This window comes from Glycine soja, chromosome 16, assembly GCF_004193775.1.
Source record: "Glycine soja cultivar W05 chromosome 16, ASM419377v2, whole genome shotgun sequence".
NCBI classification, from domain to species: domain Eukaryota; kingdom Viridiplantae; phylum Streptophyta; class Magnoliopsida; order Fabales; family Fabaceae; genus Glycine; species Glycine soja.
The window spans coordinates 1735947-1880125 of NC_041017.1; the positions used below are offsets into that span (position 1 = coordinate 1735947).

A 144179-nucleotide genomic window follows, 5' to 3' on the forward strand; every position below is an offset into this window, starting at 1 on the left:
TTTCACCAAAGTGTTATAAAGTTATAAATGAAATTCATTAAATGAAGAGAAAAAAATATAGTATTAGTTTTTTTTTTTAAAGGAACATTCTGAAAAAAGCTGTAAGAATTTTTTTATTAAATTTCACCAAAGAATTCATTAAATGAAGAGTCATGAATCCCACAATATTTCATGAGTATTAATAAATACTCCTTCCTTTTTAATTGTCGGATTTTGAAAATTTTGTTATACCTATTATGGTTGCTTGTAAAGTTCAATATCACATTAGTTATTTTTTTATTGATTATTCCCTTATTTATCTTTTTATCTTTTATTAATTTACACGTGTATTTATTGTGAAGAGGAAAGAGAAAAGAGTGAAATAGAAAACTTCATAAATATTTTATTGAAATCAAGAAAATTTATATTTATTGATTTTTACAAAATAACCTTAAAAAATAGATAAAAAGAAACGGAAGTAGTATCAATCAATAATAAAACAGTTTAATTAAGGTGAAATGTTAATTTAAAGGTTTTTTTTTTAAGGTCAGTCTAAAGATATATAATTATGTTGTCAACTAGTAATTAATCAAAAAAATATTTCAACTATAACTCTCAAAGTAATTATTAAAATGATTAACCATTTTAATTATATGACAATTTATGATTAGTTAAATATTTTAAAAAATTATACTATATATCATTATATTTCGATTAAGTTCATAATAAAAAAATGTGTTATATTTTTAGAGGAAAAAGTGTGTTAATTAAGAAAATATTGTTATAATTTTTTTTCAAAATTGATACCCATGCTTATGATATAAGTCTAGGTCTTGGGTTTGAATGGCACATGAATTGTACAATTTCAAAGGTAACAATGATTGAAAATAGTCTAAATCTCATCATCCTGAACTAAGATATTATAACTGGAGGGTTTAAGTTATATTATTTTTACACACATTTTTTATATGACACATTTTATATATAAAAAAAAAAAATTGCCCCATTACATTACAAACTTTATATCACACACTCATCTCTCTCTCTCCCTATGTCACCTTATGTCATTCCTAGTCATAGAAAAATTGTAGAAGTGGTAGGAATAAAATTTTACTAACCTTAAAGATCGCTACCATTACCCTTTCATGAAAGGGGTTGATTTTATGGCAAAGAAAAACCCACTACTTTTACTTTAAAATATTTATTATTTTAGAAAATGAACGAAAAGTATTTTATAACACCAGTTGTTTTAGAACATTAACTATATTATTATTATTATTATTATTATTATTATTATTATATCTTGTATAATTAATGAATAATTGAAATGAGAAATTAAAAAGCATCAAGATAACATTTTGAATGCTTTGATAGATGATATAATTTAGTTATTGTAAATATATTTTCTTATAATTATATTTATTATTTGAATTTTGAACCCTCAATCATATATGTTATTTTATAAATCATATATGTCATAAAAAATAAGTTAAAATTCGGGCCATATCTAAAATTAGTCTTCCATATGGAAATAATTATATATACCAGACTAAAGATTATTATAGTATAATAAAGCATCCTATTTTTTTACTAAATAAAGCATCTTATTATCAGTGTAAGATATGGCACACATAAAGCAAACGTAATTGTTTTAGATTCGATATTGATCGTGGGCCTTACCAATATATATATTATATACACTTGAATGGAACGTCATCCTATCCTCGGGATTACGATAAAATAGTCATGCAATACCACATTAATTTATTTGAACCCCTGCACGTTTTATGAATTAATTGAATATAATGTTAGCTTCATGCAAAAATCTTTTTGATTTAACAATTTGTTTATTTTATATACAAAAGGGGGCTACGCTACAAAATATTGACCGGTAAAGTGGTCGAGCATTAGTTTGGTCACTTTAATTAAATTGATTAATATAAAATGGATAAGATGGAGTTGCGCGCAAGATGTAATATCAATAATACACCGTAGTTGAATATTTTGTTAGGAGTTGAGAAACATATCCTACCTAGCAGTGGCATTACCCTATATAACTTTATATAAGAGTAGCCATTAAGGATTATATGTTTTAGAATTTGCAACGAAAGTGTGAGTAACCACAAACCCACAGGTTGAAATGTACCTGTCCACCAATTAATTCTGTCCATACGTGTACGCGACCAAACAAAAAAACAATTATATATCTCATGAATATATTCAAATAGTAATTAAAAACATGAAACAAATTAATTTAAATTGAGCTAGATAGGTTGTAATCAAAGTGGGGTTTTAGAGAAAAGGATTGGATTAGAAGATTTTGATTTTCATAATGGATATTTTGTAGTTTTCTGGAAAGGATATATGCGTATGTCGAGGTCCCATGACGATAAGAACGATCATGTACGTACGTACTGCGAAAGAAAGAAAGAAACAAAAGGAATAAAACGAAGGAATATTATATACAGGTAGACGGAAATGCTTGATATTATATTAGCCATGCATTTGCGAAGCACAACGTAGTGGATGGATTAAACAATTTAATGAGACAGGACTGTTTGTTATTGCCTTCACGGGCATGGTGTCCTTTTGCATGTCTCGTTTGTGGGTCATTTTCCATCTTCACGTATCATCCCAATCACCACTCCAATCCAATTGGGTGTATATATATGTCTACTGTAATAAGTATATAACATATTCCAGCACGTCAACTTTAGTATTTTTGGGTGTATATATATGTCTACTGTAATAAGTATATAACATATTCCAGAACGTCAACTTTAGTATTTTTGGGTGTATATATATGCTACTGTAATAAGTATATAACATATTCCAGCACGTCAACTTTAGTATTTTTGGGTGTATATATATGTCTACTGTAATAAGTATATAACATATTCCAGCACGTCAACTTTAGTATTTAGTCTTTTTGGGGAATTTTTTATATTTGATCGTGTATGGCTTTAAATATTTTTTATAGTTGCTCTAAATATCGTTGCTTTTAATTTTTAAATATTATCAAAATCATATATTTTTAGTTATTGGTGGGAAATTACAATCATTTAATTTTTAAAAATATAATTAAGGACTATTTTTTATAAAAAAAATTATATAATTAAAAACAAAAAGTCATCATACTTTAAGACCAAAACCATATTTAAGTTTATGTAATATTAGTCCATGAAAAATACTTTTTCAAGGAGAGAAAACTAGCAGTGTTCACAAATTTTAAGAGGATGTATTATCTTTTAGGATATTACTTTAATTAGAAGAAATACATTCATTGAAACTATCTACACTCAACCTATTTAAACAGTAAGTTTGAATCTGAATCACACAGTAACCTTTGAATCTGATAGTTAAAATGTTCCTTTAATGCTAAAGTAATTATTTTTACATCACAATTTTTTATCTGTTCTTACACTTCTCTTTCACAACAAAAACACAGGAAAATAAAATAAATTTGTGTACTTAGGTAGCCGAATATTTAATTAAGAAAAAGATTTGAAAAATGTAGTAGAAAATAATAAATTAAATTGTTAAAAATTAAATCAAACAAGTAATTAAACATGAATTAATTAAGGAGAAAAAAAATGAGAAAATTCAATATTGTTATAGAATGAAACTCAAAAGATGAGAATGTTGGGAACTTAGCCTACCACAGATACTCTTTGATGTAATGTTAATGATTTTTCTCTATTTATAATTATTTCAATTTATACCTGCATCTATTAGTATACTCTAACTTTGGTTTCCCGCATAAAAGAGCCTAATTTATCTATTTTCTCTCCCAAATTTTTTTGTATAGCTAAAATAGTTAATTGCATTAAGAATATAGATGTATAACAGACTAAACAAATATCAACTTATTTCTAGTGATGACTTTATTTAGATATCCTTTCTCAGTTCTATTAGAAAAAAAACGTTTTTCAATGCTATCCTTAAAACTTACTATGCAAATGGGTGATCAAGCCACAAGTAATAATATTAAGCACCCGAAAATATAATGCAAATGTAATATTCATAAATAGATAGAAAGAAAAATTATATCAAGAGTAGCTGATTGTCAAGTTTCCAACAACGGGAGTTTAGTCTCTCATTATCATGAAAATTTTATAATTGTAAGAGAGAAATATTTAATAAAGGAGGGGAAGATAACAAAGAGAATGGAGGGAAAGAATAACACCCAATGATTGATTCTTCTTCTTTTAGCCTTTGTCTTCTAAATTGTATTCTCTTAAAAAAATTTTGTGTGTCTTCTCCTTCTTCTTTTATAGGTACAAATTAACGAACTTTCTAATTAGTCTGATTTCCTTAATTAGTAATGATTTCCTCAATTAGTCTCCTTTTCATAATTAGTCTTACTTTCTTTAATTATGTCTGTTTTTCCTTAATTAGCTATATTTTCCTTAATTATTTCAGCCTTCTTGAATTATCATGCTTTTTGGGTTTTATTTTACTCACTAAGCATTATAAATTCTCTGCACAAAAACTTAAATGATATTAATTTAATAATTATTTACTCAAAAAGAAAAAATAAAAAAAAATATTATAAATTCTTATATAATTTAACTCCCAAAATATACCTATAATTATCCTTATCAGTTTCCCTATCACGTAAGTTATAAGAGTCAAGGGCTTTAAGCCCTTTTGCTCACCAAAAAAAGTTATAAGAGTCGGGTAGTATCTAAATGAAATATCAATTACCATCCTTATTATTTGATGTTTTGTCGTTTTTTAAAACAGCATATACAAATCAAATGTTGTTTAAGTTTAAGGAAACATGGTTACTTCTCTATATTTTTTTCTCTACATATTATTTGAGATTGACAAGAATATAATAAAACAAAAACTTTTTTTTTATGATTAATAGAACAAACATATAAATCAAATACTTATAAATGTTTTTCTTCTAGTCTTGTTATATTATCTTGGTAATTGGAATGCTCACACGAAAAATATCTAATTAGATATTGACTTGCACGTTACCATTATTGTCGAAACTGAGATCATATAGACGGTGAATTTTTTTAGTTTTGATAAAAACAGAGTCGTTATCAAAGTTATTATTATTATTAGGAAAAGTCCTAAAACATGGTATCGAGCCTAAAGTTAAAAGTGCTAAGGGGATCCAGCCAGGTTGCGGATTTGTTCATAAAGAAGCACACTTGAGATGAGATTTTCACGATAATTAGATAAGAAATTGATTTAAAATATTTTTTTAGAAAATATTTAATTTTAATTTAAGAATAATCAAAACATCATATCTAATTACATGTCCAAAATAAAATAAAATAAAAGCATAAAGTCATACATATTACGTATTTAAAATAAAATAAAATAATTTAACGTTTTTAATTTGATTTTATATGTGAACATAATTCCAAAAATAATATTTTATAACAAGAGAATAAAATACTTAGATGTTTTATTGATTCAAATTGACAAATTAACATTTAACAATTTACTTTGTGCCAAAAATAAATAAATAAGTAAAAAAACAAATGAAACAAACGTAATATAATAATGCTAAACTTTTATGTTTAGTAAATATGAAAACTGTGAATTATTTTTCTACTAATTTTAATGAAAAATAAAACAGAATATAAAAATGGGGTAATTTGTTTTTTATTATATATAAATGGGTTTTTAAAAATTGAATGTTGTCAAAAAAATAAAAAAAACCAACAAAAGGGTAATTTAGTTGAATTTTATATTAAGCTAACAATTTATTGTTGCAATATTTATTTTGGCTTGATCGTATTAGCTTAATTAAATCAGCAAACTGTCAGTACAAATCAATTTGGACCAACACATATCCTCCACAAGACAAACAGCAGAAGCCCAACTAATCAAATGACAAAAGGAAAATGCTAAATAACATTCACTCATTACTTTCTACACTCCCCCTTCTTCCTTATGAGTTACCTTTATTCCCAAACTACCTTTTATCTTCTTCAACTTTGTTTTCTCACTGGCACACAACCATGAAGAACCAGGTGCTCCCAACGCATTTCCATTTTAGACTTTAGATTTTAGAAATAAAATTCATGACTTTTAATTCCAGAATTAAACTTCTGATAGTGTAAAATTTCCAGAACGCATATTGCACTTATACTTTTAATCCAAAAAATTAAAGGGAATTTCATTCATTGTAAAACGAAAGTTCAAGCATGGCAATAGAAACCCAATCAAACTGATATTTAATAAATTAAGTAACCACTTTTTTTATAAAAAAAAAACACTAAAGTAAGAGCAATTCAAACATTTAGTTAAAATCCAATAAAAATTAGCAATGAATTGCAAATTCAGCTTCCTCCCGCACCTTAAATTTTTCCAAAAGCTTAAACTGCAAAATTGGCCTTTTCCTTCCATGCATAGGTTTAGCCATTGCCCAGAAACTTCCTTGCTATCAAGCTTTCCCCCACGCACTTTGACAATCGTCCAAGCCAAAATTGAGGAGGAGATGAATTGGAGGTTTTCGTTTAGGCTCTTGAATTAGAAGAGAAAAGAAACAACACATGTAAAAGTGAAAATAATTAGAGTTGTATAATGTGTGGAAGCCAGCTGTGAGCGGAGGGAGTGTGCATGCGTGCGTGACTAATAAGATTAAAGGAATTGAATAAGATAAGGGTATTTTTGAAATAAAGTTGAAAAGAAGAAAAACATGAGTGTAGAAAGTGAAGGGAGGGAGTGTATTTAGCAATAGCCATGGCAAAATAAGAGAAAGGTCCGTGGACGACTGAGCCATGCCCGATTTAAAGTGGGTTTGATGCATAATAATAAGGCTTTTGCTATATTCATTTCTTTTTTTGTTTTTGCTAAGCACAATCTTATTCAAATGTCCTAATTTTTATTATCACATATATGCTTTATACCTATAAAATTAATACAAATTCATTATTCTGGAGTTTAATTTCTAGAATAATGTTTTGTTTTTGATATTAGAGAAAGTACTTTTCAAATACAATTTTGTATTTTGGAAAATACCTTTTTATAAAGTTAAAAAATTAAATTGTATTTCATAAAGTACTTTTTGGAATACTATTTTGTGTTATGAAAAATATTTTCTGGAATGTTAAGAAAAACATCCAAACAATTTCTAGCAGAACACTGAGATCATTAAAATTATGATATAAAAGAAAAATTGTACAATAGTGAAATAGTTAAAGTGGAAAAATATATAATTGATATTGGTCCTTCAATTTAGACAACTCTAACATGTGCTCACTCATTAACTTCAAGTTTCGAAGATGAAAAAACCCTAACATTGAAACAAGACACTGAGCGAGAGAGGAACAAAGGGTGTCCAGAGCAAAAGATCGAAGGGGATGAAGGTACCGAAAGAGAAGGAAATTTGTTGTTGCTATGAAAAAAGAAAGTATGCAGGGGAGAAGAAGGTTTGGAATGAAAAGATGATTTAAATAATTTAATTTTAGAAAAAGGGTAGGAGGTGTACTTAGCAAAAGAAGAGGAGTGGATATAATAATAATAATAATCCCATACAAATTTGAGGTTCCAAAAAAGACCCTGAACCCAGCTACAAAAAATGAAGAGAGCAACATCAAATGGACCATGCGGACGCAGAGATTACTTACTGTCTTCGCCATGGTGCGTTATGACTCAAGTTGCTAGTGGTTGCTGTTTTAGGGAGGATTAAAAATTACCTTTTTAATTGGTCATTTAATGGATGTAGGAGATGTAGATTGAGAGGCTTTTTTTTTTCCACACAGGTATATAGATTTGATTTATATATCATTTCTAAAATTAGAGAAAGATGATTTTGTATCAACATTAAAAAATACTGAGATATCGATGTGATTAATATAAAAAAGTGGTAAAGAAAATTTAATTCTCTGTAATGCAAATGCATGCTGCAACTACCAAGAAGCCCGATTAATTAAAAGGCCTTTTGAGATTAATAAAAAAGGGTGGAAGCAAAGGTTAAGAAAATAAGCCCAATAACCACTTGAAAGATCGTCTAACTCACAATTAAGTGCATCTGGAATATTTATGCACCTTCAAAGGGATTGGCTTTTGTGTGGAGAATTGTTTTAGATAGGATTCAAACTAGAGTGAATTTAAGAAAGAGGAACGAACGTATTGGTTAAATAATAATTTCTGTTTTGTGCCCTCTTTGCCAATTACATGATGAGAACACTGCACATCTTCTCTTTTAATGTTTCCTTTTGACCCTTTTCAGCACCTTTAGCAACAGTACTGTGCCACGGTATCAGGTTCAAGAGGCCATGCCACACTGCTGTTTGTTCCTGATATAACAACTTAATTTTCAATGATCCTAAAGCCGAAAATGTCAAATGATAGTTACATAAGACGGTAATTAATTGCACCGTTAAGCAGTACTACATGTTCATTCTAAATCATTAATCATGTTCTCGTCCAATTTTGTATGCACACTAAGTGTAAATTGTAAAAGTGTTTTTAGGTGACTACAATACCACTGTCTTCAACTGGGACTTCACTCTTCAGTGCCCTCGTTTTACTTTTACTCGTGTTAATTGTTAAAAGCCTCCTTCGTGTTTGTTACTGTACACTATTTGTTAAGTGTATAGTTAAGGGACGTATTTACTCTGATTACTCTAGTTTAATACTACTCAATTAGTGTAGTATCAAATATATTACTCAGTGTAAGTGATTTGGGGTAACACACGTTTGTGGGGGATATATAATATAAGTTCAATCGATTCTCATATAATATATTATATGGAATAGACAATAAATTTTAAAGGAGACTAAATTTTAGATAAAAAAATTAGTCTGTAATTGACTCAAAAGACTAAATCTTATGGGATATCTCAGAATCTCAACCAAAATTTCTAATTACAGTAATAAAAGCACATCAATATATTACAATCTTAATACACGAATTAAAATTAAAAGATCAATATAATCTTAACATTTTCACTTTAAAAGATTTTTTTTTTATAATTATTATCACTTGGTAGTTTTGCAATCTGCAACGCACCTACAAACTACAGCTTTAATTAACAATTAAAAATATACGATGCAGTACTTTGCATGTTCTCTTACGAGTTTTCCGAGGGGAAGAAAACACACAAAATGGTCAAATCCAAAATAATAAGTGATGGTTCCATTAGAATCTAGGACACAGGTAGAGGACAATTACTGTATTGGTTGAAGCAGCATATACTATACTATATGATAAACATAAAAGTGAACTAGTCTATGCATGTATGCACATGGTGTTGCTGTTGCTGCCTTGAGTCTAAGTGGATGGTTCTCTTCTCCTCCCTCACTCAACCGCTCAATGTGTTCTTGGACTTGCTCCCACCACGTGAACCAATGAAACCATTTCAGATCTCAAACTTCATTTTCAAATATACCCTTAACGAATTCAAGTTTTTTATTTTTATTTTTTATTCTTAGCATCTGTGTATCATGTCGAATTTGTTAAATAATTAATGTAGAAATAAAAGTATTAGGATTTTAACATAAATTTCCACACGCGCATACTAATTACTTTTTGGTTGGACAAATATCGAAGTGTGTAACAAATAGCAATTGCTTCAGGTTTGATACATTTTCTCACAATGTCCAACCAAAAAACAATTAACACGTGTGTAAATTTATGTTAAATCATTTAAATTAAATCATAATAGCAGTTAGTTTGATTTTAAGAAGAATTCTGTGTGTTTTTACAGAAATTTTATGATTTGTGTGCATGTGGAAAAAGACTTTATTGGAATAGATAAATTCTACCTTGGTAATGGCTTTTCGGACTACATGATACCCTGTTTTCAGAGTAAAAAGAGTAAATATTTACATGTTTAGAATTATGTTAATTTTGAGTCTAAAACTAATTGTGAGTTTAAGGAATTGTAAGTATTTAAATGAGTTTTACCGTGTGTGATTGATCATGCTTCATGGATCAGGATGTGAATTTTCTCATCTCATGAAAGCAGCTCCTTCTATGTTATTTTACCACTTGATCGATCGACCTGATTTGCTACTTTTTTTTTTAAGGAACCTGATTTATTACTTAAAGAACATGTTTCCAAACATAAACAAAATTAAAACTCAATTTTAAATACAAAAATGTTTCTTGTATTTTAGGACAAATATCTATTTAATGTTCCAATAGCGTCTTTAAAAAATTATTGCAATAACGTAAAAACAAACATACAGTTAAACAATTATAAATATATAATATGTAACAATAGATATTTATATATATTTTAAATAAAATAACACTTAATTAATAAATTATATAAAATCTGTATAATCAATTTATTTTTTAAAATATTAATTCAATAATTAAATTAATAATTTTTTTATACAAATATTAAAATACAATTTTTACAAATTTAACATCTAATATCAATTAATTCCATTCGATTCTATAAAAACATATAATTTATGATTATTACTGAATGTTCTTCATACAATAACTCTTTATAATAGTAATTTCCACCCACTTTTTTTATATATGTTATCTCCCTCCGTTATATAAAATATCTCATTCACACATTTTTTCTTCCTAAAAGGTAGAAATTGCATAAAAGTTTTATAAGAAAAAAATTATGTATATCATTTAATTATAATTTATTATATATAATAAATTTATTAATTTTTAAATAATTTAAATAATAATTTATAATTAGATAATAATATAAAATTATAATTTTATATTATTACATAGACATAAAATTCAAAATTTATTACATAAACATTACTCTAAATAATACAATTATTAAAGTTAAAATTTGATTTATTTGTTGTCACTTTCCCCTTCACTCGTCTGTCATAAATTTTGCAGACAGAGAAGACACTTGGGGGTTTTGTTTCCTCTCTTTTTCACTCTTCGTCTTCCCCATTCTGAATTGTCGCACCCAAGTACAACGTTTCAGTAACATACAACACTCCTTTGAACGAACCAACAACAACAACGCATTTCTCTTTCACAACAACACCATTCACAAAAAAACTCTGATGTAATAATGATCCATTATTCTAGTAACTGTCAAAACAGAAAAACAAAGGTGGTTCGTTCCAAAACATACATTCCGTAAACCCCTGGCCAGTAAAGTTGTAAAATTTAAGGCTCAAAGCACAGAGCAGAACATTCAGATTCAGAGAAGAATGGGAGAACCTGAGACCACACGAATATTCCATGCATGACCCTCTCTCTCTCCTTCCTTTTTCTTTCCATTGATCAAAAAACAGTTAATAATGGAGTTCTTTGTGTACCCTTTACCCTTTGGACTCCACAGTCTCTCCTTCTTTATGGACACTATTTTTTTACTTTATATTACAACATAATAGCTGTAAATACAGTCTCATTGTTCTACTTTTCCCTTGCATTTCGGAAGGGAGGACCATGACCAACTTAAGGAACACAATTCATGTTCCTTTTCTCTATCTGATCATAGAAATCAATTGGGTAAATAACGTGTTTAGTTTCATGTTTCATATGTGATTTTCGGAAACTCAGTTATAATAGCTAAAAGAACATTGATGACAACACTTGCCCCAGAGAAATTACTAGTATCAATTAAGCATCTATCAAGCAAGACAAATTAGTATTAATTAATTGATTGATCTTAGGCTTTGTTTTCGTGGCACAACATATTATATTATTTTTTTTCTTGTGTTTGGTATAGATATAGAGAAGAAGAGAAAGTGGGTTACAACGAGAAAGGTTGGTCTTTTGGTCTTTGACATTTCATTAATTGGAGACAGCCTATGCACCCTACTTGTGTTGTGGGTACCAACTAGCAGCTTTTTTGTCTCCTTATTTTTAATTTTATTAATTTATTATTACTATTATACTTTCTCTTCTTCTCCACACCCCAACAACAACAAGCAAGCAACTAAGTTTTCATTGGCATATAAATGTTTTTTTCTTGTTAGAGAGTTTCTTTTCCGTTTCACTCCTTCGACAGTAATGATGTTTTTTCTGTTAAGTAGTGTTGTTGAGGAATCTGAGGAGTTTGTTGTTGTTGTTGTGAATATAGAAAAGTAGCAATTATAGCCTTAGAAAAAAAAAAAGAAAGACAGAAAACAAAAACCATTCCTTAAAGTAATAAGAAGCAGTAGCACGAACAGAATCATGAGTGCACGAGTGTTTTCATTGATGGGTTTTTAGAAGAACAAAAACAGCTTCTTTTCCAGCCTTAAGCCTTTCTTAACCGTTTCTTTTTCTCCTCTCTCTCACACTCTCATACTTGTCTTTGGATTCTGTGTTTTGATTTTTTTTTTTTTTATAGTATTTTGTTTTGTATTTGGGATTTTGGGGGGTTGCTTGCTTCTGTTGGGAAGTTCTAGTTACCTGTTTAATGTCTCAACAAAGGCAAACTCAGATGGTGGGTGGTAACAACCCTGACCAATATAATGACACAACTTTCACCAAAATCTTTGTTGGAGGGTTGGCTTGGGAGACTCAGAGGGACACAATGAGAAGGTATTTTGAGCAGTTTGGAGAGATCTTAGAGGCTGTTGTTATCACAGATAAGAATACCGGGAGATCCAAGGGTTATGGCTTTGTAAGTCCATTTTCCTTCTTCATCATTTTGTGTTTCTAATAACTCACATCTTTGCATAGTTTATAATATTTGCTTGTTTATCATTATTCCATTTATGGTTGTACTTGCATGATCTTGAACAATGAGTCTGTGATGTGTTGTTTTCCAAGGTCACATTTAAGGATCCTGAGTCAGCCATGAGAGCATGTCAGAATCCATTTCCAGTTATTGATGGTAGGAGAGCAAACTGCAACCTTGCTTCTCTTGGTGCAAGCAAGAATCGACCACCAACTTTTCAGCATGGTCTCATTCATTGCATTCCTCCTTTATCTACTTTGCTCTTTCTTTTTATTACAATACTTTTTCCATTTTTGTTGAGTTTATTTCACAATTTTTGCAAACAAATTTGTGTTTCGTAGTTATATTTCATTCTTAAATAGATTTAACTCATCCTAGGTAAGAAGGTAACACCTTTAATGACTGGTTATTTAGTTAATATAAAACAGAAATGATTGAGTTGTAAAAACAAAAAAAAGGGATTGAAATGCAAACTCACATTGTAGGTGCAGGACGGTTCAGGCCTCCACCTGGACTAGTGACATCCTCACCTGCTTATCATGGTTCTTCATCATCTACATTTTTCCATCAACCCCCTAGGGAATACGCATTTCCTTATTCAGCATACGGGTAAAATAAAAAGTGTTATGAGATATGGTCCTTTTTATGTCAATTTTTATTTTTTTTATTTTTTACTTTTCTTCCTATTATCTGTCCTTTTCTCTGATGTCCATTTTATCTACTGACAGATATTCTGGATATTCACAAGACACCTTGTATCCTACGGTAGCTGTTAATGTAATAAAGTCTTCACAAGCACAACAATTACATTAACTACTTATTTTCCTTTATTGTTATTGTATAAACTATTTTTCTCTTGTGTGTAAAACCTTTGGCAGAGTTATTATAATGTCTATGGAGTTCAGCAGTTTTCTTCACCTTACTACCCATCTGCTGGAGCTTCTGGGGCACTAGGGTTGATCCACAATATCTACCCCTTTTATGGTCAATATGCACAGAGTATTCAGGCTCCTGGTTTTGGGGTTCAGTACCCCCAAATGGCACAGTTTCCATTTTTGCCTCAGCATTATGGCTCCACTGGGATATTGTCATATCCTTCTTCAGTGGCAGTGGCAACTACTAGTGCAGGTGAGATAAGACTAATGCAAGAAGTTATTGTGAGCATGTTTGACTATCAGTTAGAAGAAGTAATTTTGGACGCCGAACGTACTATTTGGTTACCCCTAAAAGTGTTTTTGCAATGAAATTTTTTGTTTTGAAACTGGGTTTTGCAAAAGGAAGACTTGGGTTAGTTTTGCAAACTTATTTTGTAAACTTAAGTTTAACTCAAATTGTTTAAGTTCACAAACTTTAATGCAAACATGCACTGTTTCTTGTTGTCATTGTTGTCTTTGTTATTAAGCAATCCTTGTTATAAACGTGGCATTGATGGCTAAAATGCGACACTTTCAGTAACAGGAATAGCAGCCACAACTACAACTACAACAACGTCAACAAGTGTGGCAGCAACAGTGGCTGGTACTGCTTCACAAGCCTCTCAAGCAGCTTCTGAACAAAATTCCACATCAACAAGGACAAAGAACTTGCAAGGCTAATTAACCACATCAAAGTATAAGGGATTTGTTAGATAAAGCTTGTGCTCCTAACCGACCTTAACATCATTCTCATTTTTCATCATGACAAAACTCAAAAAGTCATCATCATCATACATGTTTGTTTTAGGAAAATAGGCTTTATTATTATTATTATTATTTATTTTAAGTAGGTTGTAGAAATAGGGGAAGATCATATTCATTCATGTATTCAGCATTGGGTAGAATCTAATTATTTGAGCTTTGGATTCTACCTTTTAGAGTAACTCAACCAAAGATTATTGTGTCTTGGGTGATGGGAGCACCCAATGACATAGTTCTTTGTTTATAGTATTTCAGTAGATGGGGTTCAAAAGATCATTTTATATCTTTTGAACTTTTCATTGGCCAGTCAAATAGGAAGACAAAATTGAGCTTGGATTGCTCAATAGGCTAGCATGTATTTTATTTTTTCTATTGTCATGATTGATTTTTATTTTTTTCAAAGATAGGATTAGTCCAAAAGAAAAACATAACGTCTATTGTTTCTCTCATTTTTTCATATAATCTTGTTTTTACCATTCATCTTTCGCTGTCACGTTACATTCTTTTTGTTATAGATAAAGATTATTCTTCTTTTGCATCAATTAAGTGTCTTTGACGCTCTGTACAACTGCAAACGTATATGGAATCCAAGGGAGCTAACATATGTGGTGTCAATAGTTGTTAGTACCTTTCGAATACTTTTCTAAGCATACTATTATTAATATGAAGATGGGGTGATTGGCATCACTTTTGTTGACCAATTTTGAATTTTAGTTCATGGATGAAATTTCTTCTAGCAATATATAGTGTGTAATGTTGCCAAATTTGCCTTTAGTTGACTGAATTGATGCTTCGATCTATCACTTTTCTGGGTGAAGGCCACCACAGGATTCTATTGAATTTATTTCTTTTTTTGTCTTAAGCATTTTAGTCCTTCAGCTAATAACTCGTTAAACTAATGAAGCTTTGTTAAGGTGATGTAGACGTGGGTTTCAAATCTCGAAATTTATTAGAAAACTGAATAGTTTTTGGAAGTGACAAATCTGAAATCTTATTGGTTAGTTTGCCCCTAATACTTAGGTAAAAGTAATTTTGAAATAATTTATATGGTCAAATAAATGTAGAATGATAATTTAAAAATAACTTTAAAAGAATTGATTTTGTTTAAATGATAAATAGAATTAATTTAAAATTTTAAATATAAATTAAATTAAAAAAATAAAATTGACATTCTCTAGACTAAATGATTATTATAAACCACTGAATAGGTGAATCGACATGTACACGATTGTTTAACCTTAACCAAAATTCTTGAATAATGATTATCTAAACTAATTGACATTCTCCTAGATTATTTTTTTATTATACTTTTATGGATTTAAGCCACTTGTTATAAATTTAATTTAAGAATTTTTTTTCTAGTGCATGTGAAGAAAATATTTATTTTAAGTTTCTATAGCATATAATTAGAAATTTTAGTGAGAAGTTTTACTTATTTTGATATTTAATTTTAGATAATGAAAGAGAGAAATTTAAGTTCATATAGACCAAGGAAATATGATGATTATGATCAAATGCATCATTTAAGGCCAAATGGCACACTGACAGTAAAATAAGCTTGATTCTATTATTCTAAGATCATAATAACAACTCAAAACACACAAGAGTTGTCACTTTTTCAAGCAAGAAGACGCTAAGCCTTCTTTTCTCCATATTGGGCATCTATCCCTTATATAAAGGATTTGACAAAAAAATGTCTTGGATATCCCAAATTAGTATATTCATCGGGTTGAATTGGTTTGGCTTTGGTAAAAATAAAAAGAATTTTAAATTTATAACAAACTAAGTATTGTCTTTATAAAGAGTTGCAATTTTTTGTTAAAAGTATTTAATTTTCTTCAAATATTCCTGTTTATCAGGTCGATTAATCGGAGACACCCTTTTTCTTTTTTTGTCAAAAATCATTCTGAGGCCTTAAGCAATAGAAATAGTGCTGCCTTTAAGGCCCGATATTGCCCTCGTAAGTTCTGAAAGCAAGGCCCAGTAACATTTCACCTTGGACTTCATATCAAAGTTTTCAAACGGCTGATGATGATGCTAGGTGCGCTCAGCATTATTGTTGATGTACCCAGTACTTAAGGAAAAAAGACTGAAATATCCTTGATTCGTAAATTTATCACAAATCAACTTGATCCATAGAAGTCTTATGGATCAACTTAATCTATATGCTTAATATCAACATACAGATTAACTTGATCTATATCAACTTTAGGAATTAACTTGATCCATACGATTTACGGATCACTCTCATGCACACCTAACACAAATATGAAAAAAGTATAGGAACAATTTTGACATTTTAAAAAATGCTGGGTGCATCAGCAATAATGCTACACCTAGCATCAGCCCTTTTCAAACCCTTTTCTAACTTCTAAGTTTTCTTCCACCAAAAATGGTGGGTCACTGTTAGTTAAGGGAACTGACGCAGCAAGAAAGAAAACCAAAATACCAAAGATAGTTTTCTAATTTATTTATTTAAAATTATAACATTATTGGACACTGATGACTATATTTCCTTTTTATTCAGTCATCATGTCAGTTGCCAGCTAAGTTCTTCATCCATATTTTTTTCTCTTCATTTTGTTTACCACATATTTGAAGTTATTTATTTATGTTTGGTTTTTGATACACCAATATTTATAAAAAATAATTTCTACTTTCTTATTTTCTTATCATAGTAAAAAAAATCATATCATCAAACATTTTTTTTTTCTTCATAAAAGATGCTTTTAAAAACAGATATCAGATAAGTCCTACGACTTTCCTACCCAAACAAATACACATTAATTAAATTTACCTCCTTTAAAAAAAATTAATTAAATTTACCCCAAGTCCCAAACACTGCAAGGGAGATATATTTTAATTTTCTTGAAATATATACAAAATAAACTACAGCCATATAATTTTTATAGAACGGGTGTCAAGTGCAACTAAATTTAAAATAAGTAGACTCTAATTTTACACGTAATTATTTTTTTTATATTAACTTGATAATTTAGTAATTCATAATTACTATGTTTTATTGATTCACACAGTTCATTATTTAACTATTACGAACAGCTAACTCATTATATATATATAAAGATATAAAGATATCAAGATATATGCCTATCACTTTCAATTAAATGCAAGAGGCTAATTAAAGTGAATATGGAAAACTTGATGTGACACAATTTAAAATAGAATATTTTGCTTATATCTTGTGATGGAAGCATCTTGCTTCGTAGATAGGAAACTATTATGTCCAGCCTTAAATGCTTGGCAAGTGACTCCATACCCCGAAAGCAATAGAATTTTTATTTACTTTTTTATATATATAAAAAGCAATAGAATTTTGATTGTTCCTTGCTCTGCCTTACAGGATGCTAAAAGGACAGGGGCACCGCATAAAAAAATCAAACTAATTAACTGCATGCTTAGACATACAACTAGAATCCCTTGCAGGTAGAAAAACACAATTCATACAGTGTTGTAATTGTTGTCTCTTTAAATATTTTTTAACATAAATTAATTTTATAATAAGTTAACAAATAAAAATATTTTAAAAATAACTAAAATTGATTTATATGAGACTTATATAAACCAAGGTTTTTACTTTGAAAGTTTCTTTATTTTAGCATTTATTTAATACTAATTCTTCTAATCTTTTTACAATACTATAAGAATAAGATATTTACTGATTTTTTTGTTACTAGTTTTGTTGAAAAACTTAGATTATCATCTTTAATAGATGTTGACTTCTAATTATATATATTAATTTATAAAATTTGAATTTAAGATTTTTCTTAAAATGCTTAAGTCCAAATTCATTCGGAATAAATTAATGTTGGTTCTAAATTTTTTATTAAAACTTGATTTTAAATATAAATTAATAGTATTTCACATTAATCCTTTAAAAAATTAATTTAAAACAAACGTACTCTTGAACTGAGTACCATCATGTAGAGAATCTATAACAGTTTGACCAGTCTTTGGGTGGGTGAGTACTTGATCCAGTTGAACCCTAAAGCTTAGTTGAGGATTAAGACAATAGTTTCATTGATATTTGTGTCATCTGGTTTTGCTGCAAAAGATGCAAAAATAATTTTATTTACCAAGTAAAGCCACATGAGCATGCTGCAAGTTCCTAACTAAGAGAGTCCACCGTGGTCCTTCACTCACCTGATATTTCTCGACCTGCTCACAGCACGTGACACCATGAGAGTGTAGCTCAGTTTCCCCCACTTCCACCTTATACTATATTTTATTATTGGTAAATATTAATCAAAGTTCTTAACATATTTAGGATATTAGTTAAAAAATTAAAATGTTAAATTTTTTTATTGGAATATTATTCATAATTTTTTTTATGTTTTCCTATCATCTCTATAATAAATAATTTTTTTTATTTTAGTACTTTAACAAAAATCCCAACAACACTTATTAACAAAAACCCTATTTTACTTTAAAAGATAATAATTAATACCAAAAAGAAATAGTAGTTTTTTCTGATTCCACTATAGAAAAAGCCACTTTTGGCTTCTCTCTTGGCCACCCTCAACTTGCTTTATATCTTTCCCTAAGCTCCCTTACATATTACATTGCACCAATTATTATTATTCATCAACATTAAAAGCTTAAGCTAGCTTCTGACACCCCCACTGCTGTCCATCCATGCCACAAAAATCCATAAGCTTTGCCCATTTAGATTATTAATCTTCCTAGAAAATTATTAATATTCTATATATACTGCCCCCTCTCACACACAGGCTGTCTCTGACTGCCGCTTAAATAATTCAACTTGGGTACATACTTTATATATAAACCATGTGGAACTGAACATAATCTTAAAGCATGATTTTTTGTTCACTATTTTATTCTATGGTACGGGTTTGGTCAAAACAATTTCATACCTTACTCCCTTGTCCAGCCTAATATCAGAATTAAGTGAACTGTCAGTGAAATTTTAGAATTTTGATTTAGTTTTAACTCATATACAAATTTGTTTTTTTATAACAAAAGTCGAATCTAGAGACTCATCAGGATAAACTTCAAGTTTTAACATTATTTATAAATTATTTATTAATAAGATTTTCATTTTAATAATAAAAATCAAACTCAGGTTATAGGAATTGTGTTTCAATAATATACATTTCTCACATTGAGAACGGGATATTTTAAAGCTAAAGTTTTAGAATTGGACATCTAGTATAAGTAGTCTTATAAAGTTATAATACTCTCTTCAACAACAACTTCAAGGTACGTGTTTGATCCGTGTGAAAAACCTTCGAACTAGCAGCAGTTACAGTATTACAAACAAGATTACTTTATGTTCTAATGAGCTAAATTCACTCGTGGCTAGAAAATAAATGAATCACGACTGGAAAAAAATTGAAGATTCACTTTCTACATGAATCCAATACTTAATATATAAACACACCTTAAGATAATCTCTGATACTATTTTAACTAATGAAATAAAATTAAAGTCATTTTCTTATTTATGTGACATTATTTCAGTAATGGAGAGAAGAGATATGCACGTATGCATTCAACATAATCTTTTAGTCATTTCCCTATTTTATATTATGGTACGTTTGGTCAAAAACAACGTCATACGTTACTAGATATCCAGCCTAATATCAAAATATATATAAAAAAACAATTTCATATATATTACGTTACTACTAGATATGGAGCTTAATATCGAAAATAAATGAACAGTAAGTGAATGCTGATGTAACTAAGAGTGCGTTACATTTAATTTTTGGCAAAGGATTTTAAATGAGGGGTGGCTCAGATGTTTCACTCACGACAGAGGCATGAGGATGAGGAGGAGGACAAGTTCACTGTAGCATTGCTCGACTGTGTTGTTGTGTTTGTGTGTACCTATGTTAAAATAACAGCAACAACAACTAAGACTGAAACCAGAGCTCCATAATAAGTGATTCTTCTTGTTTTTTCTTGTGTCTATTTCCCCGAGACAAAGGGTTAAAGGAGGTTGAACTTGAAAGTTGAAACTCGAAACTTTCTTCTGTTCTGTCTTTAACACAAAAATATATAGTTATAATTTTTCTGGCTCTTTCTGAGGGGCTATTTTTAGCGGGTTGAAGTTGAAGCTGTAAATGCCGCTGAGATAGATTTACATGGGGAAGAAGGGAAGTGGTAGTTCGTGGTTAACCGCTGTCAAAAGGGCATTCAGATCTCCCACCAAAGACAGTGACAAAAGAAGTGGCAGAAGAAGAGAAGACTGTGATCAAGAAGAAGACGAAGAAAAGGTGTTTTTTTTTTTTTTATATATATGTTTTCTTTCTTTGTAGATCAATTTAGTCTTGTTTTCTTAGATCATGAGAATTAATGAGAATCAGCATACACACTTTTTGTTTTCTTAATTTTGTAGAAGAGGGAAAAGAGAAGATGGATTTTCAGGAAGACTCACATGAGTCACGAAGGAGTGAACAACAACAGCAACCACACTACTCAACAAAAGGTGCAGCATGATGTGGCAGCAAGTGGGGGTGGTTCAAGGACAGACCAGGATCAGAAGCATGCACTTGCTGTGGCCATGGCCACCGCAGAAGCCGCCATGGCCACCGCTCAGGCGGCGGCGGAGGTGGCAAGGTTGTCCAAACCTGCTAGCCATGCCAGGGAGCATTTTGCTGCTGTTGTGATCCAAACTGCTTTCAGAGGGTATCTTGTAAGTGCCCTCAACAGATCTGAATTGTAAAAATGTTAAGGTTTTATGTGAATATGAGAAGCACCTACTAATGTTAATTAATATGAATTTGCCCCCTTTTTTTTTTGCTTGAAGGCTAGAAGAGCGCTTCGTGCACTGAAGGGGTTGGTGAAGTTGCAAGCTTTGGTTAGGGGTCACAATGTTAGGAAGCAGGCAAAGATGACCCTTAGGTGCATGCAGGCTTTGGTTAGAGTTCAAGCAAGGGTTCTTGACCAACGCATAAGGTCTTCACTTGAAGGTAGTAGAAAATCCACTTTCAGTGACACTGCTAGTGTTTGGGACTCACGGTATCTTCAGGACATTTCAGATAGGAAATCAATAGTAAGTGTGAGAAATTACTTGTTTAAACCAGCATTAGTGATCATTGATCATACTTTGTGTACTTTTTTTTTGCTTTAAGGATCAGCAATTATGTTTGAAAACCAGGAAAGGAAAAAAGTACTTTTTGTTTGCAAAAAAGTAAAGGAATAGTCCTCATTCTCATATTCTTAAGCAACAGTTGGGGAAAGGGGTTATTTTCTGTGTGTTTGGTTTGAATTGTTTGTTGTGTTTTTGCTTTTGTAGTCAAGAGAGGGAAGCAGCATTGCAGATGACTGGGATGAAAGGCATCATTCAGTTGAAGAAGTGAAGGCCATGTTGATGCAGAGGAAGGAAGCTGCTGCAATGAAGAGGGACAAGACCTTATCTCAAGCCTTTTCCGAACAGGTTTTAATCCCTCTTTTAAGTGTGTTTTACTAATTTCCTGAAATTGAATTAATTTCCTTGACTTGGTTTTGTCAATTGATTTTGAAGTGTATTTTATTGGTTCTTGAACTGGAATTAATTTCCTTGACTTGGTTTGGTAATTGTCTGTATTGATTCTTTGAAATTGAATTAATTTCCCTGACTTGGTTTGGTTAATTGATTGTGATGCATAATAGATTTGGAGGAATGGTAGAACATCATCAATTGGAAATGAAGATGAGTTGGAAGAGAGACCAAAATGGCTAGATCGGTGGATGGCCACAAAGCCATGGGAGAATAGAGGAAGGGCTTCAACTGATCAAAGAGACCCCATTAAGACTGTGGAAATTGACACATCTCAGCCTTATTCATATCTAGGAACCAATTACAGAAGATCACATCCAAATTATCAATACAACCCAAACCATCACCAACCACAAAGGCATTCCATTGCTTCCCCACTCCATAGATCTCACCAAAATGGATCCTCCCTTCACCAATCCCCTGCCACCCCTTCTCCTGCCAAATCAAGGCCTATCCAAGTCCGGTCGGCTAGTCCACGTTGCGTTAGAGACGACAGAAGCTACCACACCTCCCAAACACCAAGCTTGAGGTCTAATTACCACTACACAGGAAACTTGTACCAAAATGGAAGGATTGTTTCAACTGGAACTAGTAGTGGTGGTGCTACTGCTACATTGCCTAATTACATGGCGGCAACTGAGTCTGCAAAGGCTCGAATTCGGTCGCAAAGCGCGCCGAGGCAGAGGCCATCCACACCAGAGAGGGACAGGGTTGGATCAGCAAAGAAAAGGCTTTCTTTTCCTGCTCCTGACCCTTATGGTGTGGGAGTGAGTTATGGAAACTATGGACATAGTTTAAGGAGTCCAAGCTTCAAGAGTGTGAGTGGATCACACTTTGGAGGGTTAGAGCAACAATCAAACTACTCCTCTTGCTACACTGAGAGTATTGGTGGTGGTGGTGGTGAGGTTTCTCCTTCTTCAACTGGTGACCTTAGGAGGTGGTTGAGATGATTTGTTGCACTTTAATGAGAAGAAACATGACCGGACCCATTATTAGGCCATGGCCATAATTCACTTCATATTTGATTTTTATTTGGGTTTTTTGTGATGTTAGAGTTAATTTTAGTTTAACCCTTTCTCACCACCCCCCCCTCCCCCCCCTCCTCAAAAGAAAGTTTATTTATTTACCCCCGAGTGACCTGAATCTGATGTTAGGAGCCAGAGAAGCAAGCAAGTACCCTTTTCTTGCTAGGAAACTCAGAACAATTTAATGTGTTCGTTTATCATTCGTCTTTCATACTTTTCTTAAGATGCCAAGATAAAAAAAAAATATAAAGAAAAAAAAGGAGCCATATGTGGTGGCCTACCTCACTTGGGATGTTGTGTTGATGTTTGAAAGAATTGCCTAGACCATCTGAATAGCTTTTAATGGACTGTCCTGTCACAATAACATGTAATTTTTCGTATTCTAGCGATTGCCTTTAATTAGCAAAAAATGTACAACTTTTTTTCCTTTCATTGTTCTCTTTTAATCAAATGGATAAATTAAACATTGCTAGCAAGAGCAAATCATATAATAATGGATACATATGCTTCATAATTAGCAAATACTCAAGTCTTGCTCATGTCATATTCTTTGACCTTTATAACCCCACATGACTATAATTGATGTTCTGTGTATTACGATAAGTACTCGTGCAATGTGCAGTGCTACTGCTACATGTCAATTCCGAAATGTGAAAGTGAAACAATTTTATTCAAACTCCTCTTCCCCGTACGTTTTCAACATTTATTGTACAACCCCACATTTAAAATATGATTTCATTATAATTAGTGAAGATAATTATTAATTATGTAGACAATAGAACTTTCCTGCATGTGAATGAAGGAGATCAACGCTAACCAATTACTCAAGGATATGAACAAAAGAATAATTTGCACAGTTTATTTTACACTATTATTTGTTATTGACCATGCAACTTTTTCAGGTTGCTACATGGCCTGCAGCATAAAATGGGTAAAAGTAGATACGCTTGGACATTTAATGAGAAGAGATCATGAACTGTGGCTTATATTCTGTAGTTTTAAACCACAGTATCTTTTTTTCCCATAATCTTCTGCTATATGTAGTGATCAACGTTTTGTTCTGTTTTGCATACACTGTAAGAGCATCTCTAGCAGTTTATAATTGTAAGAATAATTGTTACATATATAAGAAACGGTTTTAAAATTTAAACTATCACAGATTAATTTGTGAGGCTTATCTTAGAAAATATAAAAATAAGATGATTTTTTTGATAGTTATTTCAATTTTATAAAGAATTACTACTACAAGTTACTGAAAATTTTCAAACTAGAAAAGTCGTAAAAATAAGAGTTAACAACTTGAGGGATTTTTACTAGTGGATATGCTGTGAAACAACTTATTGCATCGTTACACAGGACTCCAGCTGGACAGCCTTTTCTTCACTGAAACTCATAATCAGAGGTATCTTGGAATTATGAGCTGTTTGGGGTCCCATCCTACTGAGCACTAGTTGTTAAGGTGGGGTGCTAGAAGGAACTTATAGGCTATATCTAATATTGCACATTCTGTTGTCACACAAAATAAAGTCTTGCATGAAACTAGTTATTTTCTAAGCATGCAGAATTAATGCACATAAAAATTCATTTGCAAAAATGCAACTGGCCATTAAGGTTATGTTTGAATTTTCTTTATAGTACTTCAAACTCAGTTTGAAAGAAAAGCAAAGTCAGTTTTATAAAAATAAAATTTAGGTTACTTTTATAAACTCAGTTTAAAACTTAAATGTATCTAAACTTAAGTTTATAAACTTGCATTAAATTATTCACTTAAATGTAAAGTGACGATCTCCATTTTTGGCTAGTACTCATGACTCACGAGGAATGATTTTTCTTCCAAAATTACAGGGAAGCCTTGAAAAAATGAGCATCAGCATATATGTTGATCATATATATAGTTTATCTTCAGGGATCATATATATTTATATAAAGAGAGGAAGAGAGAGAGATTCCCTCTATAAGTTTAAAATTTATATTTTCATCCCAATACTTCAGTGATTAATGAGAGCAAAGTGGGGCTAATCATGGTTTTAAATGACAGACCACAACTGTAATTGTGGCTGCAACATGATGGTATTTGCAATCGTATTATTACGCTTGTAATTATTGCCACCGCATCCGTTATATTTTTTCGCAATTGCTTGTAATCCAAAGATTTTCTGGCTCAGTGCAACGCAAACTCAATCACAATTTAAAACCATGAGGCTAATTAACTAACAAAAGTAATCAAATTTTTTGGAGAGAAATCTTTTAACGGCACGTACTTCTTTGTAAGTAACTTGGTATTCCTCCAGCTTGCAATTTGGTTGACCATAAATATGTTCGGTTTTTTAATGAAGTTTCCCCCTAATTTTTCTATCTAAATTTTGCACCCACATCAATTTGGTTGGGTGATGATGGTTTGATTAGAGATATTCGATTCAAGCAGTACTAATAACTTTGATGTACATAACTCAACTAAACAAATTAAGATGAACTAGTGGACTAAGAAGAAAGATTATAATTCTAAACATCACACTAATGATACACCAAATATGGACCAGCAATCTTGAAGCTTTAGAATGGTCCATGTATAATAACTGGCCTATAGGAAGAGGATTTAAGGCTTAGTGGGGCAGACACATATTAATATAAGGGCCTATGTGTTATTTTGGTCTAAATTATTAATTGCTTTTAGTGAAATGACTGTATATTTTTACAGCTTAAAAAGAGATATATTAATTTCCAGAAAAGTAGTGATTTTTTTTAAAGCAATTAAAACCAAGTCGTTACTTACTTACATTGCTTATTTATTAATTCTGATAGCCTTGAATTAATTCAGAAGTGTTCCACCAAAATGATCTTCTCATTGAACCAGCCAAAATAGTTTTTTTGTTTCTCCGAGAAAAGAAGTTATACATGATGTAAAAACTTTTATACAACGATTTAATCACACCTCAATATATGATAAATTTTTTAATTTTTAAAATAATAATTAAAATATATTTTTCTTTCTCACAAAATTAAAATGTCAAATTTTGACTGGGAGTTAAACTTAGTCTATGGCTTTTCGCGATTCCGACGGAACAACACAACAAGAACATACTGATTCCGACGAACAAACCCCCAAAGTCGTTCTTCAAACCTAATTCTATTCCAACCCTGACTTGGCCGAGTCGAACTTGGTCCGTGTGCAAGCATATCTCGATATTCATCTCCACTGCCATGGGCTCCGCAAGTAGATCTCGACGTACTGAGCTTCTCCAGCGTGACGTTCACGCTCACGGTCTGGTTGACGATGTTCATGGAGTTGTGGTGGTCGGCGACGGTGATATCGTTCACACGGTAGTGGATGACATGGTCGCTCGATGCCGCCAGGGAGTCATCGCCGATGGACTCTGCGGCATAGGCGTCGTCTGTTGGCTGAATCACCAGTGGATTCAAGAGAGAGGGTTGGAGCATTCACACTTGTCCGGTGTTAGTCATCTATCACCTGGGTTTAGATATAATCAAAATTACTTTTGGATTAAAATTGAATCTATTTTGATTTTGTCTGCACAAAAAATATAGTTCAATGTTTATAAGAATAAAAAATATATTTTAATTTAAAATAATAATTTAAATAATTATTAATGATTAAATAATAATATAAAATTATTTTGCAAGTATTAAATTCTCTTTTTATACGAAATAAGATCTTTATATATATGGTTCACTGCAATACAATGACAATTAATTTCCAAAATTTACGTTCTGAAAAATTCTGAGAAAAAAAAATCATGCAAACAAGTAAGAACTAGGCAATGCATAGTTGCATTTTATTAAACTGTCTCTGTAGCTTGTTAAGACATTTTTTTTTTTTTATCTTGTATTTGTTTGGTTTTGGTATAGCTTTTACCATAACCTGTTATTAATATTTATCTTTTTTGACCGATAAAAAAAAAACTAGGCAATGCATATAGTTGCATTTTTTTTAATGGATCACGGTAATATATTCGAGATGTTAGAGAAAGTGAGACATGTGATGAATTATAGAATGAAAAATGAATACTAAAGGATCAAAACTTGACACTCTCTTACACTGCTACATTAGTATTTTCATTAAATATTACAAATCAAGTTTTTAAATAAATTAACATTACATAATTAAAATAATAAAGGATCAAAATCAAACTTTTACAATACTAAAGAAACAAAAAATAAAATTGTAATGAAGTATTTTTATATAAAACCAATCAGAAAATTCCATTTACGTAAGCATACAAAATTATGGGTCTGTGGATCTGCGATATACCAACAAGGGTAAACATTTCTGGACCAACAAAAAGTGTATTAATGGAAATACTAATGTAGCAGTGTAAGAGAGTATCACACTAACATTTTACTAAATATTTGATATCAAGTTAACAAATGAATAAAACTTGCCCCATTAAATTATAAGAGAATTTCATGAACAACAAACCTAGGAAGCCCAAAAGCAGTGCTTCAAACCAAAAGTGGCAGAGATTAGGATTTAAACCAATTAAGCATTTAGTGCATGTTTAAAAATCTGGAGAAAAAATATTGGAGGCAAAAAATACTTTTGTCAAAGTATCATGACCTTTATTTTTACTTTCATCCTTTGGATTTATGGTCAGAACAATTTTAATTATAAACCAAACATTTATTCAATAATTGTGGAATTAATCAAATAAGTGAACGAGAATTCACAAGGGAATGGAGCAAAGGGATGTATCAAAGCAGAGGATAAAGTCTGAGGGTTGAGTATGTCCAGGTGTCAAGGGAGATATAAATAAAAAGGGTCTTTTTGTAATAAAAAAGGAGATATATTGCTAAAAGAGGGAGGATTAAAGGATAACAACTACCCCTTCCCTCTCGGTCTTTAGCCCAGTCCAAAAACTTTAGCAAATGGCTCTAGGGCTTTATTATTCCCACTCCGCTATATGCTTTTTCCCACCCCCATAGTTTGTTTGACGTTTATTATTTTTTAAAATACTCCTAACATAAATGTGTTTCCATAGAAAAAATAATAATGGAAACACAATTCCATAATTCCATTATGGTAGAGGGATGCCACATAAATACATAATGAAAACTCATTTCCATTTAATATTATGATCAACCAAAATGCATTTTCATTATATATACTCCATCTGTCTCATTATAATTGTCATGTAAGAAAAAAAGTTATTCCAAAATAATTATCATTTTAAATTTTTAATATAACATTTAGCGTGATTGTGAATTTTTTATTTTTAGTTTTCAAATGTAATTTTGAAAGCAAAATAGCGTTTGACAAAAATAGACTTAAAATAGATTTCAACTTAATTTCAAAACATTTTTACATTCATTTTCCAAACCAAGAAAAGATTTAAAAAATTTGGTTTAGTTTTTAAAAAAGCACACTTAGCCAGATTAATTTTGAATTTAAATTGACTTTCCATCAACATGTTTTCTATGATGAGGTCCTTATTTCTTCCTTTTTCATGGTTGATAATTTGTTAACTTCTTTCTTCACAGCTCTCGATGGAAGAAGACATTGTGCCTGAGGATATTGACCAACAAATTGGAGTATTGCTACAGGCCGGTTAGGCTAGCTTATTAGAGGGACCAACATTTACCTAAGTCGATCAAAGTCATTGTTGGACTCATGGTCTTATATTTCGATGCACAGTTATAATTGTGATCGTAAAATTAAGGTATTTTGATACTTAACAATTGTATCACGACCTAATTATAGTTGTATCAATCATATTTTTGTAACACCAAGATTTTCTGATTTATCATAACTGTCACTACAACCATAATTTAAAACTATGGTTGGTTACTAACCTAGAGTACTATAGTGCGTGCGCATATAAGAGAGAACGCGTGCATAAAGTGAGAACTATAGTGCGCATATAAGAGAGAAGACGTGCATAAAGTGTAAAAGTGAATTACATAGAAAAAATTCATTATTGAATAAATTACATTAGATGATGATTGAAAGCATTCCTTGCCTATCCATTTTTCTAATTGATCTCTCTTAATCTCAAAAAAATAGTAAACAAAAAATATTTATCATTTATTGCTTGAATCTTTATTTTATCTTCGTTCCAAACGGTAATTATTTAACTGAGTTACTCACTACTTTACTACTTATATTTGGTAGCTAGACTTATTTTATGCAGTTGTTTGATTGTATAGAGTAAGATTCATTTTTCTATTTGGTAGACTTATTCCTGCCTCACATATCGGTTAAGTGTTTCACTTTATGGTCTGTAATTAATGTCTCTGGTGGTGCAGAGCAGGAACTTGTTAGTATATTTTATTTTCCAGCACTACTTGTGTTTCCAATGAAATCATTATTGCTTATAAATAAAAACTACTTTACTACTTATATGACTAATTCCCTTCCATTTTTCCAGCTAGTTTCTTCATGATATTAAATTGTTTTCAATGCGACAACTATAAGTCTTAATTAATATGCATGCCAGTATTCTGTCAATATATATATATATATATATATATATATATATATATATATATATATATATATATATATATATATATATAACACCATAGATGTGGCGAGAAATTGAATACGTTGATATGTGGCGAGAAATTTTAAAAATGATAGTTTACACTAAAGTGATAGATCGCCTTGCAGCATATAATTTAAGTCATTAATGATTATCATCGGACATTCGGAGACATATATTTCCTTTTGATTTTAAATATAATGAAAAAAATTTCTTGATTTTATCTCATGTTATTATCTTTAAAATATCATTTATAGTATATCAATATTCAAGTGAGCCGGACTTTACATTTGTGCAGGACACCAATATTCTAGTGAGACTGATAATATTAAACTAATGTCAATTAGTAAATAAGATCGGCCTAAAGATCTTTGACTAAAGTTGTTGTTTTAGGACTCAAAAAATTAAGTCTAAAAAAATATATTAATAATTATAAGATTCATTTTTTATAATATCTACAGAAGAAATATAATTTTAATTTCCAATAAGACCCATAATTTTATTGTTTAATTTTCATTTAAAATTAATTATTTATTAATTTCTATTAATTAGTTCGTCTCTTGATTCGCTATATCAAAAGCCTCTTAATCTGAATATATAAATTTTCATTAAAATTAATTTGAAATTTTTTTTCTTATTTTCTTAGTTACTGAAAATAATTCAAAAGTCACTCTTTATTCTCTCACAAATTAATTGAAATATCATTCTTATTCTCATTTATATTCTTTGTGACTCTCTGCAGATTATCCCTTCTTTTATTCTTATTAATTTCACTTATTGATTTTTTCTCTTAATATTCATTGTTTTGCTTTTAATTTGTGGCTTGACTTTGTTGCTCTTATTCCAATTCACATGTAAGGTATTATACATGTTATCTTAATTCAATATTCATTGTTTTATATTTTTGCGGTGAAGTATCTCAACTCAAAGAAATATATAAAACAATCCATTTACAAGTTGACCATCAGGTTTTATTGTTCTAACATTTTTTTCATAATCTTGATTTATAATTTTTATTTATTTTTTATACATTAATTGTTTTATTTTAAAATATCAACTCAAAAATTTGAATCTGGTTATTCAAAACTTAAAAAAAAAGAAAAAAATTATGCTTTAATTAAATCACAAAAAGGAACTCTAGATAGATTTATCAAAATAGATAAAAATAAATATGAAAATATAGGTAATTGTACGTTGAATGAATAAGTTAACAATGCAGAAATTGATCAAAATGAAAAAAGAGAAGAAGTATAGTTAATGAACAAGTTAACAATGTACTAATTGATGAAAATGAATATAGCAAAAAAATATTATTAGTTAAGGAACAAGATTATATTGATTCTCAAACTCAAAATGAAAAAGAAGAAGAAATTAATAAATTAGAAGAAACAACTATTAAAAATATATATGATTGAAGTCAATGAACAAATATTAGTACAAGTTTAAGAGATTTATTAGTAGAAAAATATCCTATTAAAATTATTAATATAGATTTTTTTTAGGATGAATTCTCAAGACATTTTTCTTCATTATTTTACATTCAAAAGTTGTCTAATATATGGTAAACAACATGAAAGAAAATGGTTAATTTATTCTCAAGATTTAGATAATTAAAGTCATTTGTTTTGGTTGCAAATTGTTTAATCTTGTTCCTAATACAACTAAATTAGCTAATGAAGGTTGTATGGATTGGAGAAATATTAGTCATAAGTTGAGGAATCATGAGATAAGTAATGAGCACATTGCTAATATGAGTTTATGGATTGACTTAGAAAAGGTTACTAAAAATAAAACAATTGACAAACATATTCAAGAACAAATAAATAGAGATAGGAAACATTGGAGAAGTGTTTTATTTAGAATTATTGTGGTTGTTAAAACTCTTGCAAAAAAAAAAACCTAGCATTTCATGAAACAGATGAAAGAATTTACAAAGAAAGTAATGACAACTTTTTAAGTATAATTGAAATGATTGCAGAATTTGATCATATAATGCAAGAACATATTAATCAAATTAAAGATAATATAATTCATAATCATTACCTTGGACATAGGATACAAGATGAATTGATAAATTTGTTAGCAAGTGAAATTAAAACAAATATTATCAAAAATATTAAGAATGGAAAATATTTTTCAATCATACTTGATTGTATTCCTGATGTAAGTCATAATGAACAAATGTATTTTGTAGTACGGTGTGTAGATGTTTCTTCAACTCAAATACAAGTTTTTCAATGTTTTTTAGAAATTTTAAAAGTAGATGATACAACTAAAAAATACCTTTTTGATGCTATTATGAATGAAATAAATAATGTTGAACTTGATATTAGTAACTTAAGAGGACAAGGTTATGATAATGGATCAAATATGAAAGAAAAACATCAAGGGGTGCAAAAAAAAATTTAGACTTTAATCCTCGATCAGTTTGTACTTCATGTAATTGTCATAGTCTAAATTTGGTACTTTGTGATATGGGTAACTCTTGTCCTACAATTATATCTTTTTTGGAGTACTACAACGCATATATACTGTATTTTTTTATTCAATAAAAAGATGAAAAATTCTACTAGATCATATTGATAGCCTAACTCTTAAACTATTGTCACAAACACGATGAGAAAGTCGTATTGAAAGTATAAAGGCTTTAATATTTCAAACTCCACAAATAAGAAATGCTTTATTAAAATTAGCTGAAATTAATGAAGATCTGAAAATAAAAGGCGGAGCTGATTGTTTAACAACTTATGAGCTTGAAAATGTTGAATTTTTGTTAAGTATGACTATTTGGTATGACATTATGTGTTGAAAACTCCATTAGTAAAAAGTTACAATCAAAAGATATGGGTATGGATGTTAGTATAGAACAATTGAAAGGTCTTATTTTTTCTTCTTTTTTTTTTTTTTGAAAAATATAGAGAAGATGGATTTGAAAATACTATAATTTTTGCTAAAGAAATTGCTACGGAAATAGATATAGAACCTAAGTTTCATGAAAAACATGTTATTTGTAGAAAAAACAATTTGATGAGAATATTGATAATGAAGGTGTAAAATAGCCTAAAGAATTATTTAAAATTGATTATTTATTGTATATAATAGATCAAGCAATTACCTTATTAAGAAGTAGATTTGAATAATTTAAAATATATAAAGATATTTTTTATTTTCTATTTAGCATTAGGAAATTGAAGTCTTTGGATATTAATAATTTAAAAGAATATTATCTTAATCTTGAACGTTCATTAAAACATAATAATTACTCGGATATTGATGGATTAAATTTATTTACATAACTAAAAATTGTAAGAGAAATTATACAAGTAGAAAATGATACCGATTAACATACTTAATTATATAAAAAGAATTGATTCTTTTTCAAATGTTTTAATTGTTTATAGAATAATGTTAACAATTCCGATAAGTGTTGTTTCGACAAAAAGAAATTTTTTAAAACTAAAATTAATTAAATTTTATTTAAGATCAACAATGTTTCAGAAAAAATTGAATGAATTAGCTTTAATATCAATTGAAAAAAATGTTAAAAAAATTGATTATAATAAATTAATAAATAACTTTACATCCTTAAAACTTGAAAAATAAATTTTAAATAAAAATATGAATATTTAATGGAAATATTAATTTTTATTAAAAAAACTTATTGCATTAAAAAGGGTCTCATTTTAAAATTCAGTTTAGGCCTTTAAATATGTTGAAATATGTTGGGTCGACCCTGTTAGCAAAGATGACTTTTATGTAATTGTTTTCGAAACGCAAACTATAAGTCTTAATATGACAGCATATAATAAGAGTATTCTGTCAAGATATGTATCCGTAGGATGCTAGTTTTGATTACGGATCCTTGGTGTGTTAAACATTCCACATACGACTGGCAGTTTTCTTCAATTAATAAGATGTCGCTACTTCAAATTTCAGCTTGCATGCATCATTAACAATAATAATGAAAGGAAAAGAAAATGTAACTAAACCGAAGACCAACCAAGGATCACATGAACCTTACGGAAAAATCGATAAAAATAAAATATAAGAAAATATTCAATTAATTAAAGAGATTCCTAGCTCACATAAATACTCAAATTTCGTACACCAAGAAAAACAAAATCAAATTTCATAAGGTCTCCGCTGACAAAAAAGAAGAAGCCATAGATGTGGCGAGAAATTGAATAAGTTGATGTGGCAAGAAATTTCAAAACTGATGGCTTCAACTAATTGTATATGTTGAATATGTTGGCTTCAACCATGAGTAGGTGGCCAAAGTGCTAGATCTACTTGCAGCATACTAGTATAGTTTAAGTCAAATGATTGTTATCGGACACTTCTTAAAGGTGTATCTTGCGTACGTGAAGAGAAATGATCATTATTATTGGACACTTGCAGCATAATTAATTTTAGAAAAATGATTATCATTGATCGGCACTTCTTAATTAGGAGATGTATTTGGGTATACCGTACACGTGAAGAGAAAAAAAAAATGATGAAATTGGTGATTGGTGATATACCATAAGAAAAATGAAATTGATGGTGACCCCGAGTTTGACTCTCTCTCTCTCTCTCTCTCTCTCTCTCTATATATATATATATATATATATATATATATAAATATAAATGCTTAAGTAAAGCTCGTCCCAATATCTTTGCTCTATACTCCTTATCCTTAATTAAGAAAAAACGGCTTCAAATACTTGATAGTTGATAGATACCCAAAGATTATAAAAAGACACAAGTTCAAAACCTTGAACCATGCCATTTTTAAGCTTGACAATGATGTCAAACATAGCCTTCAGATTAACTCTTGTCTTTCTTTTATTTTCTGCGGTGCTCTCTACTCCTCCAGAGGATCCAATCAAGTGCGCCACTTCAGAGAACACAACCTGCACTATCACAAACTCCTATGGCGCCTTCCCTGATCGAAGCATTTGCAAAGCTGCTCAAGTGTTGTACCCCACCACCGAGCAAGAGCTTGTGTCAGTGGTTGCATCAGCAACCAGAAACAAAACCAAGATGAAAGTAGCTACCCGTTTTTCCCACAGCATCCCCAAGCTGGTGTGCCCAGAAGGCGAAAATGGGTTGTTAATAAGCACCAAATATCTCAACAAAATATTGAAGGTTGATGTGGAAACAAGAACAATGACTGTGGAGAGTGGTGTGACTCTGCAGCAACTTATAAATGAGGCTGCAAAGGTAGGGTTGGCCTTGCCATATGCACCATATTGGTGGGGTTTGACCATTGGAGGGCTTATGGGAACTGGTGCTCATGGAAGCACTTTGCGGGGGAAGGGAAGTGCTGTCCATGATTATGTGGTGGGGATTAGGATTGTAAGGCCTGCAGGTTCTGAAGATGGATATGCTAAGGTTGAGATCCTAAATGAACAGCATCAAGATTTAAGTGCAGCCAAAGTATCACTCGGTGTGCTGGGAGTTATTTCACAGGTACCATCTATCCAAATTATAGCATATGATGAAGTGTATAGAATAGAGAAGTTAAGTCATCATCAATGTGAATAGTAGATATCCTTGTTACAACTTACGATGATCGGATGAATGCTTACAAAATTGATTTTGAATTATATTTGATTTGTTAAAATTGATTTTGATGTAAATAATCTATGTTTGAGTATTTTTATTTTAATTAATAATATGTTAGTAATAAAACTTCATATAAATTTTTTAATCTAAAAGTTTTTTCAACTCAAAATTCATTTACGACCTGGCTAATTTTTTTTTATGTATCTCAATTAATATTTACTTAAAATTATATTATAGTTGTGATTTCAATCTGATTTTAAATGAGACAACTTAATTGAAACCAAGCACTTATAACTATGACATAAACTGATATGAAGCTACTAAATTGTACTGTACCATCAGTGAAAAAATAAATAAATGAAAGAAAAAATTTATGAAATGATTTTTCTAGTTTTCAATATATGTGTTTCTCTACGTGTGGGTGGGGGCCCGGAGGGTAGAATCAACGAACACTCGTTATCGGGTAAAATCATCCAACACTACTTGTCAAACTTCTATACTTGCACGACAGAACATATCTAACACTACTTGTCAAATTAAACTTCTATACTTGTATATGTGTACGGCTTAATAACATTTTACAGAATACGAAATTAATTAAAGGATATTTTTAAAATGATGTCATTATATTTATCATAAAAATAAAGAAATAATATAATTAAATAAGATTACAATAGTTAAAATTTATTTATATCTAAGTTCATTTTTCTTTTTACTTATAATATTGAGCTTAGAGGCAGTAATATATTATCTGACAAAATAAAGTAGCATGATGAAATATCAATTAGTTTCGGATTTGCATTTTTTTAATTATAATATACTTTAAAAGTACTTCCAATCCAACGGATAAATAGTTTTATTTCATAATTTACATAAATTTATCAAGTTGCTAAGGTAAAAAAGTTTAACACTAGTGAGAAATGAGTAATAAGTGAAATTTGAAATAATAAGTGTACTTTGCATTAATTTATACCATAGAATTAATTGTTTATGAGAAATGAAAACAATAAATATAAGTAATTAGATCTTATTTGAATGACTAAGATTAAAAAAGTAAACAACTCTTTTAACTTTTAAGCGGTCGAGTAATAATTATTTAAATTTTAATCTTGATGATATATGTATGAGTTATAATTTTTATTTCTTGTGATAAGAAATGTTTTTACTATACTCCCTATGTTTTTTTATCATCAGCCAAATAAAACCTCATATATTAAGATGGCACAAGGGGTGCCCGCCCCAAATAGAAGGGACAGAAACATAAAGACAAAAACATAAAGGCCACCAAACATATTAGAATGGCCAATGAATCTGTTACAAGATATATAATTAGCTGAACAAAAAATATAACCATTCCTTACAACAAACCACAGCCCGAGAGAAATGAAGAAAATATTCCGGTGCCAATCTCCAAGTTAGAGCTTCCATTTTGGACGGAATGGAGATGGACCACAATTGTTTTAAAAAATTAAATCTAAAAAATCAAGGTCAAGAGCATCCATCATTAATCTGTAAGCACCCCTTACAGAATGAAGTCCTTACCCAACCATTTCCAATTATTATCAAGTTGTTGTTTTGGAGTTATGCCTACAATATCCCTCAGAAGTGAATCCAAAATTTCCTTATCCTAAACAAAAAACTCCATATGCCAAGATAAATGCCAATTCCACACCACCTTTGTCTAACATCCTACTTCAGTAATCGACATATCCTGTTGCATAAAATTCACAAATAATCTAGGATACTTAACATGCAAAGATTGACTGCCCACCCATACATCCTTCCAAAATACAGTATCATCACCTCTCCCTACCTCTCTTCTCACATTCCTCCAAAACCAACCACATGTCTCACCTTGTTCACATACCTTGCAAATGTCTGACCACGATTTGGAGGAGGGTGATTTTGTAGAAGATTGTCATTTGAAGCAGCTCTTTGCTTGTTGATTCTTACCCATAGTGACTCCTTCTCCCTTAAAAACTATTACATCCATTTTGCAAGCAAGGCTTTATTGAACTTGCCCACTTCCTTGATGCCTAATCTACCCACCCCCTTATGTCTGCATACATTATCCTAGTTCTCCCAACATAGTTTTTTCTCCTTCCTCTTGGCTCCCTAAAGGAAGTTGAGTTGTAGACTAGTGATTTCCTTAGCAACCTTCGTTGGTAATATGAAAAAAGAGAGAAAAATTAATGGTAAAGATGAAAGGACGAAATTTACAAGATACACTACTCTCCTCTTAAATGATAAGTGTTTGTGTCTCCAGGATGCTAACTTCCTCTTAAGTTTGTTTATCACTGGTCTCCATGTCTCACTCCTCTTGTAATTTCCACCCATTAGCATACCCAACTAAATAAAGGGGATGGACTTAACTTGGCAATTAAGAACAACGGCAAATCTTTAGATCCACATACCAGTAGTGGCGACTCTCGCCACTTTGCTCCCATGGAAGTTGACTTTTAGGCCTGACACCATCTCAAAGAACCTCAAAATTGCCTTAAGTGTTAGCAAATGTTGACGATTTGGTACACCAAAGAACAATGCATCATCAATGAAGTGTAAAGAAGAGACATGGAGATCACTATTGCCCACATGATATCCTTGAAACAGACCTTTGGAAGTGGCTTCCCTCATGAGGCCTCCCAATTCTTCAACCACCAACAGGAAGAGGAAGGGGGCTAAGGGATCACCTTGCCTGAATGCCTTCTGGTTCTTAAATTCCTCTGTTGGACTACCATTAAACATGATTGATATGGTAGATGATTAATAGATCCAAAGAGGAGAAAAACCACACCTATGGAGCATGTAATATAAGAATGACCATCTGACAGAGTCATAGGCCTTCTCAAAGTCAGCCTTGAAGACAATGTATGGTTTTTTTTCTGGCTTTGGCATCACTTATCACTTTATTAGCCACCACCATGCATATTTCTTCCCCTTAGGAAAGCTGAATGAGACTTAGTTATCAACTTATGAAGAACACCCCACCCCCCCCAACCTGATAGATAAACTTTTGCAATGATTTTATATAGGCTACTCACAAGAGAAATCGGCCTGTACTCCCTAAGAGATTGTGGGTTGTCATTTTTCAGAGTCAGGGACAAGAATGTTGCATTGGTACCCTTAGGTAACACTCCATGGGAACAAAACTCCTCCATAACCTTTAAAATATCCTCCTTAATCAAATTGCAACATTTTTTTTTATGAAGTGAAAGTTGAAACCATGTGGCCCAGAACATTTATTACCATCACACTCCCAACAAGTCTGTCTTACCTCCTCCTTTGAGAACCTAGAAATAAGCATGGCATTATCCTGTTCATCCATCCTTCTAAATCTCACGCCATCTAATCTCAGAGTCCCTATATATATATATATATATATATACTTTCTTTAAATTCACACATCACTCGATGGATTAATATTATTTGATTTTGGTTTTGAAAGAAGACTATGCAAGTAAAGCTTTTATGTATGTACACCATTATGTAAGAGGCACCCTATAGGCTATATATGATTATTGGTCATCTCTTTTTCCAGATTACTCTAAAACTAGAACCCCTCTTCAAGCGATCCATCACTTATGTGGAAAAAGATGATTCAGATTTGGGAGACCAAGCTGCTGCTTTTGGAGATGCACATGAGTTTGGAGATATACTGTGGTACCCAAGTCAACGCAAGGTTCTCTATCGTGTTGATGATCGTGTCCCAACTAATACATCGGGAAATGGTCTTTACGACATTATTTCTTTCCGTCCCACTCCTTCAAATACGTCGGCTTTCATAAGAACCAGAGGTCTGCCTAGCTTTATTGAATTGAAATTCTCAACCTTTATAGTAATTAAATATACATTCAATTATTTTAATTTACATTTTGGTGCAAGCATACACATGTAATAAAAAGCAAACAACAAATTTCATGTTGCTAACATTTGTTTTGGTATATGATGGGGGTCACAGAGGATATTCAAGAATCCACTAAAGATGCCAATGGAAAGTGCATAGATGCAACTACCACAACGGACACCTTCATCACCGAAGCTTATGGTCTTACTAACAATGGTACTAGCTAGCTAAGTCAAAATATGATAGTAATTTCGTATACTTAAAAAAAAAAAATTCAATTTAGTATACTAACATATTTTTTTTTCAAATCAGCAAAAGATTAGGTTAAATTACTCATTTAATTCCTATAGTTTCATGATTCTTACCTTTTTAGTTCTTATAGTTTGAAAGTAGTTTTTTTAATCCCTATAGTTTACATTTTAATTCTCTTTTAGTCCCTTTAATTTTAAAAGTGATCTTTTTAGTTCTTATAGTTTCATGATTCTTACTTTTTAGTCCTTATAATTTTCAAATTATAAGAACTAAAAGAGAATTGAAATACAAATTATAAGGACTAAAAAGAACACTTGTAAATTACAGGAATTAAAAGAAAATTAAAATGTAAACTATAGAGACTAAAAATATTACTTTCAAACTATAGAAACCAAAAAGATAAGAATCATAAAATTATAGAGAACAAATAATTAATTTAACCTTATAATATAAAGGATAAAGGATACCAAAGTTACCAAATTACAAGAATAATATAAAGTATTTGTTTATATAATTGTAGGTATAATCTTCACTGGATACCCAGTAATTGGATTTCAAAACCGCCTTCAATCATCTGGGTCATGCTTGGATAGTCCTCAAGACGCATTGAACACAACATGTGCCTGGGATCCGAGGGTGAAAGGCTTGTTCTTTTACCAAACCGCATTTAGCATTAAGTTGTCCTTTGTAAAAAGCTTTATTGAAGATGTGCAAAAGCTAGTTGAATTGGAGCCAAAGGGATTATGTGTCTTAGGGCTTTACAATGGAATGTTAATGCGCTATGTCACGGCTTCAAGTGCCTACTTGGGGCACCAAGAGGATGCTTTAGACATTGATATCACCTACTACCGTAGCAAAGACCCAATGGCTCCCAGGCTTTATGAAGACATTCTTGAAGAGATTGAACAAGTTGGGATTTTCAAATATGGAGGGCTACCTCATTGGGGTAAGAATAGAAACTTGGCGTTTAAAGGAGTCATCAAGAAGTACAAAGATGCAAAGAAATTTTTGAAGGTTAAAGAGAAGTATGATTCGCATGGGCTTTTCTCAAATACGTGGACAGACCAAGTGTTGGGGCTAAAAGATGGAGTGACAATACTGAAGGATGGGTGTGCATTAGAAGGTTTGTGTATTTGCTCCCAGGATAGTCATTGCAATCCAAGCAAAGGTTACTATTGCAGGCCAGGCAAAGTTTACAAGAAAGCAAGGGTTTGTACTCATTTGAAATGAGACCAAATTTATCAGAAAAGACATCGATGCTATATGCTAAGTGATACTATTTATATATGTAACTTATATCTTACAAATGATGAAAAGTAAAATGTACTGCATGATTACAAAGTTTAAGTGTGGCATTAGTTGCCATTGAATAGTAATTATGTTTGATATTCTAAAAAGCACCTTACTCTAGAATTTTGTAGATAGTAAAGTAATAAATTAAGATTCTGCAAACACCATTCTAGGTATAATGCAGTTTATATTGAAGACTGTCAATGACACTTCTTATAGGTAAACCACTGCTCCTACGCTATTCTTTTGAGTGAGATATGGTACCACATGATCATTGAGTAAAGATTTAGGGACATCTCATGCATGAGCATAATGTTTGCAGTGTATTGTGTTGGATTGTATTGTGTTGAGATTAAGTGAAATGTGTGTGTGCCTTTCATTTTTATTAATGTTCTTATGCTATTGGGAAGAAAGATTATTGTTGTTGTTATTATTATTCTTTTTATTGCAGTCGCATGCCATTCCAAGTAAAAGCAAACATTAATAATTTCAATCCGCGATGCTTCATGAAAACAAGTTCGAAATCCTTTTTTTTTTCTTTCATTTTATCAACTATATATGGGTTAATTAATGTAAGTTGAAACCAAATAGCTAGCGTAGCACGTGAGTACGTAGGTAGCAAAATCCAACGGAAACAAAGGCTATTGTGGTATTCATTATATACAAAAGAAAATGAAGTTAGAAGAAAAAGACACAGACTAAATTAAAATACCAAAGAAGCACATAAAAGTCAATATAAAAAACAAAATAAAGAGTGACGTGCGGCAAATTCGACCAAAATTCAACAACTCATATACACACAATAAATAACAATGATAAAACCAAAAAAATGACCGCAAAGAAAAGAGGAAACTGCATGAGGCTAGAGTGCATGCATGATACCACATTATTTCTTACAAGGGTTAGTAGACGGAGGCTCAAGGATTGGTTCTAGGAATCAAAGGTGGTACTGCAGGTGATAAGGTGTGTTGTGAGCAGTGGGGATCTACATTAATTATAATGATGCATCCCCGTCATTTTAAAAAAAATTACATATTATGTTGAGCGTGTAGATTTTGTCCCTCCTAATTTTGTGTATTAGACCCTCCTATTCTATATTTTTTACCCCTTTCATAATATTAATTATTAATTTTTATTATTTAAATAAATTGTCTCTCCTAACATAGGGTCTGGCCACTAGTTGTAAGTAGTGTTAGATGCTTGAAAAACAAGCCACTCCTACGTACAAAAAATAAATGAATTTAAATTTTTTTTGGACAAATCCAAAGAAGGATTTCCATATCTTCATCACAAAAAATTTCTAAATTCCAATAAATCCAATACCAAATAGCCGCTAAAAAACATAATTCCGAAAACACAAGTGCTCTAACAATACCTTCTTGTAGTTGCTTATATATAAATAAAATCTATAAGAACTTATAAGCTCCAATGTTATTAATCTCAAGTTGCTTAGTTTAAAAACCAACATAAGGAACTGCATTGGAATTACTCCAAGAATATCTCCACTATCCTATTTGAGCAAAGAAGGTTGGGTTAGTATAAAAGAATTGTTGTTTTGAAGCTTAATTTAAAAAAAAAATTCAAACCCTAGAAATCTAACAAAAAAAGGAGGGGTATACTAAGGCAACAATGAAGAAGATCAAGGAAAGCAGAAGAGGCAAAAATCAAAACCAACAACTTTGAAAATAAATCATAAAAAAATAAAAAATTTCAGAAACTAATTAAATTGCAATAAAAATAAAATTAAAAAAATTATGAGTTGCATGACATCTTTTGTTGAATTTTAAGAGATCCTTATAAAATACCAATAACTACCAAGAACACATTTTGTTAAATTATTAAGAGGGGTTATGAAGAATACCTGAATTCATAATAATTAATCAAACAAATACAACAGAATCTGAAAAATAGTTACGAACAATTAGTTTAATGACTTTCCTTAATCAAATTTACTTATTGCTTATGTTATTGTCATTTTCTCTTTAAACGAGGAGAGGAAAAACTATTTCTTGATATGGAATGTTGGAAATCATAATCGTGCTTTAGATTTTAAACTTATTATGGTTTTTATTATCTCCTAATGATTCAAACTGATTTCCATTCATTAAATCTATACTACTAAAAAAGTGATTTTTTTATTATGCACATCCTAAGACAGTTCCATAAAAAAGTAAGTTTTTTGTGATGCACATTCATTAAATATACTCTTATACTTGAGCTTTGTATCAAATTAATATTCCCCTAATTAAGTGTTTTGCGTTGAACAACCTTTTGTTTTAATTTTATAATAATAATCGATGATGATTTGTGTCTTATTTCAATTCTCTTACACTTGATGATAAATTGACAAGGTATCCTGGGGAAAAAAGCACTGCTCATCGAAGGGAAAACAGACCCAGGAAGTGTCAGAATTTCAGGTTCAATTCAGGTCATGAATTCCCAGTGGGTGGAAACGCTTTGTATCTTGATCAAATTGACATCTTCACACTTGACAAGCATATGATTCCCGTATTACATTTGATATAGGGCAGTGATCGAAAGGAAGATTTGAGTATAAGAAGAATCAAGACCAAGTTATCAACAATGGAGAATCAAGATCATAAACATTAATCAACAACGGTGATGTTAGAAGTTTATTATTATTATTATTGGAAAATAAGATTTCACATATATGCAAAGCAGCTTCGTGTAGCAGATCTGAGATTCGCATCAAATCTCCTTGGAATATTGTGATTTCAGATCTTTCCAACCATCAACAGCTCTATCCATCCATAAAATGCTTTGACGAATTGAGGTTGAAACGGAATGAACAATCCAGGAGACAACCATATTGTTGCACCTGTGCCAAGCAGAATGCAATGAATTGTTTTGTTGTGGCTCGAAAATGGTTCCATCAACGAACTCCAGTTTGTTCTTCGCACTTAAAGCAATGAGCATAGAACGGTTCCATGAATTGTAATTTGTTGGATCCAGAACAGGAGAAACCAAAGCAGTTGTTGGATTCTCACTCGGATGCAAATAGTAAGGATTATGCACATCTAGTGTTTGATTAAAAGTTTCATTCATTGCGACAGAAAAATCACCGATTAAAGGTGGAGAGAAGAATCAGAGTATCAATGCGCAACAAAGCTCTTCAATTGAAGTGGTCTAATACCATCATGAAATTCATTCTCAACATATTTGATGAACAAAAGAAAGAGAGAATCCGAGAAGAGAAAAAGAAAGAAGCACAAAATGATAGATATTATTGATCAACAAAATAATAAATTACAAATAGAGTCCAAAACTGTATTACATACATGCTACAAACAAAGAGAAAGACTAATTAACTAAGCTAGTTAACTAAGTGCAGTAACAATCACTAACTACAGTCAGGATAACCAACTATAACTAAGAATTTAGAATTTTTAAATTATAGGTATAAAGTAAATTTGAACTCTATGACTAATGTGCTTTCATATGATATTATGTTTTCTAATGTTTAAATTTGCATCGTATTTACTCATATTCAAAACTTATTTGTTTACTGTTATACTCTCAACTTAAAAAATGTTTTTTTAAATGTGTAATGAGTTGAGTGAGCCGTGCGGAAGCAAGGATACCTTACTAATTCTTACCATATTTGGAAGATAGTCTCATACACGTCTACACCTATTCATAAGTGTCGCATCATCAAACGTGAAAAAGCAAAAAAATAAAAACAGCAGAACCTATAGGAAAACTATAGAGTATAGACAACATAATTTGATAATGAAAACCCACCTATATATAACAGAGCCTCCTCCTACGAAACATGAAAAAAAATCACAAGTCTTTGTCTGAACAACCAGCTTTACTCTTCAACTGTTCTTCTTCTTTCATCTCTCGCCTATCGAATTCGAACCCGACACTACATCAAATTTTTAGGGTTCCTCAACTCTCTCTCTCTAATCTACCCCTCTTCTTCTTTGCTTGTATGAAGCAGAATTAAGTTTTTGTTTTTATTTTTTTTACAGAAACTAGAATTAGGATTTTACCTCTATTATCATTGTACAAAATTATGCCCTTTTTTGTTTCACAACAAAAACCAAATTTACCCCACCTCTACATCACAAGCAAACGTGTATCTATAGGTATCATCGGGGAATCTACACTTTGATAGGGCACAAGTATGGATAATACTTTAAATAGAAACCGGTACAAGTATTTTCCTACCCGTGTCGTCCCCATACTTTATACTTACTATTCTTTTGAAGACTAAAGCTAAAACTTTAAAGATAAACATATGCCATAAAGGATTACTCTCTCACTCACTCTCACCACTCAAGTCTAAAGTCTCAAGATAGTTTTTGGGTGATAAGAATGTGATTTTCATAGGAATTTTTTTTTTACTAGGATAGGTTTAATATTATTAAGATTATTTTTTAAGTATCTTTTGCAAAAAAAAAAGTTAAATTATAGGAAGGGGATTGTTATACCATCACCAACTGGGACATGAATCAATAAAAAATTTCATGTCCACCAAGGATAAGGATGGTGATGGTTTTGCGAAAATAAAAATGGAACAGAAAATCACATACACGTCTCCGCCTCGTTGTCATATCTACCCATGTCATTTTTTTAAAAACTTTTCTTCTTCTCCCCAATATCTTATATTACTCTCGTCCTCTCCACAATCTTTAATCTCACTCTCTACTTATTTGTTATGGGTTTTGGATGATGATAATGTTAGTGATGACATAGATATATTGGTGGAGCCTATTAGGGTGGAGGCTAACAACACTTTAAAAAAATATTTGATAAGGATTAATAAGAAATTATTTGTATATTTTAGAGAGCAAAATGAAAAAAAAATATATATTAAAATGACTACAATAAAATAATAAGAATAAAAAAATTGGTTGTTTTATTAGAAATTCAATGTAAAAAAATTATTAGAGACCCAAAATAAAATTCATTAAGTTATCGAGGACTAAAAATATATTTAAGTCATTCAATTTTAACTATATTTCTATTAAGCAAATAATTATATATATATATATATCCATTTCTATTTTTTCCTTATTTTTATATTCTATTTTTTTTATTACATTACTTATCAAATTTTTTTGTCTCCTTTTGTTTTTTCTTTCTATCCTTCTCTTGCTCATGTTTCGTAACAACCCCCCAATGTCAACCTTTGACCTTGAGCTTGAGTTCATATATACCCATAAATACTCAATTAAAGCTCGTCCCACTATCTTTGCTTTATACTCATAAATAAAACGGTACCCATATATATATATATATATATATATATATATATATATATATATATATATATATATATATAGTTCAAAACCTCATTTTTAAGCTTGAAAATGATGTCAAACATAGCCTTCAGATCAACTATTGTCTTTCTTTTATTTTCTGCGGTGCTCTCTACTCCTCCAGAGGATCCAATCAAGTGCGCCACTTCAGAGAACACAACCTGCACTATCACAAACTCCTATGGTGCCTTCCCTGATCGAAGCATTTGCAAAGCTGCTCAAGTGTTGTACCCCACCACCGAGCAAGAGCTTGTGTCAGTGGTTGCATCAGCAACCAGAAACAAAACCAAGATGAAAGTAGCTACCCGTTTTTCCCACAGCATCCCCAAGCTGGTGTGCCCAGAAGGCGAAAATGGGTTGTTAATAAGCACCAAATATCTCAACAAAATATTGAAGGTTGATGTGGAAACAAGAACAATGACTGTGGAGAGTGGTGTGACTCTGCAGCAACTTATAAATGAGGCTGCAAAGGTAGGGTTGGCCTTGCCATATGCACCATATTGGTGGGGTTTGACCATTGGAGGGCTTATGGGAACTGGTGCTCATGGAAGTACTTTGCGGGGGAAGGGAAGTGCTGTCCATGATTATGTGGTGGAGCTTAGGATTGTTCGGCCTGCTGGTCCTGAAGATGGCTATGCTATGGTTGAGAACCTCAATGAACAACATGAAGATCTCAATGCAGCCAAAGTATCACTCGGTGTGCTGGGGGTTATTTCACAGGTACCATCTATTCTTAATTTGCTACCTACCTGAATATATCTGTTTGATATGGTGTTTCTCTTTTTATGTGCACAAAGGGTGAAATGTAATCAGTTTTAAGCAAAAATATCCTTGGTCCAAACCAAGCTTTGAAAATGAGGTTGTAGGTCGCAGTTTTTATCTATAATAATATATTTTTGTTTTTATTTATAACAAATAAATTATCGTAAAGTTAGCTTACTATATTTTTTTTAATAAGTAATATGATCCGATTTCACACATCGCTCGTTGAATTAATAATTCCATTTTGGTTTTGAACGAAAACTATGGAGATTAAGTTTTTCATGCTTGCAAGAGGCACCATATAATGATTGGTCATATCTTTTCCAGATTACTCTAAAACTAGAACCCCTCTTCAAGCGATCCATCACGTATGTGGCAAAAGATGATTCAGATTTGGGAGGCCAAGTGGTTGCTTTTGGAGATGCACACGAGTTTGCAGATATAACATGGTACCCAAGTCAACACAAGGCTATCTATCGTGTTGATGATCGTGTCCCAATTAATACATCAGGCAATGGTCTTTACGACTTTATCCCTTTTCGTCCCACTCCTTCACTTGCATCGGTTTTCATAAGAACCACAGGTTTGCCTAGCTTAATTGAATTGGAATGCACAAACTTTATAGTTTTCTCATCAGAATATTTTATTTAACACTTTGGTGCAAGCATTTACTTTGGTGCAAGCATGCACATGAAGTGAAGATCAAACAACAATTTCTTTGTTGCTAACATTTATTTTGCTTTGACGGGGTCACAGAGGAAATTCAAGAATCCACTAATGATGCCAATGGAAAGTGCATAGTTGCTAGTACCGCATCAAATACCCTTATCACCGCAGCTTATGGACTTACTAACAATGGTACACTTTAAGTCAAAATATAATATAATTTCTTTTATCAGTAAATGTTATTTTATTAATTTTCATTAAAAATGTTAGTAAAAGAAATTCAAATCCATGATTTCTTCCTTTTTCTTCTTATTCACCTTTAAGTATTTCCTTTCTGACCATTAAATCAAATTTATATCTCATATATAATATAAATGTTTACGCTTAACAAAAGAAATCAATATAATAAGCTAAAGTATTTGTTTTATATTTAATATTTGCAGGTATAATCTTCACTGGATACCCTATAATTGGATTTCAGAATCGCCTTCAATCATCTGGGTCATGCTTGGATAGTCTTCAAGATGCATTGATCACAACATGTGCCTGGGATCCTAGGATGAAGGGCTTGTTCTTTCACCAAACCACATTTAGCATTAGGTTGTCCTTTGTAAAAAGCTTTATTGAAGATGTGCAAAAGCTAGTTGAATTGGAGCCAAAGGGATTATGTGTCTTAGGGCTTTACAATGGAATGCTCATGCGCTATGTCACGGCTTCAAGTGCCTATTTGGGGCACCAAGAAAATGCTTTAGACATTGATATCACCTACTACCGTAGCAAGGATCCAATGACTCCTAGACTTTACGAAGACATTCTTGAAGAGGTTGAACAACTTGGGATTTTCAAATATGGAGGACTACCTCATTGGGGTAAGAATAGGAACTTGGCATTTGAAGGAGCCATCAAGAAGTACAAAAGTGCCGAGTATTTTTTGAGGGTTAAAGAGAAGTATGATTTGGATGGGCTTTTCTCAAGTACGTGGACAGACCAAGTGTTGGGGCTAAAAGATGGAGTGACAATATTGAAGGATGGGTGTGCATTAGAAGGTTTATGTATTTGCTTGCAAGATAGTCATTGCAATCCAAGTAAAGGTTACTATTGCAGGCCTGGCAAAGTTTATAAGGAAGCAAGGGTTTGTACTAATTTGAAATGAGACCAAATTTATCAGAAAGGGCGATAATGCTGTATGATAAGTGAATAACTTTTTAAAATAATAAAAATAAATTGTATTGATTACAAAGTTGAAAGGTTAAGTTTCTATTGTATTAATTAGGACTCATTATGTGAAAGGTCATGTAGTTACCTTTTAGTTTTATTTCCTCTGTTTGGGCACTTGGCAGAAAACACTATTTCAAGAATCGGGGGAGGGGGGTATGCATATGATATGATGTAACTCGGGGGGGAATATGTCTGTTAGCGTGTTATGCTGGACGTATTCTCCAATAATCACAAAACATTGATTTTTTTAAAATCAATATTAATAAATTAGTTTTAATTACAAGTATATCACCGTGTTTATATTAATATTGATTTTTTCAAAAATCAATATTAATCTAATTTTGTTAAATGTATAATTTTTAGTAATGTTAATTTGATATTAGTAGTGTAAATTTTTTTTTTTAAATTATAGTTAGTAACATAATTATTAACAAAATGAATTAATATTAAACTATGTTACTTTTTTATTATTTGTGAATGCAATGTTTATAGAACATTATTATTACTTCATGCAATTATTGTCAATATTAAATAAAAAAAACTTTAACAACATAGGTTAAATACAAAATTTGATAAAATGTCGTAAAAATATATTAGTAATATTTATTTATATTTGATAATATTTTTTAAATGTTGTCAAAAGTTTTTAACAATATTTTTTATTAAGTGTTAAAAAAAATTACTAAAGATTACATGTGTTTTTGTAGTGAACTTTCTTCACTTTATTTAATGTTATTATTTAAAAATACTTTTTTGAATTAATTTTTTTAGTAATTTTTATATCAAATTCTACTGAAGACAATTAATTTATTTTAACTATTTTATATTTACACATGAAATTATTCTTTTTTAAAAAATATGTTTTTTCCTCTGAAATATTATAAAGTTGGTTTTACTACCAAAAAACTGAAAAGAAATTCTCTTTGGTCTCTCTAATGCATTCTAAAATTATCATTTTTAATCCTCAAAATAATAATTTAGATAACATTTAATAACAATCGAAATAACATTATCTAAACTATTTTGAAGGCCAAAAGTCATGTATTTTCAAATTGAATGAGCCAAAAATTAGAGAAAAATATTTAAAAATTAAAATTATTTTTTCACTCATTTAAATTTGAAGAAAATATTTGACACTGTCCTTACACCTGAGAGTTTTCTTCAATTAATTACTAGCTGTAAGTATTCCAAAGTCTGACATATATAATTAAAAATAACAATGAAAGAGATTAAGAATGTCACCAAAGCGAAGACGGACGAATGTCATGCACCTGATGCATAAGAAAAAAAAATTCAATTAAAATTCCTAGCACATAGAAATATGCAAATGTCATAGTCTCCACTGACAATTGTCATAGATGTGGCAAGAAATAGAATATGTTGAGATATGTGTGAAGGTGTGTTGGCTTCAACTATGAGTAAGTGGCCAAAGTGCTAGATCACTTCCTAGCTGCATTTATTTCATGAAAAATGATTATTGGAGACTTCTAGAGGTGTATTGATCATCTTGCGTGAAGAGAAAATATGAAAAAGAACAAAAACAAAAAATAGATGCAATTGGTGATATAAAAATCAAAAGAAAAATGAAATATAGAAAACAAAATAAAATTTATGAGTGCGTATATTAAATAATATCATTATTGTGTATTTTAACTCTTCAATTCAAAGACAGCATAGAGCAAGATTGAAGGCATAGCAACACTTATTCTATTTTTATTTTTTCTTATTTTAAGTCTCAAGTTTAGGACAGGTGTATTAATACTGCTAGGATAGACTCAACCAAAACAACAAAAAATATAATTCATCTTCCCAAGTTAAAATAGTCCCGAGACTTACTTGTTGTCACGTGTAATGAACAAAGAATGCAACCTTTATTAATTAAAAACCGACACTAATCACTTTATGTGAGGAAATTTAGAACGTGAATATTAATCCCACCTAATTGGTTCCAAAAAATAATAGGTGTGACACTCTTATTTTTCCGGAACCTTCAGTTCACAAGACACTAACTCGTCGTTTAGTTTAATTTAAATAAAGAGAAGGAAATATAAGAAAAGAAAATACGTACGATAAAAGTATTACATTTTTTAAATTTATTTGGAAAAAAAGATAGGAAAGATTTTTTTATGGATTCACACTAAGAAAAGTTCTCCCTCAATAAAGGGATAACAGAAGAGGGAAGTTAATTTTTTACGTAAAAATTAAATAATTTTTTTGTAGTATAACATAAAAAAATATATATATATTCTTTAGTTGAGAAAATAATATAATAAAATGTTTAAACTCTTAAATAATATAATTTTATAATTTTATTTAATTATTTATTATTCTTCTCGATCGGTCCCCCATTTATTAAAATAAGTAAAAACAAATAATGAACTTCAGCTTGTGTCAAAGTTCAACTCTCACACTAATAATTATATTTATATTTTAACAGATTCATTCCCTTCCGTGATACCAAAACGCGGAATTGCAATGATTAATGTTAAGCTTGACCTTGAGTCTGTACAAAGAAATACTCAATTAAAGCTCTCTCCTAGTTTCCTTGTTCTGCACTCCTTAGTATGCCAAACAGCTTCTCATATACTTGATATACCCAAAACTGTAAGGAAAATGTTAACATTCACCGCGTTCTTTTCCAATTCTTCTATTCATTTTTATTTAATTTCTTGTCATTTTGGTCACACATTATTCATTAATTTTGTCACTTTTTATTCATTTTCTTCCTGTCTTTTTCTCTCTTTCTGGTCAGTGGTCACACATAATTTATTAAATTTTTCACTTTTTATTTTTGGTAATTAATAATATATAAACGCGTTTCATTATTATAAACTACTCTAATAAAATTTGTTCTGAGTTTTCTAATATATCTTAATTGTTTCCGGAAGTCACGAATTTATACAAAAGACTTTCCTCAAATAATTTGCAAGAGTCTCCTGTAATTAAAACCTTCATGATTTCTCTTAATTGTTACATTACTGTTTCTCTTTTGTTCTTTTATCATTGCACCTCATTTTGGTATTTTGGGGTGTACGTTTAAGGGTTCAAACTATATATATGGTGTGCAAGATCAAAAAAACACTAAAGTTCAAAACCTTGAACCATGCCATTATTATTGTTATTATTATTCTGCTTGAAAATGATGTCAAACAAAGACTTAACTTCAACTCTTGTTTTTCTTTTCTTCTCCGTGGTGCTCTCTACTCCTCCAGAGGATCCAATCAAGTGCTCTAATTCAAAGAACACAAGTTGCACCATCACCAACTCCTATGGCATGTTCCCTGATAGAAGCATCTGCAAGGCCTCTCAAGTGTTGTACCCAACCTCTGAGCAAGAGCTTGTGTCAGTGGTTGCATCAGCAACAAGAAACAAAACCAAGATGAAAGTAGCTACCCGTTATTCCCATAGTATCCCTAAATTGGTGTGCCCAGAAGGAGAAAATGGGTTGCTAATAAGCACCAAATATCTCAACAAAATAGCGAAGGTTGATGTGGAAGCAAGGACAATGACTGTGGAGAGTGGTGTGACAATGAAGCAGCTTATAAATGAGGCTGCAAAGGTAGGGTTGGCCTTGCCATATGCACCATATTGGTGGGGTTTGACCATTGGAGGGCTTATGGGAACTGGTGCTCATGGAAGCACTTTGTGGGGGAAGGGTAGTTCTGTCCATGATTATGTGGTGGAGCTTAGGATTGTTAGGGCTGCTGGTCCTGAAGAGGGTTATGCTAAGGCTGAGAGCCTCAATGAACAACATGAAGATCTCAATGCTGCCAAAGTGTCACTTGGTGTGCTTGGAGTTATTTCACAGGTATGATCTTTTCGTAATTTGTTACCTACCTTTTGAACATGGTAATTTATGCTCTTTCTTTGATGATTTGATCTGTTATGTTGTTGTTGCTGTTTAATTTCTCCTTTTATATGCACAAACTGTGTGAAATGTAATTAGATTTAAGCAAATATCTGACTCAAAAAGAAAAAAAAAAGGTTTAAGCAAATATGTCCTTGATCTAAATTATTACAAACTCGATCGTTACCCAACTTTGCTCATGAAGGATGTGCGTAACATTCTTGTAAATGTTGCCATAGATGATAGAACACAAGGGTGAAAAAAAAGGCTATATTAGCTAGATTTTCACTCAAGTCCCAAAACTTTAAGTTCAAGTGTGAAACAGAGAAGAGAAATCAAGTCATCACTGTAAAATGTAGAAATTTTCTGTCATTTTTCAAAGTCATAATCGAGGAAATCCTAGTGACAATTATTATAGCATTGACTGATAATATACCATCACTTAAAAAAATGGAACGACAAATAATTGATTACCATACCATCATATTAGTAGATAAATAAATGCAACAGCAGATAAATGAAATAGCAAACTAGTATGTGGGAAGAGTCTTCACCAAATAAAGAAAAAGTAATGTAGTATCTAAAAAAGAAAAGCGTATGAAATGATTTTTCACTTGTTTAATGCAAAATTATATATAATTTAATCATTAAATATATTATTTTAATATTTGCTAAAATAACTAACTTAATACGAGTTTTATAATTTTGAAAATTAACTAATACGTATAACCAATGTTTAGAAAAAAATTTGAAAACATTATGCATTTGGGTTAATTTATTTTGTAAAAAAATAGTAATTTCATAATAAAAAAATTAAAAAAATACTCTTTTTATAATCGAAAAGCTATTAATTACTGCTTGATTGATAGGTATTTGAATTAGTTTATTTTTATAAAAAAATCTTCATAGATTTTTAAATAAAATATTTTTTTAAAAAAATATGAACCAAACTATCCAGCTCACCCAGAATCTGCATTAGATTTTTAGTAACGTACTGGCCTAAAAACAACATAAGCTGAACCCATCATTTATAACACAAATAAGTTGTTAATTTCTTCTTTCATCAATAACGTGTTGTACCAACCACTAGAAGACAATTGAGAATCTGCTTTGGCAAATTGGTGATCCACATACTGGCTAATAAAGTATTCTGAATCACTTTTATGCCTCTGATCCATTTGTTCCATATTAGGTAGAAAACAAATAAAACTTTCAAGTATTTTAGTCTTACATGTACTGGACAAATGTCTGAGATCATCCTTTTTTTAAATTGGCTACCCATATCTTTATGTCCTGGTGTAGTCAGCTATCACCAAATTCCAGGAGCACAACTAAAAGATAAAAAGAACAATACAATTACCCATGACTGAATTAGAAAGATAAATTATGAACTGAAGCAATTTTAAAAAAAAAAATCTTCAAATTTAAATTCAAATTTTTTACGTTAGTTTGGTGGGAACCTGCCGTTGTCCTAATTATTAAAATAACTTTAGGCAGGTACACCAAAAACAAAACAAACAAAATTACTTTAGGCAGTTGTAATATGTATATAAAAAATGTAAAATATCTTCGTATTATGGATCCCACACGAAAAGGTCATATCAAGGTATTGTTTGATAGCAATAATATTTTTTTTTCTTTGGATGTGATACATTATGCTTGTTAATTTAAATTGACAAAATTATTTTTTTCTACATTTCTTAAAAAAAATTTGGTATTGCTTTACGCTGGAATTTTTTGAAAGTTGCTATCCTAATATAATTTAGATACTATATTAAGTTTGTCTTTTTCGTGAACTCTATCTTGTTGAAATTCAATTTGATAACTTCGTCGCTTTATTAGTTTCACATGCTTATAGTAAGATGTTAATTAATATGTTATTCTCAAAAGCATACAAAAGACTTATATGTAAAATGTGAGAAGGGTAGACAGGGAATAGTTGTCAGCAAAAAACACGTAGCTGTGTTTACGATGATTAAGGGACACATGTGTTGTCCTGGACTCTAGCTAATAATTTAAAATTTTAACCCGATAAAGCAAAAAAATTCAAAATGTTAATCAAGCAAACTCTATATTTATAATTACACTTTGGTTGAAAGAGACTGAAAATTAAGCGCATTCGTTTTTTAAGAATTGGGTAGCTAGCGTGGCAAGCGTTGCATGAAAAGTTTAAAAACTATACATCAAATACCTATTTTACGAAGAAAAAGTATATTTGTAAGTTTACTATAAATTCTTCTAATATTCCCCTACTATATATATATTTTTTTAATTTGTAACGTGACCCAATTTCGCACATCGCCACTTGGATAAGTCATTGCATTTGGTTGAGAAAGAAAGCTATGAAGTGATGTTTTTCATATCTATGTATGAGGCACAATGTGATGATTGCTCATCTCTTTTATTTAGGTTACTCTAAAACTAGAACCCCTCTTCAAGCGATCCATCACATATGTGGCAAAAAATGATTCAGATTTGGGAGACCAAGTGGCTGCTTTCGGACATGCACATGAGTTTGCAGATATAACGTGGTACCCTAGTCAACGCAAGGCTGTTTACCGTGTTGACGATCGTGTCCCATTTAATACTTCTGGCAATGGTCTTTATGACTTTATCCCTTTCCGTCCCACTCCTTCTCTTGAATTGGCTATCTTAAGAACCACAGGTCTGCATAGCTTTATTGAATTAAAGTTCACAAACTTTATAGTGTATTATATTTTTTATTGGTTTATATATTAGCTAGGGTGATAAAATTTGTTTGGTCTTTTAAGTTTAAAATTTTTTCTTTAATCTTTTAAAATGTTTTGTTGGACTAAATTCATCTTTTTGTCGTTTTATCTTAACCAACTTAGTCACAGATGATAACTATTATAACTATTATAGATGTTACATTAGATAAACATTTGTTAGGTCGGCTAAAATTGACAACATGATTAATTTAGTTTAACAAGTACATTTTATGGAATAAAAGTGAATTTTTTTAAAAAATTTAAAAGACCAAAATAAAAATACGAGACTAAAATTCTCCCTGTTTGTTTTTATCTTTAAAAAATAAACCATATTTTTTTGTCTCACTTATTTTTAAAAGTGTTTTAAACATTTTCATAAATGGAATAACAAAAAGAAATTTAAAAAAATTAAGAAGAGAATTTTTATTTTAAAAGACAAAAGAAAAATGTTATCATATTCAAGAAATTAAAATCATATTTAACCCTTCGATATTTTATTTAAAGTTTTGATGAAAGCATGCATGTAGTTTTTTTTTTTTTTTTTTTTTGCTGATGGAAGCATGCATGCAGCTAAAAGCAAACATCAATTTTTCATTTTTTAAACTTTTTTTTTAACGGTTTAATGGGGTCGCAGAGGATCTTCAAGAATCCACTGGTGATGCCGATGGAAAGTGCATAGGTTCTAAGACCACAACGAATACCCTCATCACTGCAGCTTATGGACTTACTAACAATGGTACTATCTAAATATGATAGTAATATTTTATACCTAAACAAACAAAAAAAATCAATTTAGTAAGCTAAAGTATTTGTTTTATGTATAATACTTGCAGGTATAATCTTCACTGTATATCCTGTAATTGGATTTCAGAATCGTCTTCAAGCATCTGGGTCATGCTTAGATAGTCTTCAAGATGCAAAGATCACAGCATGTGCCTGGGATTCTAGGGTGAAGGGAGAGTTCTTTCACCAAACCACATTTAGCATCAGTTTGTCTGTTGCAAAAAAATTTATTGAAGATGTGCAAAAGCTAGTTCAATTGGAGCCGAAGGGATTTTGTGGCATAGAGCTTTACAATGGAATTCTCATGCGTTATGTCAAGGCTTCGAGTGCCTATTTGGGGAAGCAAGAGGATGCTTTAGACATTGATATCACTTACTACCGTAGCAAGGATCCAATGACTCCTAGGCTTTATGAAGACATTCTTGAAGAGGTTGAACAACTTGGGATTTTCAAATATGGAGGGCTACCTCATTGGGGTAAGAATAGGAACTTGGCATTTGAAGGAGCCATCAAGAAGTACAAAAATGCAGGGAGATTTTTAAGGGTTAAAGAGAAGTATGATTTACAAGGGCTTTTCTCAAGTACATGGACAGACCAAATGCTTGGGCTAAAGGATGGAGTGACAATATTGAAGGATGGGTGTGCATTAGAAGGTTTATGCATTTGCTCACAGGATAGTCATTGCAATCCAAGCAAAGATTACTATTGTAAACCAGGCAAAGTTTACAAGGAAGCAAGGGTTTGTACTCATTTGAAATCCAAATGAGACCAAATTTTACAGAAATTAAAGGACATTTTTACTACTATGTATATGATATAAGTGACAATATATAAAGATATAGTTTACATCTTACGAATAGTTAATAAAAGATTGTGCTGATTACAAAGTTGAAAGGCTAATATATTATGTGAAAGGCCATGTTTACTGATATATATATATATATATTACTTGACAAATTATAGGATTCAATTCAAGTATATCTTTGTATTAAAGTTTTAGTTATTGAAGATGGAAAAGATGTCTTTCGCACAATATTTTGCCACGTTCCTTATTGTTTCAGGTTTACAAATCCTCAGTATCAACCTTTTTATGAATTTATTTGTTTTATACTAATGTAATTTTTTAATTATCAATCAATTACATACTATTTTTTAAATAATTTTTAAAGTAATTATTATGAAATCTCTATTATATGACATTGTAAAAAAATTGTATTGTGAGTATATTAATTAAAGTGTTGGTTTTTTTTTTATTGTTTATGCATGTTTTGCAGAACTTAACAGTATTTGGTCTTTCTTAACTTTGTTATTCTCGTTATTTTAGTTGTTTCAATCAGAAGTGACAGTGGTTGCAGAAACTATATGTAAGGAAATGGTGCAACCAAAAGATCGAGTGTGGACTAATTTGCCACGAGTTATACAATTTCTCTCTGATCTTCTCAGAATGCATTATTGATTTAGGTTCAAATGCACAATGTGTTTGTTTCTACCGTTGTTTAGCTATAATTATAATAATTATGTACCCAAAATTCTAAGTTAACATGATATAAATAAGACGGAGCTTGATTTAATTTCTTACTAAAGTTTGGCTAAAATTTTAGTTAAATTATAATTTTGATTTTTTTTAATTTTTTATATGTAATTTTTATTTTTATTTTTTTACAATTTTAATCAAATTTCCAACTTTGCATAGGTCTTTTTATTATTATTTAGATCCAATTGAACCTTAGACCTAACATGTTCATTTAAAGTATTATAAAAAATATTTTCTATAATTAAAATGTAAAAAATAATATATATATATATATATATATATATATATATATATATATATATACAAAATTAAATATTAGACAAAAATTTAAAAAATAAGAGAACAGAAATTGAGGATTAAGAGTTGAAGGAGAATAAAAATTATAACTTTTTTAGGAAAACCAAAATTGTAATTTATTAGCCTAAAAATTTTGAACTTAAAAAAAAGGTACTATAATCAATTCAATAATTGAAGTAATTAATAAGCAAATAAACATTAAGAATTAGTGTTGATGATACTTGCTGAGTTAAAATCAACAGTATAAGGATCAGTCAGTAATATTCATAAACTTTTCAGAGTCATGATGCTTGGCTTGAAGTGCACCTTCAACCACACAATCTTCTCTCGTTAGCCTTCACTGTTCTTGGGCTTGCGAGACATGTATCACTTCTGTCAATGTGATCTTAGATAGATCCTTTGTGTTTTCCAGTGAGACTATAAATGTTTCATACCTCTCCAACACCATTACCAAAAAAAATTCAACAATTCTGCAAAATCACCACCCAACAACCTTGTTGGCAATATCCAACAATTTGTCTGTAATCCTTGACTGTCTCAGACTCTTTCATCTTTTGCAACTCAAATTCCCTCATTAGATTAAGCACCTGCATGCTACGTATTCTTTCATCTTCAGCATATTCCTTCTCTAGATAATCCCAAATTGCTTTTGCTGATTTGAGAGCCATGATTCTTGTGAAGATGATTTGAGAGACACCGGCAAATAGACACGACTTTGCCTTTGTCTTTTTTATTTTTTTTCTCCTTGTGAATTCTGATCTGGTTCATAGTAGGATCATCTGACAGCAGAAGTTTGTCATAATCCTCTTCAACAACTTCTCAAAGATCTAATGCCTCTAGGTAAGTCTTCATTCTGACTATCCAGAGATCATAACTTTCCCCAGTAAAGACGAGAAGAATGACTGGGAAAAAACTTATTTCAGAATCCATTAGAAATCAAAACATACAGGCTCCTCAAGAAGAGACTCTTGATACCAATTATTAGTTTTGTAGCAAAAAAATATAATAAACAAAGAAGAAGAGAGACAATACAATATGAAGAAAATATAATGATTTTTCTGAATCAAATTGTTCTTGGCAGTAATACAATATATAACAAAACAAAAATTAATCAGTTATTAATTTCAGAAAAATTGAAAATTAAAAATGATTTGCTCCTAAAATATACAAATCACTTATTGACTAGATTAATTCATAACTGAAATAAATAAAAACAAAATATGTAGTTACAAAAGTAATTTAAAAAAATTTAAACAGTTTCTTTAGCAAGTTTTTCTATGCAAGTTTTATCCATTGATGGCAGATGCAAGTTCTTTGACTCAACGTGATCGTCAGATGGGAGAACCTTCTACAGCAAGGGTGTCTACAATCTTCTTAATAGAGACAGCAAGAACTCATTCACCGAACCTGTTTTCTTGGCACTTTTTAATTGCATCTTCAATTGACTATCTTTGCCACTAGCTTGCGAAGCAAGAAAGATTTCGAGCTTCTTCCAAATTTCAAAAGAAGACTCACATCCAACAATTCTTGTATGAGGGCTCTCTGACATGGAGGATTGAAGCCAAGAAGCAAGAAGCTGATCTTCTTGTTCTCAATTTGTGTATTCTTCGTTGACTTTTCCGTTGTCTTGATCTTCTTCGTTTAGGTACAGAGTCGGTTTTCCTCCGGATTCTTGAATATGCTTCAGGAGTTTGTGGCCTCTGATAGAGAACACTGCTTGTTGTTTCCATGGTAAAAGTTTTTCTTCATTCAGCCTGATTGCTACAGGATTTGGAAAAGTTTGCGCAACAAAGCGTGACCCTGAAGCTTCACCCATTGCTGTAATGAAGCTCTGATAGGTATCTGCGCAGTGTGAGAGAAAGAGAGTAATCAAAGAGAGAAGGTGAATGAATAATGACTGTATTGAATTAAAACAATTACGAGAGATATTTATATAGCAGAGATAACAAAACATAATATTTTAAGAAGTAACAACCACACTTACTAACCATTAACAACAACAATTCTAACTAATGTTTAATTTAATCATTCCTTTCAGCGTCCAGTTTCCATGCTTTTGGTTCTCGAATTTTTTAGTATTCATTCATCTTTAACTTCATCATATCTCAATTATCAAAAGTAAAATGAATTTTGGTGTTTTCAACAAGGTTTGTCCATGGGAAGTTCAGTTTGGAGATGTCCATTTGATATCCATTCAGTGCTGTACATAGTGGCCAAGCCCATGACGGTTAATTTTTCAGCCCTTCATTCATTTATTTAGTTTGGAGATGAAATGCATTGCAAGTTCATCTATTTCCTTTTCTATTTAAACTCGTTAATTTGAGCCATGTTTGCTGTTAACAAGGTGCAACCAATGCAATATTAGACACCCCACAACTGTGTTAGCATATAATATTATTGAACTGAATCTTACAGCAGTAAGATTTTTGGATACTTGCTGGCATTGGACTGTAGCATGTTAGATACATATGTATTATATTATTGCTGCAAAATTGGAAAGTAACAATGCATGAAATAGTGTGCTATCTAGGTCATTTATTAGTGAGCTTTTCTTATTCTATGCATAGTTAATGCATAATTGAAATTCCTAGCTGCTTTGATCCAGGTTCTAACATTCCTAGCTGCTTTGATCCAGGTTCTAACATTCACCTAGATCAAGTCAATAGGCTCTGAATGGTTATGGATGGGGTATGAGAAAGGATCAATTACAGATGTGGATCAATTACATAACTTCTGTATATGAGTACTGATGATTATATAAGGCCTTTTCTGTATGAGTACTAATAAGTTACTAATACTAATCTCTGCTGACTTTACCAACTTATCCTAACAATACCTTCGTGCTAGGATGTATCTTCTGTCAACAATAGATTACATAAGAAAACTTATTTTTCTAGACATGAGTATGACAGTATATGATACTCAACTAGTATGTATGATGTAAACTTGTGAGGATAATAGTATCACAGATACTGTATACTCCAGATTATAAAGTTATACTTGTGTACGAACCAATCAACAATAGTCCTATGTCAATAAATGTAACTTTTTTATAGTATATACTCAATACACTGGTAATCAGCTCTTCATGATCAATATAACTTCAATGCCTGTGTAACTGTCCAGGAAGTTTATAAAAAAGCTTGCAGTTGCAGCTACTTCTCACATGCATGGTGGATGGAACTGGCAAGAAAATTTATATTTGTTGTCCAATGAATCAAGCAATTGATAAAATAATAGCTATTGCACCTCATCAAAACCGAGAGGATAGAATGGTCTGGATGGGAGAAATGGATGGTCTTTTAAACATGAAATCAGTATGCCAATGCTTGAATACTAATGCCACCAAAAGTCAAAAGACTCAAAACCAAGTGTTCAAGGGAATTTGGAGGTAGCTGGGTCCGTATAGGATCAAAATTATACTTTGAAGAGATGCTAAGTGTGACACCCTAAACCGGTGCACATGCTTTTCCTCAAAAACTTGTAAATGAACCTAAACATTCTCAAGAAGGAACTTTGAAATCCGAAAGGTAACTTGCATCTCTTAAATCCACAGTAATTAAAAAAATCGAATAGATAAAAAAATTTCACATAACTAAACTTTATTGACAAAACATTTACACTATATCGCCGCATACATTATAAACAATTCAAATCTTGTACACAAAATAAATCATGCACCTTTCGCAAAAGAAGTAAAGATTACGCAAGCCTCTGTGACCACCAAAATATATAAATAAGTATGTGTAGCAATAAATGTGCTTAAAGATAATGTTTGGTTAGACAAAGAGTAACATAATTATAACCCGCAAATAAAACAAAATAGTATCAAAGATAGAGTAATAGGACTCAAGTTGAGCCTAGATCAACCCAAAATAAATACATAAAAAGGAAAAACCTAGTACTCAGAGCAGTCCTAATTACAGTCAGACCTATATGTACGCCTATTGTACTCCATCCCCTGGCCTATCTAAACAATCTAACTAGATTGAAGCCCCTGGAAGATCATCATTGGGAGAGATGAATTTATTAACATGATTCTTTTATTTAATTGATTTATTAAGATGAATTTATTATATTAATGCTAATTGATTGCATTTAATTGCTAGAGAATGAATAAGGGGATGTCACCTAATAGGCTAATAATGTAATAGCACGTGCCTTGCAAGGGTGTTAAGTTTATAATTTATGATTTTCTTATATTATTATGTTTTTTTATAATATATTTATCAATTATTTTTAGAATTTACATATGTTAGTATATATGTAAAAAAAATTATGAAAATTCATATATATATATATATACACACACATATATATATATATAGTTTTACATTATAAATGTGTTATTAAATTTTTTTCTCTATAAAATAATACATATGAGATTGTCCATAAAAATGACAATAGACCCGCACACGTGGTAGTTACTCTCTCTATATCCGTCTCGCCAAATAAATACAATACATATAATATTGTACGTAGGGATAAACTAATTTATGTATTAATATTAGATTAAAAATAATTTATTAGTATTAATTAATTAACATAAATCTATTATATTAATATTAATATTAATTAATTGCATTTAATTTTTAGAAAATGAATAAGGGGACATGACATTAGCCTACCCGACAAATTTTTTTTTTATATAATATAAATAAATAGATATAGAGAGATAGAGAGATACTTTACAAAAATATATAAAGAGGGGGGGAGATGGAGAGGGGGTAGTATTTGACAAATTACATACTATTCAAGTATTCAATTATATTTGAAGGTTTTAGTTATTGGAGATGAGTAAGATGTCTTTCATGCAATATTTTGCTCTATTCCTTATCATTTCAGGTTTGCAAAATTTTGATATATGTTAATTTTTTATGAATTTATTTATTATATAAGTGTAAAAAAATTCACACTATTAATTGATTAAATATTATCTTTAAAAATATTTTTAAAGTAATTATTATAAAAAAAATGTCGTACATGAAATTTCTATTAAATAATAAATACCATTGTAAAAAAATTATACTGAGTGTATTTCGATTAAATTGTCTTTTATTCTCTATGCATGCATGTTTTGCATAACTTTGACATTTTGTTATTTTAGTTGTTTCAATCACAAGTGAAATGGTTGCACAGAAAATATGCACCGAGCAATTGCAGCTTGGACATGTGTAAACTACTTTGCGGAGAGTTATTTGAAGGCACCTTGGTTTCCGCTCAATGCGTTATTAAGAATCTTCAAGGTCCAAGGAGACCTAATCAATGTACTTCTTTCTATCGTTGTTAACCTATAATTATATCAGTAATGTACCCAAAATTCTCAATTAAATTTTGAGGATTGAATCACATGGATGGATCACTTTAATGGGTCAAGCGGGTTCAATTTTTTTTTAAGTCTTTAACATGGCAATTACTTCAATTTCTGTATCTCCCTGATTGTTTCCTGCACCTAATCCAGAATATAAGATTGCATTACAGGTGTTCCGAAAGCTTAAAAATATGCAGGAAACAAAATTGAAGGTGTAGGAAACAACTGTCCTCTCTAATATTATATGTTTTATCAGTGGTAAGAAAGTAATATATTATATGTTTACACAAGAAAAATATTATAAATTTTATGAAATATGTAATTTTCTGATAAAACTCTCAATTACTTATATAAGCTTTTATAAATTATAATCGAGTCAAAGTGTGTATTTTTCACCGACTCATATATGTATTTAGTATTATAGGAGCAAAATAGTATAAGTTAGAAAAATAAAATAATAAAATCAGTACCAATTTATTATCTCTTTTTATCTTTTAATTCATAAAAACCAAAGACAAATATAAAAAATTTACAACCAACAACAATTCATATAATATGTTGAATCAACTTTACTCTCGTGACTTAAAACTAAAGGATCCAAATTCAATTTAGAGTATATGTTATTAAATTTGAGGGAAAAAATGAAAGTGAAAAGTTAAGTGTAACAAAATATTAATCTAAAAATATTAAAAATAATCATTGAATTCAATTACATCTTACCTCTATTGTAAAAATTAAGTGTAATATTAATACTATTTATATATACTTTTGGTAATCAAATATTATTTTGATAATTTTAATATTCAGTAGTAATAACTTATGTATAATACAATTTTCGTTTAAATTAATAATTAAGGATAGAAATTAAATAATAATTTACTATGCATATATATGACTATACTATATTTTTTAATTCAACTTTACTCAAATCGTAAATACTATTATAGATGTTATAATAATTATTAATAATAATAATTTTTGTTCTTACCATTAATATTTTTTTAAATGAAAATATATTAAATGTTTTTATTTTATTTTATTAAAATCCTGAATTTTTTTACAGCATACTGAATATTTTATAGACATATAAATATTATAACATTGTATTGATACTTATTCTCATCTTGGCTAAATTTTTAAAATTAGTAACATTAAAACATAGTTTATGAAAAACAATAATTAAATGCAATGATTTTAAAAGATTTAAATTTAAAATAATTCATAATAATTTATTTTAATTAATAACTAAGGATATGGGTGAAGAAATAAATTATTATGTATATATACAAATATATTTTTTCAATTTAATTATTAAAATATACTTATGAAAAATTGAAATAATAAATAAGGAAATTATGGATATTTGGATAATTTTAAAGTAATATTTAAAAATAAAATAATAAATAATATTAATTAACATACTATCAATTATATTTTTATTTTTATTTGTGTGTTAATCTTTAATTAATTTACACGTGTATTTATTGTGGAGAAGAAAAGAAAAAGAATAAAATTGAAAATTCCACAACTATTTTATTAGAATCAAGAAAATTTATTATGATATTTTCATTACATTTATTTAATATCATTTAATACATCTATGGTATTTAACGCATTAAATATAATTTAATGATATTTAAAGATCTTTATTCAATATTAATTATAGTATTTACAACAAGTATTAAATGAATATCATTAAATAGCTTTAAATTATATTTAATGCTTTAAAAATAGTATCTCCTTCCCTAAAGATAAGATTTTTTTTAATTAACTTTTGCCTTAAGAAAGTTAGTTAATACACTTAATAATATTAAATTTGTTAACCCTTTAAAAAAACATTAAATTTATTAACAATATGTATTATTTTATCAAAATTATCCTTAAAATTATTCAGACTTATAATTTCTCTATTTTCACATAATTATTTTCTCACATAATATGTATTTATCTTTAATACATTTGAGTAAAAAAAAATCAATACAAAAAAAAAAACTTAAAAAGAGTCTTGTATAAACAAATTTTAAAAAAATAATCTTAAATGACAAATGTCATATCTTATATATATATATATATATATATATATATATATATATATATATATATATATAAAGAGAGAGAGAGAGAGAGAGAGGTAATGTTTGACAATCCTATTCGAGTATTCAAGTATCTTTGAAGGTTTTAGTTATTGGAGATAACTAAGATGGCTTTCATGCAATATTTTGTTTTGTTACTTATCATTTCAGGTTTGCAAATTATCTCTCTCTTTATATATATATATATATATATAATTAATTAATTTATTATATAATATAAGTGTTATCAAATTAATTAAAATTATCTTTAAAATGATTTTAAAAGTAGTTATTATAAAAAAAAATACCGTACATGGAATCTCTATTAAATAATAAATAACATTGTAAAAAAAATTATATTATGAGTGTATTTCAATTAAATTGTTTTTTATTCTCTATGCATGCATGTTTTGCCTAACTTTTCAGTATTTGGTCTTTGCTAACTTTGTTATTCTTGTTATTTAAGTTGTTTCAGTCACAAGTGAAATGGTTGCACAAAAAATATGTATAAATGTGGCGCAACCGAGCAACTGCGGCTTTGACGTATGTAAACTGCTTTGCAAAGAGTTATTCAAAGACACATTGGTCTCCGCCGAATGCATTATTAAGAATATTCATGGTCCAAGGGGAACTAACCAATGTACTTGTTTCTATCGTTGTTAACCTATAATTATATTAGTCTTGTACACAAAATTGTCAGTTAAATTATATAAATAAGATGCACTTGGTTTTTTAAAATTTCCGAGTTAAATTTTTAGGACTGGATCAAATGGATATATGTATCACTGTATTAAGTCATGCTGGTTAAATTTTTTAAGTTTTTCACTTGGCAATTACTTCGTGTACCTCCCACTTTGTTTCCTATTCCTGCACCTAATCCAGAGTATAAAATTACATTTCGCATTAGCTTTTCTTAAATGTAATTTTGCATTACAGATTAGGTGTTCCAAAAGCATAAAAATGTGCATGAAGAAAAATTGAAGGTGCAGGAAGCAACTACCCTTTTACATTAGTTATCTTTTTAAAAAAAGTTATTATAATTATTTAAAAATATATATTAGTATTAATTAAATTTAAATTAGAATCAAAATATATTTGCGTTATTAATTAATTTGAATTAGAAAACAAAATTATTTATTAGTTAGAATATTCTAATCATGTTTGGTTACTCTAATTAGAATAATTACGCTAATTAGAATAAAATATACGTTGTTATTATTAATGAATTTTAATTATAATATATAGTTATATTGTTAATTAGAATTTTATAATAACGAATGATCATATAACTATAACTTAATGAGAACAAATATGAAAATGTTATATAATGAAACATACGATATATGGTCGAAGGAACAAATGAAAAAGAGAAAGAAATATTCAATAAGAGAATGGACAAAATAAATGAAAAATAATAGAAAGAAAAGAGAGACATGAATTTACCCACGTATCTTCAAACTGAATTGAAACAAATATAAAGAATAAAAAATGTTAGTAATTGTTTATTCAACAAAAAAAAACAAAGAAAATGAAAAAACTATGATACATACATAAGTATTTATAGATGAAGTACTCATTTTTTTTGTTCCATAGAATTGAAATCAAATTATGCAGTATTTTTTAATTTAAATTTAAATTTGATTTGCTTTGATTCCACTATGCATTTAAATCAGAATATATATTTGTATTACCAATTAATGGAATCAGAATTCTTTGTATAATCAATTTGAATATTTAAATAATGAAAATTATATTCATTATAATTATTTTAATTAATATAATTCAGAATACATTCAGAAAAAAATGTAACTCAGTATTTAAAAAAAACTAATCAAAAATAATAAAGTTTTAATATGAGTATTTTTAACGAATAAAAAATCTGAATAGATTCCATAAACTTAATAAATTTATCATCAAATTATATAATGAATAGTTAATGAAAAATATAATAATTATTATTTTTTATTCTGAAAATTTTTTGAATTTTGAACTAACTAATATTATTGTTTAGAATCGCATTTATTATTCTGAACTATTTGTCATTCTTATTATTATTGATAGTTTATATCTTCAAAAATAGAAATAAGAATATTTTTATGTCAAATGTTTAACAATAGCATAATAGAATAAATTGAATATTAAAACAGAATATTTTTACAATATAATGAAAATATTGGAGGGAATGAATCTGAATTATTTGTCATTCTTATTGTTTAGATTGATAGTTTAACCTTCTTATATATCAATCATGTAGCCAAAGTTCTTAGTTAACATATTATAATATAAATAAGATAACAATTGGTTTTTAAAAAATTCTCAATTATATTTTCAGGATTGGATCACCATATCGAATCAAGCGGGTTAAACTTATTTAAGTCTTTCACTTGACAATTACTTCATGCACCTCCTCCCTCATTGCTTCATGCACCTAATCCAGAATATAAAATTAAATTTCAAATTACCTTTTTTGAAATGTAATTTTGCATTACATATTAGGTGTTCTGAAAGCTTAAAAATGTGCATGAAACAAAAGTGAATATGCAAGAAGCAACTGTCCATTCCCTTTAGTTAAAAAAAAACTAAAAGATACATTCAAAATCATCGTGGAAGGCATCCCAAAGGTTGGTACTTGGACATGGCAATGAAACCCGCACCCGTGAGTATCCGTCTAAACTCGTCACGACTTTGACAAGAAATACTTGAGTTGACCGGGTACGGGTTCGGGTTTGATGATTACTCGACTTTTTTAATCGGGGTTAGGGTCAGGGACGGGAATATCACTACTTGTCCCATACTCATTCCCGTACCCGGTCCAATGATGAAGTTATTAAAATTTTATTATAAATTTTACATAATTTAAGATTCTTTTCTTGATGATTTTTGTAGACAAATGTGTTGTGATGAATTTATTGATATATAAGTAATTAAAAATAAATATGTAACAATCAATTTATTTTTTTTAAAATCATATTTTCAATATAAATTTTTTACAATTTTTTTTATAAATCTGAATCGGGGACGGGGATACCCAATACCCAATTAGTACGGGGATGGGATAACAAATTTTTAATATGTCGGGTATTGGGGACAGGTATGGGTATATGTTGGGGAGTCGAAGTCGAAGACTGGGGAGACAATACTCATCCCTGCTCCGTTGCCATTCCAACCACTAATCATCATATGCAACACATGCAACCTGCAAATCATTGAGAAAAGAAAAAAAGATCTACAAAAAGACATGTGAACATAGACCAAACCCATGAAAGAAGATAAAAGCATAATCTAAATTTATAGTTAGGGGTACATGCTTATTTCTAAGGAAATCTTCACTAATGAAAATCATCATCTAGGCATGCACTTTTTAATTTGTTTTTGATACATTTTTTTAACTATAGTTAATTAGTTTGCCTATATTTGATTATTTTTACTAAATTTCTTCTTAAATAAAAATTTGTTATTGTATTACTCAGACTTAACAAGCCTTCCTACTCAGTTGCTAACCGAGTAGTTTATTGATGTGATCCTTATTAGGAGCGAATCGCTTGGTACAAGTCACGGAATCGGATGACACCACTTCCAGAGATGGAAGATAAGTCAGGGATAGACGCCACAAAAGTTCAACCTTGATAAGTCCAGAATTGATTCGACAAGAAACCCAGAGAAAAGCTCTCACGAAATACACAAGTATTTTCTGAAGAAGAAAAAAATTCAAAAGTCCCTTTCTTCAAAAATAGTTGAATACATACACTGTAGGCCTTCAGCAATCAAGATTCTTGGAAGTGTCTCTAGGTCTTTGTCCTTCTCCACTTGGACTTTGTCAAATATGACTGCTACCATTTGTTGGAGGGTATTCTCTACCTGTTTAGTCTTATCCTTGGTTATAAGTCCCTGTATTTAGGCAGTTTTAGAATTTTCATCACCTACTTGAAATCCAAAAAATCTAGTAGATATAATTAATGTAAAAGAAAAACTCTATCTTCTACCTTAAAGATAAAAATTTCCACCAAAATTGAATATTCTCTATTATTAGAGAAAAAATAAGACAAAATCATATAATTTTCTTATTTACATTATTTTACGTAAAAAATTGAGATCATGTCCTCTGAATTTATCTCTATAAAAAAGGTTATCAGGGTTCAAGTAAACTAATTAATTTCAATCTTAAATTCTGATGTCTGCTCTTTGTTCATCCACCTCTAACTTGAGTATTGAAGTGTCTTTGTAGGTGTAACCCACCATCATATCCGGAGAATATAACTGTAATAAAATTTTATCAAAATCAATAAGAACATTTGGCACTCCATGTGAAGCCCAACAAAACTGTGCCCCGCCACACTAATTAGAGGCTCTATTCTTTTAACCGTTTGACTACTTAGTCTCCGCCATCACGGTTCTATCTCTTCAACCCCCTCATTATTTTCTCTACTTTATTCCTATGCGAATTAGAACGTTATATACATCATTTACCATATTTGGTATGCATATTCTATACCACACATGCTATATACCACTTATATATGCCTGCGGCATGCACCGCAAACATGGCATCAACTCTTCTTAATTTGGGGAATGCCTATTCTATGTAATATATTTGCGTAATTTGTGAAGTGGTTAAGAATTGTACATGGTCATAACCATTAGACCATGCCAATAATGGCTCACGGATTATGTGCCAATACAATTATTTGAATTGATATAAGGCTATCTAGCATGACCATATATTATCCTACATGTTGCAACGCAATAGGCCTATATATATCATGAGATATTAATTTAATACCTTGATGCCTTGAATAGCTTTTTATGCTAACAGGTAAAATATGTATTCAATAATTGATTATGAGGAGAGATTAGACCTCGATAAATGCTTATGTCATATAAACAAGTTAATTAGAATTATCTTTTATAAACTCTAACCTATTTATTTTCACCTTTATCTCGTTTTGACTAGCAATTATTTTAATTTTGATAGTTTAATATTACTTTTATTCCTATATATAACAAACAAGCGTGAACATTTTTTGGTCTAAAATATAAGAAATATATTATCACTTTCAAATATATTAATTTATAACAAACAAGCGTGAACTATTTTTAATTATTTACTGTAAAGTCTGTTAATGAGATAAGTCAAATTTATTGGTGGAAAAGTTTATCTCTTAAAAAATGAGTAGTGTTTTTAAATGTAACCACCCACTTAAACCTTTAATCTATAGGTATTTTTGAAATAAAACTTAAATTTATGATAATATTATTAATTAAAATTAAACAATTTAACTATCTTTATTGATTTTGTTAAATTAAATATTTATTTCTTATATACAACAACAAATGTAATAGTTTATAGTTTTTCTTCATTGGCGTTTTGGTCGATTAGTCTGTTTAGAAATATATATGCTATACCTATATAAAAACTTTAATAATACCTTTGATCCTATATACCGTAAGAAACATCAGACAAATTACCAAGATCAAGAAAAATGATTAAATGAGTTGTTTTCAATTAATACTACTATAAATTCAAATTTTATTTTAAAAAAACCTTTAAAGTTTAAAAATTATAAGTAATGATCACATTTAATGTTAATACTCTTAATTGAATGAGTAAATACTTAATAATATAGAATTAATAATAAATTAAGAATATACAAAAAAATTGAACACTGAGTAAGTTTGGAAAATAATCTTTGTAAATATTTCTTCTAATTATGATTAAAGATAAACATAATTTATTTCCTATAAATAAGACCAAAAAGTAATATAAAATAAATTTTGAAGTAGATTAACAGGTCGGCTTTCATGACTGGCTTGTTATTTATACTCCTGTTTCTAACCGTTCACTTTGCTAGCTGCGGTTCCCTACTTCGGTGACCTCGAATGGTTGCTCTTCATTCTGCGTTCTCTTTTGTTGTTTGAGAGGGGGCAACCATCTTACTGGTTCCCACTTCCGGTTATCAACTCCATATATTATGATAATAATATTTTTATCAAGCATAAGCTCTATTATAAGTCATAGAGCTTATAAATACATCTATATTCTATCCTCATTTTTTTTAACTTATAGTTTGGGAGTTAGTTTTTGTCTTATTTAATTTAAAAAAAAGAATACATAAATGGAATAAAAAATTGAAAGAACTTACTATCAATTTGAAGATCCGGAAATAATGATAAATGAAAGAATTCAGAAGGGTGTGTTTAATTTGTATTTTTATTTTCTGGTTTCATTTCTTAAAAATTATTTTTATTTTCAAAAAATTAAAATTTTAAAAATATGTTTCGTTTGACTTCTTTTTAGATTTATTTCAAATTATATTCTTTATCACAGCGTTTTCATTTTACCCAGAATGAAGTTTTTGGTTTCAAGAGATTTTATTATTTCTAGTTTTTGGTTCGTTTGGAAAAATATTTTCATTGAGAATGAAAACAAATCCAATCAAAGACATTTTCATCACTATTTTTTATTTTCAGTAAAAATGAAAACAGAAAACAATCAAATCAAACATCCCCTACATTATTGACATTTAGTGGTGTGCTCATTTCAAAATTTCTGCTTTGTCCCAAAGTCAAGCTTTAAAAAATTGTTAAATCTAGACCTTGAGTTTTTTAAACAAGCTAGATTTATAAAATATTTCATCTTCTCTTAATTTTATTCTCTTCAAGTATTTAATTTGTTCAAAGAAAAAAAAAATGAAAGTGAGAAGATGGATACAGAGGAAGTGAGAAATGCTCGCAGAAGAAAATGCCAGCACTGTTGCTGCTACTAATCCTACAACAATATATATAGATGGCAAAGAAAAGGTGAAGTTTATGAAGCATGGCCGTTTGTGACAGTTTAAAATAAAAGTAATACAAGCAAGCTCATTTTTCTTACGACCTTATAAGCGTAATCTATGAATCCATCTCTGTTTTCTTTCATCAAACAAGTTTTTAAGTTTTCTAAATTTTAAAAAACAAAACTGTTTTTAAACACAATGATCAAACATGGCCTAACTCTTCAATTCAAAACATGAGCAAATCCAATATATTATTTATTTATGTTTGATTATTTGGCCAACCTCAATTGGATAAGATTTTTGTTGTTGTTATTGACTTACTGTTCAATTATATATACGGAGGCTCGTTATGATTTGATTTCTTTTATGAAAAAAAAAAAACTAGATTGTACGATTTCTGTTTAGGCAACTACCATTTTTTCAAAGTTAATTATGAGCCATTGAATTAATTAAGGTCATGAAATATTATGAATAAAAGTTCAAGGAAATATACACTCTAAGTTTTGTACGATCTAGGTTTTGTTTTTACCCTATCTAACATTAGAGCAGACTCTCCCAACTCAACATGCTCCAGTTTTAGCTAAGCATGATATCTTCCATGAACAAAAGAAAAAGTGCCTGATATCTTCCATGAACAAAAATAAGTGCACGATATCTTCCATGCATCCACACCTGCAGCATAATAAACGAATCAATTAGACAAAAAAAATCAGTAAATGAATTTGACAAGGCTAACATGCATGATAGGTCTACGTATATATAGCTTAAACTATGTGCTTTTCAATGACATAAGAGCACATAACATGGGGAGGTAGAGGAAGCGAGTACCTTGATTCTTCATTGTTTTTCTTCAGAATGCCACACAACGTCTTGCAACCCTGATGATGATGAAAAGTTTTTGTAGAACTGCAATTTAGTCAACAAATAAGGTTAGGATCAATCAGCAACAAAACTAAGACATTGACAATCTGACATGATGCATTTCATTAATTGTTCCCTCCTTAAAAATTAAAATACATAGGAAATTAAACATAGACTACATAGTTCATAAAAAAGGTGGAAGGCATCACTTGTAAAAGAACTAGAAACATAGGTTCTAACAGAGAAAATAACAGAAAAGAAGAGCAGAATGAAAGAGATTTTTTTTCTTGTTCCCCAAAACCAGTCACAATTAAAATGTTACACATGCCTTGTGAAACTCTAGTGTGTCACCCCCGGTCTTTCGCAGCTCCACCATGTGCAAGGAGGGAGCCACTTCAAAAACCTGTAATCATATTCAATAGATCAAAAACAGAATTCATATCACTATCTCAGCAATTAGATGAATAAGGAAACAGAAGAAGAAACTGGAATTATTACTATTCTTAGCCACACACATTTTGCTACCAAATGAGTACCACAGAGAAGGCCTACAATCATAAAGGAATGGCTCAGTACCTCTGTAGCAACTGAAAGGTGACCCTTCCTTCCACTCTTATCACCTTGCAGCTTCATCTGAAAAATTTAAATCTAATTAAGTTTGAATAGTCTAGAACTTTGTTTTCTTCTTGAGTAAACTATTAATTAACCCCGTAAGTTATAATGACTGAATATTTTAGTCCTTGAAATTAGAAAAAGAAATTTTAGTTCTTGAAATTAATAACTATCAATCATTTTAGTTACTGATTTAATCCTGACTTTAGCAATTATCGGACAATACGGTGATTTCAGTCCCTTTGGTATACGTGATCAATCAATTTAGTCCCTGACATTGTTGTGCATCAATCGATTTGATCCCTACTGGCAAATGATTGTCAAATATAGACTAAACCTATGATGCTTGTCATATTCAAGAACTAAATTGTCTGATTTTATAATGTTAGGGACAAAACTGACTAGTAGTGCCCATTCTAAGGGCTAAACTAATGAATACTTGTCAAAGGCAAGGATTCATTTTATTTTGTTTTTTTTGAAATATAAAGAATTAAACTAACCAATACTTATCATTTTAGAGACTAATTTTGTGTATTACTGTTCCTCCTTTACAAAAATCGATCACATGAAAGATAGATCTTGGAAAAGAGATAATGCAGACTAATGTAGGTAATAATTGTGCTGAGAAATATTATAACCTTATAATTTCGCTTGTGAACATTAAATCCCAGAGGCTTGGCAGCTTCCTCAATTTTTGACATGATTTCATTTGCAGGGCGCTGTGAGGTAAAATGTGTTTCTCTCTTAACAGACCCTTGCTGTATTGAGTTTAAACAAAATGGAGAACAAAGCATTATTAGCTTGAAAGAATTATTATATCTAATTATCAATAGTATTTTGTTAGCCAATTACCTAGGGAAATCAACTGAATTCGGATCAAGCTCTTATTAGTTAAACATAAATCAACCAAAATTTGATTCAGAAACTAAGTAGTTCACAATTTTCAAAGTGACCTTGTAATTTGATTAAAATCTTTATAATGCATAACATTTTAGCATGATGAAAGAATTCTAATCTTTACCTGCTTCTCAAACAAATTTTCAAGGTTGAAGCTTTGTGACCTAGATATGAGCTCAAAAGCATTCATTGACACGGGTTTCTCTTTTCTCTCTGTCACAAGATTTTCCTACATATCAAAGAGAACAAATAAATTACACATAGAAAACAGCTTCTATAGAATCTTTCTTGTATTTCCAAAGTATAATAAGCAAATCTTTGCAAAGTAAATAAAAAAAGGATAGAAATATTGTCAAGAACACAACACCTTAGAATCATTGAAAGCAGCAGCAACATCATCTACATTGATATCCTCTTCCATTATAAAAGTTGCTTGTTTGTATCCTTTTTTGAACCATTCATCTTCTAAGAGTTCAGGAACTTTTATCCTCTGCAAAAACCAACCCAATGTTAATGCTAATAAAACTATATTCCAACTGCAAGATACTCTTTAACCACCTAAAAGAGTATACTCTTGAAGGATAATTACAGGATTAGAATTACAAAGAACAGAATCAACACAAAAGGGACAAAAAAAATACTACGTCCATCCCAGTATGTAAGATCATTTTTGAAAAAATTTCTTGTCCCTTTCTATAACACTTCATTCAAATTGTTTCGTGCATTATTTTTTGACCCAAATACTTCTAATTACGTTACAATTTTTATAGTAAATAAACAATAAATGTTATAATTTAATAAGATAAGTTCATTCTCTCTGTTGTAAGAATTGGAAAAGATAATTAGTAGCACATTAATTAATCAGGTAGAAAGTAATTAGATGAAAAGAATGAGATAAGTCCTAATAAATTGAGGTAATTTTGAAAAAAATACAAAATATTAATAAATTTAAAGTTACTAATTAAATTAATTAACTTTTTTAATTTAGTAAATTAATTAAAAAAAGTCTTATATACAAGACTGAGAAGAAAGCATTTAGTTCAGAACTCACTGTTAGAGGGTTTGGATCAAGAATAAGCTTCAATAGTTTCTTTGCCTCAGGAGAAAACCATGATGGACATGTAAATTGGGCCCTGCCAATCTGGAAAATATGTTCAGATTTAGACATATAGCAACTTTTCTTTCATTCTTCTCATGGATGATATTCTGAAATTACTTACTTTTTTGTACAGTGCCGCATGATTTGGCTCATCAAAGGGCAAATACCCGGCCATAAGCACAAAGAGGATGACTCCACATGACCAGATATCAGATGTAGAACCAACATAACCTCTATCATTAAGCACCTAACACAAATTGCACACCACATTACATTCCCTGCAATTTTAGGGTCAAATCTAGTCCTTAATCTGATCCAAAAAATATATAAAGTAGGTACCTCAGGAGCAACATAATTTGGAGTTCCACAAGCAGTTCGGAGAAGTTCATCCTCCTGTAATAAATAATTAATAATTGAAGAATTAAACAGGGTCCTAATTTCATGCAAATGAAAGCAAAGATTAGACAGCTGAGACATTAGAAGGAATTCCATTATGTCAGAAACAACTAGCAACAAATAGGGGATGCTTTCAAGTTTCAATACTTATAGTTTCTCATGGCCAAATCAGAAGAAATTCATAACATGCACATGCATAAGCTAATTGTATGGCAGATGTGAGCGTATATACATATATAATCTTACCTGTTGTGCATATGTACTCAATCCAAAATCTGTAACTTTCAGAACACCATTTGAGTCCAGAAGAAGATTCTCTGGCTGCAAAGTACATTGAACATTTAATGAGTCTGATGCTTAATTTAACTCAAAAAGAAAAATAATTGATTCCTGCTCACACAATTGACTTATCAATCAACCGGTTAATTAAATTACAGGAGAGGATCATGGTAGATGATAGACCTTCAAATCTCTGTGGTACACGCCTCTGCTGTGGCAATAATCAACGGCATTGATTAATTGATGGAAATATCTTCTTGCTTCATCCTCTTTAAGTTTCCCATTTTTAGCCTAGAAATCAAATTAAGAGGCAAAGTCATTTAGATGCAAGATCCAAGGAAAATATTAATTAATGTACTTACAACTATTCCAATAAGAGAAAAAAAATAAAGGAATATATATATATATATATATATATATATATATATATATATAATATGAAATAAATGAGCAACTTACTATTTTGTTAAATAGTTCTCCTCCATTAACCAACTCTAGGACAATATAGATCTTTGTTTTGCTTGCCATCACCTATACTTGAAGAGAGAACTGTTAATGACTGAGTACATGCATAACATAACATACATATACACAAATGGTGAGAGAGCTCAAGTTCCATTAATTGTAAACTGATCAATTAATCTCCTTTAGACTTTGGAGTCATGAGTAGTATTAATTATTTAAGAGTGGTTTTAGAAAAATATTACACTTACTTACAGATACATATAATACTAATAATTAAATTAATCAATCTTTTTAATATGCACAAATTAGTTAATAATATCTTATAATTAAGGATAGATAGAGTATTAGTTATTATTTTTTTTAACTATCGTAATTACTTATGTTACCACGTGACGGATTTATAATCAAAGGATGCATTAATTACCATCGAAATAAAGTCCACTAAAGCAAGTCAACTCCCGTATGGTCCATTTGGTAGGGGAAATGAAAATAGAAGAGAGATTTTTTAATTAAAGTAGACGGTAGAAAATAAAGATTCACATGATTTTTTCTCTTACCTAATACACGAGTAAATTTCACTCTTTCATTTTTAATTATAAGATTATTTAAAAAAAATTATAAATTTTTTCTAAATTTTATATGCATTAATTATTTTTTACTTATTATTTAATTATTCTTTCTTCAAATAAGTAAGTGGATAGAGAGAAAATAAAAAAATAATTTAAAATAATAATACAAATAATTGACAAATTTAATGCGATAATTATTTTTCTTACGAAATCTGAATGAATTAAAAGAGTCTTATAATTATGAATAAAAAGAGAAATACATTATTCAGATCCGTTTTTATATATAATTTTTAATTAACTAATTTATTAAAATTGAAAAAAATAATTAATTTAATTTATAGTAATAAATTTATCTTAAATTTATAATTTTTTTCTAAAATTATCTTTATTATTAATATTTTTTTTCTCTTCTAATTATTTATCAATATATTTTTTCTCTTTTTTAATAAGAAATATATTTTGTTTAAAAATAATTAATACAACAAATATTATAAATTAGGTTGAAAAGAAATCACGTCTCAAACTTACTTCATATAAATAGGAATCAATGGATATTTTTTATTTTTTATTTCTTCTTGTCTCTTTATCAGTAAGTTTTTTAAGATTCAATTTATCAGTATGTACCCAAAAAAAAGCATGTCGGTGAACCTTGGAAAAATAATAACAGGTCGCTTTCAATAAAGGACCACGGACTGGGCGTTTAAAATTACATATTAAAATATATTTTTTATCACTATAATATTAAAATATTTGAAATTTATTTATAGAAATTCTGAGTATATTTTTTTGTTATCATCAAATATAAACATGTGATATTTTAGGTTTGAATGGAATTCGACAGATATGATGTTACGCGTGTCAATATTAAAAAATCAACACATCAAATTTTAGTTTACATATCAGAAGGATCAGATATTGACACATAAGATTGAATTTTTCAAATCAAATCCTCAACCGAAATATCATATATCTACGTCTTAAAAGGATAAAAATATATTCAAAATTTCTATGGACAAATTTTAAACATTTGAATATTGAAAAAAAAATATTTTACTCAAATTAAAAATAATGGGTGATGCGAACTATAATTAAAAAAATATTTTATATTAACATTGCATGATAATAAAACTTATAAATATAATAAATAGTATAACGTAAAAGAAAAAAAATATTTATATAAAGTGAGTAAAAAATTAAATGTAAGAAAATCAGGATTATAAAATTAAATTAATATTGGGCCCGCGGCCTCACCCCGTCAGTACCAAGCAGCTCAGATAACCTTATTTAATTTTATTTCTTTAGGCATTCTGAACTCTGCTACATCACCACATATCAGATGCTTGAGTTTCATTGGTTGTTTCAAGATACAAGTAAGACCATCATCACCCAATAAAAATGCCATATAATGCAGGATTTTATTTTATTTTATTGTAAAATAAAAAAAAAGCATCATTATTTTCGGATGACTAATTATAAGTTTGTAATAACATTATTAGCAATAATAATTTTATAAGAATATTTCTAGCCGTTTTTCAGATAAAGAGAAATCAGAAAACTGCGTCATACCTCGTAAATTTTGACAACGTTTGGATGATTGATCATCTTCATCGCAGAAATTTCTTTCTTCAGCTGGCAACATCAAAGACAAGAGAAAAAAAACGTAAAAATTCAATTAATTATGTGCACAAGAAGCACAAACTACAAATTAAAGCTACATTATTAATGAGCAACCTTAAACAAATTAAAAATTAAAGTTGATTAAAATTAAAAAAACAAAACAACAACAAACAAACACCGTGTAAATTAACTTGTTTGAGATTGATTCAGCTTAACTAAACCGAAGGTTGAGGTGGATAATAATCTTATTTAACTCAAATAAAACTGTCTTATATGAAATATATATCTAAAAGAAAACGAAATTCATATAATACGTGCCTGTTCCATCATCTTGTGGCGGAGGACATGGTTACGATCAAGGATTTTGATGGCAACATGGTTACCATTCTCAACGTTCTTAGCGAACTTGACCTTAGCAAAGCTTCCCTCGCCAATGGTTTTTCCCAGCTCGTACTTTCCCACGCGGGTACGAGGTCTCACGGCCTGCTTCCCGCTCATTGTTCTGTTCCTTTTGTTTCCCACAAATAACGTTTTCCAAACTTGTGTGGTGTGTTACGATAGATGTTCAAATGAGCCTCTTAATTACTACTTGGTTCAAATATTGTGTGTGTGTGTGTGTATGCTTGAGCTGGATGATGATGACGAATCACGAAAGTAGGGAAGGAGGGAGAGAGATATGAATAGATAGAGAGTGTTTGAATTGGGTGGGGATATGGTCCCTCAGTTGTTGTGGTTGTTTGAGGATCAAAGGAAGACAAAAACATAAAAATGCTAAACCAACCATGTCTTAACGTTCCATAACTTCGATGGTTTTGCTTGCTTTCCTCAGGCACCTTCCTGGAAATTGCCTCATTTTTTGCTTTCCCTATATACTCCTTTTTTTCTATGTTTTAACCTTACCATAAGTAGCCCCCTCCATCTCCATTTACAGTATGCAATTTAAATTACCGTGTTTCATTTACTTGCATGTTTGACATCTGGCGGAATAATCGAAAACCACGTTAAATAATATTAAACAAATATTTATGTTCTGTCATCTTACACAATTATTTATGTCATAGAATGTAATCGTCTTCGAAGCTCATGAGTTAGTGAATCTTAAGAGAAATTTCTCTTAAGTTATTACTAATGTCAATCTGTAACAACGGTGATGCCCTTTCCTCTATTTATAGTGGGCATTCCTTGGCGGTTGAGAATGATTCCACCCTCTCCTTAGGATGTCAGGTGACAATCACACATTGGTGTAGTAATTATCTTTGTGTTAGAGTTTATGTGTCCCTTGGCATGTCAAGGAACAATGTCTCCTTTGACATGTTAAGATATAATGCTCTTTGTGGAGTGTTAAAAATTGACTAACGACCGACATAGTAAGTCATCCTTAGAAAAGTGATTTTTATAGTATTAATTTTCATCTCCATCATTTTTTTAATTAAAATTTAATGATTTTAATAAATAATTAATCTTAACTATTAAATTTTAAGAAAATAAAAATAGAATAAAAAGTAATTTTTAAAATATGTTGACCTCTCCCTCTCTTTCTTTATTTATATATATATATATATATATATATATATATATATATATTAATTACTGTGTGTCAAACATATTTATTAAGACATTTAAATACTTAAATATCATTGTTATTGTTCAAGTAGTGAATTGAACTTGTATGTCTTAATAAGATATGGAATCTTGTGAATAAACAAATAATGTAGAATTTGGAAAGAAACTTCCCTAAAGGAGGTGCATGTGTTTGGAACAACTTAGAAAATTAGATTATTCCAATAATTGATTATAATTTAAAATTAATCTTTGTTTGGATAACATTAATGAAAACGACGTAAAGATAATTAGTTTTGTTTGGATAAAAAATAGTTTTTATATAATAAAAAATTATAAAAATAACTAAAATGAAAAATGAATTATTGAAAAACAATCATAAGCTACTCATTTTCATATTCATAAAAACAACTTGTTTTGGAATTATTTTTTTTACTAAATTTAGTTTATGTCTCACATTCTGAAATTATTTTTTCTTCTTCATGAAAATAACTAAAATTAGGGGAAATAATCTTTCACAAACATGCTTAATTTTAATTTCACTTACCTAACTCCGTATGTAACTATTAAAGCCTCAATTATAATTAAATTGGTAAATATCCACCATAATATGCTTCACCAATGAGGTTGTACAAATTTTTGTGATGTAAAAAAATGCATTTTCTATAATAATAAACTTAATTAAATATACATAAAATGGTTGAATGTGAAATAATTATTGTTAGGAGTTAGATATCAAAAGTTTTGAAGATAGTTTTGTAACTGCAGTTATTATAAAAAAAATTAATGTCTATGATGTAAAATAGTTTTATATCAATTACTTAATTATAAATTATCGTTTAAATTATTTTAAAATAATTATTTTAAAAAATAATAAATTTATTACATTTGTGATTAAATAATCATCTAAACTTTTTTAGGTATAACTTTTTTTCTCATGATGATATGCACACAAACAGACTATGGGAGAAGGCCTTTTGAGCAGCTAACAATGATCATCCGGAACAAAATTGCTTTTGCATTATTATTTATCTTGTTGCATTATTGCTCTTGTGACGTAAGAAACTTAGTAGAATTGCCTTCATATGAAATTAAAACTGCAGTATATATCTCTTTTTTTTTTTGGTATATTGTTATTGGATACTTTCTTTTTTGTTGTGGTCAATGTGGTCTACATTTGAATTCACAAATATGCACAAATTATTTTTTAAGTTGAATGTCGGTTTTAGATTGAGACAGAAAGGCTCATAAAACTATTTTTTATGATTTTTAGTGACATACACACTTAATATTTAAATATATAATTATATACTCAATTATAGTGTAGTAAGTTTTGTTTTTGTATAGTACTATATTATTATTATTTTAATTTAGATAATATTTATAAAAATAAATTAAAAATAGTAAATAATTCTGTTGTTCTATTTTATTAAATACGAATATGTTGAAGAGAGAATAAAACTTTAAACTTAAATAAAAATTGTCATAATTTATGATAATAAACTACTTAGTTGTGTAAAAAGAAACTACTTAGTCAAGATACAGGTCTCTATATTGATGTGTTAAATATTTTTTATATTGATGTGTTAAAAACTTAAAATTTAAAAATTAATTTTGAATCAATATTAATTAATAAAATAATAATCTTTAATTTTTGTTTATCTAAAATATTTTTAATTTCATATACTGTATTCAGATCAAAGTTTTAAATGAAATTGAAATTAAAATTAATTAAATTTAAGTAATATTACTTTGAAGAAATAAAAATTACAAATGAAAAAATAAATCTAGATACTTAATACAGGAGAAATTACGTGCCTTAAAAAAAAGAAGAAAAAAAAGAGTTAAGGACACTCTTATTTAAAAGTGAGAGCTTAGGTTTATAATATAATAGTGGATTACTTCTCTATTACTATTAAACCAATTTCTTAGAATCTGTTTGTTAGATGCAATGGCAATCTAATCAAATAAAAACTAAAAAAAGTGTGGAACAAATTGAGAAAGGTTATTCGGTAATCTCAAATTAAGTCTTGGATATGCAGATATTAAATTTTGAGAGGAAATTTTGATATTTATAATAGTCTTATCTCATTCGAATAAAATTACCACCCATAGAGTAAACATGTATAATAATAATAAATAAATAAATAACCAAATTTTTAGATTTTGAGTGAGTGGAGTTAATTTAATAAAAAAAATTGAATTGACAACAATTATTATTATAAAAGGATAAAAATATAAATGCTAAAATGATATAAGTTATATATAATTAAACAAAGAAGTAAAAAAAAGTTTAATATAATTATTAAAATTTAGTTAGTGGGTTCAAGATTCTAAGTTTATGTATTTATAAATTCTAAAGCATTAAAAGGCTTTTTTTTTTTACTTAAGATAAATTATATTGACCTCCCTCAAAGTTTAACTTGATTTCACTTAGCATTTTTGTTATTTCAAAAGTTACACTCGCCTCTTTCGAAATTCATTTATCATTTTACTTGCATTTTTTCATCAAATGATTGAAATTGCACTAACATTTCGTAAAGAATAGTGATGTAATTTTTAAAAATAAGAAGAACATTAGTGTAATCACAAATTAAGTCTAGTGAAGTTAGCATAATTTTTCCTTAAAATATAATTGAGTTTTGACTTAATTGATTTCAAATTATAGAAATAGCTAGGAAGTAAAATACGAATAATTATTCATTGCGATATTTAATTATAATTTTTCATAAATAGAGAGCATATTGCCACCCTCACATATAAATATAGGTCATGAAAGTACATACTCCTAAGTAATTTCCTTAACGAAATTGGAAATGCCATCTTGAATTATTCTAAAATAACTCTATATTTATTGAAGCATTCCACAACTTCGTTATAAATTTCCTTATCCTAATTTCATTATTTTGAGGAGGTAAAATATCTTACGATACAACATACTTGTACCAGAAATATGTACCAACTTGTACCATAAACGTTTTTCTGTTTTTTTTTTTTTTTTGTACCAAAAAACTTGTACCGTAAATGATTATCTTGAAGAGGTAAAATACCTTACAATACAAATCTGATTGTAGCTTTAAAAATAAAATTAAAAAATGAAATGTGAGAAGATCAAAGATAGGATTTTAATTCGAAAGTATATACCCTAATGTGTAAATATATATCCAGATGTTTCGTATTTAAGATGGGTCTCTCATTAATAATTAAGAAAGTTCAAAAATATTTAATCAACAAATAAGAATGTCTTTCCTTCAGTTATCAAAAAATAAAATAAAAAGGTCCAAAAATAGACATTATTGGCTTATGGATGGAACATGGACAGCACAAAAGTCACAATGGAAATGGTCCACGTATATAGCGGACCAGATATTTCTTTAGATCATGGTCCTACCCTTGTGGTTATCCTTCATTGTACCAACCATATGTTTCATTGCCCATTGACTATAGAGACAGTGTCTTTGTTTCTTTGTGTACTTTTATAAATAAAAAATGAATGAAATTGATTATATAAAATATTAATTAAAATTTATTTTAAAAATGAAATAATTTTTTTATTCTACAAATAGTTAATTAATTAGTAGTGAAACTTAATATAACTTTTTTTATATATAAAAATTCCTTAAGTTGCTTTAATTTAAAAATAAGACAAAATATTAACCATTATTTATACTAATAACATGCCATAATCATTATTAAATGAGGGAAGAAATGATGAGATAATTAAAAAAAACAACGACACAGAGGAAATAATGGAACTCATCCTATAAAATAATGGTACACTAAAATATAATGAAATATTTTATCAAGTTTTAAACATGACATAACTAAACACTTCAACTACAATATGAGCTCCACAAAAAAAAACTGACTGAAATGACTATCATTCTAAATAGGACCAAAGATTGATGAGACCACTAGAGTGTCTACGGCTAAGACCGTATTAGGAGAAAACAGACATGTGATATCACATTTATGACAAAAATTAGAGAGTCAAACAAATAACAAGAAAGAAACAAACAAGCATAAATCAAAACTAGGGACATAGCATATATATGTGCCTCCTAAAATTAATAGTTTACAAATTTCTATTTGTTAGCACAAATTTATTGTTTCTTAAAATATATATTTTTGGTACATGAAGATCAGAAGAAAAAAGAACTACAATCTCAAAAAATGAACTCTTGCAGCATCTGCCAAAAGAAGATACTGAATTCCATCCCGAGTTAGGAGATGAAATTCGCACATTGGTTACCTTCAATTCCTTTAATTATTTAGCCGTGCAAATCTGTTATTTCTAATTCTGATTTGTTGAGAATTATTAGGAGATTGGTAGCTTGATTCACTACATATTAGGGCTGTTCACTTGTATATATATCACTGTAAACTAATATCAAATTCATCAATAAAAGTTACAAACTTATTCCTCTATATAATAAATTTCCGCAATCTGATTGTCACTCGTGTCAAATTAACAAAAGTCATAAACTTCCATTCCATGAATCCACTCTTCAATCTTGTTATCCATTAGAAATAATTTTCTCTGATGTCTGGACTTCTCCTATTTTATCAATTGATGGTCTTCGTTATTATTGCATGTTTGTTAATCATTTTACTCGTTATATTTGGCTATATCCAATGAAACGAAAATCTGATGTGCAAACTATATTTCCCAAATTTAAATCGCTAGTTGAAAATTTCTATCATCACAAAATAAAAATTCTTTACACAGACAATGGTGGCGAATATATTGGTCTTCGCCTTTTTTTACTAAATCATGGTATAAGTCATCATACAACGCCACCTCATACACCTGAACATAATGGAATTTCAGAACGCCGGAATCGTCACATTGCTGAAACCGGTCTCTCTCTTCTCCATCACTCGGGCTTGCCCCTCACCTATTGGCCTCACGCCATGACCACCGCCGCTTATCTCATAAATCGCCTCCCAACTCCAATTCTTGGGTACCAATCACCCTATTCTAAATTGCTCAACATTAGTCCGGATTATCATAAGTTAAAGTGTTTTGGATGTTTGTGTTTTCCCTGGACTAAACCATATGCTAACCATAAACTTGCACCAAAGTCTGCTATGTGTGTTTTTGTAGGTTACTCGGCTAATCAACATGCATATTTGTGTCTCGATCCCACAACAGGAAGGATCTACACCTCTCGGCATGTGAAGTTCGTTGAATCTGAATTCCCGTTCAACTCCCTAGTAACTCACGCTAGTCCAAATCCGGAGCAACAAACAGGCCCACTTCAACTCTCCATCTTACAACCCATGAACCCACCGAAAGATTCATCTCCTGCCCCTTCCTCCCCATCCATCACCAACTCCCCATATATGGCTCAGTCCTCCACCGAACCCACAAACCCCACTCAATCTCCTCCTCCAACCTCACAATCATCCCCGCAACTCTCTGCTCCACCACCCCAAACCATTGTCAACCCAAATGGAGGTGGGATCATCACTCGGTCTAAAAACAACATTATCAAACCCATCCAAAAGCTTAATCTCCATGTCCAAGCCTCCTCTCCCATTGAACCCAACACCATCACCCAGGCCCTTCGCGACCCTGATTGGCGCTCAGCCATGCAAGCCGAATTTGATGCCTTACACCACAACAACACTTGGGATCTTGTCAGTCGATCCTCTGATCAAAATTTGGTTGGTTGTAAATGGGTATTTCGAATCAAACGAAATCCAGACGGATCAATTGATCGTTACAAGGCTCGGTTAGTCGCCACAGGGTTTCACCAACGCTCTGGTTGGGACTATACAAAAACTTTTAGCCCCGTTGTTAAACCGGTGACCATTCGCATTGTCCTAACTCTTGCAGTTCGTCAAGGGTGGCCCATACGTCAGCTTGATGTCAACAATGCATTTCTTCAAGGGACACTTAAGGAGGAAGTCTTCATGATACAACCACCTGGTTTTGTCAACAAAAACTTTCCTGATCATGTTTGTCGCCTCAAAAAGGCACTCTATGGGCTGAAGCAAGCACCCCGCGCCTGGTATACGGAGCTTCGCGTATTCCTGCTCTCCCTTGGTTTTGTCAATTCCACTGCAGATGCATCTCTTTTCATCTACCAAAAACCAGAGGTTACACTTTACTTATTAGTATATGTTGATGATATAATTATCACTGGAAATTCATCTGCAGAGCTGTCCAAACTCATTGCCACACTTGCTGCTCGGTTTTCGTTAAAAGATCTTGGATGTCTCAGTTATTTCTTGGGTGTCGAAGTAATTCCTTCCGCTGCAGGAATGTTTCTTTCACAAAGGAAATATATCATTGATTTGCTACATAAATCAGGCATGACAAATACAAAACCAACATCCACTCCTTTGTCAGCGAGTGTTCAATTACTTAAGGATTCTGGTGATCTCCTACCCTCTCCAAAGGAGTACCGCACACTGGTTGGAAGCCTTCAATACTTGAGTCTTACACGTCCAGATATCGCCTTCAGCACTAACAAACTCGCACAGTTCATGCAAAATCCAAGAACGGCGCATTGGTCTGCACTCAAACGAGTGCTCCGATATTTGGCGGGCTCTTGTGACAAAGGAGTCTTCATCTTAGCGATTGCTCCTTTGACCTTTCATGCCTACTCGGATGCTGATTGGGCTGGTGACAAGGATGATTGTGTTTCAACCACTGGTTACTTGTTGTATCTCGGTAACATTCCCATCTCCTGGAGCTCCCGCAAACATCGTTCTGTTGCTCGATCATCAACTGAAGCAGAATACAAAGCCTTGGCTGACACAGCTAGTAAACTATTATGGGTTCTTTCCTTGTTCACAGAACTTGGTCACATGCCCACTGCCAATCCAGTCACATACTGTGACAATCTTGGTGTCACAAATCTCAGTGCTAATCCTGTCTTCCACTCTCGGATGAAACATATAGCCTTAGCCTACCACTTTGTCCGAGAACATGTTCAACATGGCAAGTTTCGAGTGTCTTTTGTGTCTACCGATGATCAACTTGTTGATATTCTAACAAAGTCTCTGCTTCGCCCTCGGTTCGAATCGCTACTGTCCAAGTTGCATCTCTCATCCAGATTATACAACTTGCGGAAGGATATCAATCATAATAATTAGTTTTCAATTCCTTTAATTATTTAGCCGTGCAAATCTGTTATTTCCAATTCTGATTTGTTGAGAATTATTAGGAGATTGGTAGTTTGATTCACTACATATTAGGGTTGTTCACTTGTATATATATCACTGTAAACTAATATCAAATTCATCAATAAAAGTTACAAACTTATTCCTCTATAATTTCTTATAAACAATTTTCAGAAAAGTTTTTTTTACTACATCTGAATCAAGGTCGGTAAAAGAAAGAAATAAATAAATAAATAAAGAAGATGAACACCCTAAGGTTCACTCCCACAAACTTAAAGCTACATTCATTTTGTGACTAAATAGTAAACATTTTCACTTACCATACAGAGTTTAATGTACTACTAAGTATCACAAATCTCTCCATGTTAAAATCATGAGTTTTCTTTATCTATGTCTTCAGGCTACACTTTCCAAAAGCTCTAGGTAAGACAAGAATTCTAATATTATCCAAATATATAATAAAAGTCCAACGATAACTAAAAAGTGAAAGAATTTTATGTATAAAGAATATAAAAAAAAAATTAAGCTAAAAAATTAATGAATGAAAGAAGGTAAGCAGTGTCGGTCCTTAGATTCGGAAGATTTTATAAGTCCATAGCAAATCAATAAATAAAACCCTTTTCTTGTAGTTGAGATATTGATAGGTTTTTCCTCGATTTATTCTTTTATGAATGGCTTAAAAGTTCTCCAACATTAGATTGGCCAAATTAAATAGAATGGTGAGCCACGTTTGGCACTGGGCCTGTAACATTGTAGTATCCCAACAAACAAAAGAGTTGTCCAACTCCAAAAAACAATTCTATTAACTAAAAATAAAAAAAAATATCAACTGCTTTCCACCCCAGTTAACGCCACCTCATGAATAAGCGTCAAAACCTTATACGCATGCAATAAGTCCCATGTTTTTATAGTATTTAATAAACAATGGCAACCGTGTTCAAAGGCAAAACACACCCCTGGCCCTGATAAGTAGGCCTCAGTAGTTACTTACTTGTATAATAACTTGCACTCACCAAATCTCTTCAACAACTCATGCTCCTCACCACCAATTTCTCTCTCCTCTCTCCCTTTCTCAACATATCATATCCACCACCTCCTTGATCACCAATCCAAGTTCTTCCTTCTTCCATAGCACTTTAAGGCAAGTTTTTCCTATTTTTTAATTTTTTTGGTAATTTTGATATTCAATATTTGGGGACACTCTTCATGTGTTATGATTTCTTTCTTAGATTGTGTGGGTCATGGGTCTAATTAAATCCTACAAAACTTGCTTCTAAGGTGATGATTGTCCATTTATATACATTTATTTGGTCATATTTCTAGATAAGTTGGGATCTCAGACATTCTCTGTTAAACAAATAATTTTAGTGTCAGAGTCCTTGCGGGTGTTAGAACGAATACCTTCTTTGCTGTCGTGTTGCTATCTTGCTTCGTCGCCACAAGAAATCGCCTGAGTTGCAATCTTTGTTCACCTTGGTTTGGAAATCCGAACAATTTTATTTTAAATTTCAGGGACAAGCCTCTTCTTTCAAGGTCTTCAATTTGATGGGAACACCTAGAGATTTTGAAAATGGAGACTATGAGTACTACAAGGAAAACCAAGGGATAACAAAGTCATATTACTTGATAATTTTCATCTCATCTTTGTTGATAAGCATAATAGGAGGCTCTATGCTTGGGTGGTGGCTACACAAATACCATCCAACAAATAGACAACTTTGGATGGTGCCCTTTGGCCTCATTCTTTTGCTTACCCCTGTCCTTGTTTGGCTATCCCTCATCATTTCTGACCTGTGTATTTCCAAAAAAGAGGAAGAGGATGTTCTTAAGACGAATCAACAACGCATTCATCCACTTGATGAATCTCTTTGTGCCCCCAAAGAGATGATCCTTTGATGCACAAGAGATGTTGTTATGTGCGCGTTGAAATTAATTGCATCCATATTTTCTGATTTTGACTTGTTCAATGTTGGAAATAGTTCATTGCTAGCAAAATTAATCACTCACTTTTGGCATTTTGTTTTAAACCATTCAAAATGTTCATGGTGGTTGCTTTATACTTGATTCTGCAGGCTTCAACTCTCATGTTCTTTTGTACTTTTCTAGTTCGGGTTTGCACGATTTTAATCAAACCGATAAAGTTTCTTTGGATAAGCGAAAAGGCAGATCCATCTCTTTATTTTTTCACTACTCATTCACTTTATTCCTTTACTTGTCTATTATTCAAAATTCAAAATACTTTTATTTATTCAACTATAATTCAAAATATTAACTATACATGTCCCAAGTCACAACATGACTAGTTGATATCTGGGACCAATATCTTCAGTATTAATGTGACGTCGTTTGTTATTAAAAAAATGAAAACGGGAAAAAAACTATGAGAATCTAGGTAGCATGTAACGTGGGAATTTAGTTTAAGGGAATATCCATATATTTCTAAAGTAAGAAAGTGAAAATTTTGAAAATTAAAGGATTTTGTTATAGTTCCTCCTTTTATCATTTTACAAAATCCCTCATGTAAAAGAAGTTAATTCCTTAAAAGCACAAGAAAGAAAGCCAGGTTAGGCAAGTCACAATCCCCGGATTATATGTAATCCAATTGGAATTGACTAGGGACGTTTTATATATTAAGTCCACTTCTAAATAGTAGTAGCTTTCAAGATACTGCTGAAGTACTCATCCTACCGTCCACTGATTTCCCTATTTATTTCCAAGAAGAGATGATGCCGCTTTCAAACAATCATATTCCAGGAAAAAGCATATGTGCAAAAAAGGGCAGAACAAGAATTTTACTGGTCCAATACAAGGACCAATTTTTTATTTTATTTTCATGGAGTTAATACCAAATGCAATTTCTAAAATGCCAAAGTTATATTCGTGCGAGTAAAATTAGATTCGGATCTTTTGAATTTGACTTTTGTAAATAGTAAAAATGAGCTTGAGAAAAGGGTTCATTAAATGCTATTAACCTAATTTTTTGGTATAAATTAATTATCAACAAAATTAATAAATATTTTATATTTGTCTAAATTTATAAGTATTTTTCACGAGAAATAATTTTATTCAAACTATTTCAAATTATTATAAAAGATAAAATTCTCTTAAATTATTTAAGTATATTCAAAATTTGAGATTATTGATTAGGTTAAAACAATCATACATTAATTAATATATGTGTTTGAAAATCCTTTGTAGTTTGTACCCATAATATGATAAAAAAATAAAAATTTTAAAATAAAATTTTAAAAAAAGGGGGATCATGGTTGATGGCTCCATCCATGGCACCTTCGCTACCGTCGCAAAAAAAAAAAATAAAAAAAATACCAATCACACCCCACCCAAGGTTTCCGTAAACCAAATAAAAAGCAAAACCAAGGCGAATTTCGTGGAATAATTAAAACTTTCTGCAAATCATTCCATGATAACACGTTATGTGTTTCAAAGCCATCCCATTTCATAAGTCAAATGGATGAGCATATTGCAGAGGCAAAGTGGCTATGCCCACTAACTCAAGTCTTTTTCAACTACTCAAATTGGTTAGGGAGTGATCATTGATCAATGCCATTTCAAGTTGGCGGTGGAAGTAGGCGCAGCCATTTACATTAGAATAGGACCTCTTGAATAGTGAAGGAAAGAGAGTTAGCAAGCTTTACTTTTTAGATGGTCTATTTATCCAAGAATATCTTAATACTTTGTACTTATTATCGTCTTATTTATTTCTTGATTTATGTCTAACTCACTAATATAAGACTTTTTCTTCAACACGTTTCCTCAAGTCTAATTTATTGGGACAGTTGTGATTTGTTTTTAATTTTTTTCTTCAACTTTATTGCATGTTTTTTTTTTGGGTGACCCCAGTATCTCCCAATTGAAAGTAGGCTAATGTTTTAAAGTATTGAAATTTATCTAAGAGTTAACTAGATGTTATTTATATTCATAAAACTGAGATCAAAGTTTTAATATATTTAAAATACACAATTATCTATCATGATTTCAAGTTTCTCTTCTAAATAAGTACAGTTTTAACTTTTAAGTTTGAGTCTTATAATTTGCCCCCACATGCAGAAGTGCCAAAGAGATGTAGTTAAGACTTAAGAGGACAATATGGAAATCCGTTTTGTATTTTCCTTTTTTGTCCCTCGCAATGTTTTCATGCATCACTTGTGTGAGTAATTCACAAAGCGGTCGTGGAGTTGGAAGAGACATGAAGGAAAAGTATACTTCACGTGGTTGAAATGAAACTCAACGTGTTAGAACAACTTTTTTGTAACAAATGGAAATTTGTTTAGCATGTAGTTTAGGACTCACATAATTATGTTTCCCATGTGTTACTTTACTTCATACAACTGTTATGGGGAAAACTCTATAATTATTAATATAATTGTTTTACTGATGATGGAAATGTGAATTTTAGAGTCACATAAAATTGATTACACATTAAAAAAGTGTGCTGATGCAAAGAAAGCTCTCAATATATATATTGATTGCAGTTCAACTATAGAGCCACATATTCTATTGCTTTTCTTGTTCATTTACCATAGCGTAGCCATTGATGTTATAGGCTATTTGAAAGATGTGATCAAAGACATATAGGAAATGGTTAGTAGTTAACCAAAACATAGTTTTTTTCTAGTTGTTTCATTAAGCTAAAATTCAAAATATCCTTTTACATGTTTTCTTTAATCTTTATAATTTCCCATACTAATTTGTAATCAGTTTCATGGAGGTTTTCTGCATTGATTTCCTTTCCATGATGTTGAGAATGCAAATTTGTTTTTAGAGTTAACTAGAAAACACCCAATGGAACTAATAACTATTATTCTTTTAGGCTGCTTTGAGCAATATAGGCATTCCAAGGGTCCAAGTTGTTGTTGGAACATCAAATCATTGGTTCACCATAAGTTATTTTGAAATTCATTAGTGTTTCATGTTGCATTTATTATATTAATATTATAGTGTAGTAGTTTTGTTCTTCCTGATCACAAGATTATGTTTTTTAAAAAATATATAAAGAAGAAAATGGTTCTTGTGAAACAAAATATATGTTTTTTTAAATAATACAAAAACTACATCGATGGTAACATTAACTGACTTAGAAATAACTTTTACAACATCAGTTCTAATGAAAATTGATGTTGTAAAACACTTTTTACATCGGTTGAATCCAAAACAGATGTAAAAAATAGTTTTTAACATCAATTTTAAGAATCAATGTTGAAGCTTGTCAACATATATATAATTAAAGTAAATGAATTAATCTTCCTTTTCATTTTGTGTAGCTTATGAAAAATCGTGAGAGTCTAAGGTCTCTATCAAATTTAATTAAGCATTAAACAATAGAATGAGTTTTTTGACTGATGAAGTCAAGTTATATTGGGTGGTGGAGAGAGTAAAAAGGGAACTATAGTGAAAGGAATGACAATGTTATGGCAGGCCTATTGATGAACTTTTCTTTTCTTAGTGCAGTGAATACCAAATCAATTAATCAGCACATAGTTAAAATCTGATGTCATGGCAGGTCTAATGTTTTGATGAACTTTTCTTAGTACAAGTTAAAATATGATAAATAAAGAAGTGAAAGTTCTATTCTACTAAATCGATCCTATGGCACATACACAAAACTATAGAGCATCAGATTGGATGATTGTGACACTCTAAATATTAAATATAGTTTTTAGATTTAAATAGATAAGTTTATTAATTAATTAATTTGTCATAAATCTTTAACTTATTTCTTTAGTATTTGAAAAGAACTTTTAAATTCTCAAGTTATAGAAAAATAAAACTTAATTTTGTTTCAGTAGGTACAACTTTTTTTTCTTTAAGAAAATAGATGGCAAAGTCTCCAGGGTGATCTTGGATATCAATTTTGAAGGTATTGAGATCACTTGGAAACAAGGATGGAATTAATCATTTTAATTGGGTTAATCAAAGAGAAGAGTGGTGTTAACAAATTAAGTGGTTGACTTATGAAATAATATTTAAAAAAATTTATGTAAAGAAAAGAGAAAAAAAATTGGGGTGCCCATAGCTTTCTTCAACCAACAAGTAACTCCAACCCTGTTTACAAACAGGGCAACAGTGGCAGCAACTATCATACAGGTAATAGCTATGGACGGATCTAAAGGGAACAATGGCCTCCCATCATTTTAAAAAAAATATTTATAGGATAAATAATTATTTCAGTTCTTTTAAGTTTTCCACCATCGTATTCAAAAAATCTCTCTTCAAGTCTTTGAACTATAAAAAATTTGTCACGTAGTCAGTCCTTAAACTATAAAAAGGTCGGTCATATTATTCTTTTTTGGGAGAATAATGTAAACAACTTTGGATCGTTTTAGGATAGAAAGAGAGTTTTTTAAAAGTGACTAATTTAAAATCAATGGAAAAGTAAAAGAATTAAAATGGCTATTATACATCAAGTTTGTTTTTATATAAAAATGGGATAAGATCAATTGATAATTAGGTGAGACTATAAAAAATTATACTTTTAGTAGTAATATTTTACAAAAGTTTTTCTTTTCAATCTAATGGTTAAATTATATGATACCATCTTTTTTTTAAAGCATATATGATAACGTCTTGATGATTATGATTTATGAATATAAAACATTAGATAATTTAAGTATTCAAACTAATAAAAGATATTTACTTATATTTTAAATAGCATATTAATTATGTAATATAGTATTGATTATTTTTAAATTATAGAAAAATATTCTAAAATTAATTTACTTTATAAAAAATTAACAATTGGATTGGAAAGATTTATTTGTTGTAATTTTTTTTGAAAGAGTAGTTTTATAATATTTAACCCCTAATATGTAATGGTAATTGATCTCATAATATAATAAATATGTAATTGTATAATTTGTTAATTAATATAATTATGTACGTAAAAGTTTGCTGTTTTCTACCCCTTCTGTACTTATTTTCTGAATTTGCAATCGGTAATAGCTTATAAATTAAATTCTCGTTGCATCTGACAAAGTCCTTCAATTCAATATTCAGGTACAAAACCATCATCTTGGAATAATAATGTTTATAATAATTAGTAGGTTAATCTTATGAGCTGCAAATAGAATCCAGATTGTTACATAAGATGAATAAGTACTATATATTCTGAACCTCATCCAGAAGATGTGGGAAATAATAGAGAATAAAATCAATATGTTGGTGTAATACAACTAAACTTGATTATATGTTTGTAGCACTCAACACGATATAGGGTTTGAGAATTTTTTGACCTTATGCTAACTCTCCTATAGCTCGATCTGAAGCATAAGATATATTAATATATAGTAGTCTATCAGCAACCTCAGCAAAAATCATGAGATTCATTTGTGGATGTTTGTTTCATAGATCTTTTTTTCGGGATTATTGATATGATTCTTATATTTATTATAAAAAAATAAAATAATTATTGACTGATGTATCAAACATTTTTTTAAAATACTCTTGAATAACATTTTTTTTTTGTTTTTCAAGTTTAATTACATAAGGATCACTATGGTAGTCTCAAGTATTTTCTCAAACTTTTACACCTTTGGCTTCTTTATGTAAATACTGACACTATGTCAGAGTCTTTTTTAGTACATTACCAAACTTTAACTTGTGTGAATCAGAGGAGATTTTGCTCAAATATTTCCATTTTGCATAAATGACATTTTTGGACGAAAAGAATTGCAATACTCATCGGCACCAACAGTGTGTTGAATAAAATTAATTAACTAAATGCCGAAAAAAGAGGAAGTAAGCAATCATTGATTCATTATGATTCCAAATGAAGCCTTAACATTACTTGCTTGTACGGTTGAGACACGATTTCCCTATGTTGTTACTTCTTCGTTTACTTGCTACCTCCTTTTTTTTGGGTGAAGTTTACTTGCTACCTCCTAACACACTAATTCTAAACAACAATTGTATGAGGCAGCTTCTGTCAAAAATAATAAAAGTTTTTGTCCAATGATCAAACCACGAGTTCAACATAAAAACAAGTGAACATCAAACTAGCCTGCATGCGACTGGGTTTAATTTGACTCTTCAGCCCGTTCAATTTGTGTAGCCCAACAACCCAATCATTAGGAGCCTACTATTGACACCTCCACTTTTGTTATTCACACTCCCAATTAAGTAGACTTACATATCTACCCCCACCCATTCTCCTACTCCCTCCCCCTCCGTTTATATTTTTATTGATATGATCTAATTGAAGAAAAATTTCAATCTAAAGTTGATTTAGAAAAAAAAAATTATCCAATTAACAATTAATAAATTGTGTAATAATTTATGTAAGTTATATCGATATAATTTGATATTTTTTTATATTTCTTGTGTTCCTTATTCTTAAATGAGCTCCTAATAAAATTTCAAATTTCCTCTAGTGAATGCTCTAGCAAAAACGAAACTTAATTCATTAACCATGCCCTCTTTCTTCTCTATTATTATAATCATACAACCATTTGCAAAAGTGCAACAAAGGCAATGAAGTGCCACTCATTCATCCTTCCATCAAAGATTAATAGCTCTATTTTTTACATTACTAACTTGTACGAAGCTACACATTTGGATAATAACGTATTACTACTATATAATATTCCATGACAAAAAAATAAAACAACTCTTCCCTAATTAACACATTGGAATTCAAACTAAAGTGTGTGAGCCCCAGCTTTAAATCCCTGCAAAATTAAAATTGGGCTTTGAATAGAGTGGTACTTGAATTCATCAAGGACCCACTTTGCCCCAAAAAAAACTAAACACAATAAATAAACATCTTGTGCTTATCCCATATTGATGTTGTGGTGCAACACAACAGTACAATACAATACAATGGTCCGAACCGGGTTCGAAACGCAGCACGAGCAGCAACAACAGTCAAACTCAAAACAGTGGGAATGCGAAGACCTATAAATAGCGAACACTTGAGCCTTGTCTTTGTTAGTTTGGAATTGGAACTACCGAAAGCCGAACCTTAAACACAAACGCCAAATCTAGCAACTATTGAGTTTTGTTTTCTTTGGTTGGTATTATTTTTTTTTATTTGACACTGCCAAGTACTAAACTAACCTTAATCTATTCCTTTGTTTTTTATGTTGTTTGCTTTGTCTTCAAATTCCAGAAACATCGTGTGCACAGTACCCCAGAAGATCGAACAAGGATCTCCACGAAGACAAACCTCTGTTCTCAACTGTGTTTCTTTACCTCTCACCTACTTTCAGACCATACCCAGGTCCTCTTTCTCTCTCTTTCTACCAAGTTTTTGTCTTTTCCCCTTTTTATTGAGGGTTTGTGTAACATTTTTTCATCTGGGGTTTGGGGTTTGAGAACTGTTGATGATTGTGGTGATTTTGGGGGAATTAGGGTTTTTTCTTTTTCTTTTTTTAATTACTTTCTGTTAGATTGACTAGGCTGAGAAGATGCAGCAGACACCGCCTATGATTCCTATGATGCCTTCGTTCCCACCTACGAACATAACCACCGAGCAGATTCAAAAAGTATGCCTTTTGCTGTTTTAATTCACTGTTTTCCTCATAGATTTCTGAAATTAGTTTAAGGTTTTCATGGTTTGTTCTGGGTTCATTATTATTATTGTGATTTTCAGTAAGTTTTTGCTAATAGCAAAAAGTTTGTTAGTGTGTTATTAGCATATCTCTTATTATTATTTTGTTGTTGTTCTGGGAGTTGGGAGGTGACACTTGTTCTATATGAAGTGAGAATGAATTGGGATTTATGATAATCCGCGATAAATGATATCACTTTTGGTTTAATTCATTATTTATCTTTTGCTTATACTATCCACGATAAGAGCCAAGTTCTAGCACTTAGGTCATTTCAAATACAAAGCTCAAAATCACAACTAATGAATATAAAGACAAAGGAGTGACAATTGTCTCGGATAATTCCTTGCACACCAAAAACTGCAGAACAAGCCAAGTAGGCATAAAAGTTGCATCTGACATTGCGATTTTAATCGGTTTGTTCTTTAAGCTGTTGGTTTACTCAATGTTTGAGTACCACCTAGAACTACAAGTGTATTGTCTGGTATCATTAATAACTGGATTAGCATCTTGTATCTCTGAGAACCATATTTGTTTATCTTGTGTTGTTTATTTCAAGTTATGATTTAGGTTTTCCTGATGTCTAGTGGAGTATGCTGATTATTTTTCAGTGGCCTAAAGGCATATCTTAATAAATTTATACCACTCATTGACAATTTGTCCTGAACTTATTGAACTAGCTGCATCATAGTTTGTATGGGTATTAAGAAGTGGCAACCTTATTCAAATATTTAGATGGGCTGATTGTGTGATAAGACCCCTATCTTGAGAACCTACTATAAATTGGAGTCCTCTGCAATGTGTCTAATTTAATAAAGACAGACATCTTCCATAGACACCTGAGCAGCAAACCTTTGGAAAGCGCTCTACTTTGTTTTTCTACACGGAACATGTTTAGATTCCAGCTAGCAAAGGAGATGATGGTAGAACTTTCTTTTTTTTCCACTTTGCCAGTAATGCTTAGATCGCCTATTTGATTTGTTGCATAGGCTCTTTTTTCCCCCTTTCTTTTCCTCTTTGGAAAAGGTCCATTAGTTATTACAAAATAGTGTAGTTTTAGTTTGCAGCATAGGCTCTTTATTTTACTCTAGCCTTTAAAAGGCTAGGAAATTCAAGTTCATAAATTGAAAAGCTCATCTTAAAGTGGGTTGGCTGCATGGATATAAAAGTCATGTATAGAGTAATGCCCATTTCTCCATTTAATTATTTCACAGAAAGTTTTCTTTCAGTCTTTATACTCTTTTATCTTTCAGTTTTTTTGGATATCCTAGGGTCAGGATGTTTTAAAAAATATTACAAGTCAAACATCAATCCTAGAGTTGTCAATATAACCCATGAATCCTTTAACTAGTTAACTTATAGTTTGCTGGCAGCAAATAATTGAGTTTGCACATACCTGTTGATTTACCATAGTATGATTTGGGTCTTAATTAAACAACCAGAAACAAGTAGGCTGTTGATTGGACTATAGGTCTATAGCAATGCACATAATTTTTTTATGTTGGGTGAATCAATTTTTATTTATCATAGTCCAAAAAGCTGTCACAACAATCAGATGGCTAAACGACAGAATCTGGGATCCCAGGAATCCTTCATGATACAGGATTCTTTCAAGATTTAGAAGTTGGGTATCAGCACCAAACTTAAGTAATGGTATTGATGCACATTGGACTTCTTCTATAGTATCCTTGATCCATGAAGAAATCTATAGTCATGAAATGAAATTGTTCATTTATCCTGTATGTATTAGGCCATTTTCAGAATAGAATATTGATACACATTTTTTTTGTCCCCTTCATAATTATCACTTCACACAATTTAAATGATATGAAACCTTGTCATGTTGCAGTACCTTGATGAGAACAAGAAGCTGATTCTGGCAATATTGGACAATCAAAATCTTGGAAAACTTGCAGAATGTGCCCAGTAAGTGACCTCTAAATTCTGTATGCATGCTATTGTTAGTATTGATGGTTGGTCTGATTTAATATATTAGTTGATTATCTCTTTTCCCCCTGATCCAGTGATCCCTAACATTTTTACATGTGTATAATGGATGAGGCTATTAACAATTGCTCATTCACTTTTTCACTAACTTCAATTGCTTGGCAATTTACAGTTATATGATTTTTTATGGTCTTTATTTCTGAATAATGATGTATCCCAGTCCTTACCTATTTGTTAGCAATTTCTCTGAGGTATTTTCGCGTACTTGGCACTAGTTTTATGTAATAGTTGATGATGGTTTGTTGCCTTAGGTACCAAGCTCAGCTTCAAAAGAATTTGATGTATTTAGCTGCAATTGCTGATGCCCAGCCTCAAACACCAGCCATGCCTCCACAGGTAAAAGTAGAGCATTGCTGGTCGGTCCCTTGGAAGTCTTATCTGTTTCCCTTAACATTGATTTGACTGCCTCGCAGATGGCACCACACCCTGCCATGCAACCAGGATTCTATATGCAACATCCTCAGGCTGCAGCAGCAGCAATGGCTCAGCAGCAGCAGCAAGGAATGTTCCCCCAGAAAATGCCATTGCAATTTGGCAATCCACATCAAATGCAGGAACAACAGCAGCAGCTACACCAGCAAGCCATCCAAGGTCAAATGGGACTGAGACCTGGAGGAATAAATAATGGCATGCATCCAATGCACAATGAGGGCGGCAACAGCGGTGGTCCACCCTCGGCTACCGGTCCGAACGACGCACGTGGTGGAAGCAAGCAAGATGCTTCTGAGGCTGGAACAGCTGGTGGAGATGGCCAAGGCAGCTCTGCAGCTGCTCATAACAGTGGAGATGGTGAAGAGGCAAAGTGACATTTTTTTATGTGCTTTTCATGAGATACATATGACTGTTGATAGTAGGTTTTTCTTTAAAGGTAGGACTAGTGTGATCTGATGACCTTTAATAGGTCGACCAAAGGACAAAAGGGCTTCTCTTGTTTGATAGATTAGGTAGTTTGTGTTGTTAGAATTTTGGCACAAAGCAAGTTTGCATCAACTGAAACTGCTGGTGCCTCAACATACTGTACTCGTCACTGGAAGGTCTAAGCATGTGTTATTTATGATCACCTAAATAGCTTGCTGGTTTTTAACAATTTTTCATTGCAGTTTGTTGTGGTCATATAAACAAAAAAAAAAATGCTTGTTTTTGGTAATTCTGCTGGATTCTAGGCGTCAATTGAAACGTGAAATGCAGTGGATGGATTCTCTGTCTGAATTTAGTTCAGGTCTATTCTTCATTAGGCCCTGAACTTGCAATTCAGGAACAAGTACTTTGAGCTGCTGCTAAAGGATATTTGCCTTTATTACAGTTATTATTTTGAGATTGATTTTTACTTTGCTGGTGTTGGTTGTGATTTATTGTGTGATCAATTAGAGCTGATGGACCTGCAATGAAGGTTGGTCCAGTCCTAAAGTTAGGACTCATCCCACAAGACGTGAGTTCAAATTCTGCTATTGATATGAATTTGTAAGTATTTTTTCAAAGCGCTTGAAGCGTAAGGCCTGTCTTAAATTTTTACTTATAAAAAAATTAGGTGATGGACATCTAACCATAAGATGAATAATATACAATTTCATTCTCTAAAATGGCAACTTGTGTAGATTTGATCCCTGAAATTTTGTAGGTGCACAACTTAGTCTTAAAATTTGTCAATTTTATGCCAAGTTTGTCTTTATCTGGAAATTTTATAACTCTAGGGTGTGATAATTTAGATTTTGAATTTGTTAACTTTTATTATAAAATTTAGTTTTCAAATTGAATTAATTGTACGCTGGAAGAATTAAATGGCATAAAGTTTGACCGTTTTGTGGTCTAATTGTACACATGCAAACTTCTAGGGGTTAAATCAACAAATGATATCACATTTATGGACGGACTTGTTTATACTATATCTTCATTTACTCGGTGTATTTAACGAAGCAAATAATGATTCACTCATAGAGGACTTTTGAAATGTCATCATGGAATATGAAATAGCCATGTGACATGTATGGTTGAATTAAATGGAGAATGTAGGATGTACTCAAAGTAGAAACAGTAGGATGGGTGAAATGAATAACGGGGTGGTCCATGACTCTCAAAAGAGGAGCAAAGAAAAAAATTGGTAGATATAGTAGCTGGGATTTTTTTTCCCCTCAAAATTTGTCATAGCCGCATATGGGGATATTATAAAAACGAGTGGGATACAATTTTCACACTCTGGTGTCTTTGGTTGGTGGTGGGATAAGATGTTGACTTAGATTCAAACTAAATAATTATGAAAATTGATATTTTGATTCTGATTAATGCAATTTCATGACTAAGCCTAGTGGAATACCATTTATGAAATTGAAAAAAAAAAGTAAAACAATTGAAAGCATTTAAGTAATTTAGTTTGGACAAGACCACAAATAAAAATTCGGACACCGCTTGAGGGAAGAAAAACAAAACTGGGAAAAAGTAATTTTCTAATTATAAAATTTCTTTTCAAAAACACCAAATAACGAGCCTCATATAATTTATTTTAGTTGACTTTTATTTTTTGGGATAATGATACACATGTGGTGTTGATTCAGTGTTTTTCTTTTTCTTGTTCTATTTCCTTTTTTTCATTTCACTCGTTCATGATGCTTCATACTTCAATACTTGGGTGATTTATTTGTAGATTGGAAGATTAGTTTTATATTCCTCGAGAACCAGAGCTGGTATAAAATTCCAAACCCTTATTTTGTACATTATTTTCATTGTCATTTGACTTATTTAAACTTATCGTATAATATTGTATTCTTTCGTTTTCGTTAGATACTAAAGGGAATATTATTTGTATTGTACGCTTTTGCTTCCATCACCAGTTTTATTAATTTTATTCTATCATTAAAAGAATTGCGTGAGGAAGCAAAACTATTGTATAAAAATATTAAATTTAGAGTTCAATAATTACACATTCACCAGGGATGGGTTCAGAATTTTGATTTAAGGAGGTTAAGATTAAGCAAATAAGCTCTAATCGTTTAATCTTCAATAAGAAATAAATGCATGTATTTTTTTTGTCTTATTTATAAGAAATATAAAATCTATTTACAATACTCTCACACATACTTCATTAACTGGGTGACATTTGGTTTACATTAAATTTAGGTGGAAATTTTGATTTGTAACAATTTTTCCATTTTAAAACTGGACATTTTTATTGCTGGAAAAAAATATTCTTTGAATTGCAATATCATTAAAATATGATTATTACTTAAATTATTTAATTCTATATGTGTTTTTAGAATTAAATTTGAACTTCTCCAACTAAAGAAACACAACAGATAATAATTGAGTAAGAAAAGCTCCTAAAACATAATATAATTAAAAAAATTGGATTGAAGCAATTGCCACCGCCAGTCCTAAGCTTTATGTTTCACAGATGGATGTATGAAAGGAAATATGGTGGTGTGCTTTTGTAGGTAGGTTGGGGGCCTAAAAACTCTTAAATAACAATATACATAAACCTTGGGATGACCATAGGTCATAGCTCGTGTGGATCATCCAATCTCTCCATCCCTCGGGCATTAGTAAGTTTTACATAAATGTCTAACCATATTTCATCATCTTGTAATATCATAATATTACTTCTTAAAACAATTCAATTATATTATGATGTGACAATATACAAGTAATAGACTGTCAGCAAAAAAAAAAATACTAATAATAGAGTATAATAGGACATGTTCTTATTAGTGTGTACTAATTAATTTCTTAAATAAATTATATTATTTTCCTTAAAGTTTGGCATTATTACATTCAGTGCTGTCAAATTTTGAAAACTATGCTCCATCTTCCAATTCTTCATTCAAATTTAAATAATAAACGTGAAAAATAAGTATTATTTTTAAAACATGAGAAAATTATAAGAGAAATGAGTATAAGAAAAGAAATTGAAGGAAAGAGAAAAAAAAATATCACCCCATCATACCACTATCTTATGTGAGAATATGAGAATAATTAATATCAACCATGGTATCAATATTATAAATAATAAAGGATTGAAGTTAAAATTTAATATATCATCAAATTTTTAAAAGATTAACCAAACAACAAACAAATCTAAAAAGATCTTAGTTATCATTACCTAAAATATCTCAATTAATCAATTATCATCATGATTGTTGTTGCCTCCACCATGAGCACCATTGCATTGCAGTCATTATCATAATTGTCACCGACATTTCCACCGTCATCAATCGACATTATCTTCATCGTCGCCGCTGTCACCACCATGACCACCATTGCAACCACTATCATGATTGTCGTCGCCGTCATTATTGTCGCCACCATGACCTTCATCGTCGTCATTGCCCTGAGAACATTATAATACGACTCTTGTGAGAACACTTTCTTACATGAAAACATGAGAATAATTAATAAAAATAATTATATTATGATTAAAAATAATAGATGATCGAGATTAAAATATTTAAAATTTTAAATTTAAATCTAATATAACCATTCACTCTAAAAGATCCTAAAATATCTCAATTATCTTTAACTCATCACCATCACTATGAGCGTCACCACCTCCACTAGCATGATTGTCGTCATTGTTGTTGCCACTGCCACCACTACCACCACCGTCGTTGTCGTCGGTAGTGGTGGTAGTTGATGATGATAATGGTGACAACGACGACAATCATGATAGTGACAACAATGATGACAAAGGTCATGGCGGTAGGCGGTGATGACAAAGGTCATGGCGGTAGGCGATGGTGACAATGGCAATGATAATTATGGAGGTGAATGGAGCGGTATTCATGGTGGTAGAAACAAAAATCATGATGATGAGTTAATTAAGATATTTTAAAGAGTAATAATTGGAATTTTTTTATATTTGTTTGTTGTTTAGTTAATCTTTTAAAGGTTTGATGATATATTAAATTTCAATTGAAATTTTAAATAATTTAATCTCAATTATTTATTATCTTTAATATTGATTGATCCAATTATTATTATTAGTTATTTTCATATTCTCACTGAGTCGTGTTCATATATATATATATATATATATATATACCTCTTTTAAATTGATGATAAGTTTAATTTTTGTTATTGTTATATTTAAGTTTTTAATATTCCATATACTTGTTTTAAATGAGAAAAAAATAAAAACTATATTTAAACATTAAAAAATTAATATACATAAGAGTAAAATGATATTTCTTTATATATACATAAAAGAATAATATTCAAATAAAATGTTATTCAATCAGAAACCTTGTACGTTTTTTTTAGATAAACCCTTGTACATGTTAAGTTTAAAAAATACCTTATAAATCATACTGATAATCATTTCTAATTTATTAAAAATATAAAAACTCTCATTAAAAATGCATATATGTTAAGTTCTTAATGTTTATATTTTCTTTGGATTGGAATATAAGTAAAAATAAATATTTATACAAATTAAGAATATTACTTTCTTCGTCCTTATTTATAAAATTCTTTTCAAAAATTTGTGTCTTTTTTATAGGATTTTTTTTCTAATTTTTAGATGCATTAATTATTTTTTTCCTAAATATCTTTACTTAATTATTCTCTCTCTAGACACTAATCAATTAGAAACACGTAACTGAATAGAAAAAAGAATAATATGATAAATTTGGAATAATAGTATAAATAATTGATAAATTTAATGTGACAACTATTTTTCTTAAGGGGTGTAAGTCAGTTGAAAAGATTTTATATTTAAGGATGAATGGAGTATTATTTTAATTTCAAATATATTTTAAATTATTCTTAATCATATTAGAGAGGTACTCAATGAGTGTAACTTAGTTAACAATACATACCTTTGTGGGAGAGAACCTCGGTTTGACTCTCTCATAAAATAAGAGGGGCAAAAAATTTTAAGTGTAACTAAGCTTTGATAAAAAAAAATTAGTTTTATAATCGATTCAAATGATCAAAATTTATGGGGATGCCTTGACATGTCACTGAAGAGCCTAAGGTTTTAATTACGTGGTACCAAATAAAAAAAAATTGCAATAGAGATGATACTTACATTGGAATGAACTTAAGAATATTTTTAGAATAATGACATTAAATAGGATTCAATTGGTTCAAAATTTGTTTAATGACATTAAATAGGATTCAATTGGTTCAAAATTTGTTTTCATTTGAGCTCCCAAATTTGAGATTTTTGCTTGCTCGGAGCAGTTAACAGGAATTTTATTGAAAACTGTTTGATAGACAATTCCTGAGTGATATATATCCTATATCCTGAGAAAGAAAGAAAGAGATAACAGGTAAATGATTGATCTGGTTGATGTAATGTGATAAAAAAAGAGTTGTTAATGGAGTGTTTGAAACTTTTGGTTGTTAAAATATAGACTAGCAAAACTAACTAAAAAATTTATTTGAAGTTAGAAGTTGAAAAACTAGTTAGTAATGGGTAGCTGGAAGTTGAAAAATTACCTTATTAAATTATAAGTTTTTTTTTATAAAACTAGTTGTTGAAGTAGCTGAAAATAAGACTAGCAAAATGGACATTGCCCGCAATTAGAGTGAGGTTGGAATAAAAAAAAGTCAACCTGAAGATAAATGATCCTTTTTTGGCTTAGCCCATTTAGCTCAACCGGTCAAATGGATTCGAGTGGGGTTGACTTGATTAGTAATATATAATAAATATTAAATAAAATATAGTAATTTATTGATATAATTTATAATTTTAAATTATAATTTATATTTTTTAAAAAGGCAAAATATATTCATTAAACATGAAATAAGTGTTCACAAGAAGTGACAACCCAAAAACAATATTATTAATTTATGTATTCATTAAACATAATTTAAATGACTTTGTCAATACTTGTTAGACTAAATAAATACATAATAAATAATTTTTTGTCTTTGAATATTTTTTTACATAGAATCAATTTCTTAACTTTTTTGTATTAATTTCTAAATTGGTCCAAATAGACCCAATGACCCCACAACTCTAACATATGGCTTGGCTAGGCCTAAGAAATTCTAATCCAAAAGTATATGGATTAGGTTTGGGCTAGTTTGTTTATTTTGTCAACCCTAACTCAAAAGTATAAAATGACATTAAAGAAATAAAATAATGATTTATTTTTTAAAAAATATAATTAAATTTTTATAAATATATTAAGGATAAAGAGGGAAGAATCCACTGGAAGCTAAAAAGCTAAAAAAAACTAGTTTATTAATTTGTAAATATTAGATAAAACTAACCGTTGAACATTGAAAAATTGATAAATATATTAAGAATAAAAAAATAAAATAAAAAAATAAAAGTTAAAAACTAACGTTTTAAAAAATGTTATTTCAAGTAACATTTAAAAAAATATTAAAAATTACTAAAAAAAACTTATTTACTTAATCGTAAAGTAACCTTTTAATTAATAAAAAAAACTAAAAATTAATTGAAATATGTTAGCCAACATAATCTTAAAAACTACTAAAAAAATTTATTCATAAAAAATTAAACATGTTTTTCGACTATAAAAAAATTACAAAATAATTAAAATATCTTCTCAAGGCATAAACACTCAATTTTATTAGCCACTAAAAACATGGAATTATTCATTGATGGATAACAATGATGTAGACACGGACACTTTGATCGTAAAACCTGACTCGGCAAAAAGCTACTAAGGTAGGAAAAAAAAAAAGTCACAATTGATGAAAGGCAGTTGCATAATTAAATTGCAATGCCCCGGTCATAAATTTTTTACATTAACAACTCCAAAAGGAAAAAGAAAATTATCAGCAAACATGAATATGAATGGTCGAACAACTCATATTCGACGTAGAAGTACAAGTAGTAGTAGCAGGGATGTTAAAATTACTCAACCAAAATTGAAATTTCCACAAACGTAACACTCGAAGAACTATATCCTCCTCCTCCTCCTCCTCCTCCTCCTCCTCCTCCTCCTCCTCCTCCTCCTCCTCCTCCTCCTCTTATCAAGACATTATTTCACATTATTAATTTTTTCTTGTTTTTATTCTATCAGAATCAATTCCTTTTTATTTTTTTAACTACAACGCAAAGACTATGAATAGTCTGAGTCATTAGAGTAAAACAGTCACGACCCAAAATTTGAACTATCTAATGGAGTTGTCAATTTAAGTTAACCTAGATATTTGGTCTGGTCCATTACAGCTTGATCACAAAATAAATTGGGTTGGATTTTCTTACATTAATACTTAATAGTGGATTAAGATGGAAAAACTTAGCTTATCTTGGATTTATGAATTAAATCGAATTGACTTACCAATACCAATTGAATTCTAAATCAACAAAATAAAACATGCACACTCAAACGATGCTATAATGAGATTTGACAACGTGTCTACGTCCTTAAGAGCATATTAACTGTTTCTATGATTGACTAGCAAATAGAGTTACATCAAATGTATATAGATAACAATACAAACTTACAATGTCATATCATCCATGTAACATTTATAATTCGAATTTTGGCAATGAATTGAAAGATGATTTTCTCAAAAGTGGTGTTTTAGGGCATTTAGGCGAAGATATCACTATAAAATACCAATTGTTTTATATTAGTATAAAAATGCATTTTCAGTCATTTTGTTATAATTTAGTGTTTCTCCTTTCAAGTTTATCTTAATTAGGAACAAAGAAAGTTTAGAGTGACATTTTAAAAAGTGATCAGCAGAAACTTGGAGTCCATGAATAAGATTTGAAATCTAGGAATTATGAGCCTGAGTAATTAGTGTTGGGCACACACAGAAAAAAAACCTTTTTTTAGTTGATTATTTGTGTTGAAGATGGTAAATTAATTAACAATATGATTAAAATAGTATATACAAGTGAGAACAATTCTTACTTCATGAGTTGACTTTTGAGTTTTAATTAAGTCAAAGTCTAAATTATAAAATAATATCATAATATATCTTAATAATATGACAAATATTTAGTCTTACGGAGCTCATTTTCAAAATGTCTAATCTTAAGTATGAGATCCCACATTAATTACTCATATGACTAAAATAATTTATATAAAACTAGGACAATCCTTACTATATGTTTTTGTCTTCTTGAAGTTATGTGTATGTTCTCAATTGGAACCTCCTGATATGCAACTAAAGTATTTTTTTATACCTAAATTAGCACTGAATTTCATCAATTTCTGCCTTCTTGTAGCCCAATTGTTCTCCATGAGAAACTAAAAATATACTTGTAGGCACATTTTTTCTTTTCAAACTAATCAAACTCTTTCTTCTATCAAAGCTAGATATTTGCTCGATTAGCATAGTGAGCTCTTTGGGAATTGTCAATGCGATGGACTCCATGTCACCTTCCATAACTCAGTAGCACCAATTGAGACCTGAAACAGAAGGAAAAAAAAAATGAAGTAGAATCCGAGGGACGTGAGCCTTAGTATTGCAGATGTCCCAACCAACTTCATTATCGTTGATGTAGTAGTAAATAGTAATTGTTGGCACTTGCTCTAAAAAAAGAAAAGTGACAAAGTGTAAAATGGTAATATTAAAATAAGGATTGAATTTTCAAATGATTTTTTTTTAAATATAACATGTATTTTTTCTTAACACAACTTTATACTTTAACTTTTTTTTTAATAAAAAAGAAGAGGAGTGAGAGAGAAAAATGAGTATATGACATTCCAAGTATGTTGGCACCCATCAACAAACTTACAAGTTGAAATAATCTCGCACCCATCTACAAACTAAGTGGTATAACTGTGTTAGTGTAATAAGTACTTATTTATGCATGTATTTACTTACTTATTCAATCATTCTTCTCACGACAATCTATTTTCTTGCATAGGTACAAATAACGGGCGTTAGTTTTCAAGTCCTCCCTATTTAAAAATGTAAGTGAGTAAGCCCGTATATCAAATATGCCTCGAAGCCTTTGAATCTGGGCCTTCTGAAGCAGGCCTTGTCTTCTACATTTGCCAGACTATTTTTCTTATTATTAGTTTGGCAAAATTGTATTTTTGGTCCTCTATTTTATTAGTCTTCCAATAATTTAATTTACGAATTGTGTCCTCCTATTTTATAAAATCGTGCAATGTTGGTCCCCCAGATCACAATTGGGCGGGCGTTGACCGTTAGCAAGTGATGTTGATTACCATGTGTCATGTTCTTATTGAATGATGACTGTCACGTGTCATGTTCTAATTGGACGTCAACTTCATGAAAGATAAAATGTATTGTTGTTTTCATTGACCAATCAAAACATGAAACGTGGCAGTCAACATCACTTATCACGTGTCATGTTCTGATTGAACGTCAACTCCAACATTGCACGATTTTACAAAATAGGATGACTCAATTTGTGAATTAAATTACTAGGGGACCAAATCCGAAACTAGAGATAAACTAGGGGATCAAAAATGCAATTTTGCGTATTAGTTTTAAGAAATTTTTTTATTTGTACCTTCTTTTTTCTCTCGCTACATCCTTATTTTTTTTATTTTTAATATTTAATAAATTAGTTTGCAAAAAAAATAATATAATTCTAATTTCTTAAATATAAAAAAATGTTTAAAGAGAAAAAAGGAGATTGCAAATAGAATTACCGGCCTTATATTTAATCCTACTGTTATAGAAAAGAATTAATTTTTTATTTTTTGAACTTGCAGTGAGGTTGACAAAAAAAAAAAAAAACTTGCTTGTCCAATATTATTTTTTTTATATAAAAATGGTCGAAATATAGATAGGGATATTATCAAACTGTGGAGTTTGGGAATCATGATTGCCCAAGAAAAAAGTTTTGCACTTTGTTGATGGATGAGGAGTTGTAACCCTCAATAAAAAAGGAAAGAAAAATATTGTGTGGGAGAGAAAAAGAAATGTAAAACGAAGAAGTTTTCTTATGAAATATGAATTATCATTTGACTTTATTAACTTATGTTATTATTTACACATGATTTAATTAATCATCATTGAATATCGGGTATATTTGACCTGGTACAGTTACTCTTTGTTTTGGTACAATAACCTTTTCTCCAAACAAGGTGACCCAAAAAAATAGTGTCCAAATATTATAAGTTGCAACTAATAAAATAAGGTCGTTTACTAAATACCTAAATTTAATCAAATAAATTTATAATAATGAAATAAATTATAAAGTATCAAAATACATTCTTATAGTTTATTATTTTCTTTTATCGGCAATAGTACAGTGGCATCCCTTCCCATTAATATTACACTGTTATTTTAATTGTTACAGAATATAATTTATTTTTCAATGAAATAGTTAATCTTTAAACAATAAATAAATAAATTATTTAAAAAAAGAATAATTTATATATAGACTATATCCGGTATAACTACCTGAAAAGTTAATTGAAAGTTAAAAATTAACTTATTAAATTATAAGTGTTCAATAAAACTTGTTGTTGAAGTAATTAAAAAATATAAAATAACTAAAAAGTAATAAAATCATGATTTATTAAAAAAGTAAACACACACATATGCAAACTTAATTCTACTCACAAACCATAGCAAGTCACAATGACACGTTATTACTTACTTTATACTTCTAATTAGTTTGTCAACTATTTTTTATCCACCATGCATAACTTTAATTTTCGAACTTTGAATTTGAAATAAAATATATATTTTAGTATTTATCAAATATATAGTATATAATTTAATTTAATTATTCATACTCTATGAAATGAATTAAGCTAAATTCTTGATATCCAATTTGACTATAAAAAATCATTACTTGAGCTGAAAAAATCATATGCCAATTGATTCTTCCGATACTCGGTTGTAGTACATAACAACATATGTCTTGAAGATTTTCCCAATAATACAAATTATTGTATCTATTTCTATACATCTATACAAATTATTGTATCTATTGATGATGAGTTAGTTGACGAGACTTTTAAAAGCATATCTATTATATATTTCTAAGTTCTTTTTTCTTTTTTACATATAGGGGGAAAAAGAGTAGGAAAAGAACTGGAACTGAAAAATAAACTAAATGCGGATGAATTGCACTCTGGTACCAGAATAGAACTCATCTGCAGCATACATAGTTCCCTTCTCCCAGAGCATGACAGATTTTGCAATCCCATTATATTTTTAAACCTTCATTGATAAAGTATACATTATTTATCATCAAATAACAAATTGTAGTTAAGCTGTTTTGATGTTTTCTTTCCGCCTGCTAAGTATGTTATTAGGCAAGAGGTTTTAGTCCACAAAATAATTTTATGATTTCATTTTTTATAACTATATATATTTTAATAAAATAAGTTTTTTTTCTTCTTCTGTTGATAGATATATATTGTCTGCAGTTGATTCAACTGTAGACGCGATCACAGTGGACCATATCGACTATCGAGAGTTCAGTCCCACCAGAATTGTATTTGTCTATATCTATATTATACATAAATGATAGCCACTCCCAGCCACCTGGACATAGGTACCAGATAAATATTAATTATTATAATGTAATTATAAATGAGTGGTCTACATTCACTTAAAATGACCATGTTGCTTTAAAAAAAAAAAAAGCACCATGTTCATCTGACTTTGACAGGTAACTTAAAAAAACACACACATTTTTTATGTTTTATTCTTGATTATTTGTGCTAAAATTTAATAATTAACATTTTTTCTTGTTTTATATAAAAAAATATTATCACCAAATACGTTCCTTATATTTGTGTTTTTCTGAGCGCAGGTGTACGAGTGTGTGGTCTCTATTTTTTTCATGATTTTACATTCACCATACCCTGAGTAAGTGAAATATGAATATTTATACGGGTTGGTTAACCATCTAATCATGTCAGCAGTTATTTGTGCATTTATTAGAGAACTTTTAACTTGATTCACTGAAAATTATGAATACCGAAAAATATTACTACTACTTACTTAATTATTTTTTCTATTTTGTTTATAATTTTTTATTAACAAAAATAGAATATATAACAATATAATAGTTTACATAAAATGTTCAAAAATATCATCAAATAATTTTATTTGTGAGAATACTTTAATTGGGATTATACCAATATGATTGTGAATAGCAGTCGATTAATAAGAATGTAAATAACTCATTATAATCAATAGTTAATAGCTCAACTAGTAGTATCATATATATCATTTCGTTGAATGGTTTTCTATATACTAATCGTCATTTTCATTAACACGTCCACATCCCATAAAATTGGGTACAAGTTCCAGATTCCTTACGCAACCGAGAACTGTATTATCTCTTTTTGTCATATCAAATAACTATTAGTCTACTTTCATTTTAAAGAAGAATGAAAAAAACATGTTATAGAAGTTTTTGACTTTTGGCTATAGTCATTTTGGTATCGTTTTTAGTGTGCCTCGAATCTAAATACAGTTACATACACGTGCGTTATGCTCTTAGTTGAATAAAACGCAAAATGCGCATGTTCAAAGGATCTCCCTCGTCAATTAATAAGAATGTAAATATCTCATGTAGATAGGGACCAATTTTGCGCAGAAAGTATGGATAATTGAGCTTAATAGCTTGAAACAAAAAAAATGAATTAAAAAGAATCGAAAAATCCTTGAAAACTGAAAAGATAAAATCACTGAACCAGACCAGGAAAAAATAGTCACGATCGTGTCTTTATAATAGAGCTCTTCTCAAGAACAGTTTATTCCTGAATATAATTTTCAACAAGGTTTGCACTACCTTACTTTTTTAAAATTTATAGAAAATTAATTTAAAACTTTAAATAGTGAAAGTGAGTGTCCATGTAATCAATTGTGTAACCTACAATTCTCCAAAAGTTACCACTAGAAAAAAGCAAAATATATATATATATATATATATATATATATATTATAAAAAAAAGCTAAAATATGTTATTAATGAAAGAAGTCAAGGTTAGACCACAAGATGTGGGCAACCCAGCCAAAACAATACAAATAAAAAGCCGCCAAGATCATTGTCAAGCACATCATATGTAAAACCTCCCTATGAGTTGTCAAGTAGCATTGTGTGCCTAATTTCGTATTAATTTACATGTAGCTATTAGTGGCTATGATAGTCCCAAAAGGCAAAAGTGGACCTCCTTCCTATCCACCAGGCTGATCATGGGTCCGGTCCAACCATGAATCTGATCAATATAAATCAAACCAATCCAAAAAAATCGGTTTAGTTTAATTTTTGGTTTCATTTTCTGAAATTCAAATGGTTTGATTTGATTCTCGGATTAGAGAATTTAAAATTCGTAAAAATTAAACCAAAACCAATTCATCGGAATCGTACACAATGTTTTATTTTTTATATTAGATTTAGTTTTACTGCCACATTATTTTACAATTTACAGGGTTATGTTAGTGCTTTAGTTTTACAATACAATTCTTATTTTGCTTTTTGTTTTGTTTTGTTAGTTAGATAATTGAAGCTTCTAATTGTTTTTTGGAAAACTTACTGATATTGAAAAATGTTATAATTGTTGCTGGTGCTAGTTGTTGGTTAATTTCTACTATTAGATAATTATTATTGTAGGCTGAAATTTTTTTTATAAAAAAAAAAAACTTAATGATATTATGGTTGTTTATACATGCGTTTCTTCTTTTTAATTTTTTTTTTAATTTTCTCATTTTTTGTTATTAAACAATTCAACCAAACCACATAGGAATTGTTTGGTTCGGTCATGAAAAAAAAGTTAAGCTGTAATTCTTATCCCCTAATTTTTTAAATTCATGATTTTGGTCCCTTTAATTTTTAATTATAATATTTAGTCTTTCTAATTTTACAAATTTACGGTTCCTCTGATAGATTATTAACTAATAATTATGATTGAATTTGATTACTCATTTAATTCTTATAGTTTTCAAAATTAAAAAAATTTAACGACATGAACCTTTTGAGAATTAAATTATAAACTTTAAAGACTAAAAAATTCACTTATTAAATCTATCAGGGACTAAAAAATTCACTTATTAATTATAAGGACTAAAATGAACAAGTTTGGAAACTATATAAACTAAATGGATAATTAAACCTTGAAAACTATAGGAACTAAATAAATAATTAAATCTTATAGTTGTTAGAGATATTAAATTAATTATAAATTAAATAGAAATTATTAATCATTAAAAAACTTTAACAAAAAACTATTAACCCTAATTTGATGTTATTATCGGTCGCGTGCGATAATAAAGATAAAAAAGGTGTTTGTAGAGAAAAGGAGGAGCACATTGTTATGAAAAATTAGAATTAATAATTATTTTTATTTAATTTTTATTAATTTATAATTAACTTAATAATCAATTAATCATAATTATTTGTTAATAATTTATCAAGAGGATTAAAATCACTAATTTATGAGACTAAGGGATTAAATGTTACAATTAAAATTTAAAGAAACCAAAATCATGGATTTGAGAAATTAAAGAAATCAAAATTATAATTTAGTAAAAAAAAGTTAAGCAAAATTTAACTAAATCGAACCCAACAAAGTTGATTAGTTTGGATAAAAAAACTATCTAAATCTAACTAAACTGACTCATAGCCACTCCTACTATCAACAATACAATTCCATGTGCAAGTCGTATCACGAGTAAGATAATTAAAATTATGCTTTTTTAAAAACTTACAGATTGTCTTGTTTTGTTGGAAAGAAGAAAATGATGAGAAAAATAGTGAGAAAATATGATCAAGTAGAAAGAAAAATACAATGGAACAGCTACACTAATGGGAGAAAATAAACATTTTTAAGCCCAACTTTAACAAGAAATCAAGACCAAGAATAAATCCTAACTACATCCAGTAACTGAATAAGATCGTAAAGCAATCACTTCTAAAGGTGATAGCATTTCTCATCAGTTACAAAACTCCAAACAAACTGAATATAGTCACAACATCAAGTCCATATATTTTTAATCTTACAATAATGAATCAAATCACAGTGAGGGCCATAGATTAATTGGTGCATTGATTTGAAAACGTGATTGAAAACTTGAGGTGTGGATATAAAAAAATTGGATTGAATTGTGCTGAAAATTAATGTGATTTGTGAGGTAGAATACTATTGAGTATAATTCAGAACAATATATCCATTACAAAGTAATGGGAAAAATTAAAAAAATAAATTAAGATCGGATTGTTTATGTAGGGAAACAAGGGATCAAATTATATATTTTAAAAGTTTAAGGATTGAATGATTAATCATATATCTCCAAGTTAATAAGTAAGTTGAACTTTTTTTTTAACATCGATATAAAATAGCTGAACTATTAAACTTAAGTATTCCATCCCCAAAAACTATTTGTACATGCATATTATATTGTATTGTGTTGTGTCGTTGTGTTGAGGCCTAGACAAGACACTATTCAGGATTGAAGTACATGTTTAACATTAACTTCTTTTCCTGCGTGAGAAGATGAATTTGGACAATAACCATATGTTGGAGACTCTTTGACACAAACACGATAAGCATATGATGCAACATTTGAATTAAAGTAGGAGCAGGGAACGTAGTCAAATATTAACAAGGGTTTGTCTTGCACATGTCGAATTATGTCTTTCAATATGCAAAGACAATAATTAGGTCGAAGGTTTTGTTCGCAAGTGAGTGTGGGTTTAATATTCAAACAGCAGAAACATTACATACGTGTCAAAAAAAATTATTGATCGGTTTAGTTATCCATCAATGATCTTTGTCTCCCTGTCAGGGCATGCTGCATTCACATTACAGAACATGTCCCATTCTATTTGAAGCACCTTCCAATTCCTATTTTGTTTTATAATATTTGAAATTTTTATTTTACACTCAATTAATCTCTTTTCTATTAGATCACCATGCGCGTGAATAAATTAATGTTAGATTATTTTAATTTAATGGATTCTTTCAAATTTGAAAAATTTAAATATATAATTATATTATTTGAAGAAATTTGAACATAATTGTCTCGTTAAAAAATATTTGTGATCTTCGATTAAAAAATTTCTATGCAATTTTATGTTTAAACCAAAAATCAAATTCTAGACTTTAATAAGAAAAACTCAAAATATTAAATCACTTTTATTAATAACTTTTGTTCATTTCAATTCCAATTTAACCCGTCACTTCAATAGGGTCCTACATAAAAAGATGTAACATCTGGAGTTCCAATTGATAAATTTCGTAATCATCAAACTATTTGCAATTGCAAACAAAGTGAACAAAATCACTTGGCAATTGGCGTTCTGCTCAACACAATTGTGGGTGCATAGTGTGTGTAATCGACACATGTTTTTCTAGTGCCTTTTAGGCTAGGTTAGTGGTGGTGGTCATGGTCAGAACTCCAAAAGGATGTGATGTACACGTCCATATTCCTTGCTTTTAGATTCATGGCTTCATCCACAAAAAAGAAGCAACATAAAAGGATCATTTTGACCGAGCAAAAATTCACTGACACTGAATTCTCTGCGTCATATATCTTCCCCTCTTTTATCGCAAAATCAAGATGAAATTAAAACTCTACCATAAAGTTTTCTTGGGTTGTTAATTGGTACACGTTGCCTGAAAAATTAGATACCGATAATAACACAATAATATCTTTGTAAAATATGGACAAATAAATGATAGCTCATCAGCAATCAACAACTAAAGAATGAATTAATACCCCCTCACGTGATGTAAAATTACTTGTAGCTCCTTCCCTGTTTGCAAAAATAACAATCACCTCCTTACCGTGACAAAAGAAAAGTTAGTGTTGACGTCATCTATATATTTTCACGTAATTGGAAGATTTCTCTTTATTGTAAGTTCATGTGTTAATATCGTGATCATTCTCAAAAAAAGAAAATGTGTTAATATCGTCATCGGATTGAAACTAAACCAGCTAGAGATGGAAATTTGCAGTAAGAGGCATTGTCTTATATTACCGTACTAGCCTGGCTCTTAAATTTCAGGTGAAAGTAGGGTCCATTCTCAATAAATTTTAACAATTATTTAAATATAAAAGAAAAGGTAAAACATATTAATATTCTTTCATAAATAAAAAATAATTCAAGTATTTTAGTTTATTTAAATAATATTTCATCTAACTTTTAAAAATTTAAAATGAATAAATTGATTTTAATTTATGTAAAAACTTTGATTCATTTTACTTTTCTATTTTTTTACTCATTAAAAACTTTTGATTCATTTTAGTTTTTTTTTAAATAATATTTCTTCCTCAATTATGATCGTAAATTTTACTCCATATAACATAAGTATATATGATTTCATATTCCATTTATATTATTATTTACAGTCAAATCATCACATTCTTGATGTTTCTGAGATATAAAATTGATTTAATGATTAAAAAAATAAAAAAGGAAGAAAATATAGATTGTGAGTTGAATTTTTTTATTAACAAAAATTAATAATTAATAATTATTAAAAAAAAAATAGCTTTTCATGCTCTGTCTGGCTTGACTCACCCTGAACTAGTAATCACCTGAAATCTGAATGCATATATACCCATTTCCCATTGGCTACCTCCGATCTATGTCTAATTTTGAAATCAAACAGTATGCATTCTCTCCTTGAACTTTGAATAAATCTAAAAATGAGAACAGAAGGAACTCTACTACTCAAGGCGTGCGTGTTCTGGATGGTAGTTTTAATTAGAACAACATGGAGTTGACGCAACGCAGCTGACCATAAGACATTCGAGATTTTCATGTAACATGATATAGCCAACAAAGATTGAATTAAATTTTGAGTTCAGAACATCAAAGGTCAACGCTGATAAATGCCAATCGTTTCTTAAGAAAATTGCAATAACAAAAAATTCAAAACTTTCCAACGTTGATAAATTTAAAAGAAAAATTTACATATATAATAAGGAAAAATTATAGTAATGGTTAATTGTTGACAATGTTTATTAAATAGTTTCAAAATATCAGTTAAAGTCATTAAATTGATTTGTTTTAAATTGAAATTATATTTAATTAATTAAGTTTCTCTTAAAAAGTATATTTTATCTTGTCTCACTAAGCAGAAATATTTTAAAATGGATAATATTAAAAAAAAATATTTAAAATGATAAATCATTTTCTTAGACGAATGATGTTTTGAAATAAAATAATATACTTGTACTCTAGAAACCTTCCACCAAAGACTAATAGTAATTAAAGAGGATACATATCTAAGACTCAAATTTGATATTTTTTTGTAAATTATATAAAAATATATAATTTTTTATTTTTAATATTTTCATTGGTTAAACGAACTAACACGCTAAAGTGGGTCAAACATGAATCAATAACTTTATAAACCTATTTATTTCACAAACCAACCAATTTAATTCATGTAATGATAGTTGTGAAGACTAGACACTTATTGAATAAAATTTATGTAGGGATCTCATGATAAGTCTCGTTATCAAATTAGTGAGACTCCCATGAATTTCAACTAATAAAAATAAAAATAAAACATTAAAAAAAATGTATCAGTAACACTCTTCTTTTAAGGATTGATAATAAAATGAGTTTTTTTCCACACTTATTTGGGTTATAGGTGCAAAGTATTTAAAGTTGATGAGTAATATTTACTATAAAAAAAAATTGGCTTGGCACATATAGTATATTCTATCATTTTAACTATATTTTTTTCATCATAAAATTTGAATTCGAGATATCGTTGAAATTAAAGGATTAAATTCTCATTCCACTCGATCAACACAACATCGTATTTTCTCACTCTTGTTAATTAAATTCAATACATTTGCGAATAATAATATAATCACTATCGAACAAATATTTAACAATTAACAATTCAACCTTGTGGATATAGATAGCAAGTCCCTACTAAAGAATTCCTTGCTTTCCATTATTTTTCTCACGTGCGTAATACTCACTTTGGACATATGTACTCTTGTAAGTAAATTAAAGGTATTCACGGTTAATTAACAGAGCTTAATGATTTAGAAAAGTAATTTATAATTCGGACAAATTCATTTCAACCCATGTTCATAAAATTTCAACACAATTTAATAAAATATTATTTTTATTAAAAAATAATTAAATTTCTATCTTTATATAATAAAATTATAGTAAACACATGCCTAATTTTGTTATTTATTCATACAAAATCTAAATCTTGTGATACTAGATTATAGGGTTTGGACCTTGAGGAATCTTAAACAAGACGTGGGGGCCACTTTTTCTTCTAATCCTGGTATTGAACTATTGATTAACTTCAAAATCCAATATATAAAGAAATATATATAAAACAGAGCTGGTGCACATAAACGACAGGCTTCGTAGATTCCCTGATCAGCAACACAATCACATAATTGCAGGTTGGAGGCAACCCAACCCCACCGTCATCAAGCACCACGCAAGACCTTCCCCCGAAAAGAAAAGAAAAATAAAAATTATCTAAAGCATTAATCATTATTATAACGTACACCATAAACCTACTACTATGAACTGCAACAACATCTTACACTTACATTACAGCTAATAGCCTCACCAGTGTCACTGATCCAACCTCATGATAATAGCAGATTTAAGACTCTCTTCACTCCTCATTCCATTGGGAAGCTTAACGACCACATCTTGAAGCATGAGATCATTAACACAAGACATGCTAGCGTGGTGAACCTGAAACTCTAGGTCTCTTAAAGCACCCATTAGCCTAGCCCCAGGGTGGTTCACATTTTCTGATTGTACCCTCACCATGGCATCGGGCCCCACGATCCTTACATCAACCTCGAGTCCAAGGGGGCCTAGACCTAATCTGGATCCAGACCCGCTTTGATCCACGACGGTTGATGTGGTCGTGGCACTCTGGTTATCCAGAGTGTCAGTCATTTCTGTCTTCATTTTTTTATTACTGTCTCTCGGCTGCTGCGACTCCAAGTCCTCAATCTTCGCCTTCAGTTCGTTGATGTAGGCGACAGCGTCGGACAACAACGAAGCCTTGTCCATCCTCGAAACATTCGGAACAACAGCTCGTAAGGCATAGAACCGATGGTTGAGTTTCTCCCTTCGTTGTCGTTCTGCCTCCACGTGGTTTATCGGAGTCTCGCGTCCGAGAACAGGCTTTCTCCCTCTTTTCTTCGGCTCCGAGGCTGTCGGGGTGGTGGCGGTTGGCAACGTGGGACAATCCGAATCAGAGTGTTCGGAGTCGACATAGTTGTCGTTTTTGCTGGGTGCTGTTTGGGTAATTTGTTTTCGTTTTTTGGTTTCTTGGATTCCGGCAACGATGCCGATGTCGGCGAAGGAGATGGTGTGGTCGTCGAGGATTTGGATAGTAACCGGATCTGGAGAGGTATGGAAGAGAGACTTCACGTGCTGTACGAGGTTCCAGTTTTGTTTGATGGTGTCGTAGGATCCCATTTCGACGACCCCGTTTTGTGTCGGGATGCAAATTAACGTTTCGATCCCGTGCACGTGCGCTTCGTTGGATCTCTCGCAGTTGTAGAATTGAAGCTCGTGCCTGTTGTTTTGCCAGAGAACCGAGCCTAAAGCAAAAGACTTGCCAGGGAGTGAAGAAGAAGAAGAACAAGAAGTGGAGTTTGAAGAAGAATTGTTGTTGACTGCGAAGCTGCGAGTCAACGACATGACGTAGAACCACTCGGCGTCGTTGATGTTATCGTTTGTGGGTGTTTTCATCAGGAACTTATTCTTTGTGGGAATGGTTAGTGATTTTGGGGAAGTTTCTTTGGTGCCTTGGAAATGGCCCTCTCCGAAGGATAAGTAGAGGTTGCCATTGTCGTCGTGTGAGGCTTGCCAGAAAATGGCGTAGACCCACCAATCGGGTTGGCTTTGGAGGAGAAATTGAAGTTTTTGTTGAAGGGTTGGTGTTGGGTTTTCTTGGGAAAGAGAGACCAAAGAGGAAGATGAAGAAGGAGATATGATTAATTCCTCCATGAGGGAAGAAGTAGAAGTAGAAGCAAGTGTGTTAAGTGTGGAAGGAAACAAATGGGTGAGGAGGGTTGGGCACAAATAGAACAAAGATGAGGAGGAATAAATGATGTACGGATAAACAGTCCTCTTCGCGTAAGGAAACAGTGTGGTGTTGATAATTAGAGAGAGAAAATTTGTGGGAGGGGTGGGTTGGGGAAAGGGGGGTTATATGGTAGTGGGAGGGGGGCAAAAGTGTTAAATTTGGTGCCAAAAATCAGCTTGAGGATGCAGCACGTGAAATGAAAGCGAAAGGTTCAGTCACGCACGGAGATAATACAAGTGCTATGTGGGGTACCAGAGAAACACAACTACTGGAATAATTATGGATTAGGAAAAGTACTCTAATTTCCCTTTATAAGTATTATGTTATAATAAATTAGTTCCTCATCAAGGAAAGAAAATAAATTGAATTTATAAATAATATCATAAATTAATTTTATTATTTAATCTGTGATACTATTTTATTATTAAGCCGTAATTTCTAAAGAGTCTATTTGGTAATAAATCATATTTTTTTAAATTATTTTTTATGCTGAATTTAATATTAAGTAGTAAAATTTATAAATTAATTTATCATTGAATTCTCTACTGAATTAATTGTTATGTTTTTTCACATTCAACAATATGATTTATTTTTATTTTTTTATCTTTCAAAGGATCAGTTTATTAACGTGAACAAATTTTATTGTTTATCCATTAACTAATGAATTTATATATATATATATATATATATATATATATATATATATATATATATATATATATATATATATATATATATAAAATCAACGAGTGAAATGAAATTGTGTGGCGTTAAGGGAAAAATAATTCGTGATATATTATTAAATAAAATAATTACTCTCTTTTGCTCGTTAACCGTGTTGTCGTTGTTTGTTTACGACTTTTTAGTTCCAATGCAATAATTACAAAGAGAGTGTACGACTTTTACTTTGACAATTATGTCCTCGAAATGCAAGAATATTGATCACTTTAGGTACAACATAAATTTTAGAATGTTCTAAAAATATATTTTATTGATGATATAAATATAAATTAAAAAATAAAGGTTTATAACATTTATTTTATAAAAATTCATAGAATAGACAAAAGTCCGGAGAAAAAAAATAGACAAAAGTTTTGTTTAATAACAATTTATAAATATTTTATTATACTTATTTTTTTTTATATTTGGGAAACAAAAGGAAAACAACATAAAAAAAATTAAAATACAAGATAGTATTATAAGATCTCACTGGATTTACGTGAATAAGAATAACAATTTATTTAATGTAAAAATTATGTTTAATTTTTTATTATGTAAAAAAAAAACTAATGACAATCGTATATCACAAATAAAATTAATCTATGTTTTAATGATTTAAAAAACATCTATAGTCTCTATCTCTAACTCGAGACTAAAAACTATTACTAGATAACGAGTACTAGATCCTAATGCATCATCACAAATACATAAACTAAGTTTGTCATGATGAGTCTTGTTTACTATAATCCATTTGAAGGTACCAGTGGCCTATACTATTGAGCATATCAACACTGCGATTAGTCTCACAATGTATATAAATAATTCAAGCATTCTAGCTTGGTAGTCGAAATGCAGAATTGCCTCTATAAAGAGAGGTCGAAGGTCATGATAAAACTTCAACTCAATGTTCTAAAAAAACTTTATGTGTGGCCGTGATTTGGATTGTAATTTCAATATTTTTTAATTGTTTGTGACTACAATGAGATCACAATTAGAATCAAATCAATTACAAACTAGACCATCACAGGCTGCACTTTCATCGCCACTTTTGAAGGATCCATCAACATAAATTGGAAGAAGTTTAGCACTTGATTTTCTATGGTGCTTGAATTAGGACTATTCGCCAATGAACTTTGAGCTAATTGTTGTCTTGTATAATAAACATGTTTGATTTTGAGAGTGATGATATTGTGTTATTAGTGAGCAGAATATAATATAATCAATTAATCATGACCCCCAAAATTGTTACTCGATGTTATGAGGTATACCATGCTTATGATAATAAGAATATAATATAATCAATTAATCATGATCACACTTTAAAAGGTCAATTATCTTATAAAAATACATCATAACAAAAATAACAAGCATCAAAGGTGTAAAAAATAGAGGCCGAGTAAGTGACATCTCATTTACAATGCACCCTCCTACACATAAAACAACAGCCACACAAAATATTCACTTGAAGTTTCAAGTTGGCAACATATCAATAATCTCCCCAAAACCAACATATATAATCTCCCCAAAACCAACATATATATGAACCCTATACTTCCAACAAGTATGTATACCCCCAACAACAAAAAAACACATATTCTGATGCCCAGTAACCTGAACCAAAAGCACCAAAATGCCACCAACAACCCACCGATCCCAACATGCGAAAATCCCAACAAAATATGTCTTACCTCCACAAAATTGGATCAAGATCTCATAAATAGCGAGAATCCCTCGATTTCCGAACATCAATCGTTATGAAAAAAATAGGAGTTTCATTCTAATTAACCAACACAACAATTAAGCACAAACCAAAATCTAAATACATAATTATGAACTCATGTGAATTAGGAAGGAAACTGGTGCTAAGGGAAGAAGAGATGGTTGCGGAAGGAATCAGGACTAGGTCTTAACGAGAGGGACACCACGGAACAAGACTGCTGTGGAGAATCTTAGGTTAAAAAATTATATTTTTGTAAATAAAAATTCATTAAAGAGGCTTTCATGCTTACCAACTTATTTGGATAAGTTACTCCAAATATCTTATCCAAATAAGTTATTTTTAGCTTTTGCTTTTTTAAAAAATTTATACAAACATATAAAATTTTATAATAAGCTTTTTTGTATAAAATAAGTGTTTTTTTTTCTAAAACAAACTTGAGCAAACTCACCCTTCTATTCGAAAATCTTAAAATAGTCATGTCGTCTTCGTTTGTTTCATCTCCTTGTTCGATGGATAATTTCAATCAACAATGTTGAAGTACGATAACTTATTGAATTAATTATAAGGGACGAATTGAAGTAAAAGAAACATTGTTAATGTCGTCACCGTTTTCGATTGCCAATAAACTTAATATATTGATAAACTTTATTTAATTATTTAATGATATAGTATTTGTAAACGTGAACCACGAGAGTGAAAACTTCTGCTGCATTATTAGAAAAATGATTATGTCCACTGAACATATTTTAACCGTAGTGCTTTTGGTTTGCGGCTTGATCACTCCTTAATTAGTAAATACATTTGTTATAGTATCAATCTCTCTTTTTAACGCATGTCGTTACTACTTTATTTATATATCATTATATACCTTTCAAGTTTCATCTCGAAGTTTCTTTTTAAACACGTATCTTTAAGAGGGGATAACTTCCTTTAAAAAAAGGGGGGATAACTTAAGCTAATTGTTAATTCAAAATAGTGATGCAATTCCTATAGTTACACGACTAATTTTATTTTATCTTTCGGTTTTTATATTTGGCTATTGTTTTTTATACCACGTGTATAATTCTATTCAAATAGGTTAGGACTAAATTTTTTAGAGGAAGTAGGTTAAGAATATTATAAATAATAAAGTTATCTTCTTGAATTTTAATATATATATATATTAAACTCGAATTTGAAACTAATAGCTAAACTAAAATAATTTTGTGTTAGTTAATGCATGCATTCAATGATATTTTATGTGTTTAATTAACGAGCTTTTTGTAAATTGGTAAAATACCTTTTAACTTTATCAGCATTATGATGGTTAATTAGAATTGGATTTGAATCTTTTAATTAAGGTTTTAAATTCAAATTTTATAAAAGAAAAAAATATAATCAAAAATGAAAATCCTATTAAAAATAATAAGTTAAGTTTTCTAATAGATATTAATCGTCAATAAAGTTATTGTTACTTTTCACCTGTAACATGATATGAAAATAGTATTTCAGTTTTATGATATGTAATATATATATATATATATCTTCTAAGGTTTCATGGAATTGTACAAATTTTTCTTATTTTTTATATACTTATGCACAATAATTATCACACACCACTATCGTGTCACACCTAGAAAGAAAATCATAGATCTGAAGCTTCTTGCATTGACTATTCCATAAAGAATTTTTTCTATTTTGGAATAGCTATTCCAGAATACATATACACTTTCAGAACAACTATTTTAGAATAGAAAATTTTCTTTATAGAAAAACTATTTCAAAATTGGATTTTTTTCTATTCTGAAATACATATACACTTCCGAAACAACTATTTCATAATAGAAAATAATTATATTATGAAAGGTAAAAATTACCTTCCAAAATAGTTTTGGAGCACTTTATTTTAGAATGGTCATAAGGTAATTTTTACTTTCCAAAATAATTTTGGAACACTTATTTCTATTATGAAATAGTTATTCTAAAAGGTAATTTTTACCTTTTGAAATATCTATTTTGGAATAATTTTAGAGCATTTATTTCTATTCCAGAATAGTTATTCTAGAAGGTAATTTTTACCTTCAAGAATAATTATTCCATAATAGTTTTGTATCACCCTATTCCGGAATGGTTATTCAATAAGGTATTTTTTACCTTCTAGAATAAGTTTTTTGGAATAATTTTGGAACACTTATTTCTATTGCGGAATGTAAAAATTACCTTCTTGAATGGGGATTCCTGGTGAAAGGGTTATTTTTGTCTACACATATAAAATGGAAGATGCATGATATAAGTTGTGAGGTGCAGGTTTCAAATGTCCATGTTTGGGTGTTTTCCTTTCAATTGGGTTGCTTGCTTAGAAAGCCCATTCACTTGATGGCAAGCATGATTAGGCTTAACAAAAACATAAGTTTGAATCATGGGCTGTTGCTTCCTGCATGAAATGACCAATCCAAAAGGTAAAAGAATTCATTCTGAAAAGGGTGTAGGAAGCAACATGGAGGCGCAGGAAGAACCAGCCTGAATCATATTGACTAAAGATTTCGACTAAAATAGAGTGATTGTATGTTGTCGATGAATGGGTGGGCCTGTGTATTTATAACTCAGAAGAAGCATAGCCAGATTCAAATCAATATTGTTTTGTGCGCCAAATATAAAAGAAGCAATTGAATCAAATATTAATGTTAATACTCAATTTGTGGGAGTGAAAAGAAAAAATAATGAATGACTCTTTCGTATACAATTTATTCATAATTTTTTGATCTTTTTTAAAGGTTGTAACAAACTGGACTTTTGAAGTTTGTGACTGTCTCAATCAACTTTCATGTAATTTTTGAAGTTCTCAACAAGACTTTTGGATCAATTTTTCAAATAATTAATTTCTTAAAAAATATTTTTTAAGTTACTTCTTTTTACAAATGATGTAGATTGTTGATGAAATTTTTAAATTCTTGAAAATAATTTTTAGATTGGTTGTTCTAAGGATTTATTTAAAAAGTTATATTTTACATTTTTTTTTACTTCATCGGTTCTTGGTACAATCAATATAAAAATTCTGTTAAATTTTTTATGATTTTAGTAGCATGTTTATATCACTCTAAGTTTCAAACCCTTATTCCAAAAAATCTTAAGGAAAAGATAATCAAACTCTCGTATCCCCGATATTCCTCTTATACAGTATGACTCCAATCTATGTTTTCTTATTACAGTCTCCCATTTTCATCTTTTTAATCTTCCTCTATTGTTTTTGTTTTACATTTTCATTCTTAATCAATGTGTTCATTTTTCATTCACACCCTAACCTCGTGAAGAAATGTTTTCTCTATCTCGTTATTTCCATGTCTCTTTTGTAATTTTTCAGACTCTAACATCATCATCTTTCTCTTATGGGTGGTGCGTGGGGGTAATATTTTAAGGCTTCAAATAATATGTTTAAACACATAATTATTTGTTTTAAAGAGAAAAAAATAAGGAAAAATAACGAGTTTGAAAATTGAAACAATAACAACAACATGAGCACATTACCGAAATAAGAAAACTTATATTGAATTTTCTACATTAATTTTACTAAGAACCCATGGGTTCTTAATACATTCAAACTAAAAAGTAATAAGGGCGTCAACATTTTTTTTTTGGTGAATAAATTATAGATTAAAAAGAAGCACGACCCCTTATAAGGTCAAGAAAGACCACCGATCTCAACCAGGATTTTAATATCATTTGCACAGCACATACTAATGGGGAAATATGAGAATTGAACTCAAAGTTACAATTAGTGTACGTAAAAGATTCAATCGCATGTGCCAAACAACAATAACATTCTAGGTTGACCATACGAATAACCAATCTGAAAAATATTTTCTCTGTACCGATTCTTTGTAAAACCAATTTAGAAAGTCATGTAAAAATAAGTTACAAATCACGTCTATATTCTCGATCATTGATAAATAACCAATCAAAGAAGTTTTTTTTCTACACCTATTATTTGTTCAGCTTATCTAAAAAATATTTTATAGGTTGGTTCTAAAGCAATCAACATAAAATATTCATTCCATTATCAAAAAATGTCACCACCTCATATCTCAATCTCAGTTCGAAAAAATTGACGTAATTCTTTTACGTTAAAAGTGTTTTTCTTTTACCAATTCTAGTTTCTTAAAATGTTACAACCCCTTATTCAAACGCAACCTTGTTGAATTTGATAACTACGCCTGCCTGTTATTGATTAATGGAATGCTTATACCTAATTATTTAATCAGTTACGAGCTGAGATCATAGTAAGTTGGCAGATAGCTTCACTTTGCCCTTTTTATTTTTTATAATCATTCAAACCATGGCAATGAATCACCAACTTTTGGATAGTCTTCCGCATGATGCCTCTCAATTCTCAAGCGTCATGTTGTTAGTTTTTCATTTTGAAAGTTTCTTTCGGTCAATGAGGCAGTTGGTGATAAAGAAACGATACCAACTAAACTATGCAATGTCGTAGAGTTCAAGGATATTTTATTTAAATAGTGACATTTAATATCTAACAGGGATTTCCTAATATAAACTATAAAATTGAGTGCACAACATTTTTCACCTTAATTAAAACGATTTGAGTATTCAAAGTTAATATAAATTTGAGTTAATACATATATAAGGTATGATATGATTGATAAATAAGTTTATCCTTTAAACACATGACATGATAAATAAATTTAAATAAGTTTCTTAAATAGATTTCACTACCTTAAATGATTAATCTTTAACTTTTGACTTAAAAAACATTCTATTTCACTCAATACAAATACTTTAATATATTAAATATTTTATTAGCACTGTACTTATTATTTTATTCTATTATATCATATCATATCATATGCTTATATTTTTTATCCTCTCTTAGGGTTAATAATATTTAATGTCTACCAATCTTTTTCCTATTCAATTATTCATAGACTTTCTCTTAATAACTTAAAATTCATGAAGTCTTACCTGCCTTAAAAATTCAAATAATCTAAAATTTGATCCATATTATCTCTGTTTCAAAATAACAAATAAATTTTGACATAAAATATAAATGAGTTTATACAATATTTGTGTTTTAAATAAAAAAAATATTTTATTTTGAAGTATATATCTTAATTACCACCTCTTCAGTCTTCGTGATCTATTATCACTCTTTCTTAACTATTTTTTATCTTTGTCTTCCTAAGATTAAGATATCCTTAACTAAAAGGTTTACGCTGTATTATATATATTTGTATTTTTTTTCCCACTCCTATATATTAAATGTCTTAATGTTATCTATTAGTATGCTACGTCTTATGCCCCTCATAAAATTATTGTTACCTTTTTTATGCAGTTGAAATTACATGATTGTTCCTAAAATATTTTAGGGAGAATTGTTTGGATAGTATATATTACTTTAAGTAATAAATGATACAATATATTTGAATTATATTAAATAGAAAATATTCATTAAATTTATATTTTAGTCAACATAGTTGCAATTCAAATGCTACTGTTTTTAATTATATAAATGAATAAAACCAATCATTTAATTGTATTTTTATTTTTTATTGTATTTAAAATTTAAATTTCTTGTTACCTATTTTTATGCAATTGAAATTATATGGTTGTCCCTAAAACTTTTGGGAGAGAATTTTTTCTACAATATATATACTACTTTAAGCAATAAAGAATTATCAATAAGAAATTTAAACTATAAAAGTAAGAAAACAAAATTATGTACAGATGGTGTAAAAAGTTTTATATAATCATTCAATAAAAATTTATTATATATAATAAATTTATTAATTTTTTTAAAATAATTATCTTAAGTAATTCACACAATAATTTATAATTGAATAATAATATAAAATTATTTTATATCATTAATATATATACATTAAACTAAAAAGTAATAATAGATAAATTGTAAATGTAACAACTCTTTAAAGAAACTAATTCAAGTTGAAAAGGTGAAAAATAGGAGAGATTAGAAAATCAATACCAAATCAATATTAAAAATAACAAAAATTAGCAATACTAACCATTCATAATTATCCAAAAAAAATCAATATCGATATTCAATATAGACTCTCGCTAGCATTTTTCCTATCTTACCCTTTCATTATTTTTCCCTTTGACTATTATTTTTCCTTTTAGAAATTGATGCTAAAATTAATTTATAAATCTCAGAATCTAAAATTATAAGTGTGCATGACTGAATCTGTGAATAGAAGATTAATTTTATAGCTATTTTAAATATTAAAGTTTGTAAGGATTTTTCAAGGTCCTAACAGGAAATAAAAAGTTATGGTTGCCATTTTTTTTATAAACTCCCTTCTTTATTGCATTGAAAATAAAATCATAAAATTCATGTAAGTGTTAAAACATATAATATCTTGAATACTACAACCTTAACAATATAATAAACTTGATGTCAAAACAATAAATGAAAGAAATATAAAGAATTATTCTTGAGCCCATCAAATTGTTTCAGTGTTGGAAACTCCAATAAGAAAAATAAATTTTCAATCATTATAATCGATACTAATCTTTATATACACAAAAGCTTTGGGAGGGAATTCAGAAACCTGCAAGTGTGTACCTAGGTTTAGCCATGCTCAATTTAGGTGAGTGGAAACATGCTTAATCATGCAGCCTTCAGCAACAGTCACATCAAGATCGTTCTCACAATACTTATGTTACATCAAGAGCGTATTTAGTTAACAATATCTTCGGAGTTTTAGGTTGGAACTCTTGGTGTTGGAATGTTTTACTGTCAAAAGTTTTGCATTGGCTTGGATGTTGCTGATTGCGTGCATGCCTATGTTGCAGAAGAAGACACACCACCAGCTTCAAATCGTTCAGTGTAGGCGGTGCCGTTGGAAGACACGGTGGATACCCTGGCGGTAAATTATTCGTTACTGCTGAAGATCTTCGAGAAAAATTGTCTCACCTGCGTCACGAGAAAGCTCTAATTGTTATATTGGTAAATCAAGCGCTGCAACATTTTCTCTTTAAATGAATAGACTGAATCTGAATGAATGACCGAAGAAATGTGAACTGATTACGAGTAGAATTAGGATGTTCAATTGGTACCGCGGTGAAATCCTTTAGCAATTGTATTTAGCTTAGGTGTTTTAGAATTTTTGGTATAAAATTATTCAATTAATTGTTGGATGGATTCTTAGTGAAATTTCTGACATTTCAATTATTCAGTGGAAAAATTTGTCACTTGAGACATTTCAATTATCATAGAGGATTTCATAGATTCTGCTATAGTTAAAGTTTCTTTTGTTTATTTTCAATTAATAACAATGAATGAAAGGAATAGAGCTTCTTCGTCTAACTTGTTGAAGTAAACACTTTTAGGTTGATATTGTTGACTTCAATGACAGTTTTTTGTCTTGCTGTTTCTAATCCTATAATATTGTTGATATGCACATACAACTTACTATTGTTTTAAATATGATTTAAAATTTTCTTTTGGGAAGAAAGTTGTTGATACGCTGCTGTTTAATTTTACATCTAAGATGGCATAAACTTTGTTATCCATATTTATAAAGGTGTTGATTTTGTACTGCAAATGTTATGACACTTATGACTGATGTTCATACTCGAAAATCACTCTGCCTTCAAAGTAAATTGTAGAGTTCAACTCACATGTTACTGTTAACTTTTTTCTTATTTTTCTCTCTACTGAAATTCCTTTTTTTTCTTTTTTGTTTTTATGTGTAGGGAACAGATGTTTACATTCTGGTAAGTCTCTTAATTAGAAGTTTTATATGCTTAAGCAGATGATGATTGATAACACAAGCTGAGGTTCCTACATTGATGTTTTTATTGAACTGTCAATGGAATTCCTGTGCTTGTGATACCTTTGGCTTATCTCATTTGCATGTAATGTGGAAGGATCCAGATTTTAAATTGCACTTATTTCTGATTTTCTTTTCCTAATGTAAAACATGTACGTACTAGTTTAAATTTCAGTTCCCAGTTTTGGAAGACGGGTGGCTTTAGCTTTTATTGTCTCGCTTTCACTTATAACACAAATTTTAGCTTTCCTGATTGTGTGTGTCCCTTTTCTTTTCAATTTATGTAATTTTCATTTATTTGTTTGTGTGTGTGCAAGAGTATTTGAATGTGAAGTTCAAGGAGACCGGACATAGTAACATGTATTTTCCGCAGGTAAAAGTTAACAACCATAATCAATTAATGATTATTTATTGGATTAGGGTGTGTTTGGCTAAACAATTTAATTAAGGACTTATTAATATAAACTTATACAAGCTTGACTGCGTGAAGCTTATAGCTTATGAAAAATGCTTATTTTTAAAGAGTTGATGTGAACTTTTTGAAGTGATTTATGACTTTCCTTAAAACCCTTTTAAGCATGAAAGGAGAAGGAAAGGAAAGTCTTAAGGATGAAGGGTGGAGGAGAGGTTGTGTATTTGAATCTCTCACTGATATCTAACAAACTAACACTTATTGATAAGAAAAAATCCTTTTGAGCATATTTCAATAAGGTTCACATTCATATTCATACTTATCAATACGTTCTTAGTTTATATATGGATAAAATTTTTCATAAACACTTATAAGAAAAGGTAAAATTAAGCTCTTTAAGTTAAAATTAACTTATGCATAAATTAAAATTAGCTTTTGAAGAACTTAAAGTGAGTTATTTTCTATGAAAGTATATAAATTGATTTAAGGCTTAATTCATTTTACTTTCATATTTTCTTCTATAAGTGCTTACTGAAAAAATTATCCAAATTCAACCTAAATTAAGTTGTTTACCCCCGAGTGTTCGCGGTCCTATGCCACTTTCATGAGTCAAAACAAACTCTATACAAGCTCTTTTAAATGCTTCCTTAGTGATATATTTGTACAGCCTTGTATCATTCATTACCCGCCTTTAGTCATATCACAATAAGGCAAGTGTTCTTACTTGGATTGGAAATGATTTTTTACATGCTCAGCTCTAGAAATAATGTACAGGCCTGTACATTGATATATATATATATATATATATATATATATATATATATATATATATATATATTACAACATTGGGTTTTTCAGACTTAATGTTATTTTGTTTTTTTTTTCTATTTATTATTACACTATATCGATTTTGGAGATAAACTCAATGTTAAATGTCTAAAAAATAAATCTTAAATGTCAATTTTATAGTAATAATAAACTCAACAAAGACATCTAGATTCATGTTTGTGGTTATGTTTCAGTCTTTCAAATACGTGAGATACCAAGTCAAATGAAAAAAGCTGATCCCATTAGTTTCTAAGTCTGAGGTAATTTGACGTGAACAAAACATGGAACATGCATATTAAACGCAGATCCAAACACATGTCAATCTCTAATTTTGAATGAAATGATATGATGAGTATTTTTCTATAAAAAAAAACACACACCCAAAATTTTTATTTATAAATTATAAAATTTAAATGTGTTATGCTATAGCATTATTGATGTAAGATCTTTAAGGCCACGCTGTGAGTAGCACAAAAATCCATGGTGCACCGCGAAGCAGGTTATAAGAACCACTAAAGCTTATGCAACAGTGACACTCACACACACAGACACACTTTTCTCTGTGTGTTAACAGACGTTGTCCATGCTTTCTCGGTGTCTGTCTCTGTCGCGCACTGTCTCTCTTTCTCTTTCTCTCTCTACCTGACTAAAATTCCCTCATTTTATCGTTTTCTTACCCACACCAGATTCTTCCGCCGCGTGAGGGTGAGCCCTCCGATGTGCTGACGTCCCCGTCGCCATGGGCCAGTGCTACGGCAAAACCAATCTCGCGCCGGAAAATGACGCCACCGCCGCCACCACAGACGAGACCACCGCGGTTGTCGCCCGATCCGGCGAAGTCCCGCCCTCTCCGCTGCCGGGAAAGGGCACGCCCCCGCGGGACAGCCTCTGGTCTAGTCCCTACCCTCACGGCGGCGGCGGAGTGACGCCGTCACCTGCGAGGGGCACGCCGAGGAGGTTTTTCCGGCGGCCGTTCCCGCCGCCGTCTCCGGCGAAGCACATAAGGGCGTCGCTGGCGAAGCGGCTCGGGCACGCGAAGGCGGCGCCGAAGGAGGGGCCGATCCCGGAGGAGGAAGCGGCGGCGGCCGCGGCAGAGCGGTCGCTGGATAAGAGCTTTGGGTATGGCAAAAATTTTGGGGCAAAATTCGAAATTGGGAAAGAAGTGGGGCGAGGGCATTTCGGTCATACTTGCTATGCTAAGGGGAAGAAGGGTGAACTCAAAGATCAACCTGTTGCTATTAAAATCATTTCCAAGGCCAAGGTAGAATTTTCAATCCAATGTCTTTTCATTTTTTTGGGTTTTGTTTTATTTTTTATGGTTAATTTGTGTTTTTTTTTTGTCAATGTATAAAATTGTCTGGTTTTGTTGGTTGTGGTTATTTTGGACTGTTTTGAATTATGGTGGCATTTGGATTTGGAGGATTCGGGTTTGATCTTTGTTGCTTGATACAGTGTTGCGAGATTCTGTAAGTGGGACTAGGGAATTATTGGGAAGTTGTCTGACACGGAGAATTTTCTGAGAGATTGGGGTTCTGAGGTTTGTGGGTTGTACTTTGAAAATGGTACCCGACAAATGTGTGGTTTCAGGACATTGTCTTGTTTTCTTTGTTTCTAGCTCCATTTCAGAATTTTAACTTCACTGTCCTGTGGTCAGAATCATTTGGGTTTCACCGTTTCACTGAATGAGCTGTAATTTTATTTTATTTTTTAAAGTGTGGAATTGGAATTGACATGATATTTGACTTGGTCTTACCTTGTCAGCTGGTTTTGATTAGTTTAGATATAATGGCATTTCTTAACTTGCCTGGCTGAACTGAACAAGAATAGTTTATTCAGTTCATTTCTTAATGTGGTAATATATGTAAATGTTATATTTGGAAAATTGGTATTGTAAACTAAGAGTGGTAAAGACTAAAGAATGAACTCTTTGTTTGAGTGAACTGGAATTAGTTGTTTGATTAGAAACACTATCACGTGACGTGATTGCATGCAGCCTAGCCCTTGTTGCTGTTGAATGGAAATTTTGATCATAGGTTGTTTAGGATAATATACTGTTGAAATGGTTATCCATTTTCATATTCATTTTCTAAGCTAAAATTGTCTTACATGTGTGTGGCATATTACAATACTTTGTTCTCTTGGGTAACGGCTCATTCATTTTGCGGTGCTTGCATTTTAGAATCTATGTCTGTAACTTCCAGTTGCGGTCAAGTTTTATAAATGTGTTTTAGAATCTATATGAACAAGTAGTGACACGTCATGGAGGATTCTCTTTGTCTCTATTTCAGGTAGGGTTAGTCACTTTATTGGTGGTTGATCGTAAAATACTTTACCTGTTTTTTATTAATGGGGTGTTTTTTAATACATATCTATGAAGCACGGACACTCCAGCCTCTTGCCGTGTCCGGTGTCCGACACGCATCTGTGTCAATGTCCGACACCGACACGACACCCGTATTACGTTCTATATTTTGGACATTACAAGTGTCCACGTGTCCGTGTCTATGTCGTGTTCGGTGTCCGTGTCGGTGCTTCATAGATACATATAACGTTTTTTTTATTCCTACATATAATGTATGTTTGGAACTGCGTCACCTATCCACATTAATGCAAAAGCAACACGGTAGCATAAGTTGGATCAACATCTTTTTCCCATATGGATGTGGGTCCAAACATGCAAATAGTGTGCATTTGGAACTGTGTTGGATACACCAGGAAAATTCACATTAAAGAATGAAAAAAACGTAGAAGCAAAAAACTCAACGCACATGCCCAGCAGACGAAAATGAAACCGAACACACTAATAATCACAAGTTAATATACAAAGTATTGCAGTTGTTTGCATGCCATATAGATTGATGAGGTTCCTTAGTTCATATATGCTCATTATGCTGCTGCAATATCTTGCTCCTCCCATGACAGCATTTTTTCCATTTCTATTTTCATTTTTCACTTTCAAGTTTACTACTTTGTGTGGATAAATCCACTCTTAGACATGAATTAATATATATTCCTAGTAATTTTCGTAATAGTTGCCAAAAAAACTAGTTCAGCAGGCTATTATTAATGGACCTTGGTAGGGGTACGTTAAAGCAGGTCAGCAACATGCACTAGTGTTTTACTGATAATTCTATTATTGTATATATAGGAATATGATTATCTGAAGTTTAAGGCAGCTTTGATCACTTAAAAGTTATTAACTGCATTGCTTTCAATTTAACATAATATCTACAGACTCTACAGTTTCCTTTGGCATGGAAATGGCATAAATTAGGAAATTTGTTATCTAAATTTACTTTTCAACAGATGCTAATAAACACTATACTGTTTCTCTTCTTAATAAATTTTATTCATCAGATGACCACTGCAATAGCAATTGAAGATGTTCGCAAAGAGGTGAAGATATTAAAAGCTCTATCTGGCCATAAACATCTCATCAAGTTTCATGATGCTTTTGAGGATGGCAACAATGTGTACATAGTTATGGAGTATGTCTTTTATCATTGTGTTCAATATCATTTGTATGATTTATGACAGAACGTTATGGTGTTGTTTGATCCATGTAACCAACTCTACCTAGTGGGAAAAGCTTGGTTGCTCTGTTGTTGTTAATTGTTATTCATTATCATCTATAATTAGAATTTGGTGTCAGACTACTATAAAATTGAACTATAGAAAGACATTGTTGTCTATATGCTCATCATTTTTCTATCATCACCGAAACTAATTTTCATTTTCTCAGTTTTGGTTCTCATTTCTTTCATTTGTGTCTTTTTCCTGTTAGAAGGTTTAATTAAGTTCAGCCGCATCTACATGTTAAGTTGCTTTATTTCTATGTTTCTAGGCAGTACGTATTCTGTTGGTGGGTATTTACTAAGTTGTAGTTAAATTGTTGGGGACATGCAACTTAGAATTATAACATCATCTTACACTGACCTTTCCTGGATTTTGCTTTCTTACCAGATTGTGTGAAGGTGGGGAGCTTCTTGACAGAATTTTGTCAAGGTTAGCTTTCTATTTGCTTTTTAAAAAAATTCAACTTGGTATCATCTTATTCAATTGAATAATGTTTACATAAAAAATTAAAAATTAGGGGAGGAAAGTATTCAGAGGAGGATGCTAAGGTTATAGTTTTGCAGATCCTAAGCGTAGTTGCTTTTTGTCATCTTCAAGGTGTTGTACACCGTGACTTAAAACCTGAGGTTTGTGCTTTAAATCATCATCCATATAATAATTTGTAGTGATAACATCTAGTTCTTTTTTTAATATCATGAGGATTAATTATATAAGAATATCAATAATGTTGATTCTTTTTTTGGAATTTGCTTTTACAGAATTTCCTCTACACTTCCAGAAGTGAAGATGCTGACATGAAGTTGATTGATTTTGGTCTTTCTGACTTCATCCGGCCAGGTAATAATTAGAGTGATTCTCAATTTTCTTTTTCCTTTTCCTTGCAAAGCAGACTATCTTATTTATATATTGAAAGTATTTAATAGACAGCTAGCTACTAAAAATGCACACTTCATTGGTGCTGCTGCTTACCTTTCATAATGCTCTTAAGTGACATCTTGTTGCTGTAATTGCGGTCAGCCCAAGCCTGCCATAGTTGCAGCTTCTTTCGGGGGCTGCCTTAATTGCAGCCTCAGCAGGAGTGTTTAGTTTCACATCAAACGAAAATATGGCTTAAATAGAGCTTTATAAGCTTGGGTTGTTCTCACCTTGCAAACTGGTTTTGCAGGGTTGATTTAAGACCCTAAGTCCAAATTCTAAGACAGTTATAGTGTATCTAACCATGTTATTTTATCTGCTGTCTAGAAAATTTACTAGGGATTTTACATCTCATCATTTTTCAGTGTCATTTGGCTGGGTTCTAATTGTCATCCATCCTCAACTCCAATACATTTTAAAACCAACAGTATAGATTGAAAAAATCAGCTTGGTTTCTATAAGTGCTTCACAAATATTATGTAAAATGAAACTTTGAATTATATTTGGCACTAGGATAGTGCATTTCTGTCTCAGTAGTTTGTTCCATGTACTCATAACCCAAGACATTGTTGGGATATTTATGGATATAAGGTCATCCCTCTTAATTTTTCCCTTCGTGTGTGTTGATTTACAGATGAACGACTGAATGACATTGTCGGGAGTGCATATTATGTTGCACCTGAGGTCCTTCACAGGTCATATAGTCTGGAAGCAGATATATGGAGTATTGGTGTTATTACCTATATCTTATTATGTGGAAGTCGACCTTTCTATGCACGAACAGAATCTGGAATTTTTCGTGCAGTGCTTAGAGCTGATCCTAACTTTGATGATTTACCTTGGCCTACTGCTTCTGCTGAGGCCAAGGACTTTGTGAAACGGCTCCTAAACAAGGACTACAGGAAAAGAATGACAGCTGTCCAAGCTCTAAGTAAGTTTTCATATCAGTTTAACTCTCTAATGTTCCCTTTTTAATCTTCATGAGATTCTTATCTGTGCTCACTAACTCACCAAAGAATAACATCTGGGCACAAGTATCGGAAATTGAACAATTACATCCATCTTGTTGATTGTGTAATTTCACGCCTGATCATCCTGCCTCAGCAGGAAGTTAAAAGAAGTCCTGTACAGTTTAAGAAAAAAAAAAGCTTCTCATTCTCTTTACAGCATTTCTACTATATAAACAGTGGAGTTTATGTTATTGTAGACTGCCAAATGGTAACTCACTTCAAATGTGGTTGCCTTGCCTGTGTAATCATCAGGACTTGGGTATTATGGAGTGCCTAAGTTCCACATCAAGTAGTATGGGATGCTCAGTGGAGCATTTTAGTGCTTGGTTCTCCTCCCCCCCCTTAACATCTAACTTTTAAGGGTGGGTTCCCCAAGTGCTTGGGCATTTATCAATTGGTGTTAGAGCTGATTGTCGGTGTCTCAAAAAGGACTACCTATGGAGGGTTCAGATTGGTGGAGGGTTTTGACTTTTGACCAACAAGAAAGTTGAATGAAGTGTTGTAGACTGTGAGTTGTCGAAACATCGGCTCTCAGGGACGGTGCTATGATAGGGACTTGAGTATTATGGGGTGCCTAAGTCCTACATCAAGTAGTATGGGATACTCGCTGGAGTATTTAAGTGTGCTTGGTTCTCCCCCCATTATCAACTTGCATTATCAGTCCTGAAGTAACATTTTAATCCCTACCTTTTGACTAGAGGATACTAGCTTCTTCTTATTAGTAATAGATTTAAATAATGGTACTGACTATTGAGAATGCTTTTGTAAATTGAATTTATGAAACTAATCACTTCGTACTTCTCTAAATGCAGCTCATCCTTGGTTGAGGGATGACAGCCGTCCCATCCCTTTAGATATATTAATTTTTAAACTAGTGAAGGCTTATCTTCATGCAACACCATTCAAACGTGCAGCAGTGAAGGTATTATTTAATTCATTTCTTTGAATATGCTTATGCTGAGTTTAACGTTCAGTATCTTCCATAATCTTGTTAGTTTTTAGTACTATCTCCTGCACATGTCTGCACTAAATATATGCATTTTTTTATGGTTATGGCGTTTCTTTTTCGAGTTTTATTATGCAATTCTTCATCCTTCCCTTGACGGATATCACCTGCATATTCTTTCATAATGACTGTGAATTGATTCATCATGATGTTTTGGTGTGTGGTGTGAGCCACATTAATGCTTTTCAAAAAATTGAAAAGGAAAATGTGTGTTGTTAAGGTCTATTATGAATTGTGATGTTGGTAAATCTAATGCTTTTTGGGAAACTCAAAATTTGTTCCTATTTAATTGACATAAATAATCATAAATGGACTTTTTAAGAAGCATTGTTTAGCGTGGTTTTTTTTTACCAGTTTTGAAATTGAATTATTGTCTATTTAATATCTTTCACTGCTGGATTTGAACTAATCTTTATGGCTTCTGTTGTCTAGGCCCTTTCAAAAGCCTTGCCAGAGGATCAATTGCCCTACCATAGTGCACAATTCAGAATGTTGGAACCAAATAGAGACGGGCGCATCTCCCTCGACAATTTCAAAATGGTTTTCTACTGCTTCTCTAATAAAAAATCCTTCAGTATTTATATGGTTTATAAAGTGAATTTTTCTTCATGCGTGTGTGTGTGGATGGCACAGGAGGTGTTAGAAACTGTCAATTTCACATGCACAACTTGGTTTTTGTCTTGTTCATATCTGTGTGGATATGTGTTTTTCCTTCTTTGAAGGGTTTTTTGGTTTCATTGCTCCCACCTTGTCCTTTCTTTACAACCCATTAATTTCCATGATTCTGCAGGCTCTTTTACGCAATGCAACTGATGCCATGAGGGAGTCAAGGGTTCTTGAGATCATAAATACGGTGAGGCATTATTCTTATATGTATTGACAAAATATCCGTTGGCTTGTTGGACCTGACATGCCTCTATGACAGTATATTTTCCAGATAATTTCCTGGCTATGCTTTTTTAAAAATCTGATTCAAGTGGTAGGAGCTTTGCTACATTTTAGGAAATTTTCTGTTGAAAATATACATGGCACATTAGATTGTTGATATACTTCTGTATGTTCCTACATGTACTGTTTTGAAAATTTGACCCTAGTGCTAAGTGCGTTGTTAAATCTATGTGCAATCTCGTTTTTACATGGGTACTGCTTGTGGACTTGGGTATGTTTCTGCATGAAAATTACTTGTGTATCAAGTACATATATCCCCTAGACTTCTATTTCATAACTTGTTAAGTTATGCTGCATTGGCTAGGCACATAGTTAGAATACTCTTTCTTAGACAAATTTCCTCCCTTGAGTGAGTGAACTTTTGAGGTTGTTTTTTTTATCGGCAAATATTAGTTTTATTAAAATGTCAGTGGGAGGGATTATGGTATATAGTCTATCTAGTCTTGTTGTTGGGCCACCTCCCTCTCCCAATTAATTTTTAGGAATTAGTTAGATCTGGTCCATTTCTAATATAATGAAGTTCATACTATTACCCCATCTTGACCAAATATCTTATATTTTCTTGCTTGAATGATTGTTGTATAGATGGAGCCACTTGCCTATAGAAAGATGGACTTTGAAGAATTTTGTGCAGCTACAATCAGCACACATCAATTGGAAGCACATGATAGGTGGGAAGATATTGCCTCAACTGCTTTTGAACATTTTGAGAGAGAAGGCAACCGTCTGATATCAGTTGAAGAACTAGCCAGAGTAATTGTTATTTTTTTTATTAAAATTTTTCTAATACACAATCAATTCTATTATACATATAACTTGATATGCACTTGTTATTATGCTTATCTATGTTTTTTTTAATATATAATTTTTTTCTTTATGGCCACAGGAGTTGAATCTTGGGCCTTCAGCTTATTCAGTTCTCAAAGATTGGATAAGAAATACTGATGGAAAGCTTAGTTTACTTGGATATACAAAATTTTTGCATGGTGTGACTCTCCGTAGTTCAAACCCAAGACAACACCGGTAGTCTTGGGCCCTTTGACATACAATTTGAATTTGAATATGCGGGAAAAAAAGTAGATTTAGAGATTCTTTTTGGATTTTTTTCTTCTTTCATTTTTCTTTTATGGGGCAAAAAAAGAATGTATAAATTAATGTGTTAGCAAGTCAATACAGGGACTGTTGAGTCAATTATATGCCAAATCCTTGCTCCTTTGGCCTATTTCGCAAATGATATGTTGCCATGGGTCTGATCCCATGAATATTCATTAATTTGTGAATGCTTTTAAAGATTACATATAGTCAAAATTAAAGCAATTTGTGTCCAAATTATTTTCCTTTTACTGTCATTTTTAGGAAATTTATGCGTTAAGAAGATCCCCAACATTTGTGTCTTTACAAAGTTCAGATTAAGAACCACAACGCAATTTCCTGAAACCTTAAATAATTTACTTCAAAATTTTCAAAAATAACAATTCAAATATTAAAATATTGCCTTTACCTGTTATAATCAGTGGGTAGTGGTGGAGATCCATCTTTCAAATAACCCCTGGTCCCCGAAAGCCAATCTCTTACACAAGCACTTGAGTTTTTAGTTTCATACTAATTTTGTACTTTTTTCACTTTTGAAAAGAATATTTTTTATTTCTCTTATTTTAAAATTTTAAAAATATATTATTATTTTCAGTTTTACTTTTTTTTAACAAGTATTTTAAGATTTTTAAATAACATTTCACTTTCATTAACAAATAAGCAATTTTTCTCTAAAGTGGACTGACTCAAAAATTGACCCTAACCCACTTGGATATAAGGACTTTTTGATTCTATGGACTATTTATTCGTACATGTGGACCTTATAGCCCTATGAACCTTTTGGTCCTGGCCTACGTGGATTAGGATTGAATTGGTTAAGGCTAATCAATTTGACAGCTGAAGGTGTGTAACCAAACAAGGATGTAAACAGATCCCATTCATCCCTTATAAACATGCTCTAGAATTTATCCACTACTGCTGGAGTTTAATGGTGATAGTGTGATACACTAAATGTGGAAAACAGTCTTATAGTGTCATTCAATTACAGACTATCTATTATGTATGATAAATTTATTGATTTTTATAATAATTATCTTAAAAATTATATCAATAATAAATTATGATTGGATAATAATATAAAAAAGAATTATATTTTAGTGGATCATCATTAAACTTGTGCTATTCCTATTGTGTACCTTATAAGTTATACTAAGGATAAGTTGCTAAACATTTGGAGTACTGAACCCAATTGCAACAAAGTGAACCAACCATAGTAGTACCTTATAGTGGCTGCTTTTCTTTTGCTATAGTGTTTGAAAAGTTCTACACAAGTCATGTCTACTTCGCCAGAAGCTTCCATCACAACAAAAAGAAGATAACTTCCATGCTGTTATCTTATGAACCTATATGCCATTTTCATGCTGGTCGGCTGGTCCCATTGGCCTCACCCAAGACCCTATTAACTTTTCCACAACCATTATAATTAGTGCCATATATATATATATGCCAAAAAACAAAGAAGAAAATAAGTGATAAAGTTGGTGTCCAAATTTCTAATTTGAGTATTTGACCACTAAAAGCAAGCTACACTGAATTATGTATTTATTTGCAAATAATAGCTCATATCAGTATTAGCCAGGTTCAGAGTTCAACTAACTGCCGCCACAGGAACACTGCTTTTTTCCTGATGTGGAAGGAAAATTTTAAGATCCTGTTTTGACCTCTAGCTTGTCAATTTGGATAATTTTCGATCACGTTTCTAGCAATATAATTTGGGTTGGAGAATATTAAAATGTTTGGATATATTTTTTACTTTATAAATCAATTTTTTGGAGTAAAATTTATTAGTCATGCATGATGATTTTTTTTTAAATATTTTGGAAGAGTAGAAGAAATTTTAAATATAACGAGACTCACTAAATTTTCAAAACATAGATATATATTTTTATTAGAATAATGTTATTTTATCATTTAAACATAATTATTTTTAAAATGTCATCCTTAAATGAAAATTATGTTTTTGCCAGAAATTTAACTAAAATGTAAAGCATTGCATATACACCACTAGTGGTGCATGTTGGCTGCTTTCGATTTAGTGACGCGCATCCAAGAATATATAAAATAATTTCCCGTTGGTAATCTAGTCCTATGACTGAAAATTGTTAAAAAAAAATCAATTAACCGGTAGTAGTAATTATGCTATTGGCACAAATTGATATTTATAAATTTGATTTGAGTCTATGGCCTTTCTTTTTCCAATGATGCTAATGCTATCATTCTTTATTTTTAGGGCGGCGAGGGGTTGTTTTCGTTATAGGTGCCACTGGACAAATAAAATTGAGAATTGTGACGTCAACATGTCACCAATGTTAATCTAGAGGATAAATAACGTTATTTGATAACGGGAGTTTGACTTCTTATCAAGCAAGAGTATAATTTAGAGGATAAAATATAGAATTATAAATAGTCATAAATTAATTATTAAAATTTTGATCAAATGATTATACTGTAAAATATCATCTATTATTGGATTAAAAAATGCCGACAGTTAAGATCATTTCCGTTAGTATAATCATTGTATAATAGAAATTCTATAGACTTTTGTGAATTTACATTAATTGTATAATATTATCTATTACTGTATATTAAAATAATATCATGACTAGAACACATGTCAACTGTTGAAACAAATTTTCCTTACTTTTTTTGTCTTTCTCTCATTTTTCTCATCTTAAACCTATTATGGGTAAGAGTAGGCGGCCCACAATTTTTACAAATTATATATCAATAGCCAATGCTAATAGCTTTGGGTGTATTTTTTATTTTTTATTTTTGTCAATAGCTGTGTGTATGATAGACTAACAATTTTATAGATTTTGTTATGTTTTGATCCCTATTTTTTTTTTGTAAATTTTACTTTTATTCTATAATTTTTTTAAGCATTTAGGATCTGAAAGTGAAATTTGAAAATAAAAATAAAAATAAAAACATAATTAACCCGTTTCCCTTATTTACAATTGGGATATATGAAATTTACTCATAGCAATCTCATTCGTTCTAGTTATTCATCATTTTAATTACAATTCATTTTTAATTAAACTAATATATCGAGATAGAGAAAGAGAGGGGAAAGAGAGAGGAAAGAGTACTGGAAGGAGATTATTCAAAACAAGAATTTAGTTGGAATCTATTCAAAATAATATATTAATACTTTATATTAAATATGTTATTTGTTAATATAATAAATCATATATATATATATATATATATATATATATATATATATATATATATATATATATATATTGTAATGCTTATATTATCATAAAATGTGTGAATCAATTAATGTATATTTGTTTCAACTTAATTAAAAGTATCGAACTCAAATTATAAGTATATAATTATATTAAATATGCAAATAAAAAAATTTGTTATCTAATATGATGTTCTAGATCTACTTGACTAGAGCATGAGCGAGAGACATTTATGATCTATAAAAAATAAAGTAATGTTCATATTAATAATTTTATTTTTAATATAAAGATAATACCATCATATATAGCTAATTCAGCAAGATAATGTTAGTATATGATATTTATTTTTGTGTGTGTACGTGTATAATGGTATATTTATATATAATTAATTTATAAATTTTACTTCATTTATTAAAGTTTGTCCTTGGCTTTAAATGAGTCGAATTGCTGAATAAGTGGGAAATGCCCTCAACACCAAATTTCGTTTTAAACATGAATACAAGGCA

At 30.3% G+C, this 144179-nt stretch overlaps 9 protein-coding genes and 1 long non-coding RNA gene across 17 annotated transcripts; 8 read left to right on the top strand and 2 right to left on the bottom strand.

Moving 5' to 3' along the window:
* The first annotated feature begins 11710 nt into the window (after positions 1 to 11710).
* LOC114389632 (RNA-binding protein 24-like) lies at positions 11711 to 14716 on the top strand. 3 transcript variants are annotated; one of them, XM_028350345.1, is made up of 6 exons: positions 11711 to 12503; positions 12653 to 12785; positions 13046 to 13169; positions 13289 to 13337; positions 13439 to 13688; positions 14019 to 14716. In XM_028350345.1, the coding sequence occupies exons 1-6, from the start codon at positions 12297 to 12299 to the stop codon at positions 14153 to 14155; spliced, it is 900 nt and encodes a 299-aa protein (XP_028206146.1). In that variant the 5' UTR covers positions 11711 to 12296; the 3' UTR covers positions 14156 to 14716. The 3 variants fall into 3 exon arrangements, with proteins under 3 accessions (XP_028206146.1, XP_028206145.1, XP_028206144.1); XM_028350344.1 differs by having other exon boundaries at positions 11717 to 12503; positions 13052 to 13169; positions 14013 to 14716; XM_028350343.1 differs by having other exon boundaries at positions 11723 to 12503; positions 14013 to 14716.
* Positions 14717 to 19943: 5227 nt separating this feature from the next.
* LOC114390979 (protein IQ-DOMAIN 1-like) lies at positions 19944 to 23208 on the top strand. Its single transcript, XM_028351949.1, has 5 exons — positions 19944 to 20492; positions 20615 to 20911; positions 21026 to 21271; positions 21515 to 21655; positions 21871 to 23208. Exons 1-5 carry the CDS (start codon positions 20361 to 20363, stop codon positions 22705 to 22707), a joined length of 1653 nt encoding a protein of 550 aa, XP_028207750.1. The 5' UTR covers positions 19944 to 20360; the 3' UTR covers positions 22708 to 23208.
* A 10719-nt stretch (positions 23209 to 33927) lies between these two features.
* LOC114388930 (probable L-gulonolactone oxidase 6) lies at positions 33928 to 40595 on the top strand. Its single transcript, XM_028349472.1, has 4 exons — positions 33928 to 34730; positions 38365 to 38620; positions 38785 to 38886; positions 39443 to 40595. The coding sequence occupies exons 1-4, from the start codon at positions 34041 to 34043 to the stop codon at positions 40150 to 40152; spliced, it is 1758 nt and encodes a 585-aa protein (XP_028205273.1). The 5' UTR covers positions 33928 to 34040; the 3' UTR covers positions 40153 to 40595.
* A 4948-nt stretch (positions 40596 to 45543) lies between these two features.
* LOC114390298 (probable L-gulonolactone oxidase 6) lies at positions 45544 to 48246 on the top strand. Its single transcript, XM_028351006.1, has 4 exons — positions 45544 to 46220; positions 46590 to 46845; positions 47019 to 47120; positions 47372 to 48246. Exons 1-4 carry the CDS (start codon positions 45552 to 45554, stop codon positions 48079 to 48081), a joined length of 1737 nt encoding a protein of 578 aa, XP_028206807.1. The 5' UTR covers positions 45544 to 45551; the 3' UTR covers positions 48082 to 48246.
* Positions 48247 to 50682: 2436 nt separating this feature from the next.
* LOC114389546 (probable L-gulonolactone oxidase 6) lies at positions 50683 to 56424 on the top strand. Of its 2 annotated transcripts, XM_028350239.1 has the most exons (5): positions 50683 to 50750; positions 51359 to 51954; positions 54403 to 54658; positions 55357 to 55458; positions 55556 to 56424. In XM_028350239.1, exons 2-5 carry the CDS (start codon positions 51421 to 51423, stop codon positions 56269 to 56271), a joined length of 1608 nt encoding a protein of 535 aa, XP_028206040.1. In that variant the 5' UTR covers positions 50683 to 50750; positions 51359 to 51420; the 3' UTR covers positions 56272 to 56424. The 2 variants fall into 2 exon arrangements, with proteins under 2 accessions (XP_028206040.1, XP_028206039.1); XM_028350238.1 differs by lacking the exon at positions 50683 to 50750 and having other exon boundaries at positions 51143 to 51954.
* An 8338-nt stretch (positions 56425 to 64762) lies between these two features.
* LOC114389288 lies at positions 64763 to 65457 on the top strand. The gene is made up of 2 exons (XR_003661737.1): positions 64763 to 64890; positions 65186 to 65457. It is a non-coding gene; the product is annotated as an uncharacterized LOC114389288 (long non-coding RNA).
* Positions 65458 to 71932: 6475 nt separating this feature from the next.
* On the bottom strand, positions 71933 to 79128 carry LOC114389541 (CBL-interacting serine/threonine-protein kinase 9-like). Its single transcript, XM_028350233.1, has 15 exons — positions 78606 to 79128; positions 78237 to 78299; positions 76096 to 76167; positions 75820 to 75927; positions 75604 to 75678; positions 75301 to 75354; positions 75083 to 75208; positions 74914 to 75003; positions 74230 to 74352; positions 73987 to 74091; positions 73604 to 73723; positions 72930 to 72986; positions 72682 to 72756; positions 72321 to 72398; positions 71933 to 72164 (listed from the first exon to the last, which is right to left on the bottom strand). The coding sequence occupies exons 1-14, from the start codon at positions 78783 to 78785 to the stop codon at positions 72330 to 72332; spliced, it is 1317 nt and encodes a 438-aa protein (XP_028206034.1). The 5' UTR covers positions 78786 to 79128; the 3' UTR covers positions 71933 to 72164; positions 72321 to 72329.
* Positions 79129 to 95848: 16720 nt separating this feature from the next.
* Positions 95849 to 99650, top strand: LOC114391123 (GRF1-interacting factor 3-like). 5 transcript variants are annotated; one of them, XM_028352115.1, is made up of 6 exons: positions 95849 to 96006; positions 96106 to 96216; positions 96395 to 96481; positions 98394 to 98470; positions 98803 to 98887; positions 98965 to 99418. In XM_028352115.1, the coding sequence occupies exons 3-6, from the start codon at positions 96404 to 96406 to the stop codon at positions 99355 to 99357; spliced, it is 633 nt and encodes a 210-aa protein (XP_028207916.1). In that variant the 5' UTR covers positions 95849 to 96006; positions 96106 to 96216; positions 96395 to 96403; the 3' UTR covers positions 99358 to 99418. The 5 variants fall into 5 exon arrangements, with proteins under 5 accessions (XP_028207916.1, XP_028207917.1, XP_028207919.1 ...); XM_028352116.1 differs by having other exon boundaries at positions 96106 to 96213; positions 96384 to 96481; positions 98965 to 99357; XM_028352118.1 differs by having other exon boundaries at positions 96106 to 96213; positions 96393 to 96481; positions 98965 to 99357.
* Positions 99651 to 118669: 19019 nt separating this feature from the next.
* Positions 118670 to 120570, bottom strand: LOC114389372 (transcription factor MYC2-like). Its single transcript, XM_028350029.1, has 2 exons — positions 118964 to 120570; positions 118670 to 118855 (listed from the first exon to the last, which is right to left on the bottom strand). Exon 1 carries the CDS (start codon positions 120384 to 120386, stop codon positions 118989 to 118991), a length of 1398 nt encoding a protein of 465 aa, XP_028205830.1. The 5' UTR covers positions 120387 to 120570; the 3' UTR covers positions 118670 to 118855; positions 118964 to 118988.
* Positions 120571 to 132456: 11886 nt separating this feature from the next.
* On the top strand, positions 132457 to 140704 carry LOC114389083 (CDPK-related kinase 3-like). Its single transcript, XM_028349675.1, has 11 exons — positions 132457 to 133193; positions 135290 to 135420; positions 135896 to 135937; positions 136026 to 136134; positions 136267 to 136345; positions 137058 to 137354; positions 138246 to 138355; positions 138872 to 138979; positions 139230 to 139292; positions 139973 to 140140; positions 140274 to 140704. Exons 1-11 carry the CDS (start codon positions 132672 to 132674, stop codon positions 140412 to 140414), a joined length of 1770 nt encoding a protein of 589 aa, XP_028205476.1. The 5' UTR covers positions 132457 to 132671; the 3' UTR covers positions 140415 to 140704.
* The last annotated feature ends 3475 nt before the right edge of the window (positions 140705 to 144179 follow it).

What these genes read in the sequence shown, in the direction of transcription:
- LOC114389541 (XM_028350233.1), bottom strand. Translation starts at nt 78,785, where the DNA reads ATGAGCGGGAAGCAGGCCGTGAGACCTCGTACCCGCGTGGGAAAGTAC. An exon ending in ATGCGGCACTGTACAAAAAA is followed by an intron (nt 75,004 to 75,082) that starts GTAAGTAATTTC and finishes CATATTTTCCAG; the next exon opens with ATTGGCAGGGCCCAATTTAC. An exon ending in CTGCTTTCAATGATTCTAAG is followed by an intron (nt 74,092 to 74,229) that starts GTGTTGTGTTCT and finishes TTTGATATGTAG; the next exon opens with GAAAATCTTGTGACAGAGAG.
- LOC114391123 (XM_028352115.1), top strand. Translation starts at nt 96,404, where the DNA reads ATGCAGCAGACACCGCCTATGATTCCTATGATGCCTTCGTTCCCACCT. An exon ending in CCACCGAGCAGATTCAAAAA is followed by an intron (nt 96,482 to 98,393) that starts GTATGCCTTTTG and finishes GTCATGTTGCAG; the next exon opens with TACCTTGATGAGAACAAGAA. An exon ending in CACCAGCCATGCCTCCACAG is followed by an intron (nt 98,888 to 98,964) that starts GTAAAAGTAGAG and finishes ACTGCCTCGCAG; the next exon opens with ATGGCACCACACCCTGCCAT.
- LOC114389083 (XM_028349675.1), top strand. Translation starts at nt 132,672, where the DNA reads ATGGGCCAGTGCTACGGCAAAACCAATCTCGCGCCGGAAAATGACGCC. An exon ending in CCCTCGACAATTTCAAAATG is followed by an intron (nt 138,980 to 139,229) that starts GTTTTCTACTGC and finishes ATGATTCTGCAG; the next exon opens with GCTCTTTTACGCAATGCAAC. An exon ending in TTCTTGAGATCATAAATACG is followed by an intron (nt 139,293 to 139,972) that starts GTGAGGCATTAT and finishes ATTGTTGTATAG; the next exon opens with ATGGAGCCACTTGCCTATAG.
- LOC114388930 (XM_028349472.1), top strand. Translation starts at nt 34,041, where the DNA reads ATGCCATTTTTAAGCTTGACAATGATGTCAAACATAGCCTTCAGATTA. An exon ending in TGCTGGGAGTTATTTCACAG is followed by an intron (nt 34,731 to 38,364) that starts GTACCATCTATC and finishes CTCTTTTTCCAG; the next exon opens with ATTACTCTAAAACTAGAACC. An exon ending in TTATGGTCTTACTAACAATG is followed by an intron (nt 38,887 to 39,442) that starts GTACTAGCTAGC and finishes ATATAATTGTAG; the next exon opens with GTATAATCTTCACTGGATAC.
- LOC114390298 (XM_028351006.1), top strand. Translation starts at nt 45,552, where the DNA reads ATGATGTCAAACATAGCCTTCAGATCAACTATTGTCTTTCTTTTATTT. An exon ending in TGCTGGGGGTTATTTCACAG is followed by an intron (nt 46,221 to 46,589) that starts GTACCATCTATT and finishes TATCTTTTCCAG; the next exon opens with ATTACTCTAAAACTAGAACC. An exon ending in TTATGGACTTACTAACAATG is followed by an intron (nt 47,121 to 47,371) that starts GTACACTTTAAG and finishes TAATATTTGCAG; the next exon opens with GTATAATCTTCACTGGATAC.
- LOC114390979 (XM_028351949.1), top strand. Translation starts at nt 20,361, where the DNA reads ATGGGGAAGAAGGGAAGTGGTAGTTCGTGGTTAACCGCTGTCAAAAGG. An exon ending in CTGCTTTCAGAGGGTATCTT is followed by an intron (nt 20,912 to 21,025) that starts GTAAGTGCCCTC and finishes TTTTGCTTGAAG; the next exon opens with GCTAGAAGAGCGCTTCGTGC. An exon ending in CTCAAGCCTTTTCCGAACAG is followed by an intron (nt 21,656 to 21,870) that starts GTTTTAATCCCT and finishes GATGCATAATAG; the next exon opens with ATTTGGAGGAATGGTAGAAC.
- LOC114389632 (XM_028350343.1), top strand. Translation starts at nt 12,297, where the DNA reads ATGTCTCAACAAAGGCAAACTCAGATGGTGGGTGGTAACAACCCTGAC. An exon ending in TTTCCTTATTCAGCATACGG is followed by an intron (nt 13,170 to 13,288) that starts GTAAAATAAAAA and finishes ATCTACTGACAG; the next exon opens with ATATTCTGGATATTCACAAG. An exon ending in ATCCTACGGTAGCTGTTAAT is followed by an intron (nt 13,338 to 13,438) that starts GTAATAAAGTCT and finishes AACCTTTGGCAG; the next exon opens with AGTTATTATAATGTCTATGG.
- LOC114389372 (XM_028350029.1), bottom strand. Translation starts at nt 120,386, where the DNA reads ATGGAGGAATTAATCATATCTCCTTCTTCATCTTCCTCTTTGGTCTCT.
- LOC114389546 (XM_028350238.1), top strand. Translation starts at nt 51,250, where the DNA reads ATGCCATTATTATTGTTATTATTATTCTGCTTGAAAATGATGTCAAAC. An exon ending in TGCTTGGAGTTATTTCACAG is followed by an intron (nt 51,955 to 54,402) that starts GTATGATCTTTT and finishes TCTTTTATTTAG; the next exon opens with GTTACTCTAAAACTAGAACC. An exon ending in GGCTATCTTAAGAACCACAG is followed by an intron (nt 54,659 to 55,356) that starts GTCTGCATAGCT and finishes ATGGGGTCGCAG; the next exon opens with AGGATCTTCAAGAATCCACT.